Below are 103,171 nucleotides of genomic sequence, written 5' to 3'. Positions count from 1 at the left end.
TTGGCAGATGCTCACCCTCAGGACCTAACTCCAGTTCTCATGAACCCCCACCCTCCCCCAGTAATTGAAGTGTTGTGCATCTTGAGAGTTTTCAAAGAAGGAAAAGAGAGAGAAATATGTGGGTTGTACCCAGAACTCTGAGAAGCCCAGAAATGGTAAATAGTAGGGGCAGGGGAAGCTAGGACACCTGGTTTCTATTCCCAACTCAGACCTAGAAAAGGAGAATTAGAATCCTGGAGTAGGGTTGCCATATTGCCCGGATAGCCGGGTTTTACCCAGATTCTATGCATGCCACCCGGCACCCGGCTAGCCCCTTACGTGGCCCGGATTCTCAGCTTTAATTTTTTAAAAAAATTAAGTTTCTAGGTGGTCTGGTTCTCGAGATATACATAAAAACGTCAGCCACCCCCTCGACTGTTAAATCTTTCTTTAAACAGTACTGTACTATAGCACTTTGTAGCTTTAACCCCGCCCATTCAGCATTGCAGCCAATCAGGGATTGTGTTTCAGTTTCATTGACCTCAGGCAGTGTCTAGAAAATAAAATGGTGGTTTCAAACCCCCCCCCCCCGACCGTTTACCTGAAAATCTCATAAATTGGGTAAGTATATACATTTCAGTTATTTTTCCTCTTGTGTGCAGGAGTCAGAGCTTGGGCAGTGTTTTGAAAACCTTCCCAATACTTGCTTTTTGTAAAAGCAATGCTAATCCCATATGCCCAAAGTAAATCCCATTTAATTCAATAGGACTTACTTTGAGTAGACGTGGTTATGAATGTGCTGAAAATCAATGGGACTTTGGAGTGAATGTAAAAAACAATTATGTTTGTGTTCTAACTCTTTCTGTCTCCAGTCCAATTTTAAAGCAAGTAGGCAGGGCTTACTTAGGTATTACAGTTTTTATTCTGTAGGAAAGTAATACTGATTTTTTAAAAACTAATACTGATTTTTCTGCAATGACCAACTGGTTTGACAATAAACTATTATATGGGCTGTATGTATTTATACATCTGCTGTGTGTGCGTGTGCGTGTATGGAGTCTTTCCAACACCCCTGTGAGGTAGGGTTGGAAACCAATGCAGCTCACAACAAGAAATAAAGCCATTTAAAATCCAATGACCATAAAACAAGTATAAACAGTTGCAAAACAGCGTAAAGTGGCATGATTCGGAATTTTGGGTTGTGTGAATGAAGTTGCTTATCACTTGAGGTTGCAGTTCTGTCCCTGTTTGAGTAAGCCCCACTGAATACGCTGGGACTTGCTTCTGAATAAATAAACTTAGGATTGCACTATAAATATCTTTACAGTTTGTGTAAATAATAAATATATTTGATAGTCATGCTTATATACATATTTCTTCATTTATCATATTTGTGGGTTTTGGTTAGGAATCCTGACTGGTTGTGAGATGCTTAGTTTTTTGCCTTACTCATAGGAATCTTGTTGTGGTTGGTATGGTATTACATTTAGGAAAGTGTTACTGCCTTCTGTGTTTTTTTTTCCTATTAGCATTTCACTTATCTTTAACCTCACTCCGTTACAGCCATAGAAGCAACAGCAGCATATGCAAGATAATTAACTCCCATTAGTGATAAGAACAAGAATTTATAATTATTATTTCAATTAAAACAAGAGGCTTCTCAATACTTTGAAGAGGACCAGATATTTATTTTCTTTCTGAGCCCAGGACTGGGTCTTTCATGATGCCCAGGGAGCAGGAGAGTAGTCAGTAAGACAGACATCCTAGCATTGGTAATCTAATTAGCAAGGTATGTGTGGGGTTGTTGCACACTTCCAGGCCCAGTTTCATTTTGAGTATGGAGGTGGAACCTGTGTAGATGTGGTTGAGAAATTTTGAATTAAGCAAAGCTCTGCTTTTATAAAACCTAAGAAACATACAGATACTTTGAATGTCTGAGTGCCTGCACCAGTGGAATACTGGAGGAACTTGTAAAACTTGCTGCAACAGTATTTAGAACTGAGCATGTGGTGTGAAAGACTCCTTTTCCTAACATTTTGGCTTGTTTTTCTCCACCCACCACATCTCTGAAATATATTGTATATGTTATGGTTAACCGTGCTGCTGCCCCGACTTACTTTATGTTTGTTGCTATTTTGTGTTTTTATTATGTTTTTATATTGATTGTGTATTTTTATTGTTTTTATTATATTTGTAAGCTGTGCTGAGCTCTGTTTTTAACAGCAAAAGGGCAGGATATAAATTCTCTTAATCAATCAATAAATACTCCATAGTGTTGGAAACTAGAGTCTAGGCATTTAAGGCTGAAAATGTTGCTTAAAAAAAAGATTTCTCACATCTTTCCCCAGTTTTTGGTGGTAATTCCTAGGCACAAAAACAAAACAACTGGACAATCCAAATAATAATATGCAAATAATTTGCATAATATGCAAATTAACCTGCCCGGATTTGTGGAACTGGAATATGGCAACCCTATCCTGGAGTCATTTTACAGTCCTGCCATGGTAGTGGCTAGTATAAGTTACTATACATTAAAAAATACAATTTATTTTTTGAAACAAAGACATAATTGTAATTCTTTTGCATATCCTTTTATTTAACATTATTTTACAGATTCTATGGATAGGTGGTTTGGGTTTGGCCTGGGAGACATTTGTATCCAGGCCCATCTCAGAATTCATATGGTGATCCTTAGCAACTCACTAGTGCTCACAAGGGTAACTATCTCACACACACCTACACCCCAGCAAGGCTCATGCTTTTAAGAGCCGTGTAGCAAGCTGAAATCCTACAGGTTCAGCTCCCTGAAAATGTGGATGTGCAATGTGGGAAAATTTTACCTGTTGCGTTTCTGCATGTTGTCCTCTCCAGGAACCTGCAGTAGGAGTGCCTGCTTGCTTTCACTGTGTTCTGCCTGTATATTTGTAAATAAAGCAAATATTGTAAAGACCATAAATTGCCTGTGTTTTCTAATACAAAGGAAACTAACCCCCATACATGCCACTCTTGGCACTTCTCACACCTTGGATAAGAGAGAAATATGGAACAATACAAGACCAAATCATGATGTCTGAGATGGACAAAGGATCCTTCCGCAAACACATGGACTGAAAGAATGGCCTGTATTATATGTGGAAGTGAGCCTTGCCTTCCTTGGCACATTTTGTGACATTTCACAGACTGTTTGTTCTGGCATGAGCTTTTACACAGGCTTCATGATTTGGATGTAGAAGATTGTTATGCCTTCCATTGGCCTAAGTGCCAGCTCTGCATTTTTGCCAGTGATGTTGAATGTCAAGCCTTAGAGTATGGCAGAATCAAGGAGCTTGTTTCAAGATCTGGTACCTTTTGATTCCTGTGTTGCAGTAAGTTAGAGAGTCCCTGTAAGAGAAATGGCATAGTGACTGTAGCAGTTGTGCTGTTGAATTGGAAAGTCCTGAGTTCTAACATCACCTTTGCTACAGATTCGCTAGAGAGCCCCAGCTAAGCCCACAATCTTAGCCTTAGCTTCCCATACATCAGACAGTTTGTATTAAAGATGACAAGATAATGTATCTAAAGCACTTTATGCACTATAAATACTCCACCTTTCTGTTGCCTGAGGCAGAGATGCAAATGATGCCCCATTCTCACCTCTCTTCCCCTTGCCCAAGGTTAATCAAGTTACTTTGGCATCTGAGGCAGAAAATGCCACAAGCGCTCCCCCTCCTCCACAATAAAAATACAACAATAAATAATCAGAAGCCCTTCGACATCCAATGTCACCTGCCTCTACTACTAGGCAAAGTTTTATTATAGGGCCACAGTCATGGCCATGTTACAGGGGAGTTGTCTGAATCAGATTCCACCATATTAATGAGAAATAAGGGGAGATAAAGTTCCACACCTTGTAGTTAGGAAATGATTTGACAAACTGAACTTGACAGTATAGGAGAGGATGATCCATGCCAAATTTGGGACAGAAAGGATGTGGAATGGCTTATTATCAGTGCTGGATGAGAGACTGTGGTATGCTGACCAGTGTAGTACATTTGCTTATATAGACTTTGCTGGAGTGTTTTTTTTTCTGGGAAGATTTCTCCATTTGTGCTCTGTCAGTGTTTTGGGAAATGGAAAGTTGTGTTAGGTCAAGGGGGACATCTAGTCTGTGCTTTTGTCTTATAGTTGTGTAGCATGTTAGTAGTGTTTACTAGAAAGGCCTTTTTGTGGCTATGGTTAATCAGTGGGTATATCCAGAAGCAGCTCCTGCACAGTGCAAACCTGTATTGCGAGGTTTAGGCAGCAGCAGGGAGGGGTGGAATGGACCCCCCCCCACCCAGAGCTGAAGCCTTTCAGAGGGCTTCAGCTCCGGTACCCCCTCCCTTGCACAAGGTGAGTAAACGTGGCTGAAAGTCCAAGAAGTTGGAGGGGGAAGAGGGAGGGGAGGTCTCCCTCCTCTGAAGGGAAAGCACCAGGGGAGGGGTTGAAGAAAATTAGAAAGGGAGATGAAAGGTCATTTAAAATATATAAATAGTAAAGTGATGTGAATGTAATAGGAGGGATGAAAGAAAGCAGCAATTTGGGATGGGGGATAAGGTGCAAGTTAAGTGTGAAAGGAGAAGGGGAGGGGAAATTACAGAAGACAAATAAAAACAATTGGCATGGGGAGATATAAAATAAAAGGTCCCCTCTACTTAGAGCCTCTGGTCTATCAAATTCTTCTTAAAATGGGAAACTGAGTCAGAACACCTTCACAGCTAGTGTCTGTATTTTGCAGGAAAACTACAATTCTACTGGTGCAGCTTCCAAAAACACTTGGTAAGTAAAGAGCTTAGAATTTTCTCCTGGTACATCCATGAAATCTACCATGTTCCCTCACCACAGTCCTGTGCAGTAAATGCCTAGGCAGAAGTTCTACACACAATTATGGGATATGGTATTTGGGTCCACCCCTCTGCTGCTGACAATCGCCCAGTTCCAAGGTAGTGGTGAAGCTTGAACATGTCAGGTATGCTTTAAGTTGGATTCCTGCATTAAGCAGAGGGCTGGACTTGATGGTCTTATAGGCCCTTCCAACTCTACTATTGTATGATAAGATACTATCAGCAAGCCCTCTCATCCACCAAGGGGAGCAGTGTGCAACCTAAGAGTATACCAGAGTCCTTAGGGATCTAATCTCCCCATTACACAGGGCCCTTTTGTCCTCTGCCTTTGTGCACATATGCAAATATGCTTCTAGGAATTCACTGAGAATTGCAGAGGATTCTGGGAAAACATGGCCTCTCCCTTCATCCCAGAATTAAGAATTGCTCAGAATTAAGTTATAAAGAAGAAGAGACTGATGCTACCTCCAACTTTCTGTGAGGAGTGAAGTGAAATTCTGGCACTCCCAGCTTTACTGCTGTCTAGGCCTTGGCAAGTACCCCCACTTTGCTGTCTGCTAGAATTGACCACAGATGATAGCAACACAGGCCTGATACTACCATTAAGCCAAATGGAACAGTCACCTTAGGTGGGGGGAGCAGTAACGGTATCCCTTCTGGCCTTTCATTCTAAGCCCCCCTCCAGCTGCTTCCGTCTTGGACGACAGGGCCTACCACCCCTTTCCCCTAAACTAACCTATACTCCTCAGGTGCAATGGTGTATTCCCAGACTGTTTTTAAAAATAAATAAATAAATATCAATCCCTCTTCCCAAGGAACTCTGGAAATTGTAGTTCTTGGAGGGTAAATGAGGTCTCCTAGCAACTCTCAGCACCTTTCACACACCAGTTCCCAGGAGTCTTTGGGGGAAGGCATGACTGTTTGAAGTGGTATTGACACTGCTTGACATGTATAGTGTAGATGAGGCCTAAGATTCAACTGCCAGTCCATTTGGCTTCTGTACATGGAAGTAGTATGTGTGTGTGTGACCACTTGTCCTTTGTCTCAGGCAGCCAAATATCATGGGCCAGCCCTGTCTTTTTTGTGTGTAGACTGGCAGACAAGGCCTATAAATAGAAGAAATTAAAGATGAGAAGGGCATTCAGACAGGTGAGGTGACATATATGTATGCAATGTATAATGTAACCATTTGCTGCGGCATCAAATAATGAATCCTGAACTATTTCTGCCACAGCTATTTATTTTGTGATGAGGAAACCACCTCCAATCCACCTTAGTCAAACCCTGAGAACTATATTTGGAATTTGGTTGTTCTAACTGTATTTGTAAAGTGCTTCATGTTTGTTTCAAAACTATTATTGTAAACAATGCTATAAAAAATCCAGAAAAGAAAAAACTGCCATACAGTTTGGCAACAGAAATGTCGATTCTGCAGCTTCTCACACCAACTATTCTTTGAATGCTTTGCTGGTTTGCTTAAGTATAACCAACATTAAGCTCAGATGTAGAAGAGGTCCTTATCCTTTAATATTTGGCAACATTCATTTTGCTTCTTCTAATTATCAACAGCCAGCTTCTGAAAAAGGAGGCACAGTGCTCGTCTTCCTGGAAGTGGCACCCTTTTCACTGGAAGCTCTGCCTGTAGCTCTGTGTGCAGTCTGGTTGCAGTTTCTCCATGGCAGCAGAAGGGCAACTTTTAACTGTGTGTGTGTGTGTGTGTGTCCATCCCAGTATTCACTGGTACAAAGTACTGTCAGCCCTCTATACGCTTCCGTTTTGTGCTGGTACTCACAGCACTTTTATCAAGATATGAATGTTAACACCTCATTTTTTACCCCCCACAAAGCACTGATTCTACAACTAACCCCTATTCATAACAGGTGAATTCCAATAGTCCAGGCTGCTCCTTATGTTTGAGATTTCAGTGAATTGGAACAGAGACTGGAGTGGGAAATCAAGTGCCTGAGCTTCTTTTAGACAATTGTCGGAACACTGTTGCCATGCTGGCAGCAACTGTAGGACTTATTGCAAGCTTAGTAAGGCCTGCCTTCTGCATGTTTGGCTCCATCTCTTGGTCAGCATGGGAATAACAAGTAATTAGATAATGAGAGCTATCAAACACCCTTGGCCTTGTTGATAGTTTTCTTACAGAAGTACAACCCCTGAACTTCATTTGTTAGTTGTTAACTCTTGCAAGAAGTAAATCAGAGGTGGAGTGGAGCTCTGACAACATCAGAGCTCTTGCTTGCACTCTCTTTCAGCTCTGCATAAAGGATCACATAAACAATGTCAGGGTTGGGACTTTGGGCATGGAAAGTTTGGAATCACAGTTCCATAGAAAAATAGTGTGCCCTAGGAATGAGCCAAGATATTCAGGTAACATTATTATGTTAATAAACATTAATACACATTATTATACAGCTACAAGAGTGGCTGTATACTAAAGCCAGCATGGATTTTTCACATTCTGCAAAATTGAAAATACCCCCATGCCATTCTGCTGCTTCCCATAAGCACATTTCAAAACAAAACCTTACAAAACTTATAGTCCGGAACTCAGAAATGCTTGCTTAACAACCTTCTATGTTTTCATGGCGATACACAGAACAGTCAGAGAGAATCAAGAGTTCAAAGTGTAAAACAAGAGAAAAAAAATCCAGACCCGTTGGACTTTTTTCTGTCAGTAGTCTCGTAATTTGTTGAAATTAATTAAAAATCAGCCATGTTCACAGAGTACCTGGAATCCGATTACTGACCTTGCTCCATCCTCTGACCTTCATCTTCTGCAGTTTAAAAGTTAAAGAAATGCATGACTGATTTTTAATTAAAGAAATTTAACATTGAAGTCTATTATAACATTGGGCATGCTCAGTAAGAACCAACTGTCAGTGTTCTAAAAGCCAGACTCACAGCTGTTTGGCTTGGTTAATCAGGTGGCCACACCCACACCAGACCTTTATTTCACTTTAGACAGTCTTGGTCCCCCAAAGAATCCTGGGAAGTGTAGTTTGTGAAGGGTGCTGAGAGTTGGTGTAGGAGACTCCTGTTACCCTGACAGAGCTCCAGTGGCCAGAGTGGTTTAACAGTAAGGCCCTTTTCTGGGGACTGCAGCTCTGTGAGGGGAATAGGATCTCTCCTACAGACTCTCAGCACGCTTCACAAACTACACTTCCCAGGATTCTTTGGGGGAAGCCATGACTGTGAAGTGAAATAAAGGTCTGGTGTGGATGTGGCCACTGATGTGGTGTGGATGTGGCTTTGTTTTAAATTTGGTTTACATGTGCCTGCAGTAGAATAAAAAAGAAGTGGTTTGGACTGTGAAAGACCAACCCAAATTGTGTTTGCATTTTTACACATTTGTAGGGCAGTACAATATCTCCTGCTCCCCTGGTGCATTCACTATAGCTGCCCAATCTCCCTGCTTTTAAAAGTTTGACAGCCTGAACATGCCCAACCTTGGGAGCTAAGCAGGCTCAGCCTGGTTAGTACTTGGATGGGAGACCGCCTCGGAATACCGGGTGCCGTAGGCTTAGAGGAAGGCAGTAGTAAACCACCTCTGAATACCTCTTACCATGAAAACCCTATGAATATATATAAAAAAGATTCATAGGGTCGCCATAAGTCATAATCGAAAGCATATAACAACCAAGGGAATGGGAATATTTACTACATTGCATTGGCATATAAACACACATTGCAGCCTTCTCCAAATGTCTTTTTGGTGCTTGATTTCTTTAAACTGCTGTCATTTGTTTTCAGAATTTTTGCTGCCAAGTTCCACCCTAACCCCACTCTGACAACCTGAAGCAGATGTTGCTGAACTACAACCCATTAGCCCCAGCAAGCATGGCAAGCGGCCAGATGATGGGTGTTACAGTTCAGCAACATCTGGAGGGCCAAAGGCTCTCCACACCTGGTTTACACTATCACAGCTATGGAATGAGTTATCCTGAAGGATTCTCCCAAGCTCCTAGTAGCTTTCCTCCAGAAGTTGCTTTAAAAACTGATCAATGACCTTTTTAATGTTAAGTATCAGCAATCTCATTCTGTTGCTGTTGAAGAAGAGCCCAACTCTTTTATATAAGCTTAGCTTGTGCCAAAATATTTCCCAATGCCTAACAAATCCATCTAGGATGGTGACCCAGTACCAGAACAGGTAGGATTTCTGAAAATGTTATCTTGGAGATCATGGACCATCTTACCTAAACTGGGCTTTCAGGACCTCATAAATTTCCCAGTATCATTGGGTATTGAAATATACAACCACTGGCTCCTCCCTCCAAATTATCTAGCAACCTATCTATGCAGTGCATGAGGACTGAAACTTTTGCATCAGGCAGGCATGTCACTACACTTTAATCACAGATTTCTCGGCTCCAACATGTCAAGTCTCTCTCTACCAAGGCCCCACTCTCTGAAGGTGTAGCTTCATCATGAATGGAAATCAGCAGAGAAATCATTCCCTTCTCAAGAATCATTTTCCTCTTCCTCGGTATCACACACTCTACCCAGAGATCCTCATTCTCTGTGACAGCAGACCTGTTAGCATGGGAGTGGGATGGGACCTCTCTAGCCTGTCCCGGCATATCTTATCCATATACATTGCTTGTCTCTACTTCCTCAGACCAGCTACCTTAAAGGATGGAATTTGTTTCTTAGAAGCAAGCCCTAAGATGTAGCCAAGTATTCCCCATCACTTACTTTATTAGTATAGACAATACTTTAGACCAAATATAGTTTCATTGTTAGCAACTCAGCTCTCCAGTTACCAAGGTTGTTTGGATATATACCAAATATTTGGCTCTCTTCTAGATAGGATCACCATGGTTTATTACTGCCAGAAACTTTGCATTTTCAATGCAGGCCCAAAGCACTGTCTGAAGCAGGAGCCGAATGGTACCCTCCCACACAAAATGGCCAACATTCTAATTGTGAGAAGTCTGGTTGCACCATTCAGATGCGAACTCCTGCCTTCATTTATCCAATAGATAAGATTCTGTTCCTTCACTGTACCATCCCAAGCAGGTCATTTTGCTCTGTTGGAAGGCAGAGCTGGTCCTGGTACTTTTAAACAGCTGCTTGACAGGCAGAAATTCAACAAATAACCTAACGTGTTGTTATATAAATTATTTGGAAGAAGTTTATTTCATGTAAACAGATAGTTCTTGAGTTAAATCACAGAGTTCAGCTTTTCTTGGTACATATTTTTATTTAAAAAAAGGAAGTATTTCCCCATTATGGATTTTAACACAGGTCCACATCTGCATCTGGACAATTTAGTGTATATCAGCCTATATGTTGCCTTCCAACTGTTCACTCCTTTGCCTCCTCACACTTCTGTCTGTGAGCCTCTAGTGCAGGAAACCTGTTACTTTATCTCCAGCACCATTATCTGTCTTGGCAGACCAGGCACACCAAAGCAGTTTTGAACCGAATGAATGAGCAGCACCGCTGTATTGAGACTTTCATTCCTTTATCACATCATCTTTAAAACGAGACAAGAAGTGCCTGAGGCCTGGAAGAAAAATGGCTATTTCAATTGAATGATAATACATTAAGAGGAGATAAAAAAAGGTAAAGAAGTTACATACATATGTGAGACAGAACTGTTTAAAATAAGGGCACCTTCAAGCACATAGCACTATGAATGACACACCCTATGACAGGGAGAAAGATTGAGAAAGGAGAGTGAACTTCAAAGACTGCAACAGGGGTGGGCTGCTACAGCTATGCTCCTGCCACCCCCATCTAACTGCTGCTCCTTTTCAGTTCCTTGATAGGTTGGGCTAGCTGGACGTTCATCCCTGACCCACTGAACCCCATTTGGAGTCCACAAAGCATGAAGAAGAATTATGCAAACTTGTCCCAGAGGCATGATGCTAGGCTGGACTCCAAAGTGACAAAGCTTCAGGATTTACAGAAGAGGGACTGGATGAACAAGAAAACAGGTCCCCTGTATGTTTCCATTCCCTCAGCAGGTGAACACAAATTTAAGTTACCATATTAATAAGAATGCAGAGTCAGCCCAACACAGTTTGGTGCCCCTGGAAGCATATCCAAATAGCAGTCTCTCTCCCATTCATTAACGGGGGGACACAACCCATTGGGATATTCTATCATGAAAGCCAGGCAGGAGTTCAACTCTGCTCCTAGTCATTTAAATGGGACTTTGTCAACAGATCCTGCCAAGACATTGTGGTCTCTGGATTCCCCAACTATTCTCATCCTGGATCTTCTGCTAGAGGTGGCCATGGTAGTAGGGGCACCTCTGGCTACACACACTGGACACCCTTGTCTCCTGACTTTTTGAACAACTCATTTTCAAGGTATTTCTTCAGGTTTGATTCTCTGCACAAGCTCATACACGGCTCATGGGAAGCTGACGCAAATCATTCTAAAGAAAAAACCTGGGCCACGTTTGTGCAGTGGGATTCTGGCACAACCAGTCCCCAATGCCACACAAAGCTTTCCTTTAAAGTCTTTGTGTCGTCTGCAAGTTCCAGCCCAAAACTTAAAAGAACCCTACTAAAAATGCTTGTAAAAATAAATAAGCAGCACAAAAATAATACACAGGCAGAGTAAAAACACACACCTATAAATATAACACAGAACAACAAGCTTGGATAAGGTAAACATCTTGTTTCAGAGTGGGGAAGAGGAGGGGAATCCAATGGATTGGATCTGCAGCAAGCGCAGCAGGAGGGCTCCAAAGGTAGGAACAATGGAAAATGGGTTTACATCACAGCCTGTGAAACAGTTACAGCAATGCAGGCCGCTGCTTGGCTTCCAATGCCAGTTATAGTGTATTAGTTCTCAGGATTATCAAGAAAATGGCAAGGTACAATCAAAGAAATTAGGGAAGTGGGAGGAGACTTAAAGACCAAGCTTTATAACATGCCACTAACCTGTGACAAGGAGGACTGCCCGTTGGTACATTTCCAGAAGCAGGGATACAGCCATATATGTTACCTCTGCATTCTCACCACTACCTTTGTTAATGAACATCCACCAAGATATTTTTGTGTTCAAACCTCACTGATGCTAACAGGAGCTGCACAAAAGAGATCCTGTTCATTTCAATGAGACTTGTGCAGAACTTCTCCAATCCATGGGTTAGGTCCTTCTGCCACGCAGTAGGCCCTTCTCCCTTGGAGCAGCTGCCTCATGGTAAGATTCCTCTGCTTGAGGCACACAGGGGAGACAGAAGGGGGTATGTGGTGCTGGTGGCAACAGTTGGGGTGGAGAAGAGCAGGGAAGAGGAGCAGTGGTTCAGGCAAGTGTAGCAAGGGGTCATCTCCCAATTCCCAAAGCAAATAATATCCAGGCACACCTTAAGGCTTCAAGTAATGCCAATTAAGCCTCTTCTCCCCCAGCCCCCTCACTGATAAACCAATCACCTTCACAACATCAGTCAAAGCCACTCTTGTATTCAGAGAGTTGATTCAGTTCCTCATGATGCAGTATTGCAAAAGAACAAGGTAGGCAATTGGCCTAAAATAACTGCAGACTTGGAGGAGGAAAGATACTTCTGGTTCAAACACTCAGAAGGTAGCTTGCCTAGTATTAGAGACAAACAATGGTTGTAAAGGTGCTAAAAGATACATACAAGTGAAGCATTGTTGCCTATTCTGTAGACACTTATTTCTTCTGCCCACCGCCCTGGTCTAGCAGGGTTTGCATGATTTTGAAGCGCTGCAAAAATCTGTTTGATCCAAGTAATAAAAGTGTGCACACACAGGCAATGGCAACAAATGAGGATTCTATTATACCACCTATTTGCTATGTTTTCAGCCTACGAGGCAGATCCTAATTTAATCCAAAAGGGAAGTTATGGGGGAAAAGGTAGAAACCAAAGCTCATCCTGTTCTCAATATGAAGGGGAATTATTTTAAAAAACACTATTCCAATTGTAAAGTAGGAACTGTCAGAAAGTCAAACAAATAATCAAGGGGACCTGGCTCAGACACAGCGACTCCAATAGTATCATATAGGAAGCAAACCACCAAGGGGGGTCTATGATCCACCTTTCACAAACCAAGCCAAAGACTCTGCATTTGTTCCAAATTAACTTACTGTTAAAAAATTAAGAACTCATGGGATCTATGTAACAGATATCGTTCCAAGGGTTATTATTCTACCTTGACAAAACAGACTAGAAAGGGCTATCCTTGGAAGCAGGCTGAACTACAGAAACATAAACCCACCCACCCCCAGTCACAAATTAAGTACCCAAAAGGAGGTGGTTAGCTTGGACCTTTTGAACAAACCTACAATTTTCGCTTGCCCACCTAGAGATCTTCTGCTGCCCACATCCAATGTTTCACAACATTCAAGTGGAGGGGAAAAATGGGAGGGGGGATGGAAATGAATTCAAGATGGGGCTTAAAAGGAAGTGTGTTCCCATGCTGCACTGCATGATGGGCTGCATGGCTCTTGTTTTTCAAGCCACAAAGGCAAAAGTCAGAGTTGGGTCCTGCAGCACAAAAAAGGGTGCACTTATTTAAGGTGGTCATAAGATATGGTCCATTCTTCTCAGTAATGCTTTTGAGACATGCAGATCAAGAAGGGCTGCAGAAAGCATGTGTGGCCTCAAGTCAGCCCAGACCAACTAAGGACTAGAAGGTTAGGGTAGAATGACTTTCCCCAACAAGGTGCCCTCCAGATGTTGTTGGACACCAACTTCCATCAGCCCAAACCAGCATGGTCAATGGTCACAGATGATGGGAGTTCCAGTCCAACCACAACTGAAGGTCACTAGGCTGGGGAAGGCTGCACTACACCAATCAAATCAGTTCCAGTTAAGAGTCTCCCCATTCACTCTCCCTATATAGCCCTGCCCACATATCCAATTCCTAAGCCCGCTTTCTATTCCTAGATGTCTCATGAAAAGGATACCACACTGGTTTAAATCCCAGCCTTGGCCAGTTACTATTCCATGCCTGTGTTCATGCAAAGTGATCACAACACAACCCTTTCTATCTGCCTGAAAGTGTATCACGGATTCCCCCAATATTAGGGTCTGCCTAGATGTTAACAGTCACCATGGGGATCCACATCCCTTTAGGGTGCTTCCCACCCTCCCTCTGTATAATTTAGAATGAATCATGAAAATGCCATCTCATGCTTAAACAAGAGTCCTCTCTAAGGGAAACCCGCATCCCCACATCCTGCGGGGAGGGGAGTCACAATTCTTAACTGCCAGGCTCTCTACTAGGTGAGCAACCAGCTTTGTTGACAGAGAAAGAAGGGAAAATAAGAGCCAGTATCAACATTATGGTTCCCACATGAATCAATACCCGCATAGCAAGCCTCTTTTCCCCCCACCAGCACTGCACAAGTTGGACCCACCACACCACTGACATGGATAAAGTGTAGGAAAAAATCACAACATGAGGCTCCGGGAATAGTCTGGGAGTATCTGAAGCTGCAGCACTGCTGAAGCAATTCCAGTGTGGACCTGATCAGTTCCTTGGATGGGAGACCATGGAAAAGTAGAATATAACAAATAAATAAGTACAACGCGATGGCCCCAGGTCATAGAATGGTGCAGAAGAGAGGAGTCAAAGATGAAAAACTCACCATGGGGGGATGCTCATCCCTGTGACAACTGTAACATCTGGACCGGCTCTTATTATCCCCTCATTCTGTAACAAAGCATTTTGCCTTCCTAGAAGATGGCTTAGCAGATGCTATAAGGACATGACATGTTACATTCCATCCTGCAGTGGGCACCTGCTTAAGAGCAAGTTTTGGGAACATCCACCAATCACCATAAGTTAGGACATATGTTGGCAACCCTACATTCAACCCTCTTGAAATGTCACTATGGGTATGCCAAACCCCTTCTTCAGCTTCTAGTCTTAGGACTTGTCACTTCAAACTTTTGATTATTTTTTTTCTTCACCTCTACAATAATTCTCCCATCACTATCAGTATAGAAGAGTTGGAGAATTGGTGTAGAAAACTCTAGACCTGCTCCACAGTTGCTTCATTGTTTTAACCTACACTAAGCTGTAGCTCCTTCTAGAGCCCATTTCTTTAAAAAAAATGGGCTCATGTTTTTTTATTATGGAGGTAGAACTTACAGTCCTGCATCCTCCCCAATGAAGTACAAGTGTCTTTGGGGTGTTAAGTCCTCTTCATCTGAAGTAATTTATCATACTTTAATTCTCTCTTATTAATACTGAGTTTGACTGTCAGGACTGTTCATCTAACTATAGCCAATCAACAAAAGAAGCTGCTTACGTCCTAGCTGCTGATGGGAAGTCTCCCATTTGGTCCTTGTTGATTTCTGATCCTGGCTAGCAGAGATTTCAAACCCAGGTCAGTAAACAGACTGCTCTGGTGGGAAAGATGTGATGGCCTGAAATGCCCCCCTCTCCAATATATACTTTTTCTGAGCTTCTCCCCAAACCCTTTCCAGCCTAGGGGTTCTAACCACAGCCAGCTATAAGCAAGGCTGGCATATGCACTCATGGAGGAATTGAGGAGTGGGGGACAGGACAGGGCACATTGTGGTACCCCCAAGCATGGGGGGAGAATTTTTTCCTCAGCGTCTAAGAATAATTTGCCACTGACTCTAGGAATTGCACATCTAATACAGAAACTGAACCCAAACACTAGGTTCAAACACATGGATATTTCCAAGCAGAATAATGGCCTTAAGGGGCATGATTGGGCTCCTTTTGTGTATCTGAATCAGAACAAGTTACCAATAAGGTAGCTTCTGGCTCAGAAAGAAGTGGTGCAACATGCACACCTCTGATTCAACAGCATTCAGCCCAGCCTAATTTTTATCCCCTCTATGGCATTTTACATCTAATTTGTCCCAAACAAAAATGTAGAAGCACAGGCTGCAAAGGTATCTACTCTCAACAATCCAGCTGCTTTAATACTGGGTCTAAAGTGGTTTAATTCCCAGTTTAACCCAGAAATAGACAGAAGGGAGATTCAAGAAATCAAAACACTTTTTCTCTATTAAGAGGCCAATTGCTGTACATTACCATTTGCTACTATTTGACATCAGATTAATGCGTAAGACTAGAAGCAACTTGAGTTCTCTTTGCCTATGTGATACAGAATCTGTTGCTACACATTCCAGTGCGATCCTGCCCTGCAAGCTAAAAATGGATAGAGAAGTCATTGTAAGAATTTGGCAACCTGGCCAAGCACCTGTGTGTAAATAGGGAGACCAGCTAAAGAGACTGAAAACATAACCCACCTGACTAGACAATGGCTGGGGAGATTGCCAGTTAGAAGTTGTGTGAGCTAGACACAAGCTATTACTTACCCAAGAGCAAGATCTATAAGGACACTGTGGTATAAAGACTCCATTCACTTTTACTAGACTGTTGACTCCCCTTGAGTAAACAATTCAGAAAAGACCTTTGAGATTTAAAAAAGAGAACCAATTTAAAAAGAGAACCTGCTTGGCTTAAAAATTGGCCAGTAAAGGCAATGGGGTGTTACCAGTCCACTTTTAAACACACCCAGCATGTTTTTTTGAAGGCTGCGGGTTCAGTTTTTAAAAAGCGTTTACAAGCTAAAACAGAAAGGCAGTACTAGAGGAAAGAACAAACAAAAACAATCCTAGATAAAATAAAGTGCTTTAAAAATACCCCAACGGGCCAAAACATATAAATAACTCAGCATAAAAGGCAAATTTTTGCAGAAGGGCAAATGTGCTGGCTTTTGCCAAGTACACACTGCCGCACTATAGAGGAAATAAAGTCATTTCAAGATTCAGCATTAAAATATGCTTTTGGCAAACCTGCTCAGAACAGAAGAGATCATTCCAGAAAGATAAGAAATGAATCTTGGTTGCTTAGTTGCTTGGTTGCTTAGTGACCAACATTCTAAGGAGGACTAGTGGTTGGGTAGGCAAATTTTGAGGAGGAAGAAGTAAAAGGGCTAACAAAGTATAGAACCTGGATGCTCCAGGGTAGATCTTCCTAGGGAGATCACTAGCACTTGGAAGGGTAGTAGGCACAGGAGATGGATGGTACATCTGGTGCCAAGATATTTGCACAAAGAGATAAGTTAAAAACAGTACATTTGACACAGAAGGTGTATTGAGTAGAACAATCCAACTTAGCTGCTCCAGACCACTTCCCAAGAAGATTACTATAGAGCTGAGATCAAGCCAAATTACTCGTTGTCCACCTTTCCACATCAATGCTTGCACCATAATGGCAGCAGGGAACCAGTCCCTGCATGTCAAGAGAAAAGGGGGTCACAATGCTGCAGGAGATTCAGCCGCTGCCTCATCACCCTCTTCAGAGTCCCAGACTTCAGAATGTAGGTAGTTGGCAAAGAGGGCCTTGGCGCGGTGAAGAATCTTGTTCAGGTTGTGACGACGGACCAAGCGGTCAAAATGCATGGCCAGCTCGTTGTAGTCCATATTGTTCTTGATGATATGGTCACGGTGCTCAAGGAGGATGGCCAGGCACAGGAAGAGCACAAATGGGTTGCCTTTGCCAAACTCCTGTGGAGGCGGGAGGCTAACTGCAGCAGCAGGAGTAGAAGCAGCAAGTCCATGGGAGGGAGAAGAAGGCGTGTGAACCACTGCGATTCCTTTCTCTTCCTCTGACTGGCTTTCCTCATTGCCATTGGTTGAGGAGGAGGCAGAGTCTTGAGAGGGCGGGGTCAAGGCCCGGAGGGATGGAGCAGAGAAGGATTTGGCCACACTAGTTGTGTGGATTAAAGGATCCTGCTCACTGCAGCAGTCCTCATCCTCCTCGACTGAGCGCTGAGATCTGGGTGATGGGTCATCTTCTGAACTGTCCTCATTATGAGTGCTATAATACTTGAACTCCCCAAACCTAGATTGTTTCACTAGCATCTTTTCCTCAGAAACTGCTCCCTGGCAGGGCTGGTCCCCAGCTGCCTCAAAACTGCAAGCTGGACGCAACATGTGTCTCCTTCGAACTGGCTGGCTGCTGTCTCCAGGCCTGGCCGGCGGGCCCACCAACTCTACTTCCTTCTCAGGAGGGTCGGGAGGAAAGGAGCTCCAAGTGACCTCCAGCATGCGCAAGGCATCCTCAAAGGCAAATTCACGCTTAAGTTCCAGCAACAGCCAGCGATAGCAGAAGAAGAGGTCGTCAGCACCCCAAGAGAGAAGGTAGGAATAGAACGCTGGGTCTGAGTGGTGGAGGAGAAGCTTGAGGTGGGAGAACTTAACCGACATGACTTCACCATCCACCTGGAAATTGCCCTCCAGACGTTTCATGATGCCACAGAAGCAGATGAAGGCATGAGCTTCATTGTCCATTACAGCCAGAATAGGGGAGGCAATGTCGCTCATGCCTTGACAATAGGAGATTTGTGGGTGTGTGACGGCATAGGTGGTCAAGAGGTCATGCAGGGCTGTCAAGTGGGGATTATCATCTGAGCCTGCGTAGTACGGATGAGTACGATCTGTTCGCAGAACATCCTTAAGCACGTTGCTGCGAATAAAATCCAAGTCCTCAGGGCTGGCTCGTGCTTCCCATTCCCCCTTCAACTGCTCGTACTCACGTGTCTTCTGCTTCATGTAATCCATGCGCTCCTGACCAGTCAACCCATCAGGATACACATTTAGCAAATATCTCCAAACCACCTGCAGGAAACAAGAATGACTCAACACTGAACAGCTTTTCCCATCAATGGCAACAAGCTGAAGGATCAACTACAGAAATACACCCCATCCTCATAGCAGCAGGCATGCACACCTGCAATGGTCAAGACAATATAGTCTAAGAATGTGGGCAAAGGAGAAGATGCCTTGCCCACTAAATACCACCCATCTCTCAGGATAGAATACTGGCCTCCAGAATTCCCATTCTCACCTTGCGCAGTGAGGGCTCAACTCCACCGTGGAAGATTCGGAGACGCAGTTCTGCAGGCCTTGTCAGCTGCCCTTCGCGGTTCAGATATGTGTGGAACTCTGAGTCACTCAGCGGCGGCTTGAAAGGTTTAACGTCCTCACCATAGGACCAGCTGAGTGCTTGTTGGACCTTTGAGAGTGTCCTGCCCACCTGGCAAGAGATAAAAGGAAAGCTGACATCAGAATGTGACCTGTACCCAAGAGGCAGGACAAGAACATGATCTCAGTAACCTAAAGCAAAAAGGTAAGAGACCAAGCAACCCTCCTCAGAGTATCCCACTTGTTATATGTCACTGTTCTTCAACCTTGGGTCCCCAGATGTTGCTGGACTACAACTTCCATCATCCATTGGCTAAAATGCCTGGTTGATGGGAGTTGTAGTCCAACAACTTATGGGGATGCAAGGTTGAAGAACAGTGTTATATGTGTAGCTACATCTTGTCTTTAGGATCACCTCTGTAGCTTAGGATGGGAAGTTGATCTTCTGAATCTAAAAGGTTGATCTCGAGAGATATAGAATCCTCCAGCTAGGCTGGAAGACAATGGTAGCCAGAATTGCTGGTTTCTATTGTTACGAGGCAGGGCCATGGAGCCTGCTAAACTACAATTCCCACCCCACACCCCCACCTAATGGTATGGCTGGTTATGCTTTCCCACGAGGTTTTGTGCGAAGAGTAACAAGGGCAGAAATTAAGATACAAACTAAAGCTACAGCATAAATGTTCTGCATAATTGTTATCTTGTTCTTTGGCAAATTTCCCTCATTCACAGTGAATCCCATTGTTTGTTAGGAGCTTTAGTTTTCAGGGTCAGTTAGAGATACACACACACATACACAACATCACCAGACTTTCATACCCTCCTTGGCAGGAGGGGGAGAGAGGAAAAAAATATTTTAAAACCGAGGCTTGAAGGTAGAAAAAAGGAGGGAGGAGAGGAAGAAAGAGAAAGGGGGGCTGAGAAACACCAGAGCTCCGACACACGTGTACGACGCTCTCAAGGAACGCATCAAGGACTGCAGGGACAGAACCGGGGAGACTCTGGGTCTCGGTGCAAAACCTTGAGACCAAGAGATTCCTTCCTGGTTTTGGATCAGAGCTCTTCCACATAGCTTCAGCTGTATTCAGCCGCCCACTCAGGACATAGGATAGGTAATCTCTCTCTTACCTTTCACCTCTTATAGTAATAGGGTCCTTTGATTTCTTTAGTTTAAAGTTATGAATGGGTTAGGATATTAATGATAAATGCTGCCACGCACCCAAGTAATTCTGTAATGCTTTCCTACTCTTTCTCTCAATAAAAATCAAGCTTTGCTTTATTTTGGTTTGGACCTGCATTTCTTGGGTTAAATATATACACCATTTAAGCACATTTCAGGGCAAAGTGCTTGTTTTTATCCCTAGCAAAAGATCCCCTCCTCTCAAGGAGGTGTTTTTCATGGGACATGAGGGTGGCAAATGCACACACTCAGGTTCCCAAGAGCACATGTCGTAACAGACTGGTGGAGAATCAAGCGGGCAGCAAGGGTTGCAGGAACAAAGTAACATGTGAACAGTCCTGCAATCCAGGGAAACAGGTAGCCAAGTTTTGAATGTGTCTGGAATGAGTGTAATTTCCTTTTCTTTGCTGTCTCTTGTTTTAAAGTGAGTGGGGAAATGTCCTTTAAATGCTGTGGTACAACAGCTTTACTCATGAGTGACTTGATTTGGGAATGTGGCATTTGAAGGTGGCTCATTCCTGAACTTATTCTTTCTTATTCTTTGCATTTGGCTTTTGGTGTTGGAGATTTCTAAGCTATGGCAACAGTGGTAGCCATGGAGGGAATAAAACGCTTTATTAGTAGAGTGCCTATCGAAAATAGAGAAATGGTTGATTAAGAAAGGAAGGTGTGTGTGGGATGATGATTGTTTTAAGACAGATGACCCTATGAAAACCATGACTGAGGCTTATGCAGAATATTGCAAAGAGTGCAGGCCTTCCAAATCAAAGAAAAGTGCTGTAGCCGCTTGGGGACTTTATAATGCATGTCAGGATTTGTCAGATTTGTTAGAGGAAGAACGCAAGAGAAGTCAGAAGGCAAGGAGTAAGTTGGAGCAGGCAGAGGAAGCCTTTGAAAAAGAGTGTTTGGAGTTAAAAGAAAAGGGGAAAAATGATTGTGAGGGTTTGAATGAGAAATTTGAAATAGAGCGCCTCCATTTGACTGAGGCACTGGAAAAGGAACGAGAGATTTTTGCCAGAGAGAAAAGTAATTTGAATGAGGCACTGGAAAAAGGAAGAGAGGCTTTTGAAAGGGAACGGGTAGATTTGAATGAAGGATGGAGAAATGATTGTGACAATTTTGGCCGTGAACGAATGAATATGGTAGCAGAAAAAATCAGGTGGGCTTCTTCTTTAAGACAAATGGAGAAGGAGAGAGATGATGCATTAATTCAGGCTGAAATAGCTCGTAAGGAGTTGAAAAAAGAAAAGGATGAATGTACCAGAGCAAAATTAACAGCTGAACACTTGGTGGTTAGAGCACGAGAGCAACGGTTGAATGTTAGCCATGATGAGTGCAAAGCTCAAATTAAAGAACTGGAAAGACAGTTGCAGGTTCAACAGGGACTGGTGGCCACAGTCCTGCATGTTTCAGGTGATGGTGATGAGGAATGGGGCCTTCCACACTCTCTTCCCCCCCTCCCAGAAGAGGCTGTATCATCTGCTCCTTTAAATCCTGAATGGAAGGAGTCACAGGTACTTGCACCCATTATAGTGAAAAATGTGGTGGAAGCCACTGGGATGGGACCAGCTCGTAATAAAATTGTCCAAGAGATTGTACGTTGGTCCCCTCCCCAGGCAAAGGCAGTGGCTGATAGTTTGGGTCCTCTGAACAAGGACACAGCTTTGACGTGGTTAACTAGGGCAGATGAAATGTATTCTACTGCTGATGCTCAAGATTTAATGCAAGTGGCAAGATATTGTGCCACGGAGCAGGATGCAGCGTCCATTGAGGCAACATTTAGAATGGGGAATGCAAGACATGATATGAATTGTGATTAAGGCTCTGTTGCCAGGGATGAATGTGTTAAAGGCATATGTTATGGAGAGGCAAGGTGTAGGGGAAAGCCCAGAGGTTTATGTGAATCGGAAGAAATTCCTTGCACGTTTATCAGAGCATGTCAGGCTTCGGGAAGATGGCCAGTATGAGTATAATGACAGAGAATTTCTGGAAGCTGTACACATGGGGTTAAATGCTCAAACGAAGTTAGCAATAGGGAGAATGGATCTTGAAGGTGTTACTTGGCGAGAATTGAGTGTGGCTATTTCACAAGTCTCGGAGCTCCTTCGAGAGGTTGGAGGGGGGCGAAAAGCTGCCACTACACCAAAGAAGGTTCAGCTCGAGCTAATTCAAACTGTCACATATACCAATCAGGGGCCTCATTCATCTGTTGTACCCAACGCAAATCGGGGACCCCAGGGAAGAGGAAACTATCGCCCTTTTTTAGCTCCTGGTTCCAATCGGGGTAATTTCACATCAACGGGGGGAGAGAGAAGATCTGGGTTCAATAACTCCAGCAACAATCACAGCATCTTTTCTCCCTCCCATCAAGGCCCTACTCAAACCTGACAGGGGAATGAACTGGTGGATTTTGGGGATCCCATCCATAATCATCTTTGGTCCATGCTTAGAAATGTGGGAGAAAATATGGATCAGTTCCATAAGCAACCCACTGAAGTCTTGGCAGAGGCCTTACACAGGAGATTGAAGGCACAGGCTCCTGATATGGCCCCTTCCACGTCTGCTTCTGTTTCCCCCCCCTACTGCCCTCCTTGCTCCTACTGCTCCTATCCAGCTTCACTCAGAGGCAGGCCATACAAGATGTTCATGATCGAACCTAGGGCTGCCCAGTTCCTGCTGCTCCAGTCACAACTGTGTCAATGTTAGCGCCAGCTTTGTGGGGCAGAATGAATGTGGAGGCCACCACTTGGGAACTGGGAACAGTGGCCAGAAAACCAGGCTTGGGTTTTTTGAATGAATCCAGCCTGCAAAAACCAGAGGTCTTTGGTACAAATTCTGTAGCTACGGGGGGAGGCGATTCTCTCCTAGAACAGGGTGTCATGGATCACAGTGCAGAACCATCTTTAGCACCACAGGAAAAGATTTCTTTGACTAAAGAAGTTGAAACTCCAGAAACAGCTGGAACCAAAAGGGCTCCTGTTATTGAGAAAAGTCCTGTTAATGCACTTAAAGAAGAACATGCACAAACATCCACTGGCCCCTCACAAATTGTGGCTAAATTAGTGCCAGATGAATGGGGTAGACCCAGTGTGAAGGCTACAGTGGGAGAGTCAGGATGTGTAGCCCATCTCTTAATTGATACAGGGGCCTCTGTAAATATACTAGACCCAGACTGGGTTATGAATGGCAGGCCCACACAGAAAAAAATAAATCTCATTGGATATGGGGGAAAGTCAGAGGAAGCAACTTTCTGGCAAGATGTTCCTTTTACATTAGGAACATTAAAAGGAAAAATGGAGAATGCAGTGCACAGGGGTAGAGAGGGAGGCATTTTGGGAGTCCCTTTCTTACGTTCACATCATCTGACAGTGGACCTGGCTAATGGAATCTTATGGCAAATTTTGAATGGTCCACTGGAAATGTCTGCTAGTCAACGGTGTGCAGCCATTAAGGCCCCATGCCACTGGCTTTGGTGGAAGAAGACCCTTGGATACGGGATTTCCCACAGGTGTGGACCAAAAATAAAACGGAGTGTGGAAAAGTAGAAGCCAGTGTATTGATAGAAGGGGCTGATCCTCCCCCTCAACGCCAGTATAAATACCCAATACAGGCGGAAATAGGCATTCAGAAAACCATTGAGGCCTTATTGGAGCAAGGGGTGATAGTAAAAATGCAGTCACTATGCAACTCTCCCCTGTGGCCCATCTTAAAAAAAACCACGGATTCCACCCCCACTTACCGTCTCACAGTGGATTATAGAATTTTGAATTCTTATACTCCCCCTGTTGCACCAGTAGTGGCCAAATATAATGAAATAATGGCCGCCGTGGCAGCAGGATCCCGTTGGTTTTCAGTAATTGATTTGGCCAATGCTTTCTTTGCTATCCCATTGCACCCAAGCTGTTGGTACAAATTTGCTTTCAGTTTCAAAGGGCAACAATTTTCATTTAGTCGGACCCCTCAAGGGTTCAATTCATCACCTTCGATCTGCCACTCCTATGTGACACGCATGTGGGAGAAGCTAAAAACAGAATCACAGAGTCATGTGCTTTCTTATGTGGATGATGTTTTGGTCCATTCACCCACAGAGGACTTAACTAGGGAGATCACACGAGAAGTGCTTTCCATCATACAAGACACTGGGTTCAAAGCTAGTCGAGAAAAAGCTCAGTTAGTATCGACCAAGGTGAAATATCTTGGAGTCTGTTTAGGGGAAGAAGGACATTCTCCTGATGCTCAACGGGTAGAGATAATGTCAAAACTTCCCGCTCCCACAGATGTGCACTCTTTAAGGGCTTTGCTGGGAACTTTAAACTTTTCCCGCAATTTCATTGAAATGTTTGCAGAAAAGGCCAAGCCCTTATACAAATTGCTCAAGAAGGATAGAAAGTGGGAATGGGGAACAGAACAAAGGGAGGCTTTTAGGACACTAAAGCAGGATGTGGCCTCAGCTCCTGCTCTAGCATACCCTGATCTCAAGGTCCCCTTCATTATTCAATTGGCTACTTCAGAAACCTGTGTGGGTGCCACCTTGTTGCAAGAACAGGTAGGAACAAAAAGAGTCATTGCCTATGCATCCAAAACTCTGGATGACGTAGAACAAGGGTTCAGCCCTTGTGAAAAGGCATGCCTGGCATTAGTGTGGAGTCTAAAACACTGGGAGTTCATCATAGGTGGAGCTAAAGTAATTGTCCAGACAACACATTCTCCCTTAAAGTACATCATTTCTGGGAAGATTCAGGATGGACAAGTTAGTAATCCCAGGATCGCTCAGTGGACATTGGCATTGGTAAATAGGGGAGTTAGCTTTCAGAAAGAAACCAAGGTTCCCCCAGTTCCATATGGGTTGGTGGTAGAAGGGGAGGAACATATTTGCCCTCTCCCTATTACCAAATATGAGGAATGGCCAGTAAAGTGGGGTAAATCATACTCAGTGGCAATACAGGAAGGACTTTCCATGTGGTACACCGATGGCTTCTCATTTTATGAACGGGGGGTGCCAAAGACCGGGTTTGGGGCAGTACGTGTGCAGGATAACCAGATCCTGAGTGGGCCTGCTCTTCCACATTCGGCCCAAGCTGCAGAAACACAGGCAATCTTGGAAGTGTTGGAAGCGGAACCCCCTGACACTCCCTTAGCTATTTTTACTGATTCAGACTGGGTAGCGCGGGCTGTAGCTGTGTGGCTCCCAATCTGGAAAACCAGAGGTATGGTCACAGCTGATGAGAAACCAGTAGCACACGTAGCTAAGTGGGAACACATATTACAGTTAATACAATCCAGGCAGGCAGATACTTGGATTGCTCATGTCCCAGGCCACTCTAAAAAACGGGATGAACCAGCAAAATGGAACAAGCTAGCTGATTCTATAGCCAAGCAAGCTGCTGTTCCCAGCCCTCCACAAAAGGAAGGGGGAGGAAAGGAGCCCATCTCAGCTGTAATCACGCGTGGGAAACAGTTGGGAATAGATGTCACTATGTTAGATCTGGCTGTACTACAGGAAGGAGATAAGGAGATAGAAGAGCTAGCGAAACAGGGGAAGGATCCTACAGGAAAATTGAAAATAGAACAGCATGATGGCATTTGGTGGGCTGTGGGTGAAAATCAAGGGAAACATTGGATCGTACCCCAGACTACCCGGGGAGATCTTATACAGTTCATTCACGAACAGGGGCACAAAGGCAAGGCAGATACTCTAGTTAGAGTTAAGGATACTGGGTGGTGGCCTCAAATGAAGAAGGATATAGATCAGTGGTGTGAGAACTGTCTCTCTTGTGCTATGGTAAATGCAGATCAGGGAGGCACTAAGGCTCCTATCCAACATCAGAGAATAACTGGGGTATGGGAGAGATTGCAGATTGATTTCATTGGCCCACTCCCAACGTCAACCCGAGGAAATCGCTTTTGTCTGGTCATTGTGGATGCTTTCAGTAAATATGTGGAAGCCATTCCCTGCAGAAATGCAACTGCCGCCACTACTGCAAAAATATTATTTAATAATGTTTTTAGCAGGTGGGGTTTGCCCAGGATCATAGACTCAGATTTAGGCTCTCATTTTGTAGGGGAGGTTATGCAACAATTATGTAAGGCATTGGGGATCAAACAACGATATCATATTGCACGACATCCTGCCTCTTCAGGGGGCGTCGAACGCGTTAACAGGGTGTTGAAAGATTCCTTACGCAAACAGATTAAGGCATCAGGAAAGGATTGGGATGACAAATTGCCCCTCATTCTAATGACTATGCGCAGTGCTAAAGCAGTGCATGGGTATTCTCCTTTTCAGATCATGACAGGGAGGCAGATGAGAATGCCAGAAGTCTGGTGGGTGGGAGTAGAACTGCCCAATTCCTGGGAAGCTAAGGTTGTTTCTGATGCATGGGTGCAGTCTTTGGTCAAGGAATTGGCCAAATACCATAAACAAGCAGCCATAAACCTGGGACTGGCTCAACAAGCAGTGGATAAGAGACTGGGGTGGGTTCGTAACCCTCGTCTGTGGGAGGTAGGACAAGCTGTAATGTACCGAAAATTCTCAGTCAAAGAACATGCTTTGGCTCACAAATGGGCAGGACCGGTAAGAATAACAAACAGAGTTAGTCCTGCAGTATATCAGGTGGAAATTCCTCAAGGGAAAAATGGAAAGCCCTGGAGGAAATATTTTCACTGTTCTCAGTTGAAGCAATGGAAAGGAAAGCCTCCAAATGCTTCTCAGTAAGGTGACCTATTTCATCTTCCATTCTTGCGCATTACAGAATGGAAGAAATAGCATCTAGAAAAAAAAAATGGGAGGGGGAGGGAAAAGAATAATTTCTGTGTTATTTTCTTAAAGCACCAGAACATGCCCACTATCCTGTTGATGATATGTGGAATCTTAGGAGCACGTGCAGAGTGGAAAGCAGGTGTCCTGGAGAATACTGGCATCGAGCCCATCCCCACAAATGCTTGGATCTGTTATCAGGACCCAGAGGTGGAGATGGCCTGTCAATTTCCAGGGTTACTAAGTAATGCTTCCAGGAGAGAACAGTTGGAAAAAGATATCCTCCATCAGCTACCTGTCTCACAGAGTGCAGCTTGTGAGGAGTCACGATTAATTAAATGCACCAAAGGTCCCCAGAAGCAGCAAGTTCATTTTTCATTTTTGCTATGATTCTTCTGTTGATACCAAGATTTCTTGCACCCCACGATTTGGTGAAATGTCCCAAGGCAGCGACATGATACATGAAGAATTTTGCAACATTTTATGGATTTCTATGGTCACTTGGGGGGAGGGATCACCTTTACACTTCCAAATTTTTATGGCAAGTGCCAAGAAAAGAAGAACCACTGATGAACAACTGGCTCTTGTCCTGATTTCATCAAAAGGGCAAGAATATCCCAGAACTATAACGCACTGGAAGAGGTTCAATGGCCTTATGGATGTGACCAAAATACATACTGTTGGTCCTCCAGACTGGATAATGCCAATCCAGGAAAAGTACTGCCATTATGGACAACATCATATTCCTTTTAAGTCAATAGGTTATGTTTCTATTATTGAGAAATATAGCACACCAGGGTCTTATAGGTTGGAAGTAGGTTTGTCATTTAAGAAAATCATAATATTGAATCCTCTTATTGAAAAAGTAAATGAATTAAGCCATTTGAGAAGCCCTCTTGTTGGATCTCATGTGATTAAATTAAACCACCCCCAGCAATTATTGATAAAACCAGGGACTGCACTTAAGGAAGTGGTAGTCTCACTTGAGAAATTAAATATTGCAAAGGAATTCCCTGTCTGTGCATCCTATTTAGAGATGAGCAATAGGGTTAATTTGGGTTAAATTATGGGATGGAGTGAATGGGAAGAGAAATAAGCGGGATTTGTCAGGGTGGCTGGGAACTGGAGCTGCATTTCTAGATGCTACCAATATTGAAATATTAGCCAACAAATTGCATTATACCACTGAAGAAATAAGTAAAATGACAGAACCTATCAACAGGGCGCTGGATAAGGCTACCGAAACTCCTAAAATTATAGCAAGCTTACTCCCAATGTGGGAACAGGGAATGGAAAAAGATAATCATGACATGGTAAACACGATGCAGTCCTTACAACAGAATATTTCCTTGGCCATTACATGCACCCAAATGCAGAATTGGGCCCATACAGTGGCTTTGGAACTTATTCACATGACAGATAGTGGGTTCATACCCAGGGAAATTAGGTCCTTAATTCGACATCAGGTGTCCAAGGGGGAAAGAAAATTGGAAGATTGGTGGAGCCTTGTCAATGCCACATATGATAGGCAAAATCATGCATTAAGATTGTTTATTGTAATGGTAGAAGCATCTGAAATTATTACTGTTTATCCTGTAATTCCATTGGGAATCACTGTAGATCAAGATTTAGTTCTTTATGCCCAGGAAGTGCACCAGTGGGCTATAATTAAGCATGCAAGATGGGTAACAATTAATGTGAAAGGATGTCAACACCATAAGAATCTAGGATTTGTTTGTGAAGATGATAGTTTGGAATCCCATCACGATTGCTTTTCTCTCAAAATGATTAATGTATCTTCTTGCTCTTTCATGCTAAGAAATGAATCAAGTTCAACTATTGTATATTCTGGACATGGGTGCATGTGCCTTAGAACATTTTGTGATTATGTTGTTATTGATAAGTATTATATACAACCTATGTTAAGATATATCAATAGATGCTTTTGTGGTATTGAGGAAATAGTAGGATGTGATTTTTCATTTAAAGTCCCTGTATGGACCATCCAGAGAATATTAGTTAATCCAGATTTGTTTCAACACCTCAAACCCATTGTATTAGGTTACGGCCTAGTTGATCTCCAGAAGTTACTTTCTCATCCTGTTACAGAAACAATTAGAAGCAGTTAAACAAATGGGAGAGCAAGCTACACTCCAGATAACACATGATTGTCATGCAATCACTAATATCGCAGCTAAGATTAAAAAGATAGGGGCACACAGATGGTGGGATTCTCTCTTTGGCTGGGGAGAAGGCGCCAAAGGAGGTTTAACCCTTATAATGCACCCCATTGTGGTGATTTTGATATTTCAAATAATTCTGGTCTTTGTCTTAATGGCCCTTGTAATATGGATCCGATCCCAAATGGCACAAATATACCAGAGGGAAGTAAGCATTAGAGCCAAGGGCAAGACTAAGAAGTCTAAGGTGTGAAAAGACATCTGAATAAGTATATACAGATGCTTTCCAATGGGGGAGATTGTTACGAGGCAGGGCAATGGAGCCTGCTAAACTACAATTCCCACCCCACACCCCCACCTAATGGTATGGCTGGTTATGCTTTCCCACGAGGTTCTGTGCGATGAGTAACAAGGGCAGAAATTAAGATACAAACTAAAGCTACAGCATAAATGTTCTGCATAATTGTTATCTTGTTCTTTGGCAAATTTCCCTCATTCACAGTGAATCCCATTGTTTGTTAGGAGCTTTAGTTTTCAGGGTCAGTTAGAGATACACACACACATACACAACATCACCAGACTTTCATACCCTCCTTGGCAGGAGGGGGAGAGAGGAAAAAAATATTTTAAAACCGAGGCTTGAAGGTAGAAAAAAGGAGGGAGGAGAGGAAGAAAGAGAAAGGGGGGCTGAGAAACACCAGAGCTTCGACACACGTGTACGACACTCTCAAGGAACGCATCAAGGACTGCAGGGACAGAACCGGGGAGACTCTGGGTCTCGGTGCAAAACCTTGAGACCAAGAGATTCCTTCCTGGTTTTGGATCAGAGCTCTTCCACATAGCTTCAGCTGTATTCAGCCGCCCACTCAGGGCATAGGATAGGTAATCTCTCTCTTACCTTTCACCTCTTATAGTAATAGGGTCCTTTGATTTCTTTAGTTTAAAGTTATGAATGGGTTAGGATATTAATGATAAATGCTGCCACGCACCCAAGTAATTCTGTAATGCTTTCCTACCTACTCTTTCTCTCAATAAAAATCAAGCTTTGCTTTATTTTGGTTTGGACCTGCATTTCTTGGGTTAAATATATACACCATTTAAGCACATTTCAGGGCAAAGCGCTTGTTTTTATCCCTAGCAAAAGATCCCCTCCTCTCAAGGAGGTGTGTTTCATGGGACATGAGGGTGGCAAATGCACACATTCAGGTTCCCAAGAGCACATGTCATAACACTCTCCTCTACCTCTTTCCATCCAAGGAGCTAAGGTGCTAAGCAGCGGTAATGCAGCCGAAGCTCTGCTCATGGCCGGAGTTCGATTCCAATGGAAGGAAGAAGTCGAATCTCCGGTAAAAGGGGTCGAGGTCCACTCAGCCTTCCATCCACCTGTGGTCGGTAAAATGAGCACCCGGCATATGCTGGGGGGTAAAGAAAGGACGGGGAAGGAACTGGCAATCCCACCCCATATATATGGTCTGTCTAGTAAACGTCGCAAGACGTCACCCTAAGAGTCGGAAACGACTCGCACTATAAGTGCGGGGACACCTTCACCTTTACCTTTTTAAGCTAGCAGAATTTATTCATCCCCTTAGGCCTACCTGGAAGATGATGGATTGGGTGAAGGGCAGGGCTGCTGCTGCCAGAGACCGCTTCTCCACCAGCAGCAGGTCGGTACTGATTACATCCTTGGGGCTGATGATGTCCCAGTCTTCTAGCAGGGGGCCTAAGAGAATATGGCAACATGAGCCAACTCCTCAAGCCCAATATCTGCCATTCCCTTACCACCACCCCCATCCATGATTCCACAGGGTCAAATCTCACTACACGTTGAGAAGCGCTACAGAAAGGATACACATAAAATAATCAAGCTGTGCACTCCCCATTTAAAAAAAAATCAGCACAAAGTGAAGGTGAGTTCCAGGATCTCTATAGATAATGCAAATTAAACATTTACATGTCTTTGCTTGTTCTGCATAACTCTGCTGGAGACCAATCATTGCCAATGTTTTCAAGTCTATATTTACCAAAAAAAACCTTAAGAAATTTGTTTTGAAAAGCAAGTACTCATGTTTTGCAATCACAGAATACACTAAGTCCAAATCAGAGTTTTGGTTTTTGCATGCCACAAGCAAATGGAAGTGATCAAACTGCACTCTACAAAAAGGTAACAGAGTTCCAAAGTGAACCAAGCAATACAACAGCCAGAGATGGGAGGGTGTATGGGGGGGCGGAAACAGTCAATCCCTCCTCTTCAGTCCTAAGACTTTTTCCTCTGAATCTGCAGTAAGCTTATGCTTTATGTTGTATCTAAGTCACCACTGAGTGATCCATATCATGCCTTTCTTTACAGCAGCAACTAGCTATCATTTCTACATAAGAAAACAACACTGATGGAGAAGACCGGAGATCTTAATTCCATGGATATGTCCACAGCATAAGGAGCCAAGTGAGAATTTGTAAATGGTACAGGATGGAACCAAGGGGTGCAAGTGCTGAAACCGGGACTGCCAGCTCTTTTGTTCAAGATAGAGGAGCATATGTTACTCACTATCCTCCGAGAGCTTGATGTCTATCTTGAGTTGCAAGTAAGGCTTGGAGGCTCCAGCAAAGGCCATGCCCAGATCCCAGTCTGATATCAATGACAAGTACAATTCTTGGCCTTGCTTGTCTCGGCCCAGATAGCTGATGGTAAAATTCTTCTTCCTAAGGTGAGTAGAGACAGACATGCTCACATTTCTCCCCCTCAATTAAACTGGAAACCTCTTGTTGCATGGCATCTACATGGATGTTCTTTTAATGTAGGAAACTACATGCATACAGTGACAAGTGCTGAATGAATGTTTCATTCACCACATGTACATGTGGGAAGCAGGTTCCCATGGTACATATGTATAGTGGAACAAATATATGTGCCTTTATCACAAATAACTGTACATGAAGCAGGCATGCTGTATTTCACACCAAAATAAGATTCATAAGTGGCTCTCAGGACAATTGCTTCCTACTGCCTATATAGAAGACAGGCTATATTGATACCTCCGGGTAATGAGCAAATACACACATATGGTAAAATCAGATCAGGTCTGGCTTATGCAGGACTTAACAGTGTGGAGTCCCATCCAGAATGATCACCTTATTGTGCTAACATTTGGATTGTTTCTGCAAGTGCACCCATCTCCCTGTCCACATGAAGTAACTGTTTACTTATAAAAAGAAAAGAGGACGGTAGTAAAATAGTTTGTCCAATTTTATTCTGTGTGTTTTAATTATTCCTGCAACCTTGAATCCCTACTGAAATGACAAGCAGTTTAAAAATTTGAAAAGGAAGACTCTTCTAGTTTTATTTACTTGAAGTGATAAAAGATTGAGGATCCAGTGTAACACTCTCCCTCCCCAGAAGCCCCTCCTTACTGATAAGGACATCCTTTGGTATGGGATGCTCTCCTTTAAATATGGGATCAAATTCAAAGATGTGATGTCACAATCAGAAAAAAATGCAAGCTTCCTGTTCTCATCTCATTGTTACTCACATCCCATAAGTCCTCATTCTCCTAGATAAGAAAACAGAAGCTCCATCTCATCCCACCCTCACTGACCAGCTGCAGGATTTGCTTTAATTTAGTAGAAAAGTAGCATGGGAACTAAAATCAGGACTATCAATTTCCATCTTTCTTACTTTGTTCCCAAGACTCACCCATTGAGGTCGAATGCCCTGATGAGAATGTGTTGCAACACGTCCAATGAGGTGATCTGCGGATCCACTGCGAAAGTACGGAACTCAGGCTGCAAAAACCCTTCACATTTCTGCAAGGATTACAGAATGTAAGCAGGACCCTAGCAGGACCCAACCCCAGCTAGACAGACCCCATAACCTGGAGACAGCAGAGACCGTGTGTGTGTATTTAACTCATCTCTTAATTTCCCTATTGACAAAAACAAAATGATCTGCTCCAAACCTCCACCCGTTTTTCTACCATAGCGATACCAAGTTCTAAGGAGTCATTCTGCTCACAGTGAAAACAACTTTTTAAATACTATTTATGTATCAAACACACAAACCTGATGATTTACAGACCAAAGGATAAATCCTACCCTAGGACAGCAAGACAGGAATAACAAATTGTTCTATTGTCAGTGTGTTAATACATAAAGGGGATAGTTCACTGACCATGAACTGATGCAATTCCATTTAAGTCAATGGAGTTACACAATTTCTCTCTCTCAATTTTCAAGAGTTACATGGGGGGGAAAGTTTGGGAACCACTCCTTTAGAAGAACTGGAGAAATTGCATTGTGCTCAGTCTTCCATATTACAAAGGAACTAAGTTTCATTTCATCATGTAGAAGAGAGTAAGTTCAGAACACTCTCTCACAGATTTGGAGGTGATCTCTTCTTTGGAAGAGAAATGCCTTCAGTCGGATACTTCCTAAAATAAAGGCAAGCTGATAAACCTAGGCTTGATTGACCTCTTTTTCTTCCCAGCTACGTAAATCCACCAAAACAATCTGTTTTGGGACAGGGACATTGTTCCTTTCTATAATTTTTATTATCAACTTTGTCCCCATGGTTTGGCAAAATACTTTGCTCATCTGTAACCCACTGATCTATGACACATTCTCTCATGGCACATTTTATACTCAGATTGTCCAGTCTGCAATTTGATAACGTTTCTTAGGGTAATAAAAACACTAAGTGTGAATTCTCATTCAACACTGCAGGCAAATTGATCTGTCTCTACAGACCTACGTTCTGTACCTGTATCTAATAAATGCATAACAGTAACAACCTATTTATTGTTTGCATCCATATCCTTTCACTAAGGAGACCAATCACAATGTTTTAGCAGACAGCAATGTAAGATAAGTCAAGCTGGGGAGACAGCCGTTCAATTCAGACTTCATACTAAACCATGTTAAGGAAGCTTGGTGTGATGTCAAAACTGACAAACCATCGTTTGCAAGCCTGGCAAGCCAGAAGATGAAACCATGGTGTAAAGTGTGTTTGCAAACCAATATCTGACACTGCATCCCAATTGTCGAAGCATACCATTATCCTTTCCTCTGCTTCCAGGGGCAATTGCACTACTGAGGCAAGAGTGAATATGGGAATACTGAAGTTATGAAGCTGAGTGCTAGAAAACAAAAGATGACAGGACAGAGTAAAGACACGGCTTGCCTGCTGTGCATTTAGATGACTAAACCACAGTCTAGTTTCTTAATTATGAATTGCATCCAAAAGTGTCACTCAGCTGCTAGACAGTAAGGCTTCTATCAACAGAACAGGGAGAGAAGCAATCTTCAGCTATTAGCTTTCCCCACTGTACTGCCCCCGTCAATATGCTCTGGAGTGGCCCAACTCACTAACAGCATATTTAGGGGGAGGATGGGGAGCTGCAGTGGGTGGAGGAAATCACCAAAAATTTCTTACCTCCCCGTTCAGTTAACTGAAGCCCTACTGTCAGATGAGTGACACTGTTGTATACAACCCTACAGTTACCATTAGCTACAACTTGGTATGATGTCTGAACTAAGCCAATTACTTGTGCAAGACCAGTAAGTTCAATGGCAGAATAAGAATTTGACTCTGCTTTTCTACATGCTCTAACCCAGAGATGGAGAAACATGTAGCTCTTCAGAAGCTGTTGGACCTCAACCCCTCCATCATCCTCTGCTAGCATGGCCAACAGTCAAGAGATGATAGAAACTGCAGTCCAGTTGCATATCTGAAAGACCACCTCCTTCCCTACAGACCCTTTCAGGTGTTAAGATCAGCAGAGGTTGTCCTTTTGGTAATTCCATCACCCTCATAAGTTTGGTGCAGGGAAGAGGGACAGAATGATCTGTTTAGGGCAGCCCCTAAGTTGTGGAATTTTTTCCCGACAGAGATGCGTCTGGTACCTTCATTATATAGTTTTTGTAGTATGCTGAAGATGCATCTCTTTACCCTGGCCTTTGACAACTGAGATATATATTTTAGGAACCACCCTACTCTCTAGATTGTAATGTTTTGTTTTAAATATTGAATTTTAAAATTGTTTTATTTATTATTATATTTGTATACCACTTTTCCTCCAAGGAGCTCAAGGTGGCGTTTCTCCCCCTTTCTATTTTATCCTCATGACACCCCTGTGGGGTAGGTTAGGCTGAGAGGCAGGGACTGCCCCAAAGTCTCCTAGCAAGCTGCATGACAAAGTGGGGATTCGAACCCTGTCCCCATGATCCTAGTCCAACACTCTAACCACTTCCTCACAATAGACCTCACAGTAAAAGGCAGTTAAGAAATCGAATAAACATCATCATCCTTTCAAAGGGCACAGGTTCCCCACTCCTGCTCCGACCACTGTTTTACACTAGGTACCTTGTTCATTCCGACACAAATTATGGCTCTTTTGAGTCCCTATCCCACTGGTAGAACCCAATTTGAATCAAATGCTGTATGAATTTATTTTATACATAGTTGCATGCGTGTATGTAGAAGAACACCAACACACCATATTCTGTATAGCCACTCCAACATACTGACGTAACCTAGTCTCTTGCAGGTCCCTGTGACATCACTTGCCCAGGTCCCTAATAGGTGCTCTTTAGGCTGACCCAATCGTCATCTCCTCTGAACGTCCACCGGGCATCCACCTCTGACCTTTGACCCCGTTCCCCGCAGGGTCACTCACCTTGACCCGCACGCGAACCACTTCGTGCTCCTCCTCTTCTTGCGTTCCTGCCCCCGCCCCGCTCCCTCCCGGTGCTGCTGTTGCCGCCGCAGCCATCCCGACCCCTCCACCTTCTCTCTGGGGGGGAGGTGGCGGCTTGCGCCAAGACCGTTACAACCTCCCCCCCCTCAACGTCACCCACCCTGGGGGGAGGAGGAGAAGGGGGGACCTCTCCACTGTCACCCTCCTCAGCTCAGCGGGGCTCGCGGGCAAGAAGAAGAGGGGGAGGGAGGGAAAGGCACTGTTTCTGTCACGTGACCCCGACCACTACTTCCGCCTTCTTCGCGGCGTCGCCTCCGGTACTGACGTCACCAGCCAAGCCTTAAAGACCCACAGCAGAAAACACCGGTTAAACTGTGGTGGTGGTAGGGTTGAGGGAGAAAAACCTGGGGTTAAGCGGAAATGACTCACAGAAGGAACAAAAGGCAAAGAAAGATGACGAGAGGACCCACCAATCAGGAAAGGGAGTTATAAAAACAACGTCCGGGTTAAATGGAAACTGGAGAGGTTAGTTTGGGAAAAGGCCGCCTCTGGTGCTTGTAGCTAGGACTCTTCAGAGGGCGGGGCGGGGCTTCCCCTCACAATCCCCAGTTGGCCTCCGGGCCCATTGGCAGGTTCTTTAGCAGCTCCCGATACACGCAGGAGAGACCATACAAGGGCTCTTTTCAAAAAAGAAACAAGGGAGAAGGAAGTCTTTGCTTTTCAGGGGCTACAGCCCTTACCTTGTGTTGGGCAGGCATCCTCCCAGGAGGCTCCAGAGGCTAAGCCCACTGCTTTCAACTCCCCCGAACCCTCAGGCAGCTGGATTACGTCGAAGGAGTTTTTCTCCGCTTTGGCCCCTTCAAAGGGACTTCAGCAATGGATACAGCCTCTGGAAATGCAAACATGCCCTTGGAGGGAGAGGCTGCTGGATCAGCTCTTACAAGATCAATATTAGCAAATGACCCCCACATCTGCTCTTTGGGGAAGAACTATGCAGCCTTGATCGGTTGGTTGAAAGCTCAGCGCCAAGGAGCAGAGCAGAACAGGCGGCTGCAGCAGGTCCCACTTCAGGCATTCTCAAGTTCCTTATCACCGTTCCCGCTCTCCCCATAGCCAGTGCCATAGCTGCCAGCCTTGCAGCAGGAAGTCCACATCAGCCAGATGCAACCCCAGCACCTCTGTTCTGACTACTTCTATCCCAGTAGGGAAATCAGGAGGGAATCCAGATCCAGTCACCTTGACTAGGAGCCAGTAGTTGGCCCCATTCCAGGTCATCACTCCTTGGGACCTGAAAAGCTCTCTGAAGCAGAGCTCAGTGAGTAGCCACCCAGCGTAGCCTATTCTCCCAGGAAGCCTTCCCAAAGCTATTAGCATAGAAACCCTCCAGCTAAGAAAGCGCTCAGAGGGGCAGGGGGATGCCAGCACATCCATGGCGGATAATATAGTGGGTCCAGCCTTAGCCTTCCCAGCACCTCTGCCAGAGCCGAGGTGTGCCTTTCCCTTGCAGCCTCAAAAGCCTCATCATAAAGGAATGGGAGAAACTGGGGAAGCCTAGCTCCGCTCACTTCTGTGAAAAGCTAAACCGGCTGCAGGGCAACTTCAAAGGGGTCTGGCCATGCCCAAGGTGGGTCCTCCCACAGCTGCTGTTTTCTCAAAGGCATACCTTCCTTAGGAGCGGGAGGAATAGCCCACAGACCAACATGACAGGAGGACAGAGTCTGCTTGACAGAAAGGTGTGGACTCTACTGCTTGGACCATTAGGGCTTCCCTGACTTCACGCATCACCAACCTTCACTCACCTCATGTTCTGCAGATGTATGTAGTCCCACAACTCCCACCTTCCCTCACCATTCTGGCTAGGGAAAGCTGTATTGCATTTCTCGTCACCTGGCTGTACATTTATTCATTTACTTTGCAAGAGCCTAACCTGCCTTGGCTTTTAAAGCAAGGTGTGTTAGTAAACTGACCACAACCAGTTCCCTTTTGAAAAACTCAAGAGTTTAATACTGCTTAATTTCACAACAAATCTGGCTGTATTTATTATAGAATCACTGCAACTCAAAACATATTCACAGCAGCATTAACAATCTGGATAAGGAGTTAGGGGATGGAAGGAAAGTGTGTGCACACTAACAAAACCTTTTAAAGGTATCCCAAAATAGAAAATAGGGAATTTTACAAGGGATCAGTACCAAAATCAGCAGGAACATGCAATAGGGTTCAGCTCTAATATATTCAAGATAACTGCCTCTCTGTCTACACTACTTCACAAAACATCTGTGACAATAATGTCAATTAAATCTTTAACTTGTCCTGTGCCCTTAAGTGGAGAAATATAACTGAGACTGAGCTGCCTTATTAGGTCAAGAGGAGAGATTATTGCAACAAAGTCAAATTTTCACAATCATTGAATTATTTTTTCAGTCATTTTCTATTTTCAATTATATAACTAAGATTCGTTATGGTTTTATTTTTACATTTTAAAACAATCGAGGATTTTTTTTTAAAATGCCCACATGGGCTTTAAACACACATATTAAGAGCAGCTTGGGCTTCCTTTTTAAACTATACCATCTACACACTAATTTTGTGTACAGGGACATTCTCTGCAGCTGTTCCACAATTCTGCAACTCCCTTATAAACAACATTCAAAAGTATAGTTGAATCTCACATTGACAGGGACAGGAATTTAAATAACAGAACTGGAAGAAGAGCTTGGTCACATTTTTCAAAAATTGCATTGACTAACAGTTTAAGGCAACTTTAAACATTTCAGTAGAAGCACATGTTTTTCATGAAGATTACCACTGAGCAGAGGTTGTTCTCAGCCTTCTTAAGATATTTCCCCACCTGCCATATACATACATCAAAGTTGCAACACACACAAGCAGATGGATATCATTTATTTAAAAAACAATTGCATCTCAGTTTACAAACAAGTGAGTTCAGCAGCATATGGGATGTATTCAAGCCATTTGTTTGACAATGGGTAAGAATGAGCTGAAGCATGCTTTGCAAAAGATACTTATCCCAAAAGCAGGATGCAGTTTCCATCTAGTTCTCATCTTAAGATGTTTTATTTATGGTGAATTTTGGGCTATACGCACAGCAAATGTCTATGCATCCCAAAGAGAAGCTGGAAAAAAGTAACTGGGAGAGGAAAAGAAATAAGTTCATAAAGACTAAGCAGCAAGGTGAAAGCACTGCCCTGCTACATGCCTCCAGTGCACTGTTACCATCTCCAGCAATTCTTAGGAAAGAGAACCCAGATTCCCAGTATCCTGCTGTGCCCCTTCTTTAACCCATCTCAATGCATTTCCTTTCTTGAATAATAGCTGCTTAGTTCAGCTATCAGACAACCTTTGGACCTTACCATTGACCATTAGCCTGCCATTTAAAAAAAGGCCTCAAAATGGCCAGCCCAAGTCTCAACTGCCATAGAGCATAACCACTACAGTGCTGCCCTCTGTTCTCCTAGCTTGAGGTCCCATTGATTGAACAGACAGACAGAATGCTCCTGTGCAGCTTCCATAGCACTGCACTTTGTTAAACAGAGCTATACTATGAATGCTAGACATATGGCCCCATCTCTTAGCCTAAGAGATACAAACCTAGGTCTAGCAGGGAGAGCGCCCTATATTCAGTTCTCTGTAGCACTGCTCTGTGCAATTCAGTACAGAATTGTATTAGGGAGGCTGGCTTATACAGACAGTCTGACCATGTACACATTTGCTTTGAAGTAAAACCTAAAACGTTCAGTGTGGCTTCCTCTCAAGGTACTCTGGCTGCCAACAAAGGCCTGGGTACTTACACCTGCCGTATCCCCTTCAGCTCCAGTTTTTGAAAGGAAGCTGCTTCTAGAAGTAACTGCAGGACAGAAATATATTCCAGCTGCCAGAAAACAGATGGTGAAGGCCATTTAGTCCTGGGGCAGGTTAATTGGATAATACTTTGAGAGTATCCCTGGTGTAAGAAGGAAGACATGGTATGTATTATTACTCCCAAGTGATGGCGGGTGGGGAGAATGTGGTTGCCGGAAGAGTTTGTTAGGTTTTTAAAACATGCGTTACTGGGATGCTGCTGCTTTTGTATAGTTAGATTTTGGTTTGGGTTTTGTTTTGTTTGTTACAAAAAGTAGTAATTATGAATTACTGCCAAGATGTTACTGAAATGTTGGGTGTCTTAGAATTGTATGTTATCTTTTTTGAGATACTTGTATGTATTACTATTTGTTTACCTTGTATAGTGTGAGCCATGCTGAACGCAACTCCTTTGTGTACTTTTTTTTTTAAAGAACAGTTAGGATTGCTCTAAAGTAAAGTTTGCAGAGATGGGAAAGCTGTGCTCCCCTCAATGTATTGCCGGACTACAACTCCCATACATGATGACTAGATCTGGTAACAGTTCATTGGAGGGCCACAGGTTCCCCATCTCTGGTCTAGTGGAGTTAAAGTGGGACAGGGGAGGGAATAGACATAGACAGGATCAGAAAGTAGCCAACCAATTAATGAATTATTCCTGTGCTGCTCCAATGGAATGATTGTTCATTGTGACCTACTGTGTATGTGATCAGTGCTTCTTGGACTTGCTAGCATCTATTGTCCTCTGGCAAGTGCTAAGATGCTTCCAAGCATCCATGATGAGGATAAAAGGAATGATGATCCACAAAGCGTTCATGAAAACAAAATAAAACCAGAAGTATATTGGGTGCCACATCTCACCATGGCTGAAGCCCTCACGATACTCAGTGTAGAAGTAGAGAACATCTCCATACAGCTGGCCTAGAATGAATGATATAGACGTAAGACGACCCATTAGAGCAGGGTTGAAGAACCTTTTTCAGCCCAAGGGCCACATTCCCTCATGGGCAATCTTCTGGGGGCTGCATATCAGTGGTGGGTGTAGCTAGAGGCAAGAAGTGAGCGGAACAACAGGTGTGACTGTTGCTTTTGTACAGTATCAACATTCAAGCCATGAACAATTCAAAAATTTCTAAGCCCTCATCTCTCCATCTAGGAAAGCATGAGTCATTATTACAGTTCAAGGACACATTCCAGACAGGCAAAAGCAGTCAAGGAAGCAGATAGAGCAGGACCAGTGAGAGGCATGGCATGGAGAGAGACCTGAGGGCCAGACACGAGATGCATAGAGGGCTGTATTTGGCCCTTCAGCCAGAGTTTCCCTGCACATGGACTAGAGTCAGACAAAAAAAATTACACTACATTTTTTTGGAGTTTAATAGTTTTCCAGTCGTTGTGTGTGTGCACGAGAGACAAAAAACCAGGAATTGTTTAATTATTTTTGAAAAGTTTTGTGAACATACGATACCAAAACTCACTCTTCCAACAGGCATGCTGCATGCTCCCTTTCCACCACCAAATTGTAACACAAATGTTGCATTGAATAACAATGTAAGAACATACAATATAAAAGGTAGATGCATGCATGTGTTTAAGACAGATTGCCCAAGCTGATGTCCTCCAGAAGTTTCAGACTACAACTCCCATAATCCCTGATCATTAGCCGGGGCAAAAGGGAATTTGAGTGTGTGGAGAGAACCAGATTGGGAAAGGCTGGCTAGGCAATGGTGTGCTGTGGAAGAATAGCATAGTATCAGTAGACTGGTGCCCTCCAGTTATTTTTGGACTCCCAGTTCCCATCAGCCCCAGCTAGCATGGCCAACAGGGATGATGGGAACTGGAGTCTTAACAAATACATGAAGGGCATCACACATTGGCTCCCCTAGTATAGAAGAGACAAATACAAAGGGAAAAATCAAGGAAAGAAACCTGTAAGAGGTGAAATTCCAACTTCCCTGGCCTGCGATAAAAAAAGGCCTTTCAATGGTGCCTGAAGATACATTTGAGTAAATGACACAGTAGAACAAACACACTAAAGGAGAGAAAGTTCAAGAGGATTAGAGTTGGACAGTATGGAACTCACTAGATCTACAATGTTTCATGCTCAAATGAAGATTTCCCTTGGAACCAGGTAGGAGAAGGAGCAAAAGATCAGACGTGCATAGAAAAGATCAGACATATTAAAGGTGATAGGACTGAAGCAAGTGCTGGGGGAGGGGGGCATGCTTTAAAGTGGCCCCTCAGGCAGACCAAGTGAATTAAGACAAACAACCAGTGCATTTCTATGCATGTCTACTCAAAAGTAAGCCCAACTGACCTCAAGGGACTTACTCCTAGGTAGCCTAAAATTAGGTCCAAGTTCTCTGAACAAATGCCTCCATTAACTTCTAATGCCCTATAGAATCTATGGGAAAGGTCTCACTCTGGTTTTTTGTGGGTATGGACCTCAGGAAGAGCCACTTTGGATGTTATGGGGCACATGGAAACAACCTGGCGTGCTGTCTGGGCACTATAAACAAAAGAACAGGGAGACCGAGGGGAAAGGACAGTAGCACAGCAGTAGAGCATCTGCCTTGCATATGGAAGGTCCCAGGTTCAATCCCTGGCACCCGCCTGAAACCCTGGAATGTTGCAGCCAGGCAGTGTAGACAGTATTAAGCTAGATGGACCAATGATCCGACAGTATGAAGAAGCTTCCTAAGTTCCTATGCTTCCAGTACCTCCTCCTCATTCCACAATTCCTAAAACTGCTAAGAAAGAGAAAAAAATCCAGCAAGCAATTTGGGAGGGAAATATTAAACATTAGTTTTGTGGCTGGACACACTTGGAAGAAAGTAAGGTTTGGTGTGAACATAGAAGGAAGATCAGGAATGGGGAGAGGGGCTGAGAAGACAAGAGTGAGGAGTTGTGGCTGCCAGGAATAAACAGAGCACACTGCAGCGTTCTAAGATATTATTCTAGAACAGGGCACACACTTAAAGGATACAACTAATCTGCACATGTGCCCAACAGTCGGAATATTTAGAGATTTTGTTTGCCTTGCATACCTACCCAGTGACACAACCAGCTGCAGCACAAACCGATGGGGTTGGTTTGAAAGAAATGCTAACACAGTCCAGAGGCTGAGGGGCCCCCAGACAAAGGCTGTGATGGTCTCCATGCAAACTGTGAAATTGTCTGCTCTGTAAGGGTAAAAGTGAGATGGAGATTACTTGGGGGTACAAAAACATATCTCGATTTTTATCTCTGACCTCACTATTTATATTGCACCCACCCACACACACACACACACACACTTGTCAACTTTAGGAGAATGCTTCAGTGCATCCGATAAAGGGGACTCTAATCCACAAAAGCTTTTCTTGGGGAGGGGAGTTGCATTGCCTTGTCAACAACCTTCTAGGGGCCACATTCCAGTGGTGGGTGGGGCCAGTAGGTAGAGTAACAGAGATGACTCTTACCTTTCTATAGCAGGCTGCATTTCAACCTCACAAAAGTCAAGAGGGTTCTGTACATGCACACACCTCTCTCTCCATCCACACAAGCTAGAGGCATTATCAAAGTTCGAGGACACATTCCTACTGGATAAAAAGCATTCAAGGAGAGTGTGGAGCAGAGTCACTGAGGCGTGTGGCTTGGGGAGCAGGGGTGTGGCCAGAGAAAAGTCCCAGAAGCTGGATACCGAAGCCCCAAGGGCTGCATTTGGCCCCTGGGCCTAAGGCTTTCCAAGCCAGCTTATGCTGTAACAAAGGTCTTTTTCTTTAAGGTGCTGAAAGACACCCGTTGCTGTTTCTGCTGCAACAGCTACCCCTTGAGAAGCTTTGAACACATACTCAACAGTTCCTGGTAGCACCTGGCCATCTTCTTGCAGGCAGGAAGAATTAGTAAAACAATCATGAACTAATGCCAACAATGGTGGCTTCTCAGGTAAAGTATTATTTGCTCCCCACTGCAGGCTCTGTTGAGGAAATGGAAGGGAAGTGCCTCCAGGTAATCTTGTGAAAGACTGTCCTCAGTGTACTTCCTCATGGGCTGCCAGGTTTTGGAGTGTTTTTACATCCTTTTAAAGTCATCCCCATTCCCCCCAATCTTTCTATTTCAGTGCTGGATATCTGCATGACTAAATCCTTTTCCACCAGTATGATGCAGACTAACGGCAATCCCTCATTCGCCACTTCAAAGCAGACACTCACATGATATATCTGCTGTCAGCTTTGGCATATTCCTTCCCTATAACATTGTGAGAGGAGAGAAAACAAGGTGTAACATTAGTTATAATAAGCAGAGAGACGCAAAAATTCACATGAATTAAGACCCTGCAGGGCTTGTGGATTTCACTAGTTTGTTTTTCTCCTAGCTAGCAATCAATATTGCTAAATATTGCAAAACCAATGCCACTTGTTGAAAAAAAGGGTTTCTTTTTAGAAGTAAGAGAGAGAAAAACATCAGTCTATTGTGGGTATGGGAAACCTTTGATACTTCAGATGTTGCTGAACTACAACTCCCATCATCCCTAGTTGTTGGTCATGCTTGCTGGGCTTGAGGAAGTTGTAGTTCACTTCTGGAGGGCCAAAGGTTCTCCACACCTGGCCTAAATAAATACAGGGACGTGTGCATTTTTATCCAAGAAATCGGATCTGGCAATAATCCATAATGCAACAACGCAAGCCTATGCATACTTACATGGGAATAAATTCCTGATGAGCACAACGGGACTTAACTCTGAACAAACATGCACATGATTGCACTTTTTGTTCAGTCTCCTACATTACGCAGGGTACCTATACAGTTTTAACATTTGGTTATTGATTGACTGAAGGGATCACCCACACTCCACTCCATGGGACCATCCCTTCCCTCTTGAGCTGTGCACACCCTTCTCTTTCTTGCATGCTTGCCTTCAAAGTCAGAAGCCATGGAAGGAGGGAGCCAGAACAAGCAGCTGCCGTTATCATGGCAGCATGCAAACAGTTCAAAAGCTGCATGGGTGGCTTTTTCCTCCCTCCTAGGCTAGAACCCCATAAGAAAAAAAATTAGAAAGCCCCATACATAGCCTTCATAACACAGCCTGTACCTCAGTGGTAAGGCATGCACTGCATGCAATCCATGGCATCTCCAAGTAGGGTTAGGAATTATTCCTGCCTAAAACCCTTGAGAGCCAACCACTGCCACTCTGTGGAGGCCCATCTTCCCCAACCCTCCAGACATCTTGGACTATAACTCCTATCACCCTCCCAGCCAGCAAGGGTCAGGGACAATGAGAGTTGTAGTCCAACAACCTTGGGCACAGATTAGGGAAGGCTGGTGTATCAGTACTGAGCTTGACAGACCAATGGTCTGATGCAGAGTAAGGCAGCTTCCTACATTCCCATCCTTGTATTAAAACAGTGCTGTAGTATGGAGACTCTATATGGGGCTCCCAATCACATCAGTAGGGCTTTAAATTAAACATGCAGTCATTATATGCTGCTCTGAGCTCCATTTATTATTTAACAAAATTTATATACCACTTGATTGTAAAAACCTCTAAGTGGTACTCAAAACCTCCTTTTGGGATGAGGGTTGGGATATAAATTTAATAAATAACACAGTGTTGTACTAACATGGGGCAGGAGGTACATGGTTCTATTCTAGCAGCAGAAGAGTTCACTGGGAATAAAAAAAAATGATAATGGTTCCATAGCTGCCCAAGGAAGAGCAAGTCATTGCATTGCAAAGCTTTCACAATCTGCGCTTCCTCCTCTCTCTCCTGTTACCAAAGGGCCTCATTCCAAAAGGTGCCTCCAACTCACATCCACACCATACATTTAAAGCATGTTTTCCTCCCCAAAGAATTCTGGAAACTGTAGTTTACCCTACACAGATCTACAATTGCCTGCACCCTCAACAAACAACAAGTCCCAGGATTCTTTGGGGGAAGAAATGTTCTTTAACTACATGTGCTTTAAGTGTATTGTGTGGATGTGACCTAACTGCCTCTACCCCAAGATAGGAAGGCAAGTAGCCTGAACGTTAGCATTAAATCAGGAGCCTCAGTTCCCAGTCTCCCCATAATTAACCTGCTACATCATACTTTTCCAGAACTGGGGAAAGCACTCTGGTTTTCTGCATCCACACCCCTCCTCCAACACATTCAATGATGTCTTACAGAGCTGTGAGAGAAAGGATTGGTCCTCTGGGATTTCCATGTGGAACAAGCTAAACCAGCCTTCAACGACACCATGAATAAAACCACACATGGCAAACCAGCAGATAGCCAAGGAACGCCAGATTCCAAGAGGGGCAGCTGTACTGCTCGGTGATCTTGCTGCTAGCCAAGTCACTATCAAGGGGACCCCTGAGACCGAGAAGAAGAAAGCCAAGATCTGCCACACAGGGTAGTCATTTGGGACGTAATGTTGGAGCTCCAAGTTTCGAGGCCAGTAAGGGTGAGGAAGGGGGTTCACTTCTAGCTTCATGGCACTTGAGAAGGAGAAGTAAATCAAGTTACTGAAACTGGTGAATGCCGTTTCTCCTGGAAGAAAAAAACAGTGTCGGTAATGAGGAAAGTATTAACTGTCTAGAAGGCACAAGCATAATGAATACAGATTCCAGGCTAAGAATGACCATTGTCAGGATATGGGAAATCCTTGAACCATTACTCAGAAGTACACAGGAGAAAGTAATGTGGGGGCTGTTGATAAATCTAGAACTGTAACCCATATCAAAAGATTAACAAAAAAAAGACTATATATACAAATTTATTATCAACTACACAGCAAATTTAAATATAGATTCCCTTTGTTTAGTAGTCCAGAATATCTTTCCCTTCAGAACTTGCTGTTTCTTATCCTCCATTAGATGAGATGACTCCAAAACTAGTGGGTCACATAAAAATGTAAATGTACAGCCTTCAAGTCGATTCTGACTTATGGCAACCCTATGAATAGTGTTTTCATTCCACCCAGTGAGCTTCATGGCTGTGTGGGGATTTGAACCCTGGTCTCCCAGGTCGTAGTCCAACACCTTAACCACTACACCACACTGGCTCTCTAGTAGATCACATAGAAGAAGCATAAAACAGCCTCCAGGCTTCTCCACGCTGCCTTCATATCATGCAACAGCCGGGTTATCACAATATTTGGGGGGGAACCTTTGGCCCACAGGTCAACCTTGGCCCACCAGGGGGCCCAATAAAGCCCACAAAGCTGTTTTCCCCACCCTACACCCTTGTCCCACATCTGATGTCAGGTGTGAGGTGGCTTCAAAGGAACAGGAGATTTTTAACAGCAGTTCAATGCAAACCGCTTCCACCTCCTACAGTAAGGTTCAAAGAGCATTGCAGAGCAGTTTGACATCCCCATTGGTCCTTGAACCTCTGCGTTTTGGACATTTAAAGAGCAGCACTGGGCTGTTTGTAAAAGGGCTTTGAAAGAGCCCTGCACTTTAAAGTCCCAACAAATGGGGCTTTGAAGCGCAGCATCACCTGACACCATAGTGATGTCTGGTGATTGACAGGTGGGCCCACCTGTAAAATTGGCCCGCCAAGAGTCAAGGAGAAAAGGATATGGCCCACCAGCTAGCAAAGGTTTCCCATTTCTGATGTAAAGACAGCCACACTACATTTTAAGAAGGCAGGTGCCATTAGAGGTACCATGAGAGGTACCATGCAGAATAACCCCTAGTAAATGCCCATTTCTTAAGCCTCCCTCAGAGTTCTTCTGTTTGTTCACATAGTGACCATAAAAGCTTTCAGGCATAGTCAGTAGACAGTAAATACAGCCAGTCTGAAAGAGCCGGCTCAAGATGTGACAACAGAAGGCATTCTTTCCCCTCTCTAAGAATGAGCCTTCCTGAATGAGATCAATAGTCCAGCATTGTGCTTCCCACAGTTGCCAGTGAGATGCCTCCAGGAAGTCCACAATCAGCACATGAAGGCCTTAGAGACAATATGTCACCCAACATCCAGTGACACACTGCCTCTGGTCATGGGAAGGTTTCATGTAACTATCATGACCAATAGCCATTGACAGAGTTGACTTTTTCTTACATGCTTTTGTCTAACCCCACTTTTAAAGCCACCTAACCTAGCAGTCATCACCACATTCTGCGGTAGCAAATTTCAAGTTAACTACAGTATACGTTTTGTTAAGCATTGCTTTTGTCTGTCTATCCTGAATCTGTTGACAATCATTTGATTGGATGATCCCTCTTTTAAAAGTTCCAGTTTGGTAAGAGACTTGAAAAAAATTCTCTCTGTGTGCTTTCTCCACATCATGCAAAGGTTTATCATTCTTAGAGTTTGCAACAGAGTGCAGAAATAACTTGTCTGTTAGTTGAAAAAATAAAGAAATTTAAGGTTTATTACTACAAAGAGGTAAAGCCATACAAGCTAGTCATGCAGCTTCCACTCAGGCAGCCATTAATCACTGAGAATAAAGGCAGAAAAGTAAGGTGAGCAGCAAAACCTGCAAAAACGAGTTAGAGGAAGAATCTCTGCTCAGGAAAGAATAGATTGTCTTCCTGTTGCCCCCCACTGGTTCAGCTCACTTGTAGCATACAGTGGTGCTTTTACTCCCAACAATCACATCTTGCCCACCAATTATCTCCCCCACCACACATGCGCACACACCTAAAATGTCCCAGAGGTTATATCCTTTGGTGGGAGAAGTTGTTCTAACCCTTCGGTCATTTTTGTTGCTATTTTCAACGCCATCCTCAGCTCAACAAACGTTCTTCCCCAGACGGGGCAATCACAAATGTGCACGGTGTCCCAAATGCGATCGTGCTAAAGTATACCATAGCGCTAGACTTCGAACACTACAGCAAGCCAGCAAGAATTTGAACCTAAGTCTCTGATGCCATCCATCCTAACGACAGGAGCGCTACAAATGAAATAAATAGCATGCCACTTACCTTACACAAAGCGCTTTTCCCACTATCACCACCACAATCTGAGATGAGGGAAGGAGATCAGAACGCATATTACCCAGACAACCCTTAACCCTAATGCCTTTCAGACATTAAGCACAAATTCAAGTCTTATTTACCAACACTGTGCTCTGCCCTCAAATCCTTCTGCAGTACTTTCCACCCCCGCCAAGATCGTCCAATTATCACCTCAGCCAATAGTTCCCTCTTGCTAGGTTGACGGCGAGATATCTCACCCAATCAGCTTGCCCCAAGGCCGAGGAGAGGCAACTATCTCATCTTGTGCTTCCTTGGCGCCTCCAACCAGAGCGCAAACTCTGACGCCCCGCGGCAATCCAGCAAAATGATTGGCTGAAGAGTAGCTGAGGCGATGTGGCTTCATATATTAATCTATTTGTCTTTCTTCCTTCTTGTTAGGTATAGGTGTATAGAGGCGTGTATTCTGTGCACCGGAAATTTTGACCCTGGGTTTTCATTTAATGTTTTGTTCGGGGTCAAGGCGGGTCTGGGTGCAACCGTTGGGTGGGAGAGGATGGTTTAAGTAGGTTGACCTTGCTATAACCTGAAATGTGCTTTGTATGGGGTTTGAACCAGCCCCCGACAGAAGGGGGGAGGAGAAGATAATTATTTCCATTACAGTACACTGTTTAGCACCCCTGAGTCTCAACCTACCGATGGAGAGAGGACCCAATCTGTACGGACCAATTTTGTTATATTAGTCTGCATTCTCTCAACAGAAAAAAAATACGAGAATAGTGGGGAACTCTCCCAGGTCAAAAATTCGATGATGATGATCACAAAAACCGCCTGCATGCAAAATGAACTGAATTAAACTTTTTAGACAAGCCTTTTAACATATTTTTTCCAACCAATGCAGTATTTATTGATGCTTTTATTGTTGTTTTAATGATGTTTTTATTGTGTCTTTGTATGTTGTAAGCCACTTCGATGTACTTTTATGAAAAGTGTGGCTGTTAATTAATTAAAGGGCTGCTGTGATCAACTTTGCAACCTCTCACACACATACAGTTGGACTGTGCTATGGGGTTATTGTAAGCCTTGCCTTTCCCAATCTGATGCCCTCCAGGCTTTGGGGATTCAGTTCCCACCAGCCCCAGCCAACATAGCCAATGGACTCGGGTGACGGGAGATAGGGTCCCAAGGGCATCTGACGGGTACCAGCTTTGGGGCCATTGAACCTCCCTAACTCTCCAGTGAGTGGACTGCACTGTAGGGTTCCTGTAAACTTCTCAGTCTCAGGCAGCCTCTTATGCTGTAATATTAACAGTGGACTACATTGCAGGGTTGGTGAATTCCACTCTCAGCCACAGTATCTCTCCTCTCCAACATGCTCTTTTTTGAGTAAACATGGATATACTACATAGCTTTAATGCCTCAGGAGGAAGATTTTTTATTTAAAGGGAGGGGGCGAAATCTTCGTTGAACTCAACAGGTACTTTTCAAGAATTTCCTCATGTTGTGTTCACTCAGACAGAAAGTATCTCTGTCTTTTGATTGACTTTTGGATATTCTGCCGCTTTCAAAACTTTGGTTATGGGCATGCTGTTCAAAGTACAGTGCTGATGAGACCCCAGTCTCCTACCACCTTAAGTTGCCCAAAGACCAGTGGTGGTGGGTGCCCATTTGGACTGGTGGGGCAGAAGGCAGAGAGCCCAAATGGTGGGTGGAGCCAGAAACAATGACAGGCAGAGCCAACTAATTCTACCTTTGTTCCCATCCTCTTCTCTGCAAGGTTTTAAAGAACTGCAAGTTCAATGAAATTGGTAATGTGTCTTCTCTTGGTATCAGTTTCTAGATGCCTTGTGGGGTCATTCATTTCATTGGTGATCACTCGTGGCCGAGTAAGATTGTCTTCCAAGATAACAGTGACTGTGGAGGCCAATTCTGGATCCACACAGCCTCCCACAGTGAGGACATAGGTTTCCAGATGGAAGATGGTGACAATGAGGATTTGTTTGACATGCCTTCCGCTTAGCTCGTTTGTCCCGTTCGCCCTGTATTCGTGCTTCGAAGTCCATAGCATCTCTGATAATAGCCAACCTTCATTTGGGACATTCATTGGCCAAGACTTGCAGTTCTCGATGGTCATGTTATATTTTTCGGATTCGTTTTAAGACCGTCTTTAAACCTCTTTTGCTGTCCACTGATACTCCATTTTCCATCCTTAAGTTGGGAGTAAAGTAACTGCTTTGGAAGATGGTGATCAGGCATTTGAACAACATGGCTGGTCCAGCGAAGTTGGTGTTGAAGAATCATTGTTTCAACACTGGTAGTCTTTGCTTCTTCCAAAACGCTAACATTAGTCCGTCTGTCTTCTCAAGTAATTTGCAAAATTTCCCGGAGGCAGCTTGGTGGAATCTTTCAAGAAGTTGGGAATGGCGTTTATAAATGGTCCATGTTTCACAGGCATACAGTAAGGTCGGTAGTACAATGGCTTTGTAAAGAAACATTTTGGTCTCCCTGTGAATATCCCGATCCTTGAACACTCTGCGCTTCATTCAGGAGAATGTGGCACTCACAGAGCTCAGGCGATGTTGAATTTCAGCATCAATGTCAGCTTTTACAGAGAGATGGCTGCCAAGATAGGGGAAGTGATCAATGTTCTCCGGTGTCACACCATTAAGCTGGATCGATGGTGCTACAGAGGGACTAGTTCGCACCTGTTGATGAAGCACTTTGGTTTTTTTAATATTAAGTGAGAGCCCAAGCTTTTCCATATGCTTCTGCAAAGACATTTAGGATAGTTTGAAGATCTTTCTCTGAATGTGCGGAGACTACATTATCATCGGCATATTAAAGTTCTGTCATAGAGGTTGACATTACCTTACTTTTTGCTTTCAGCCTAGTGAGATTAAAAAGCTTTCCATCTGTTCTATGGAGGAAGTCTCCCCTCAATAAGGTGTAGAATCATAGCAATGAAAATAGCAAATAAGGTCAGAGCAATGACAAATCCCTGTTTTACGCCTGATCCGACTCAACGGATCGCTCTGAAAGCCATTATTATGTAAAATCGTTGCTGTCATTTCATGGAATTGCAAAACATTCACAAATTTATCAGGGCATCCAGTTTTCAGAAGGATGGTCCAGAGAGCGGTTTGATTCACAGTATCAAAGGCCTTAGTCAGATCAATAAACGCCATATATAAAGGTTGATTCTGCTCCCGGCATTTTTCTTGAAGCTGTCGTGCAGTGAAGATCATGTCCACTGTCCCCCTGGAAGGGTGGAAACCATTTTGAGATTCAGAGAGGACATCTTCTGATATCGGTAGGAGGTGATTTGCGAGGATCCTTGCAACGATTTTACCTGCAGTAGCAAGAGGAGAGATACCTCGATAGTTCCCACAATCTGTTCTATCACTCTTCTTAAAAAGGGTGATAATTATGGCGTCCCTAAACTCTTCCAGGATCTCCTCCTTCATCCAGATTTTTTCAATGAGCTTATGAAGTTGTTGTGTAAGTTCAGGCCCACCTTCTTTAAAGACTTCAGCAGGAATTTCATCAGGTTCACTAGCTTTGTTGTTCTTCATTTGATTGATGGCTTTACTGACTTCATCCAAATTAGGGGATACTGCAAGCTTGTCTCTAGTTTGTTGTGGAATTTACGAGAAGACCTCACCAGCCCCAATAGTGTTACGATTAAGGAGGTTGTGGTAATGCTCTTTCCAGTGCAGTGCAATAGACTCTTTATCCTTAAGACGTTTGGTACCATCCATGGAACATAAGGGATTTGTACTGTAATTTGTTGGTCCATAGATGGCCTTTGTGGCATTGAAAAAGCCCTGTGTATCGTGAGCATCTGCAAAGTGCTGGATTTCTTGAGCTTTCTTTCTCCACCAGGTGTTCTTAAGTTCTCTAGTTCTTCTTTGGACCTCAGCCTTTGCACTGGCATAGATTTTTTTCTTAGCAGCATAGTTAATGTCTTTCTGCCATATCTGGAAGGCTTTCCTTTTCTTGTTGATGATATGTTCAATCTCACTATCATTCCCATCAAACCAATCCTGATGTTTCTTAGTTTGGTATCCAATAGTTTGTTCACATGCTGCAATAATGGATGTCTTCAGTTTAATCCAGTGTTCCTCGATATTTTCAGGGAGTTCCGTTGGTAGATGTTTCTTGAGAGTTGTTTGAAAGCAGGCTCACTTAATAGGATCTTGAAGGGCATGGATGTTCATTTTATGCCTTGGTTTTCTTCCCTGGAGCCTACGTTGAGGAATAATATTAATGGCCATAGTGGATTGAATTAATCAATGATCTGTCCAGCAGTCATTAGCACTCGTCATGGCCCTAGTGAGGAGTACATCACGACGATCTCTGACACGGACAATTACGTAATCCAGGAGATGCCAGTGTTTTGACCGAGGTTGCTTCCATGATGTTTTAAATTTATTTTTCTGGTGAAAGAGTGTGTTTGTAATAACAAGATTATGCTCTGCACATTTAGTCAGAAGTAGAATTCCGTTCAGGTTGCTATTGCAAATTCCTTCTTTCTCAATGGTTTCTGGCCATAAATCAAAATCACGCCCAACTCTTGCATTGAAATCACCCAGGAGGATAATTTTATCCTCCTTAGGTATCTCTGATAAGATGATGTTGGTGATAAGCACTTAGAAGAGTTGCCTGCTGGTTTTTGGCAAGTATTAACCGGAGAGTTGAGAGTCATTCATTAATACCAATAGGAACTTCTGACAAGAGCTTCACAAGATTGTTTTTAATAGCAAAGCCTACTCCATGTATTCGTCATTCTTGTTCAGGCAGTCCTTTCCAGAAGAAGGTATAACCTCCTTTTTCTTGCTTCAATTGTCCTTCTCCTGCTCTTCGAGTTTCTTGGAGTGCTGCTATGTCAATATTAAAACATCTCAACTCCCTCGCGAGGATGGCAGGCCTGCATTCAGAACGTTCACTATCTGTATTGTCCAGCAATGGCCATATATTCCATGTTCCAAAATTAAATTGTCTTTCGCAACTGCTAAGTGGTGACCCCACTGGACGCGGTAATCCAGTCAGGGAGAGAGATGAGGCAGACTATGTTTAGGGCACCTTTTCTAGCCCCCTCCCCATACGGGGTGAGCAGAGTGGATCCTGAATAGGACTGCTCAGTCGTGGATATAGCTGCCACACTACTCAACTGCCTTGGTCCTTGAGCCAGGACGACTGAGTCTGTATCCACTGCCCATGTGCTGGTCCATGACTAGGGGCTTCCGCATTTCACAGTCGTGCCCCCGTCGCCATTCGCCATTTGCTGATCTCCATGGGACTTTTGGTTTGGTTAGAAGACACCTGTGCGTGAATGTGTTTTATGTGGGGAGATCTGCGCACAACGATCAACACACAATCTTGACAGAAAAAGGCTTTGATCCAATGGCATGGATACCACGATGATTTGAAGTCTATCTGCTGCAGCCTTCATCCGCCTTCACAGCCGTTGTAACATACACATTGTTATCCTCCACCTGTTCTGCCGTTGAGGACATTCGTGGATAGTTCTTTGTCTGGTTCCTCTCCCTTGACCTTACCGCCATGGGTGACCCTGCTGGGAGTACATGACTCCTGATGGCATCGCTCATAGGGTTCATTGGAACACACAAACCCACTCACCACTACAAGGTGACGATCCAGTGAGGGGCAATAACCATATGGTGGGGTATAACCATATGACTCCAGATGCATTATCCACATGGGTTATTAGGCACCCTTTCTCATGGAAGAGTGATTAGCTCCATCAAACGGAAGCAACTTCCATGCCTCTGCATGTAAATGAGGCATGTATGATGCTATACATATGGCCATCTCTGTTGCACATTTAAACATGCCATTATAGATGGCAGAACTCTCACAATACCTTTGGATGTTTACACAAAAGTATAAGCTACTTTTCATTATATTCTGAGCTTATCTGACACAGATTCCCTACTTGCCTTTAATTGCTGCTGTTTAGTCTGAGTCAACATTTGTATTGCATTAGAGGTAGACTGCTGGCGCATCCAGAATAGCATTGCCTCATTTATGTACAGGATCAGATTTATCCGTCTGATATCCTGGTTCAACACAACTTCAGTCGGGATGAGCCTGCTTAATCATAGAAATCTTTTTCCATTTGCTTGCATGTTTCAATGGTTTCTTTTTATTATTCACAAAACCATTTGACACCCATATGGGTAAGTCTTTAGTATAGGCTTGAGCCAAATAAGCAGAGTCAGTTATAATCAGAGTAGGTGGTGTATCTTTAAAAGCTTATGTGAGTGCAAGTTCCAGAGTGGCTAATTCTGCATACTGGGCGGAATGGTCTCCTATGGATATTTTCCATTCCTGCAGGATCTGCATTTCTCCATTTAGCCAGTGTGTTTTCATGCAGGCTGCTGCTGCACACTTGTTCTTTTCTTCTATCTTTGAATTCACAGCTGATCCATCCATGTAATACACAGTTGTATATTCTTTATTTGGGTGTTTTTGGAACTGAAACACTTTTTTTGGCTGTGTTTCAAGGTCAGCAAAGTCGCCACTCGTGATGGAAGTTTATCTGGGTATTCTCTAACATACATAGCCAATTTAACCCACTTTTAACTGCTTTTCGCTCAGGTACTGCTGACTTTTGTAAGCGTGTAGGAGTTCTTAAGGCAGAATATAATTCGATGGGTTGGCCTTGGCCAACATAATGAGCAGTTAGTGTAGCTCGATGAATGGCCAATAATAATTTTTCTAGAGGAGTATATTTTAACTCAGCTCCTTTAAAGGCATAAGAATAAAAAGCCAAGGGTCAAGCACTGTTTTCATTGTAGAAATTGATACTTAGCTACCTTTGGTGTGATCTGGACTTAGACTATTAGCTTCATCTCTGGGTCTCACGTAGCATCTTTTGGGCCTTTTTCTCCTAGAATAGACAAGTAGCTGCTTCACAGCTTTTCATTCCACAGTCGGCCTGCTGGGTTCTTCTGCCTTCTCCTTTCTGGGGGTAATTCACAGCAGAGTGGCTTGTTTCTCAAGTGACATTTCATCCTCTTCTCCTCTTAGAGGTTTTTTCATCACCAGAACTTGATGGCATTTCGTAGAATCTCTTGGGACCAGTCTTCATTTCTTCCATGGAATCCCCTTTTTGTGAGATTTCTAGCTTATTACACGGGCGACGTGTGGGTCTTCTTCTTTTCCCATCCTTCATCTCTTCAACCCAGACTATGTAATCTTCATATGTCATGTCACAGATGACAAACTGTCTTTCTTTAAGCTCTGTCACTGACTCAGTACCAGCCTTCTCTGTCAACGAATGTCTGTACCATGACTGAAGTCTGTGTCTTCTCAAGACTTGTCACACCCTGAGGTACAGGGGTATTTCTACTCAACCTGCTTCTCAATACCATCATATTGAGGATATGTGTGCTATATATTCATTCTAATGCTTTCTTGCCTCTTTTAGAGCAAATACTTACGAAAACCTGTATTATCTGCAGTAATCTATCAGATTTCCTCTTCAGGGCACATCTTCCCCAAGTGTGTCCATTTGTCCCTTAGCGGTTGCCACCTGAAATGGCCTCGAACCATCTCTTTCTTGTACAAACACAGGATTGAAGGTTCTTGCATATTCCCCTAGTCCGTATCTATGCAGACTATATGACAATGTTGTAGTCATCTGAGCTTCCACAGTTTTTGCCAGTTAAATCTGTCTAGGCGAACTACGGTCAAGGTCCCACCAAATAACATACTAAGGTTTAGGGATATCTCAGGACGTCCAACCTGGATTTAGAAAGGGAAGAGGCACCAGAGATCATATCGCAAACATACGTTGGATAATGGAATGGAGCAAGGAATTTCAGAAGAAAATCACCCTGTGCTTTATAGACTACAGCAAAGCCTTTGACTGTGTAGATCATGAAAAACTATGGAATGCTTTAAAAGAAATGGGGGTGCCACAGCATCTGATTGTCCTGATGCGCAACCTATACCCTGGACAAGAGGCACCTGTAAGGACAGAATATGGAGAAACCGATTGGTTCCCCATCGGAAAGTGTGTGAGACAGGGTTGTATTTTATCACCTTATTTGTTTAATCTGTATGGAGAACATATCATACGGAAAGCGGGATTGGACCAAGATGAAAGAGGTGTGAAAATTGGAGGAAGAAACATCAATAATTTAAGATATGCAGACTATACCATACTCTTAGCAGAAACCAGTAATGATTTGAAACAAATGCTGATGAAAGTTAAAGAGGAAAGCACAAAAGCAGGACTACAGCTGAACGTCAAAAACACTAAAGTAATGACAACAGAAGACTTATGTAACTTTACAGTTGACAATGAGGACATTGAACTTGTCAAGGATTATCAATACCTCGGCACAGTCATTAACCAAAATGGAGACAATAGTCAAGAAATCAGAAGAAGGCTAGGACTGGGTAGAGCAGCTGTGAGAGAACTAGAAAAGGTTCTCAAATGCTAAGATGTATCACTGAACACCAAAGTCAGGATCATTAAGACCATGTTATTCCCGATCTCTATGTATGGATGTGAAAGTTGGACAGTGAAAAAGGCGGATAAGAGAAAAATAAACTCATTTGAAATGTGGTGCTGGAGGAGAGCTTAGCGCATACCATGGACTGTGAAAAAGACAAATAATTGGGTGTTAGAACAAATTAAACCAGAACCATCACTAGAAGCTAAAATGATGAAACTGAGGTTATCATACTTTGGACACATCATGAGAAGACACGATTCACTAGAAAAGACAATAATGCTGGGGAAAACAGCAGGGAGTAGAAAAAGAGGAAGGCCAAACAAGAGATGGATTGATTCCATAAAGGAAGCCACAGACCTGAGCTTACAAGATCTGAGCAGGGTGGTTCATGACAGATGCTCTTGGAGGTCGCTGATTCATAGGGTCTCCATATGTCATAATTGACTTGAAGGCACATAACAACAACAGGAAAAATAATGGGAATTCAACTGCAGAACATCTTTATATGTTTTATTGATTCCACATAACTCTATATATACAAGTCACACATTAGTCTCTGGCCACAGCCAGTGAATCATAATCATATGGGTCAGGGTGAGAATCCTAACTGGTTACAAGCACATAATGGAGCTCTCAGCTCTCATATATTACAGCTCAGTATTATATATTAGGCTTATACTTCAGCATATATTTCAGTATACAAGTAACATACTTAAAGTATAATGTGGTATTAATTCAGATCCAGACATTATACAATTACATTGCAAATAAGCTACATTTTCTAATGTTACATTTCCCTGAACATATGTCAATATATTTCTATATCTTATCTATAAAGAAATGGAATAATCTCACCCTTGTGTGTGGCAAACCTCAGCATGGCAGTAGTATGTTGGCTCAGTCTGTAAGACTGATACTTGTCATGCCAGCTTGCCAGCCTTACCCTGGCCTGCAGTTAAATGGCTAACTCCCAAAGCCTTATGGGGAATTCTTCCCCTTGACATCTTCCTTGTTAGCTTGCTAGCAAGTAGTTAAATCTTTGATGTTCTTTCATCACTGTGACTTGGTAATTTTATAACACAGCTGTACCAGCTTACAGTAATGTTGCACCTTCTTATCAGTGGAAGGGGCCTGGTTCTGTCAAGGCCGTAATACTCCTTGCTTTGTTATGGGAAACCAAGAGGAGGCGCCAGGTGCTGTGGGAACATTGTTTTTTCATCCCTTTGATGAAAAGGTTAATTGGTTAATTGTCTCCAGCTGGGAGGGAATTTTCCTCCATAAGAGGAGGCTCAGAACTCTGGGTTTGCGTTCCCACTTTGGAGCACCACCTTGCCTATGGTGATGTTTTGTTGTGGCTCCATTTACATCTTGACTTGTAACTCCCTGAGGGGAAGAAGGCTATTCACTGAAAGATCCTATGCTCTTGTAAGTATAGCTAAGGCAGATAGTTTTGTTATTTTGATTTGTGCCAAGAAACTTTCCTTTACCTTTGTTACTAAACATCTTACCTGTTTGGGTGTATGGTTTTAAGATTCAATTTGTTGCTACAAATTATTTGTGTGTACCTTTTTGCTTTTTGTAACCTTTTTTATGCTTATTTTGTTTTTAATAAACTTTAATTACTTTAAACCAATGTGTGTTTATTCCCGAGAAAGGGGCCAGTTCCTAAATTCAGTCCTTGCCATTTGACCACAACTACCGTGTAACAGAGCAATGTTTTTACCTAAGACTTCAGAAGAGGCCAGGAGTGTATGTAGACTCTGGTCCTGAGAGGCTCAGGTGTTTAAGTGGGCTCTGGGGTTCCCTTTGCCCCAGAGTAGCTAACCAGTTGAAGGGTGGTGACAGTACTACCTTGCAGGGTTGGTGTTGGCATGCACAACCTTGCCAAACCAGGATTTGCTGGGATCAATTGCCCAAGGCTGGGGATTGACTCCTAGGACAGTGAGAGCAGATGGGGATGGGCTCCCCGCTTTCACTACAATACTGAATGCAGGAACTTCTCTCCCTTCTAAAAGAATTTTTATCTCCTTACCATATGCCTTCTTCCTTTCTACCTCCTGCCAGAGACAACAAATGCCTCATTGTGCCACCTGCCAGGGATGGCAAACGGGACCTTATCATAATAACTAGTCAGTTTTACCAGAAACAGGTATTGTCCACACCATATAAGGAGCTTCCTTCTCTGGTTCCTACGTGTCCACAGGCAGCTGGAGCTGGTAGTTACGTGCCATTATCAGTATATTGACTGACTGCCCAGAACTTTACAAAGGAGGTAGGAGCAGAAAAACCTTTCCTTTTTACCTTTTTGAGGCTATAAGGAGGTCTTCATATCTGGACATATAGTAACCTATACATTAGCTTAGAACATGCATTGTAAAAACTCTTAAAAATACATACATTAAACATGGGGCCAACCCACAACATCATGAAACCCAGAGTTCAAGACAAGCTATTGAAGGAGCATATTCCTTTGCTGACTATTTGTAAAGTTAATAAAGTCATACCATAGAGCATAAAAAGTCTAGAGTTTTCCTTGCCCTTTTCATATTCTTATTTGACGAGTTAAGTTTTCAGCAATGGCTATTTTCGAGTGTTTGTACCAACACTTAATGTTCAAATCTGTAATGTTTTCCAGGTTTGGGTAATTGCCAAACCTGCTGCTGCGATGAAAAAAGGCAAGTTTTCCCCTGGTTTTAATATCAGTGTAAGAGTTGTCAAATATGAAAAGTAACAACAATTGTGGTGTGAATTCAGTGGACTCCTTCAATATACCAGAAATGTCCTGTTGTGTCTGATCCTGGAGTGTTACCATCTTCAGACAAGTCCACCAGAGGTGGAAATATGTCCCTGTGTCCCTACACTGACGGTAACACTCCGGAAACATTCCTGATGTCCTGTGAGAATGTTGTACCAGTGTCGTCCTATCTGTGCCAGAGTTTGTGTTCTTCCTTGCATATACTGAGACAGAACTGGCAGATTTAATTGTCCATATATTATTCTAGTTCCAGGGTTTTTTAAATGTTTCACTTTGTTCTTTTAAATTTAAAATTACATAAACTACAGTTCAAATTACTGTGACAGTTCCACATAAAGCTCCATCTCTTTTCTTCTGTTCCAAATTCTGGCTCCATCTGTGCTATACATTTAAAGCAGTATTATACCACTTTAAATAGTCATGGCTTCCCTCAAAGAATCCTGTGAACTGTAATTTGTTAAGGGGTGCTGAGAGACCCTGTTCTCCTCACAGAGCTACAATTTTCTATGTTCTGTTTGAAGAGGGATTCCAGAGTTCCTTTTGAAGAGGGATTGATTGTTAAGCCACTCTGAGAATTGTAGTTCTGTGGGAGGAATAGGGGTTTCCTAACAACTCTCACCACTTTTAACAAATGGCTTTCAATGTATAGTGTAGATGGGTTCTTTCTGATCCAAGGGATGCTCTCTTTGTCTGCATACGCACTATACATTTAAAGCACATAACTTCCCCCAAATAATCCTGGGAACTGTAGTTTAAGGGTGCTGAGAATAGTAGCTCTGTGAGGGGTAAATTAGTTCCCAGGATTCTTTGGGAGAAGCCATGTGCTTAAAATGTACTGTGGGCTTGGGTCGGAAAGAGGCCCCATCTGCACTATACGTTTAAAGAAATGTTATTTTGTTTGTTCACCGCCCTGAGAGCTATTTCGCTAAGGGCGGTATATAAATTGAAATAATAAAATAAAATAATAAATAAATACCATCCTGCCATCATACGCGGCTATTCCCTTAAAAGCATCGGCCTCTTACTTCCAATGTTACAATTCTAATCAACCCCAGGCTCCTCGTTACTCCATCCTGTCCATATGCCCACTACAAATGCCTACTGAGTTCATTTCAGTTTAACTGTCAAGGGTTCCCTAAAATATTCATAGAACTGTAGCTTGGTAGGGATGTTGCAGGACAGTTTTGTGTCATGGCCACCTTAAAGAATGCGTGTGCGTATGTGTGTACGAACACACACAGGAATTCCTTTTTTCTGCATTTCTTGTTGGAAGTCGCATATATGACCTTTACAGCCAAAGCTTTTGCAGAGTCGGGGGTCGCTGGAGCTATCAAACCCATGAACATCAAACCTCCCCCCCCTTTCTTGCTCTGCTACTCCTCCTCATTGGCTACCCTCTTGCACCCGCCCCCATCTCTTCCATCTGATAGGCCACACTGAAGATTCAACTATTCCTTTCCGGCATTCCCATTGGTTTCCCGAGTCGATCCGCCTCCAATTTTAAAAGGGATTATTGCTCCTTTTCCCTACTACCTACCTCCCCTTCCTTTTCCAGTTTTCCACTTTGGGGGTGGGGTGGGGGGTAAGAGAGAAATACCGACACGGAGGCCCGGAGAGCTGGAAAAAGAGGGTGGTGGAAAGAGGCGCATCGGTGAGTTAGCAATAATCCAGTGCCTGTCTCTTTAAGACACATCTGGCACTAGATGGAACAGCTGGCCTAAAAGAACAGGGCGCGCACCGCGGGATGGGGATCGGGATGGGGGAGAAGAAGGTGTTGCTGTTCTCCCGCACTGCAGCTAGGGGAAGAGGGTATCTAATCGGCAAAGGAGTTTTATATTCCTTTATGTGCATCCCTTGATGGCAGAGATTCCCGTATTTCTCGTGCCCAGGCCATATCTAGATCGATGGAATCAGTGCAGTTTTAAGGGGATTCTCCCTCGTCTAAGAATCAAGGCTCTTAGGAAAATGGACTAGTGTCCTGCGGGGATAGCGAGGAAGAGAAACGGGCCTCCTTGGGGTTTGTACCCCGGAAGGGAAAAGGAAAGTGGGTGGCTGCGGGGCAGGAGGATTCTAATCAGATTTTATTTCGAATCCCGACCACGAGTTTTCCTTTGTCTAAATCCAGATTCCACCTACTATTCCCCATCCAGCATTTCCTTTCTGTTCCTGATTGTGCTTATAAAATCACTGGCTGGCAAAACCAGTTCCTGAATCTTCCACCTGGCCTGCTACTTCAATTGGCCATGGCTCCCCACATGTCATCCTTACCACTCCATTTGCAACTTTTCATTCATTCATATTCATCCATCACATATTTCTCACCAGCCATTACTCCTCCACCACATATAACTGTACCTGGCTATTCCCCCCCTCCTTTCTTTTCATTTCCATCCATCTGATGTAATTGCTTGATCCTTTTTTAAAGATTAAAATTAAAAAACACCCTAGATCTGTGGTTTTGGTGGAGCTAGTGATGTTCTTCAATAAAGGGCTTCCTGTCTTTTTTTCTTTTCTTTTAAAGGAGCAGTGGAGCATTTGGAATAATATTATATGCTGGTATTCTTACTCCCAATCCATGCCTGTAAACAGCCGTGCAGCTGATTAGCCTGTGGCAAGTTAAAAACTGCTTCTAGGTGACCAAGCAAAGGAAGCTTAATGTTAATTTATAAATCACCTGTGTAGCTTTTTATTTGCTTTGAGGACTGCTGCAAAGAGAATACCTAAACTGGAGCTTCCCCTGCTGGTTTATTTCTTTAATGCTAATACAGAAGGGAGGCAGAAAGTACTTGAAAAAAGAAGTACTACTTTGTACTGTGGAGAGGGGGGGTTTCGTCCTATTACAACATGTGGACTGTGCCAGTAGCAGCTGGTGGTTCCATGTCAGTGGGGGAGTGGAATTGACTCAGAGTTTTGAACGTTCAAGTTCAAACTAAAATCTGGAGCGGGTTCCACTGCCCCCTGACATGGAGCCACCAGCCACCACTGGACCATGTCTGTTTCTGCTGGGCCAGTTGTTTGGATTAGGAAGGATCACCAAGATGATTGGCTTGTAGGAATTTGGCTAATTCAGTATGTCCATCTGAGGTCAACGTTCACATCATACATTTAAAGGACACAGCTTCCCCTTCCCCAAAAGAATCTTGGGAGCTGTAGTTTACCCCTCACAGGGCAAAAATTCCCAGCACCCTTAGCAAACAGCAGTCCCCAGGATTCTTTCAGGGAAGTCAGGTGCTTTAAATGTATGGTGTGGCTATATCCTGAACTGTTTGGGGAAGCAAGCATGACCTGAAACTGATCCTTAATATACTTAGGTGAAAGTGTGTTCAAATGGAATTATCAAGGCTTAAAGTAGAACAGGCCTGTGTATATCCCATGATTCTGCAACTGTATACAACAGGAGCACAGAAATCATTACATGATGGTGTAGAAGTCTGCAACCTTAAAATCTCAGCTGGCCTTGCCTCCAGAGCAAGCCACGTGTGCTGGAGACCAGCAAGCTAGCTGTGGGGAGGGGGTTTCTCAGGTACCCATCTTGACATCCCTTTGTCTCCTACTTCCTCCAGGCTGTGGCCATGGCCACATTCACACGGGAGGAGTTCTACCAGCAGTTACTGAGTGGCTGTGTGCTGCCCACTGCTCAGCAGGGTTTTGAGCAGGTCTGGACACTTCTGCTTTTGTGCCTAGTGTGTCGTCTCCTTTGGAGATTGGGTAAGTGCAGAAAATGATATATAGTTCTCTAGTGGAACTATGTTCTTCATCGTATCCTGCCCCAGATGGCAGGTCTAGATCTAATAGCCTTGTTACGGAAGGGTAGAAGCTTCTTATCAGTAAGAGCAGGTTCACAATGGAACAAGTTATCTTGTTGGGTGGTGGCCTCTCCCTCATTGGGAGATCTTCCAGCATAGGCTGGACAGCCACTTTTTGGGGTTGCTCCAGCTGTGGATTTCCTGCATTGAACGGGGTTAGACTAGATGATCTACAATGCTCCTTCCAACTGTGATTCTGTGACTTATCCTGTGTTATTAGTTAAGTCTTTGAGATATTTCTCACTCACCTGACCCATTTCCTACTGCAGTCCCATATTGCCTCCATTCACACTGTGTGCAACTAAATCCACCTTCCCCAAATTCTCTTGCATTACTCAGTTGCGCTACAGCTATGTTCCCGTGGAGAGAAACAAAAGGGCTCTTCAGCTGTAATGCCAAATCACAGTTTGGTGTCATGAGCCCCCCGAGTAGTCTAGGCAGTATATAGTTTAACCTTATCTGGGATGCAAAACCTGTGGCCCTGCAGACGTTGCTGGACTACAGTTCCTATCATCCCTGGTGGAAGTTGCAAGTCTATCACCATCCGGATTATTGCGCTTCCCTATGCTTGCTTGCTTGCAACAAAAGCCTTTCTTGCACCAAAACGTTTGGGAAGATGTGCTCTGTCATAGCGTTCACCTGCATTAATAAATGCTTTTGTTGCAATTTGAGGTTGAACCATATAATGCCTAGATCAGGCATGACCAATATGGTGCCCTCCAGATGTTTTACACTGCAACTGTCATCAGCCCTTGGCTAGCAATGGCAGTGGTCAAGGGCGATGGGAGTTGTAGTCCAAAACATCTGGAGGGCACCACATTGGCTATCCCTGGCCTAGACCACTGAAGGTTTATGCACACATACACACTCTGTGCCTTTCCTTAAGGCAGCCTCTCCCAACCAGTGTGCCTCCAGATGTTGTTGGACCACAACTCCCATCTTCCTGACCATTGCCAATGCTGGCTAAGGCTGATGGGAGTTGTGGTCCAACAACATCTGGAGGCACACTGGTTGGGAAAGGCTGCCTTAGGGTATCCTAACACAGCGTTCCTTAACCTGCTAGTTACAGCTCTCACCCTTCTTGCACATGTTCTTTCATATGTAGCATACAGTCACCCAGGAGGAGGTGGTGGGCTTGGGAGTTCTGGGGGGAAGTCTTCCGTCTTCTCCAAGGGAAAGACAGAGCTGGAGAGCATGGAGCAGGGAACCTGTGGGAGAGGACATAGCTCAGGGGTACAGCACCTGCTTTTGTCTGTTTGTTTGTAAAAAAAAAGCGTATACCACTGTTCATTAAAAAAAAAGCAGTTTACAATAATCGTCTATATGTACAATAAAACCATGTAAAAATCTAAAATCAGAAATCATTAAATAGCTACTGCAGAAAATTATCTTCTCAGTTGCCTTCATAATCCTGGTGGCACACAGAAGGTTCAAGGTTCAAATCCCTCCTTAAAAGCAGCAGGTGATGTGGAAGGCCTGAGACTTTGGAGAGCTGCTGCCGGTCAGAGTAGGTAATACTGGGAGAGATGGAGAAAACAGTCTGCTTCCTATAAACCCTGACTCTAACTTCCAGTCTTCTTTTTCTCCTCCCTGGCCCTCCCCTTGAAGCTCTGCCATTCTATGTCAAGCACCTGAGCACCGTGGCTAGTGGCTTCTATGCCCTCTACCACTTCTTCCAGCTGCAGATGGTGTGGGTTGTGCTCCTGAGCCTCCTGTGCTACCTGGTGCTGTTCCTGTGTCGCCACTCAACTCAGCGCGGTGTGCTGCTGTCCATCACCATCCTCATCTATTTGCTCATGGGGTGAGTGAGGGCTGGGGGGGTGAGTGAGGGCGGGTGGGTGGTTGGGTGAGTGAGGGCGGGGGGGTGGGAAGGGCTGTGAACTAACGGGATACAATAGCCATAAGCAGTTGGCTGGAGGGAAAGGGTCAGCTAATGGGGAGCAGGGGGTTGAATCAACAGAAGGCAAGTAAGAAGATCTAGACTACTGTTCTTCAACCTTGGGTCCACAGATGTTGTTGGACTCCAACTCCCATCAACCGCAGCCAGCTTAGCCAAAGGCCAAGGATTATAAGAGTTGTAGTCCAACAACATCTGGGGGCCCAAGGTTGAAGAACAGTGATAGGAACTGTGGAGCTCCAATGGGTCAACAAGAAAGGTAACTTTGCCATAGGGCAGGCATGGGGGAACCTGTGGCCCTCCAGCTGTTGCTGGACTGTAACTCCCATCATCCCTGACCATTGGCCATGCTGGCTAGGGCTTGAAGTCGAACAATATCTGGAGGGACACAAGTTTCCCCAGCCCTGCCACAGAGGGAATGATATGCGTGTGCAATTAGTTGAGCCTTATGGAGAAAGCATCAACCATTGACTGAGAAGGCTAGGTTAATACAGTCTTACCTAAAGAGGCTGAGAGGCTATTGGGGAGGAGTTAATTGAGAGAAGCTAAACCAACCAAAACCACGTTTAAAAACACAGAAAGCAGGCAGATGGGCAGGGAAGAGTGGGCCAGTGAGACAGGAGGCTAACAATTGGAGGAAATAAAGGAAAATAAAGACCAGTGTAGATTAGAGTGGTGGTCAAACAGAGGGGAGCTTGACCAATGGGAAACTATTAACTGAAGGGAAAGCTGAGCCACTGACCATGTCACTACGACAAATGGTCAGGGACAGGAGACCAACAGGATGAGGAAGTTGGACTCTTGGGGATCAGGTGAATTCCATTCATCTAGCCCTTTGGCAGTGGTGGTTTCCTTGTTTCCTTGTTTGTTTGTTTGTTTTACTGGAAAGCCACTTGAGCCTACCTGTTGGAACATAAAGCAGGGGTGGGAAGCTTTTGGCTCTCCAAATGTTGCTGAACTACAACTCCCATCATCCCTGGCCATTGGCTATGCTTGCTGACTAGCCCCAGAGGGCTGATGGGACTTGTAGTTTAGCAACATCTGAAAGGTCAAAGGGACCCCACACCTGACATAGAGGGAGAGAGAGAAAAGAAAGTAAATTACTGATACAGAAAGTCGTCATAATCATTGTCCATTTTTATTTCCTTTCCTTCCCCCCCCCTTTTACAGGGAGATGCACATGGTGGACACTGTGAGCTGGCATAAGATGAGAGGTGAGTGTCTGACACATCTTCTGTTTTTAGGCACTGAGCCAACCTTGGGCGTAGTATTGTGGGGTTAGATGTTGGGGTCTCTGGGGCTAGTCTGTATGTGCAGTTCCTTTTCAAGAGCAGACAATGTTGCTCAAAATGTAGCATTCACCATAATATGGGGCTCAGAGCCAGGAAGGCACCAAGATTCTGTGCCTAGTTTTGGAAAGGATGAATAGAACCTGAGGCAGCCGGAGCTTCCATGATTCAACCCTGGCTCTCACAGGGAAGCTGGTTGTTTCTAGTAAGTTAGACAGAGGGGTAAACCCAGGCATTCTCTCCAAGCAGGGCACCCCAGTTCTCCTCCATATGTCCCATCTTTATGTCCAGTTTCGTGGCTAACACATCATGTTTAGTCCTCATTGGAGACAGGGAGGTGCTCCTTAGGGTATGTGTGTATGTGTGTATGCGTGTTTGTGTGAGTGTACACACACACACACACACACACTAACACTTTGGCAAACTTTGGGTTCCCCCCCCAGCATGCAGATACCTCCCTCTTGTTTCTCGTTGACCCTAACTTGAGTGGAATCCAATCAGCACTCACCAGTTGAATTTTCCATTAGAAGGACTGATACCGCCCCTCTTCATGGAGGTTCTATGAAGCCACCATGGATAAATACACTATGAATATCTTCTCTGAAATTGTCTGATACTTTTTGAAAAGTCATCTAAGACGGGCAATTGCTATATCTTGCGAAGTCTTTGTGTACCTGTCAGAACATAACCACTGAAGTTCTGTCACATGTCTGTTCGCTGCCACCAGGTGCCCAGATGATCGTGGCAATGAAGGCTGTGTCATTGGGCTTTGATCTGGACCGGGGTGAGGTGCCAGCCATACCCTCTCCAGTAGAGTTCATGGGATATATCTACTTTGTTGGGACTGTCATCTTTGGACCCTGGTTCCGCTTCCGCACCTACCTGCAAGCTGTGGAGAGCAGGAGAATGGTGAGCACCCTGTAACGTGTTTCTTCTGGGCACTGCACAGTGGAAAGGCCCTGGCAGGGCTGGGCCAAATGCAGGCCCTTGACACATTAAAATGACATCATCATTGGTTCTTGGAAATCCATATCCATTCTGCCCAGCTCTGTGGCTGGTCAAGCCACAGGGGGCTTTTTTATGCCCTCATCAGTGTCCTGTGTGTGTATAAGGGTCATCATAAATCTGTGTAAAATAATAAATACCTTAAAGCAAGTAGTCTAAAACATTTCACTTATATTTTTAAAAATAATGTTTGCAAGTTATCCTAGCATCTTTGCACTCATAGGCTCAAACAGTGGAAGCAGGTGTGCTCCTTACTGAACAGTTGCATAGAGGATGACCTGCACGTTTTACAATTTCTGCTTGCAGAGGTATAAGGGAGAGACTTTATTTGTTGTAAATCAGGCGTGGGGAACCTCTGGCCCTTCAGATGTTCCTGAATTACAACTTCCATCAATCCCAGAAAGCACGGTCAATGGCCAGGGATAATGGGAGTTGTAGCAACATCTTGGGGGGATGAAGGTTCCCCCACCCCTATTTTGAAAGCTGAATATATAGGAATGGTAGCCTGGAATACTTCTGATAGCTCTGGTATATTCCAATAGCCTGCTCCCCTTCAGGGTTTCCTGTGCTCTACTTGCTTTCCCATAGCACTGGAATCTTTGCCTTTCCTTTTCCCAAGCTGTTCCTGAACAGCAGGAGCATGGAGATGGGAAAGTCACTTCCATTCGCTTCTGCAGCAAAATTCCCCCTCTCCAGACACGCTGTCTTACCTAGGCAGTCACCTACATTCATATAATACAAGGGCAGGGAATGTTGCCTTCTGGGTTACTTTCTAGGGGCCATGTGTCAGCAGTGGGCAGGGCCAGAGGCAAAAGTGAGTGGAGCAATGGATGCAAATTTGGCCTTGGCACAGTATGCTAGTTTCTACATACACCTTCCTATTTTCCATCCTGGCAAACAAAATGCATTATGAGAGTTCCAAGCCAGCCAGGCAAAAACGTTCAAGGAGGATGTGAAGCAAGGCCAGTGAGGAATGTGCCTGGGAAGGGGGCCTGGTTTGGGGTGAGACCCAAGGACTAGACAGAGAGGCTGGAAGGCCAGATTTGGTCCCCAGGCCTGAGGTTCCCCACCCCTTAATGGTAAGGCCAGTCTTATATCTGATAAGTGAGTGCATACGAACAGTGTCTCTCATTTGTTTTCATAGTCAGATAATGATCTGCAAAAAGTGCAGAAGACACATCTAAGATGATGCTGTCTCTTTCCTTCCCTGTAGAGCTTCTCCTGGTTCCAGAAGGTCGGTCTGAGCTTCTTCCTCTGCCTTGTGTGCCTCATCATGTCCACTTGTGTGGCCCCCTACCTGTTTTCTTACTTCATACCCCTCTACAGCTACAAGCTACTCAGGAAGTAAGTTGATTGCTCTGAAAAGATTCTCTGGCCTCAGAAATGGCCTATATAACTTTCTGTTGCTGGCGTTGGCTTTGTTAGGGAGCTGGCCATTGAGATTTCAGCACACCAGGGGCCAGATCAACCCTGATGCTAAATGTGCTGTAGAATAGGGCTCCAGTAAAATGGTAGAGCCCAGTGTGGCTATAATTACTTGAATTATTATTTTTAAGTAGATTGCACTTTCTGGTCTGGGCTACGCTTCATCCATTGCTCTAAGAGACATCTTGCATTTATTTTAAGCTTTTCTCATTATTTTTGAAGCTTTTCTGCATTCCCTTGTCTTTGAAAATACCCTTTGTTTTTGCTGTTTAGACACTGTCAACTTGTGAACACTGGAGTGGGGGAAAGGTGAAATTGGATATATGGGTATGGTCCATGAGAACAAATGTCAGGTTGTTCAGTGCAGATTAAGTACCCCAGCACTAATTTGCAACCTTGTAAATGGAATCAGAGTGGCTAAATGAGAAGTGAAAGAATGAACGTTCTTCTTTCCTTTTGTGTATGCTTACATGTGAAGTGGGTGTCCAGATCTTTGACTCTAGAATGAGGGGTGGTAGTTATTCTGGATTAGTTGACCTAGGTTAGTTAACAAGGGTTAGGTGAGTTTACATTAGCACGCCCAGTATGGTTCCTGCTGTGGAGGGTTCTTGAAATACAGTTTTGGTCAAAGTTCCAAAATCGTAGCAATATTAGATCCTTCATACCAGTCTTTGCCAACCTGGTGCCCTCCAGCAGTTTTGGACTACTCCCATCAGTCCCAGCCAGCACAGGCTGATGGAAGTTGTAGTCCAAAACTGCTGGAGGGCACCAAGTTGGCAAAGACTGCTGTGTCCTAAACCTTCAGCTTGTAACATAGGCCTGCACAACATTATGATTTTGGGGCTTGATGTGCCCCAAAACATATTTATCATCCCTCTGTGATGCTATGTAGTACCTAGAGAGGGGGTATGTGTTGTGCAGGATGGACTACTCTAGACACTGATCAGTAGCAATTCTCCTATTTGCCATAGAATCCAGAAGGCTTCCAGCTTTCTCTTATAATGCCCCAAGAGCAGAGATAGGTCTGAATTTCCCCCCAATATGTTTTTTTCCAGGCCTTCACACCTCTACCCAAGAGAACTCATGTCCATAGCCAATGCAGCAAACTTGTGGCCCTCCACTTGTTGTTGGACAGCATCAACTCCCACAAAGCCAGCCAGCATGGCCGATGGTTGGGGATTATGGGAGCTGTGTCCAGCAACATCTGGAGGGCCACACAGGTTCCCTGTTACTGGTCTAGGGCTCTGATATGTGTTTGGTATCATCACCCTAAGAGGATTCTTGGGCTTTGGAATAACTGTTGAAGAAAAGGGTGTTCTAGCCCTTTAAGGCAGGGATGGGGGACCTGGGTCCCTCCAGGTGCTGCTTCAGGGCCTCTTTTAAATCTAACCATTTATCAACACAAGGTTAAGGGCACAGTAAACCCTCCAGGTATTTCTTCACGCAAGGTGTAATTCATCTATGGAGTTTCTCTACCATGAAAAGTGATGGCTTTAGTAGTAGCCGTGTATTCTACTTTTGTTGCTGAACTTTACACAGTTCTCTAGCAGACAGCTGAGACTTTGTCTCCCTGAACACTCAGGCTGCAGCAAGAAGCTCAAAACACACCAGGACTGTTTCTTCCTACTTTTATAACTGTGATGTCAACTATCTGGGTTTGTTAGTTTTTTATCAATGAAGCCCTGTTGTGGAGCCTCTCATTCCAGTTGGCCTTTCCAGTTCTATTGTGTTAAAAGGTTTGAAGCGCTACAATAAGACTAAGTGAGGGTCCAAGGAATGCTGAAGCATTGAACAGTTACACATTCTTGAATTTAGCAGTTGCAAAGCCAGGGAGAAGTTTAGCAGCTGTGACCTTTTCAATCAGTAGCAAGAGAAGCTGCTCTTGTCAAATGTCCCTCTGTCACACTTTTAAATAACAGGAACGTTCAAGGTCAGATGTTTTAAATACTCTTTGGAATGTCCTATGGCCTGATGAGCTCCTTTTCTTTCTCTCTCTCCTGTATTCTTTTGTTTCCTTTAATCCATCCTCTCCCTCCCTTTCTCCTCTCTGCTGGGATCACATTGCTCTCAACAGGAAGCGCAGAAGCAGGTAACGCCCCACACAGCATTTCTGTAGCTGCTGTGGTCCATCATCTCCCTCATTACGCAACTGCACTCGTAACCTTCACGTGGCCTTTGTGGCATTCATCAGTGGCAGTCCCGTTTGTTCTGTCACTTGTCTGGTGGCACCGTGGTGTGGTGGCTCCCTCAGTCTGTGCACCATGTTCCTGATACGGTTTGTTTTTCTCTGTGAGGACCAGCAGCTGATGTGTTCTGTGCCTCACTGGATCATTTCCATTGTGGCTCAGTCTGTCTTGCCTTGTAGCCTGCGCTGGTGTGTCTGCTGACCTTGTCTAATCTAGCTGTGGTTGCTTTGCGTTTATATTTCCGTGGCATGAGTCGTTCTGCCTTACTTATGTCTGTGTTGTTTCGTGGCTTTGAAAAAAGGCTTGGCCTTTTCCTGAGATCTGTGTTGTGTGGCTTACTCTGTGGCTGTAGTGCTCCACTCCTTTATGTGTGGCTCTACCCCACTGATGCTTTTCACAATAAGTTCTAGTCTGCACAAGTGTCAGAAGCTTTATCAAAACCCATGCAGGCATTTAGATCAATGGAACCTCCATTTACAAAGACAGTATACCTCTAAGTAACAAATGCTGGGGTCAAACAGCAAGGGGTGGCCATCACTTTTATGCTCTTCTTTGTGAGCTTCTAGAAAGGAGGACTAGATGGGCCCTTGTTCTGATCTAGCAAGGCAAGCCGTATGTTTTTTAAGCCAGGGATTTGCAGAGTTCAGGCTTGTTTGATCTACTTTTGTTTTTTACTGTAACTCCAAAATCTGCCAACTGGAGCCAGGTGCAGAAGACATACTGCTAGAATTAAAGATCAGGGTGCACCTCTGAGCACATTCTGAGCCTAAGAATTTGGTTTCAGTATCAGAATTGAACTTAGCTCACAGTCCTTTCACACAGAAGTCCAGTCCCAGTTCATTCATTTTTTCACCCTAATGTAGGTGGGGGAAATTGTTCTGTTGTTTCTATTGATAAGCTGTTAGAAGTCGGAAACCCTTGCAGTTCAGCTGTTACTTACCCAAAGATCTACCAGTAGCCCCGATCTACCTCCTGCCCACCCCTGGTGTATGCAAGGCAGTAGCCACACTTGAGCAGGTTGGTGTCTGAAGAAAAAATCCATAGCAGGGGTGTGGAATCTTTTCAGGCCGATGGGCCAAGTTCTTTATCTTCACAAGCCCTGCAGGCCAAGTTTGATGGGTGGGCGGGGCTAGCCACCTGTCAATCATTTGACACCATAATGACATCAGGTGACCACAACTCCTTGTGAAGTGCATTTCCAAGCGGTTTCTATTGAAGGTGCTTGGAAACTGCACTTCAGAGGGAAGGCTACGCCTTATCTGCTTACCACCTGACATCACATAAGATGTCAGGGGCAAGCGGGTGTGGTTTGAGGGACGCCACCTTGTGGGCCAAATCAGGACCCCTGCCAGACCTAATTAGACCCTCAGGCCAGAGGTTCCCCACACTGTGTCTAGCATGGGGAAAGTCATTTTCTGTTTTCCGGGGTAGGGCTCCTGCCTTTACATCTGCAAGGAACCCCATAATCCAAAAGGTGCAGCCTCTTTGGGCGCAGAGATGCGGTGGTCAGGGAAAGTATCTCCTGTTTGACAAATTTGTCATGTAGCTGTTAGTGAAATGGGAATCTTGCCAGTGGGGTGAAAAGTGAGGATGGGAACAGAAGGCAAGCAAAGCAGGTGAGAGAAGGAGGGACCTTGCAGCCTTCTGATCTCCACAAAACCACCTCCCTGTCTGGGTGGAGGTAGGAGATTTATGACAGGGCTCCCGATCAATTGGGAGGTTAGCCTTGGATCTAGTCAATGCTCAGAAAGTACAACAGAAATTGTGGAAGCAAGAGGAATTTCTAATACTTCTTGGGTATCTTTGGATGACTAAATTGAAAAGGCTTGCCTTTCATCATTGGTCTTGGGGAACCCGGTTCTGACCTTATGAGTACTCAAACAATTCAGCCAGCATTGAAAGTCTGGAGAAAGTTAAAACTCGCAGCCAGCCCTGCACAAATCTTTCTGGGTCAGGTCAGTCTTCCTTGCCTCATCCTGATCCTCCTCCCTCACCAGTTGGCTCTCCTCAATATTTTGAAGCCACCAGAAGCAGGACAGTTGTATACACATTTACAGTCCAATCTGGAGGTAGGTTAAATGGAGAGACAAGCAAACTATTATGAGGTCAGTTATGATGATGTAACCCATTGTGGAGAAGCAGAAGATATACTTTTAGATATAGGAGCATAGGATGGAGCAGATGGCAGAAGGCCAATGGGCCTTAAAGCAAGTCTGCATGCATTCTATGTTATACAAAAAATCATGAGGAGAGACCCTAACTCAATGGTAAAGCGCATGCTCTGCATGCAGAAGTCCCCAGGTTTGATCTCTGGCATCTTGGGTAACAAGTAGTGTAAAAGACTATCTGCCTGAGACCCTTGATGGCTGCTGCCAATCAAAGCAGACAATACTGTCTAGATCAGCCTTTCCCAACCAGTGTGCCTCCAGATGTTGTTGGACCACAACTCCCATCAGCCTCAGCCAGCATTGCCAATGGTCAGGAAAGATGGGAATTGTAGTCCAGCAACATCTGGAGGCACACTGGTTGGGAAAGGCTGGACTAGATGCACAAGTACTCCAACCTATAGAAGGCAGCTCCCTGAAATTCTGCCCTCTGAAAAGCTGATTTCAGTGACGTGTATAAATGGGGGAAATTGAGCAAATTCACAAACATTTGCTCAGTTTATTCTGCTCTTTTGCCTGTGATGCGAAACCTTCTGCAGTGCAGGCACTGCCAACTATGACTTTCTGTGGGGTTTTTTTTGTAGTTCTGTGGCTCAATCTATACTGAAAATCTCACCACCCCAAGATCTACTGATATATTTCTTCTTTACTTTCTGTTTCTCACTCCTTTCACTTTCTTTCCCTGCTTGTGCATGCCAGGAGCACCATGGTGAGGTGAGTCTTCACAGAGCTTCAGTTGTCTTCTCTTACCTGTGATGTGGGTGTCCAAAGCTTCACTGGTTTCTGAGGCAGGCAATCACAATGATCAAGGGGTTGGAGCAACTCCCCTATGAGGGAAGGTTACAACATCTGGAGCTTTTTAGCATAGGGGGAAAAGGTGAATAAGAGGGGAAAACATGATAGAGGTGTATAAGATGATGCATGGTGTGGAGAAAATGGATAGGGAGAAGATTTTCTCCCTCTTTCATGATACATCCAGAGAAGTTGAATGCTGGGAAGATCCACTTCTTCACACAGTCCTATGGAATCTATTCCTACAAGATGTAGTGATGCAGCACCAACTAGGATAGATTTAAAACAGGAATAGACAAATTCATGGGGGGTAGGGCTATCGGTTCATGACAGATGCTCTTGGAGGTCGCTGACTCATAGGGTCGCAATAAGTCATAATCGACTTGAAGGCACATAACAACAAAGGGCTATCGGTGGCTATTAGCCATGAAGGCTCCCTCCACTGTCAGACTGCACAGGCCTCTGGATACAGTTGCTGGGAATCACAACTAAAGTGGGAAGAGTGCTGTTGAGCTCAGGTCCTGCTTGTGGGCATCCCTTAGGCATCTGGCTGGCCACTGTGAGGCTGAAGAGGCCTTTGGCCTGATCCAGCAGGGCTTTTCTTATGTTCTTATGACTTGTTTTTGTGCCGTAGGTGGCTCCGAGCTTACGAAAGCGCCAGCTCCTTCCACTTCAGCAACTATTTTGTGGGCTTGCTGTCTGAAACAACTGCCACACTGGCAGGGTCTGGCTTCACGGAAGAGAAGGACAATCTGAAATGGTGAGTGTTGTGCAAGGCGGAGGGGTGGATGGGTGCCTAGGATACCGTGCTGAAAACATGACATTCTCAAATATTGGGTGTTGGAATATACTAAGCAATTCAGAAAACTTAATGTAACTCATGTGCATAGCCTGTTCTGCAGGAATAGTTTTGTTAGGATGAGCAGGTTCTCCCCTATCCCGTGTGTGGGTGGGTTTTTTTTGAGAAACAATTGGTTTCATTGGTTATACAGCTGTTATTAACAATAATGTCTTGGATCTAGATTTAACTTAGTTGAGCTTAGTCTGCAATCCTAACCCCACTTACCTTGGAATAAGCCCCATTGAATTCAACAGGACTTACTTCTGGATGGACGTACCTAGGATTGCAGGCTTCCTGTTGCCATTGACATCAATAGGACAAGTTAGTATGGCTTGTCCCATTGATTTCAATGGGAACTAAGTGGAACCAACTTCTATCTGGAGATCCCAATCCTGTGTGTATGTGTTTGATTCATATCATACCTTTCCTACAAGGTGCTCAAAGCAGGGTGTACGGCTCTCCCTCATGTACCATTTTATATTCACAGCAACCCCATGAGGAAGATTAGATGGTAAGAGTACCCTCAACATGCATTCTACTTTACTGTACAACATAAGCAGGAGAGGTCTCTGCCCCAAGGAGCTTAATTTCAACAGTGGGGAAAGAATGGAATGGAAGAGGCAAGGGTAACTGGATGAACGTGGGGGGGGAATATAATTTTACATACTTGCATGTAATTTCTGGTTGAGGATAGGTGAGGCTGAGAACTGAGATGAAAAGATGTTGGTGATTATGATGATTAAAAAAGCTAGCTTTTAAAGTCTCTTATCAAGGGGAAGAGAGAGAGGTGGCCCCACGTGAGGGTTCTCCTCTTCAAATATAGTACCTAGGACAGGAAAAGTAGCAGATGCAGTTGAAGGGAGGTGAATTTGAGGGAGCTTCACAAAAGGAAGGAGTCCCATTCCTTGGTCACTGGAAAATCCTCCTAGTCTTCAGTTTTAAACATTCAGCAGAGACTGCCACCTGTTCTCAAGCTTTTTCTTTCTTCATAGCTCCATGAGGACTAGAAGCTGGATTGTTTTATTAATATTTAAACATTTTGATGCTCAGGAGTCTGTGAAAGGTAGTTAAGTTCTGTGTTAAAAGTCAGCTCCATAGTTCAATCAAAGCCGTGTCAGATTCTAGAGCTCCTGTTGATGCAGGGAATCTGCCCCTCAACCCCAGAAGCCTGGCTTCTAGTCCCTCTAAAACAGTGTTTGCCAACCCAGTGCTCACAGGCACCAGTATGCCCACCAGTACCTCCTATGACGCCCATGAAAAGTCTTGGTAAATATCCTCTCAAAAATCCACTATGCACGAGAGACTGTTTGCTCTTCCTGCTCAGTTCCTGTTTGCATTGGCTCAGCCTCTCCTGCACACTTCCATGGCAGCTATTTTGAATTATGCCACACCTCCACAGCAGCCATTTTGTGACTGTCAGCCACGGCACTTTGTCAAAATTCCAAATGTGCCCACTGGCCCAAAAAGGTTGTTGATCCCTGTTCTAATCTAATATATTGGATACCCTTCCACCTCCAGGTCAGTGGAACCAGGAAGTCAAAGATTCCCACCCTGTATCCTGGCCTATGTAATGATTTTATTCCTTCCTGCTTCCAGGGATCTGACAGTGTCTCGCCCCTTGAATGTGGAGCTGCCACGTTCTATGGTGGAGGTAGTCACCAGCTGGAACCTGCCCATGTCCTGTTGGCTGAACACCTGTAAGAATAACTATATTGGCTAGTGTGGAGTCTTAGAGGCATGCTGCATGAGAACCCTCAGCCTTGGGCAGCTGTGCCTGATTTGCCTCTGGCAAAGGGTCCGCAAGAAGGGAGGTTATTGACTCAGAGATGGGGTAGCTGTGCCCCTCCAGAAGTTGTGGGACCCCAACACCCATCAGTCCCTGGCATGGCCAAGGATGTTGGGAATTGTAGTCCAGCAATATCTGGAGAGCCACAGGTTCCATATCCATGCTTTATGGAGTGGAAATAATTAACACTTTCCCAGTGTAGTTGGGGTTCCTGGGATCCCCTTTCTCTTCATCCTCCTGTTCCTGCTGGGAAAAAGATCTAGAGTACCCAAAATCTAGTACTATTTACGGGTCCTGGTGGTGAACTGGAGGCAGAAGAGGAGGAGGTTTAATCCACAGGTGCAAATTTTTTGCGGCCTGCAAGTGTTATAGATCTGTGAGACATGAAATGGACTAAGTTGTCTGCTTGTCAGACACTAGTTATTTTGACAAATCCAAATCTCTTTGCCTCCCACCAGTCAAGAAATGCAAAGCCTTTTTTAAAATCTGCCGAGGGCCCCTTTTTAAGTAGGTTCATGGCAGAGAAAAAGAAAATTCTTCTTCACACAAGGTGCAATTAACCTACAGAGTTTCTCTATCATGAAATGTGATGGCTTTAAAATGGTTTGAACGAATCTATGATGAGCCTATCAAAAGCTATTTGGCTAAATGGAACCTCAAAATTCAGAGGAAGTATACCTCTGAATCCTACATGGTGAACAACAAGAGGAAGCTATTGTAAGCTTCCCAGCGGTATCTAGATGGCCACTGTCAGAAACAGAAACTCCATGGTGGGCCAGTTGGGAGCGGGATATAGCATCTTGAAATAAATACTTTTTTCTGCATCTCATTTGAGGAGGGGGCAGCTGGCCAGGGAGTTCCGTGGAGAGCCAAAGATGCCGCCCCTTCATTAACTCACTAAATCTGTTTTCCAGATGTCTTCAAGAACTCCTTGAAATTGGGCACCTTCTCTGCAATCATTGTAACCTATGCAGCAAGTGCCCTCCTACATGTGAGTATCTCTCTATAGAAGCAGCTAGTGCCATCTCTTGGTCACAGCCTAGCATGACGAAACACTTACTTGATTTGTTTATTTCAAGCATCTGTTTCCCACCTTTCTACCTATATGAGCCTCCAAGACAGCTCACCACAACTCATTAAAACAATTGCATGAATTAGCTCCTGGGTGTTTTGCTGCTTGAAATGGAGCCCTAATACCTCACACCCAACCCACGGTGCTTCTTCAGGCCAGTTAACTTCACCCTGCTGCGAGTCATGGCTGGCCTGATTAGCCCTCCCTCTCGCTAAAGGTTACTCAAGGCATACTTACCAGCTCTCATCTGGTTTCCTCTCTCATAACCCTCTCCCCCACCTGCACAAAATGGCTACCAGGAAAACCCTGGCAACAGATGACAGCTGCAGGAGGCTATTATACAAATGAGAGGAGTTAGGTCCCCATGCACTGTCATGAGGAAAACATGGGATGAGTATGAGATTCAGGCTGCTCCTCTCAGGGAGGAGGGACCTTCAGCACCTTCTGCTGTGCCCTCTCAGCCTGAAGATGTGGCCTGTCTACCTTCCTCAGACTCAGAGGATGAGTCCCCAGTGACATCTTCAGCTCCTCATAGAAGATAGCAGTTGCAGAACCAGCCAAGCCCCTTTTAAAGAGCGCAGCCAGCTCCTTTAAGGAGGTGAGGCCAACTGTTGTAGAGGTCTTGTCAGCCTTCTGAAGGCATCAGGTGTCTGCTGAAGCAACATCCCTCTATAGCTGCAATAGGAAGGAGCTATTCTCCCAAATATTCCTATATCCCCAAACAGGGGTCACTGGGAGTAGTCTGTGGATCAAACTGGGCCTGCCAGGCCTTCCCTTTGACCCCCGAGGCCATTTTAGGAAAAGCCGCACCCACCCACCCAGCACCTAATGTCAAACATGACAGGTAAGGCCGGGACTTCAAAGGAACAACTGGGAGCTTCAAGTGAGCTCCCAATTGTTCCTTTGCTGGAGCAATGCACTCTCCCAAGTGCCCCTCAGCTGATGGATGGTAAGAGCCTGCCTCGCTCAAGGAGACGCTTCTTCTCCCTCCCAGCACTGCTCTTTGAAGCTGCCCTGCCTTTCCACTTCCGACACTGGGGATGTAAGTGCTATGGGGCAAAGTAAACTTGTGATCAGCAAAACTTTTTTTGGGGGGGGGGGGAGTCGCTATTGCAGTGGGAGCCAGAACTGCCATCTGTCCTTGCTTCATTAAGCCTCCTCTGAGGGGGACCCTCCACAAAAAGCGCAGTGTGTTTGCTTTGGAAATGTAGGCAATACGCAGCTGCTGTCCTGAGACAGCTATTCTGGTTGAAGAACTTTCTCTCTTCATCTTCCTCCCAGGGCCTGAGCTTCCATCTGGCTGCTGTGTTGCTATCTCTGGGCTTCATCACTTATATTGAACATGGTGAGTGCTTCTGTTTGGCTGGGAACCAAATTCAGGTGTCCTGGTACAATGGTTATTTTCCTGGTTATTTAACTCCATCTAGGCTTTCAGAAAATTGCCCAGTTCAAGCATAATGAGAAACCATGGTTTGTAACATGCATGACCCATGGCAAGCCACAGACCGTGTGCCCCTCCTCCCCTTAGTCCTTCCTTTGCGAATGTGGGGAGGACATTTGAAAGTTTCTGTTCATATGTAACAAACCACAGCCTGTTTAATCTAAATACAGGAAACTGCTTTTTACAACCGTGGTTAGTTAACAAATTGGAATACAAAACTAACATTTAGACTTTAATCAGCAAAAATCTTGGAACGGCTCTTACGTACAACTTAACACACATGTAACCATTGGTTTCCGCCTAGTTCTCCGAAAGAGGCTTGCTGTCATCTTTGACGCCTGCATACTCTCCAAGAGGTGCCAGCCAGGGTGTTCACATCGCCACAACACGGTGAGATGTGCCATAGGTTCCAAGGGCACCCGTTTATGTTGTCAGACCAATGGCCCAGCAACTCCAAATGTACTGCCTTCCCTTGGGCAGAGGCCTTTCCCAACTCTTGCCTTGTGAAATCCTTTTTACTGTAGATGCTGGGAGGTGGGAGCAGTTGAACATGCAAAGCATAGATACATACAAAACATGCTCCTTACTCTTCATGCTGCCCCCTTCCCTACCTGGTATGGGAGGGAGACTGCTGGTTGGGTGCACCTGGACTGAGCCTCCGCTACTTCTTCTATTGCAGAATCTTTGGGTTTATCTCCTCAACCTGCTCTTTGGGGCTCTCACTGTCTTCCACTTGACCTATCTAGGCTCATTATTTGACATGGATGCAGATGACTCTGTGGAAGAGCAGGTAAAAGGCATGGGGAGGGGAGGGGTGGCAAAATGCGGGCTCATTTGGGGTTTGTGGTAGCCACGTTTTAGGAACATCGCTGGAGAAGCAGATGATCCCAGAGGTGGAATGTCCCTTGCCCTTACACAAAGGACCAAAGGTAGGTGGGGACTGTACTGAAACAGCTCTCTCTGCCAAGTGCACCACCCTGTTCACAGGAGTCCCCTTTGGGGTATCCTTCAGCTGGGGTGGCCTACAGTGTTCACCCAACTTAGCAGAAATGGTAACTGTGCTTCCAAGTACTGCTTAGCACCCTGTTTCGCTTGCTCTGAAATGAGCTATAGAGTTCAATGAGGCTTACTCACCGGGTGAGTGGGCATAGCATGGCTGGGAAACCAGTGGCCTTCCAGATGCTGTTGGGACTCCTCAACTGTCATCAGTCCCAGACAGCACAGCCAATGACCGCCTCTCCCTATATCAACCCAGACCCTGCACTTGGCACTGGAGGCCCTTCTTTGCGTGCCTGTCCATGAGATGCAGAGTGACAACATGAGAACGAGCCTTCTCAGTGGTGGCCCCCCAATTGTGGAACCCTCTCCCCAGGGAGGTATGCCTGGTGCCATCATTTAGGCGCCAGGCATAAACATTTCTCTTCTCCCAGGCATTTGCTTTTAACTTTGGAAGGCTTTTGGAGGGCTTCTATTGTGTAGCCTTCTTATGAAGGGTTACTCCACTGCCTTACGTACTGGTTGTGTTTTTAACTTTTTATATGTTTTGAATCTTTTACTTTATTTTTTTTTTATTAACTGCAAGTTGAGTGTGCATATGTGTATATAAAAGCGACTAACCAATTAAATAAATAAATACAAACATCTGGAGGGCAACAAATTCTCCAGCCCCAGGGTGTAGGATTGTAGCTGCAATCTGACATTCTCAGGATGCCCCTTGTTGCACTCTCTATCAGCTTCTGCACCTGGATGGCATAATCATGGAAACACAGGAGATGAGAGGAGGACTCTTTACTTAGAAGAAATTATGACACTGTTGTTGATGAAGAAATGCGGTTCTGTGGCAGAGACTGGGCTCCCTTATCCATTTGCAGGCAGATTGTGATGCCTTTGAGAGTAGCTAAACCTTCCCCTCACCGTCAGCACCTCCCCTTTTTGCCAAGCTTTGATTTCTACTGATGTGCTTCTCTCTTTTTGCCAGGGCTATGGCATGGACTACACCATTCGTAAGTGGTTTGAGCTGAGCTGGGCCAGCCACTGGGTCACCTTTGGTTGCTGGGTCTTCTACCGTCTCATCAGCTGAACAGTGACCTCCACGTTGACTTGAGGAGATGGAACTGTAGACCTCCTCCTCGTCTTCAAAAAAATTGGATGCCGTTGTGGGCCTGAGTGCCCAATGGACACACACTGACTAATCCCTTTTCCTGCTGGGACACTTGTGGAGGGAAGGGCCTCTGGTCAGGGTATACCATGCGCCACGCCGTGGACAGGTTCTGACCCAATGCCCTCTGAAGGAAGCGAATTCGGTCCCACTTGAAAAGGGGCTATTGAGAAAGCAGACAGAGGGGTTGGTTTTGTTTTTTTAAACAGCATCCTTTTCTTCTTTTCATGACTGCCTACCAGGAAATGGCTGACCCTCTCTATGCCCACCTTGGAGTTCCCTCTAATGGCCAAGTGTGGAAATTGCACCAGCTCTTGTCTCGCCCTCCTTGTATGATTTTAATGTACTGTAATGTTTTTTATTAGACCTGTTGCCCCGTTAGCCTGTTGCATGCTCTCTTCTTACCTCCTTCTGCTGTCTTGCGGCTGACCTTGGGAACTGCACCCGCTGCTGTCAAGGCACCCCTAATTATTGTTGGGATTGCAGTCTCTTTTTTTGCAGTAAACTCTGAGACTGGTCGGGTGGAATTATGGTCTTTTTAAATTGTGTATCTGTTTCAAATGTCCCCCTTTTTCTGTCTTGGAGGGAGGGGTGATGTATGCAAATTAAGCAGCTTAGTATAACTAATTTGTGTTTTCAAGATCCTGCTTTTAAAGGCTTTGGAATTTTTGTTTTTTTAAACAAGGGCAGAAAGAATGAAAGGACATGTTGATATCATAGTGCGAGAGCTGGAAGACCCGGAAGCGGGCAACTATAGCCATGCAGAACAATTGAGGGGAGCTAAGTAGGGCACTGAAACTCTACCTCTTCAAGACCAGTGGAATTTCTGTTTTATCCCTGTTCTCTTCCTCCATTACCATGTGGACCAGAAACATGCTCCTTCCCCCCCCCCCAAATGGAAAATCAGGTGCTCAGGACACTAAATTCCATGCCAGATTATGTGTAGATGCTCAGAATGCATCCAACCCAAGCATACTATTCTTATTTATTTATAATCTGGACTAATGATCACTCCCTGTTTCTGTGCATTTCAGTGTAGGTTAGAGCCACTGCAACGCCCATAAATATACATTGAAAGATGAGGGGAGAAGAGGAACATTGCACCTTCTATCCTCCCTTGATTGTGAATAGATCAAAAGTCCCTTTGAGGCAGTGGTGACTGATGCCCATTACACCTAGTGGGGCTGCTAGAAGGTCATAGGGGTGTGGCCAATGAAGTCATAGGGGCATGGCCAAATTGTTCTAGTTTTCCATCCAGCAAAGATGCGGTGGACACTTAAGCACTGCAGTGTAATAAATAGTTAGCATCTAAGTGTCTTACCTTGGTTTAGAAGGGGTCTCTGCTATCACAATTTCTAGTAGGTTCACACTAAAATAACTGTATATCACTCGGGAGTAAGCCCCACTGAATTTCATGGTGATTGCTCCATGATAAATATGTACAGGATTGCAGCCTGAATTGGTTAATCTTAAAGGTGCCACGCAGGACTGTTAACAAGGGACCCCATAAATTTTCAGACCTATTATTTCCCTCCCCCAGCTTATTCACTTCATCTTTTTTCCAGAATGTGGAATAAGATGGAGGGGACATTAAATGAACTAAGATCTGGGAGACCAGGATTAAAATAAGCCATTAAACTCACTGTGTAACCATGGACCAATCACTGTCTCTCAGCCTAACCTACCTCACAGGATTGTTGTGAGGATAACATGAGGAAAGGATGCATGCCACCTTGATCTCTTTGGAGGAAAAGGAGAAGTCTCTCTTAAATAAGTTTCTCTTACAGCCTGCCTGTAAGAGCAGGTTTGGAATCATGAAAAAAGCCCAACCTAAAAATCAGAATCTGGGACACAACCAGGATATTCAGGCCCCAGCCTAAGAGAGGCCCTTCTGGGCCACAGAGGCCCTCAGCCAGGACCCGACCTGGCTGCGCACTAGCACTGGGCCTGAGCACTAATGGCTTTATGCAGAATAGCAAGTTTCCTTCCTCTTATATTCAGAATTTTTGTATTTGCTTTATTATATAAAAAGGACTTTAACATACAATATAGACAAGTCTATATTGTATGTTAAAGGAATGAATCTTCATGTCTTATGGAGAAGGTTGCTTGCTGTTAGGGCAAATGACAAAATAGGAATATTCATTGGAGGCTGCCTCATACCAAGTCAAACCATTGATCTATCTAGCTCAGTGTTATCTACACTGACTGGAAGCAGCTCTCCAAAGTTTCAGATGGGGGATTCCCATTCCTACGTGGAGATGCTGAAGATTGAACCTGATACCTTCTGCATGCATAGCAGATCGTCTTAGTACTGTGCTATAGACCTTTTTTTTTTTTTGGTAAAGTAGACCCATTGAAGTTATAGGTATGGCTTAAGAGCTTAAGTCCTCCAAAGTGTTAAGTCTTTCGCTGCATTTCCATTTCATTCTCTCTTCCACTTTTTGTCTCTCCAATTGTCAGTCTCAACAGGTACTCGCCACCTGCCTGTCAGTCACTGCCTCCAATCAAGACTGCATCATCACATTCCTGGGCTGCCCAACATTCTTCTGCTCATCTTTCCTTACATCTTGATGCATCCAAGACACTCATCCCAGGGTCCTCCCTTTCCGTGGAGGGCAGGGTTATCCTAAAAAATATATGCTAAGGGCACTTTTCCATGCTTCTAAATGGTTCCCTTTTTGAGGGGGTGAATGCTGGAATGCCTCCATGTGGTGTGTCATAGGAATGAGAGGGGCTTTAAGCCCCCACACAAGAGATACACCATGGACAATGTCCCTGTGGAGAACAGGTTGGAGTCTGCATAAAAAATATTAAACAGAGCCCTTGTGCTGGATCAGAACAAAGGCCTGTCTAATCCAGTTGCCAGTCAGATGTCTCCATACACAATAGCCCACTCCTGTTGCATCCCCTCTAACAGGTGGAATTCAATAGTAGACTGCCTCTGAACCTGGAGGTTCTATATAGCTATCATTGATACTAGCCATAGATAGACTTTTTCTCCTTGTCTCCATGAATTTGTATAATCCCCTTTCCAACCCACCAGGCTAATAGCCCTCATCACATCTTGTGCCTGTGAATTCCATACAGTAATTAAATGTTACATGAAGAAGGCCTTTCCATGGTCTGTGCTCCATCTTCTCCATCAAAGATATTGGATGACCCAAAGTTCTGGTAGTAGATGAAAGAAACTCCCCTTCTATCCACTTTCTCTTCAAGACCTTGACCATCTTGGCTGTGTCTTTCCTGCTCCTTCTCCAGCTCTAATGATGTCCTACAATTCACTTAACTGCAGAGGCAATACATGAAAGTGTAGGGGTTTGTCTGCAGTTAAAAAGCTTGAAATATATTAAACCACCCAAATTTCTCTTCTGGCTGTTCTGCAATGATTCCCTATCTTCTCCAGACACCCCACACACACACCTCCAGCAACATTTCTGGTTACAGGCCTCTGTCTCACCTCTACCCCCCCCCCGCTCCATTTGTTATAGCTTCAGGCAAATCAGGCTTCATAAGGCAGAGGAGCAATATTGTGGCCCCCTTAAAGGGAGTTGAGCCAACAGAGGCTCCCTGTGAGCAGGTGCTCTATTTGGGGGGGGGGCAGAGGGGGAGGGAGTGGACTAGGATGGCAACTCAGGATATAGGATGGAGCAGCTAGTGCTCACATATCCCACAGCCAATCAGATCAAAGGTCCGCCTAGCCGGGCATCCTGGAATCCAAAATGGCCAACCAGATGTCTCAGGGTGGGGGGAGCCTACAACAGCCCTCTCCTGCCTTGAGACCCCCAAAGTTGGTATTATTTAGAGGCTTATGGAGGCTAACACATCGCCATTGCTTTCCTCTTTCTCTGAAGAACCCCCCCCCCGCGCCAAGCTGCAGGCTTGGAAGCAGTCATTGCCACCCACAGGAAAATCTGCAACATAAACCCCAACCCCTGAAGTCCTCCTTCATTGATTTCATATGGAAATGACACTCCCGTCCCTCAGGCCTGACACCAAGCTTGAATGGACCCTCAGCATTGCACCAATAGGTTCCCCCCACCCCTCCACCATTCCCTTAAGGCAGCTGCTTATCTCCCTCTTCCCTGTGTGTACACAATGGTTTTTTTTTCAAATGGGAGAGTGAGTGCCCTGGAGGTGGCACTCTTCTTTCCCAAAATACAGTGCCCTGCATCAAGGTCAGGCTATGGTCTGAAGGCACATGTGGTCAGCTCCAGGCTGAAGCTAAGCAGGGTCAAGTCTGGCTATTGCCTGGATGGGAGACTGCCTGGGAACCATATGTTAGCCGCCTGGGGTTTCAATCATGAAAAGAAAAGTGGGTTATAAATGTAACAAATAAATAATAATAGAAAATGAAAGACAGTGGCTGGTCAGCTCAGGTCCCTACCTCCAACGTGAAAGCTGCATTGAGGCCACATAAATGGGGGGTGGTAAAGTGACTTCAAGATGCCATGTTTTTGCTGCTCCCAAATGGCAGAGGCTGACAGACATTGCTGGAGGGATCCAATAATCCAATGTCGGTGATGGTGGGCATAGGTCCAGTGGCGTCACAATGAAGCCAGCAGCTCTGCAAATTTGGACCTGGCTGCTAAGTAAAATATTTAATTCTGTGTGCTTTCACCTTAGGTGAAGGGCAGAATATAAATGTGGCAAATAAATAAATGAATCAAGCTGGCATAATTCAGTCTCTTTTCTCTTCCATCCAGAGGAAGTCCTCATTAAAAACAAATCTTACAATGTTATGATTATGATATCTGAATGCCTCAGACTAGGTCCAAATATTCTATTGTTTGTTGTTGATTTAGCTGTTCTAAGTGATTTGTTGTTGATTGTGTTTTGGTTTTACATATCTATCCTTTTTATATTATAAACAAAGTTTGTTGTGATTTTGCATTTGTGCTTCCTTATCTCTATTGCCATGTAAGATTATTATGGTTTGGGTGGGCGTGATTGCAGAACAAGGTGCTGGAAGCGATCTGGATCAACTTTGGTTACAGGAAATATACCATTTAGTGGTTGTGGTTATCCACCAGGGGTGCTGTACCTTCCAGAATGAATGAGCTGCTCAAATGGTGAGTCTGAAAACAAAGGGTGGGATGTTGTTAGAAATAACTCCCATCAGCCTTGGTCAGCATGACTAATAGAGATGATGGGAGCTGCAGTCCAGCATCACCTGGAGGGCCACAGGCTCCCTATCCCTGGTTTAAACTAAAAAGCCCCAAATGTTGTCACCTCTCCTCAAAAGGGAGTTGCTCCAACTGCTTGATCAATTTGGTTGCCCTTTTCTGAGCATTCTCTAGCTCTGCAATATATTATTCTGAGGTGCAGCAACCAGGACTTTACACAGTTTTCCAAGTGTGGTCACACCATAGACTTGTACAGAGGCATTATGATATTCTTGACACCTTTCCTAATGATCCTCAGCATGGAACTCACCTTTTCCACAATTGCCACGCACTGGATCAACATCTTCATGACCCTAAGCTCTTGTTCTGAAGATGTTATTCCAGGGGTTCAAGAAAAGGATTGGGTGAACGTGAGGGGGGGACCACTGAAAGAGTGCAAGGACTGTTAAAAGAGTGACACAAGAAGGCAAAACAAATGAAGATCAAGGCAGACTTCAAAAGCTAACCTCCTGTGGGCTCAAGGATGAGCCAGGCTTCCTTTTCCCTAAATGAGACAGGAAGTCTTGGGGACTCTACCCCCCACCTGAAGCAAGGGGAGTGCTGTGGGCTTGTGCTCTCAGGGCAGCAGCTCACCCACAATTTCACCAGTGGAGGTTTTTTTTAAAATAATTTTATTTCAGTCAACCGACCACAATACAGTATAAAAATATTAACATGAGACTGCTTGGTGACAGAGCTATGGCAGACATCAAAACAATACATGTGAGGCGTCCTTCCCTGGCTCTCCCTGTCAGGTTCCTACCTGCGCGTGGCTACTGCCTGTCACTAGGCACCACCAGGGACTCCACCAGTCCGGACTGCTCTCTCTTATGGTTTCTCTCCCCGCTCTAGCACAGATCTCAACAGATCCCCCTGCTAGGCAACCACCAGTAACGTCCCAATACTAGTATTCCCAGAGACTCTGAATACTGGTATTGTTATTCTCTTCACCGCTGCCACCATTTGTTACAGTTCCCCTTTAGCCTTGGTCATTACCTTACCCTCCCTTCTGGTCTGTGAAACCCCAGCCAAGGATCAGGCCTTTGGTAAACCAAATTAAGTATTTATTACAGATAACAAAGCTAACAAGATTAACAAGATTTCTTCTTAAGGCACATAAGCATATGGTTTTACTCAATACTAATCCGAACTCCACCCTCCTGGTAAACAACTCTCTAAACCCCACCAAGCAACCCACTCAGTTCTCTTCTCCCCCCAGATTCCACTCTCACTCTTCCTTTTATACGTTCAGCCATTTTAAACACTCAGCCAATCATCTCGCATTCTACTGCCCATTCACTCCCCCTCCTCTTTCACTCCACTTACCATGTATCTTCTAAACAACAACACTTACCATATATACATTAATATAGGAACATCTAAGGCCCTCCTCCAAGTGCCATCCCATCGAGAAGCTCGGAGGGTGGTGACTAGAACCAGGGCCTTTTCTGTGGTGGCCCCCGAACTGTGGAACAGCCCCTCCGATGAGGTGCACCTGGCGCCGACGCTACTATCTTTTCGGCGCCAGGTGAAAACCTTTTTATACTCCCAGGCATTTTAAAGTGTGTTTTAATGGTATTTTCATCATTATTTGTATTTTTGGATGCTGTTTGGTTCTTTTATTGTTTGTTTGTTTTGTTTTCTTGATTTATTGTATTTATTGTATTTATATATTGCTTGTTTTTATCTTTTTGTACACCACCCAGAGAGCCTTCGGGCTTAGGGCGATATATAAATTAAATTAAATAAATAAATAATAAATAAATAATACGATAAAATTAATTACAATTCACAGTCTTACAGGGTCTGGTCACAATGGCCTAGTTCAGAAATTTGGCCACTTGAATGGTAATTGCCTTGTCAGAGCCCTCTAGTAAAACAGGCAGAAGAGACTCAGGGGAGTGGCCTGCATAATAGGGTATAAAAGATCTTTTCTGGCCCCTTCATAATACCTACCATTAAACAGAACATGTAAAACAGACTCCAGCATTATCACAGGGGCAGCATCTATTATTCCTTGGAGTTTTATCGTATCTACCTTCCAAGAGTTTAGAAGGTAGGGCGTTGAATCGGGCCAGAGAAAATGCCCTCCTGTACTTACGTACAGATAGCCAACTTAGATAGAGCATCCCATCATTACAAGGGAAACCTGTTAGACCCAGTGATCGAGGGGAACGGGCCCGAAGCAGCTACAAGAAGCTCTTGGATATCAATGTCCACTAGCCGCTGTTTAACAATCGCCTTGGCCCTACCAAGTTCCATAGAGAGTAAGTCAGAAGGAGAAAGGCCAACTGAAACAACTTTATCTACCACTACCTTGGTCCAAGATGGCTTAAGAGGGTCTCTCATTACCTGAGAAGTAAATGAGTTTTGAGTGAGCACAAGACAGCAGCATAGCCAGAATTGAATTACATAGATCCAAGCTAAGCATTTAAAGAGTTAAGGCCAGCCTCCAAATTAAGGGTAGCTCCAGAAACACATCTTGGGACACCAAAAATAGATCTAAGGAAGAAGGATTTAATTCCTTCAAGTGATCCTTTAAAGTAGGGATACCAAATTGGTGCCCCATAGAGTATCATCGGGACTATTTTGGTTCTTAAAACACGTACTGCTGCTGGCAAAAATTTCCCACCCTTTGTGAAAAAGAAGCGGGTCATTGCACCCATGTTTTTCTCAGCTTTGGCCTTAACATATTTGCCATGGATTCTCCAGCTGACTGTTTCATACAACCATATACCCAGGTATTTGTAGGAGTCAACCTGTTTGATTCTGTCGTTCCCCATGAACCTGGGGTACCTGACCTTTCTCCTGGAAAATATTATTATTTTAGATTTAGTATAGTTAATTGTAAGGTAATTATCTTTACAATATTCTACAAAGCCACTGAGTAGTCTCTTAAGACCCAGCCGTGTTTGGAAATTAGAACCGCATTGTCTGCGTAAAGCAGAATGAGTACTTTTGTATGCCCAATCTTTGGTGGATGGGATAGTATCGTTCCCAGGACAGAAGGAAGATCAGCCAAGTATAGTTTAAATAGGGTGGGGGCGAGAACACACCCTTGTCTGACACCTCGTGAGGAGGAGATCTCCTTCGAGAAGTGACCTCGATAGCTACATTGTACCTGGATAGATGTATTTTGGTACAATAAGCAAATCAGGAGCAATAGCCTTTTCTCAATAGAAAGCAGTTCCAATTTGCTCCACAGACGATCACGAGAGATGGAGTCTAAAGCAGATTTTAGGTCTATGAAGGCTGTAAAAAGTTTGCCTCCTCGTGGTTTAGAGTTTTTGTGCGCTAGGTGGGCCAATACCAAACAGTGGTCGAGTGTGGAACATCCTGGTTTGAATCTTAACTGCTCTTCTCCCAAGATGATGTTGTCACTTATCCACATTTTCAACTTTAGGCCTAGATAGCTGGTGAACACCTTCCCCACTATAGACAATAAACTGACTGGGCAATAGTTACTCGGGTCGTTCTTGGGTCCTTTCTTATAGATGGGAACTATGAAGGCTTTCAGCCAAATTGTGGGAATTATTCCTGATTTGTTTATTAGAGTGAAGAGAGAGGCCAACAGAGGGGCCCACCAGCTGATATTACTTTTCAGCAGCTCCGAAGGGATGCCATCAGGTCCAGGAGCCTTGCCTGTCTTTAACTGGGATAATAGTTCCTCAATATTATTATCAACAGGGGGCCAGTTAGGGATATCGGAGAGCAGATAAGCGGGTGGACTGGAGTTAGATGTTTTTGGGTCGTTGAAAACAGCACAAAAATAATCCCAGATATTTGCTGGGATATAACAATCTGAGCTTCCATTATGGTCAGCTAGAGCTCCGGAAACAAGCTTCCAAAAGGATTTAGTGCTACGAGTGATGGATGCTGCAATCAGCATTTGCCAAGAGTCCCTGACTGTCTCACTTTTTTCCAATACAAAAGCTTCTTATATTCTTTTCTTAGCACATAATATTAGTCCGGGAGTTGGCGCTCATTATTTATGCGGTAGTAGCGATAAGCAGAGCAAATTCTTTTCCTGAGATCAGCACATTCGCTGTCAAACCTCACCAGTGGAGTAATTCTCTTCCATCCAGATGACTGAAAAGAAAGTGTGACTCTACTAGCCAAATTCCACCCATTGCCTGCCTGCCTGTCCAGGGCGAACTCTGCTATGGAGTACGGTAAAGTGACTTGCTTCCGGTGGCACCATGAGGGAAAGGAGTAGATGAAGGTAGGAATTTGTGTCTGTCTGGTGCAACAATTTTTTTGAAGTATTGGTCCTAGCAGGGAGGGGAGTTTGCTATTTGAGCTCCACTTTGGGCAATGTGTCCTGGAGTGGCACACTTCCTCCACCCCCACCCCGCATCCTCCCTTGGAATCATCCAGAGAGTGGGCAATATTTGTTGCAGAAAAGCTGGGACATCAGGTGGACTGTGAGCCAGCTCTGATCCTACAAACTAGGGTAAGGGGGCTCTCCTGGTCCTTCATTGGTGTGCCTCAAATCTGTGTCATTTGTGCATGGCCATATTATAATGCTGCACTTGGATAAATTGCACCGGGGTCCATGCCTGCAAGGGGCCTCAGATTCTGAGCTTTCCTTTAGAAAAAAAAGTAAGTCTCTTGCCCTCTTAGAAATAAAGTTATGGAGCAAAATGTGTAGATGTCCTCTAAGCGATTTCTGTGAGATGAGTCAGCTTGGCTGCTCCTACCTTTCAGAGGTTTTAGCCAATGAGTGAAGTCAGAGCTGTGATTGATGAGTGAGCTGTTTGGACACCAGGTGATAGGAATCCCTAAGGTCCCAAAGAACTGCTGTTGTTCACCCCTCTTTCTAAGCTAGTGGTTCCCAATTTTTTCCCCCCATGGACCACTTGAAATTTGGTGAGAGTCTTGGTGGACCACTTTATAATTGTTTGCCTATTGTAGAAATTGTAATGTGTGCGATAGATGCTGTGTGATTTTTAATTGTATTTTAACTGTCTTTTGTGCTGAATTTTATTGTATGGCCATTTGAATTCCATATAATTCAAAAATGTAAGTGTTCTTCACAGACATGCCGTGGTCCACCTTATTGAAGCTCATGAACTACTGGTGGTAGACCACAGTTTAGGCATCCCTGTTTTAAGCCACTGTTTTGCACTTGGGAGGGTTTGGGGTGGGGGAGTAGAGCTGGGAATGAAAATACAGCAGTAATGCCTGAAAAGAGGAAGAAAAATAGAATATATTTCACTTATGCACATGCATACAACCCTGTTTCCATTGATGTTCAGTTTTGTTTTTGTGCATTCTTTTATTACATTTGAAAGAATTCTAATAAAAACAAAAATTTAAAATGTAGCAACAATAAAATCACATAACCCTTTCACAACACCCTATATTACCTGCCTGGAATGGCTGCCCCACCCTGCCTAATGGTCGGACTGGCCCAATTTATCTAACACTTTGTCAAAAGCTCGTTGCCATCACCACTTCTTGTGCCAATCAAGTCTGTAAATGGGTGGTGTGTTCCAGGAAGACTTCCTTTTATGAGTCCTGAACCTTTTGTCTATTGAACTGTTACGAAGGGACCTTGAACTTCCTCATGAGCAGAGCTCACTAGAAATCCAAGTCCCCAGAAAGAGAGCAGTAGGATCTTTTGCTGGAGTTAGCCGCACGTCACCCCCAGAGCATGTATAATTTTACCCTTAACCCAATAACACATACACTGAAAGTAAAATAAAGAGTGGTTTTATTAAGAGAAGGAACAAGGAAAAAAATATTGCAGTATACAATTGCAGTTAACAATGAGTAGTTTTCTAACTATTATTCATTCATTCATTCAGCAACACTGGATAGACTAAAGCAACGAGACTAGCCCTAAACACTTTCACATTAAGCTCACTGTGAGGCGTCCTTCCCTGGCTCTCCCTGTCAGGTTCCTACCTGCTCGTGGTTACTGCCTGTCTCTAGGCACCACCAGGGACTCCACCAGTCCGGACTGTCCTTTATTTTATTTTTTCTCTCCCCGCTCTAGCACAGATCTCAACAGATCCCCCTGCTAGGCAACCACCAGTCACGTCCTAATACTAGTATTCCCAGAGACTCTGAATACTGGTATTGTTATTCTCTTCACCGCTGCCACCATTTGTTACAGTTCCCCTTCAGCCTTGGTCATTACCTTACCCTCCCTTCTGGTCTATGAAACCCCAGCCAAGGATCAGGCCTTTGGTAAACCAAATTAAGTATTTATTAAAGATAACAAAGCTAACAAGATTAACAAGATTTCTTCTTAAAGCACATAAGCATATGGTTTTACTCAATACTAATCCGAACTCCACCTCCCTCCTTCTCCACTCTCTCCTGTCAAACAACTCTCTAAACCCCACCAAGCAACCCACTCAGTTCTCTTCTCCCCCCAGATTCCACTCTCACTCTTCCTTTTATACGTTCAGCCATTTTAAACACTCAGCCAATCATCTCGCATTCTACTGCCCATTCACTCCCCCTCCTCTTTCACTCCACTTACCATGTATCTTCTAAACAACCAACACTTACCATATATACATTAATATAGGAACATCACATTTCCCCCCCCTTAAAACAACGGCAGAGTATTATTCCTGTTCCAGGATTTATACATCGTGTTAACAAATAAAAGTCTCTATGGGGAAAATGTCTTTCTTTGTTCCTCCGTCTGGTCACGTCACTGCAGTCCCAGCCACTTGCCTGGAAAGTCCATCGGCCAGTACATTGTCCTTGCCTTTGATGAACTGGAAGTCCACTTGATAGTCCTGTAGGGCCCAGGACCACCTCTGCAGCATAGTGTTATGGTTTTTCATAGTCTGCAACCATAACAAGGCCCGATGATCCGTAGTCACTGTGAATCTTCGTCCCCACACGTATGGGTGCAACTTGTTCAGTCCCCACACGACCGCTAGGCACTCCTTCTGGACCGACGAATAGTTTTTCTCCCTCGGCGTCAGCTTGCGACTCAGGTACACCACTGGATGTCTGGTGCCTTCTCTCTCCTGTAGCAAGACGACTCCCAGCGCCAAGTCCGACGCATCTGTAGCCACGATGAATGGTTTCTCATAGTCTGGTGCTATTAATATGGGTCCTTGGCACAAGGCTTGCTTCAGTAGATCAAAAGCCTTCTGACATTCATCCGTCCATACCACACGCTCAGAACACTTCTTCTTTGTTAATTCATGCATGGGGATAGGCCACGATTGCACTGCCTCTACCTTGCTCCATAAGGGGGTGACTTTCCCACTCCCCACCCCATGTCCTACACAGATTACTTCACTCACAACTTTCCCATTCACACAGCACGGTACAGATCTGACTGGGGCATTCTCTCCAGTATCAATGGAATGTATAACTATACTGGTTCGGCCAGGTTTATTACTAAAGAGATTCCTATAGGTTTTCAAAACTCTCAGAATCTCTTCTTTTACTTCCTCCTTCACCTCCTCTGACCATTCCACTTGATCTACCCCTCCTTTGTCTTTGCTTTCCTGTACCAAATCTGGAAGTTCAGGCCCACTTCCCTCAGGGAATAAGGTAACTTGCAACACCTGTACATCCCTGGTATGGTAAGGCTTCAACATATTTACATGAACCACTTTGCTTTTGTTTAATTGGTCTGTGGTGATTACATACGTCACTGTGTCAAGCCTTTCTCTGATGGTATATGGTCCTTCCCAGTTAGCCTGTAATTTGTCATGTTTCCTGGGTATGAACGCCATAACCATATCTCCCACATCATACACACGTTCCCTGGCTGTTCTGTCATACCAGTAACGTTGCTTCTCCTGTGCTTGACTCAAATTCTTTTCCACCACCTCCATCATTGATGTTAATTTATTGCGGAATTCCAATACAAAATCTACTACAGATGTTTTGTACTCTCCCAGGGTTCCTTCCCATGAATTTTTTAATAGTTCCAAAGGTCCCCTCACTTTTCTAGTGAACATGAGTCCAAAGGGTGAGAAGCCTGTTGACTCTTGAGGGACTTCTCTATACGCAAATAAGAAGCATCCCAAACGTTCATCCCAGTCTTGTGGGTGATCTTGTACATAGCTTCTTATCATGCCCTTCAAAACTCCATTAAATCTGGTTCTGTATTTGCTAGGTACTATCAATTGCTTCACTGGTTCACATTCATCCTTTCTCTCAGCAGGCATCCACAGTCTATTTAAAATCCCATTCTCACACACAGCTTGATTCCTCAGTTTGTCAGTGAAAGGAATCTGTTGGGTCAGGGCTTGTTCCTTTATTTGGTTCAAACTTATATCTTTATGCAGCTCTTCCCTGAATTGATCTGCTTCTTCCCCAGAGACCACTTGATACAGTTTGTCTCCTTCAGCAGGCCTGCTAGTGGTTGCTATGGTGACCTGAGGCTGGTTAACAGATTCCACCCTGTTTCCTTCTGCCCCCCTTAACATGGCTTCTTTTTCTCTGCCAAGTTGCTGTCTGGTCACTACATAGATCTTTCCTTGGGCGCCCATTACATCTCTTCCCAGTATTACTGGTTCTTGTTGCTGGGCATTAATGCCTACTTTATATCGGCCCTCTCGGCCTCTCCAAGTCATTTCCACCAGGGCCACAGGCAAACTTTCTGGTTGACCCCTCACTCCTTGGATAGTCAGTTTCCTGAGGTAATATTACCTCAGATTTTATTAAATCTGGCCTCAGTAATGTCTGAGTGGCACCAGTATCAAGCAATGCCCAATCATTTGCCCCTTGTACACTCACTTCCTCTCTCAGACTTGAATCAAGGTCTGTTACTTCTGTCCAGTTTATCTGGCAGAACTGAACCTTTTTCGCTGTTTCTAAAGCCTTGGGCTCTGTTTTCACTGCCCTTGTCTGAGCAGGATTACTAATGGGGTTGGCAACCTCACATTGAAAACGTAAGTGCCCCGGTCTACCACATTTGTAGCATAATTTCTCCTCACTTTTAGGGTACACAGATCCACTCTGGAGTGTCCTGTGCCCTTCAGATTTTACTGGAGGACTCACTCTCTGTGGTACCACATCCCTTCTGCCAGCGTTATATGGTCTGGGTTTAAAATCTCTTGATGTTTTCCCCACCCAGCCAGTTCTGTTGGAGGCGAAGTGATCCGCCATCTCTGCGGCCTCCTGCACTGATGTAGGGGAACGGTCTTTGACCAGGAGCCTTATTTCTGGTGGTAACTGATGGTATAATTGATCCAATATCATGAGGTTTTTCACCTCCTCCACAGACTGAGCTTTTGCACTTGTCAGCCATTTCCCAAATATGTCCATCAGTTTTGCCCCCAGCTCCACGAAAGACCTCCCTGTCTGTATCTGGCAGTTTCTGAAAAGCTTTCTAAAATAATCAGGCCCCAGTCTGAATCTTTTAAACACTGCTTCTTTGAATTCAGCATAGGTTACTGGCCTGTCTGAGGGGAAGTACTGATACACTTCAGCCAATTCCCCTTTAATCAGATTTGATAAATACTGCATGTATTTATCTTCAGGTAGCCCCCACAACTGAGCTGCTTTTTCAAAGGTGCTGAGGTAAATTTGAGGATCTTGACCAGGCTCTAGACAGCAAAGTCCTTTGGAGTAATTTTTATTTTTGCTTCATCTCTGTCCTTTCTTGTTTCATCAGAATGAAACTTCTCTCTTTCAAATTTTAACTTTTCTGCCTGTAATTCCGCATCCACTCTCATTCTCTCAAATTCCAACTCCCTCTGCTTATGTTTCCCATCAGCTTCCATCCTCAACTTCTCAGCTTCCATCCTCAATCTCTCAGCTTCCAACTCCCTCTGCTTGTCTTTTTCCTCAGCCTCCCATCTTAACTTCTCTCTCAAGTACTCTGTATAAGCGGGATTGCTTAAGTATCCTTCTGGGGTCTCTTCTCTGACAGGTTGTTTTTGCTGGGCAGTAGCAAATCCTATAAGTGCTACCCTCAATTCATCTACCCCTTTACCCTCATGAGGTAAATTGAATGTTATGCACTTCTCCACCAGCTCCTCTCTTTTCATTTTTATGTATTCAGCCATGGTGTTTGAGTTCACTCACTCTTTGCCACACACTCTTTGCCAGTCACTCTCACAAGTAATCTTGTTTTGTTATTTCTGTTTGCCACACCACTGGTAGGGATTCTCTAGTATTCGTATCTCACTGCTACAGCCAACACCTGTGACGTAGTCTCCTTTGTCACCACGTGTCTTTGGGACTCTCTTTGGTTCGTATCTGGATTCTCTGTTGTTCGTATCCCACCGCTACTGCCACCACATGTGAGGCGTCCTTCCCTGGTTCTCCCTGTCAGGTTCCTACCTGCTCGTGGTTACTGCCTGTCTCTAGGCACCACCAGGGACTCCACCAGTCCGGACTGTCCTTTATTTTATTTTTTCTCTCCCCGCTCTAGCACAGATCTCAACAGATCCCCCTGCTAGGCAACCACCAGTCACATCCTAATACTAGTATTCCCAGAGACTCTGAATACTGGTATTCTCTTCACCGCTGCCACCATTTGTTACAGTTCCCCTTCAGCCTTGGTCATTACCTTACCCTCCCTTCTGGTCTATGAAACCCCAGCCAAGGATCAGGCCTTTGGTAAACCAAATTAAGTATTTATTAAAGATAACAAAGCTAACAAGATTAACAAGATTTCTTCTTAAAGCACATAAGCATATGGTTTTACTCAATACTAATCCGAACTCCACCTCCCTCCTTCTCCACTCTCTCCTGTCAAACAACTCTCTAAACCCCACCAAGAGGGGAAGGAAGATGATGGATCAAAAGGAGCATCAGGCAAATTTTAAAATACACGCTTAACGATGGATTACAAATACCTAACTTGGAATATAAATGGAGCCAACACGGCGCAGAAGAGAAAGAAAGTGTTTCATTATTTGAAAAAATTAAAATTGGATATAATTTGTCTACAAGAAACTCATATTCAGAAGAAAGATTCTAAATATTTGATTTGTAAAAATTTGGGTGAAGAATTTATTTCAGCTGGACCAAAAAAAAAAAATGGAGTTGTTCTCTATATTAACCCACAATTGCTTCCTAAATTGGTATTATTGGACGATAGTGGTAGATTTGTGGGGGTTGAAATTACTTTACAAGGTACAAACATTTTGATAGTGGGTATTTATGCCCCCAATGAAGATAAAACAAGGTTTTATACAGGACTTATGGAAAAATTGTCAGAGTTTTCATATGAGCATTGGTGTGTCATGGGTGACTGGAATGGGGTAATCTCACCAAAAATTGATAGGCTTTCTGAAAAAAATATCAAAGAGACACAAGGTAAATTACCGAAGATTTGTTTTGAACTCATGGAACATCTAGAATTGGTGGATACCTGGAGATATATAAATGATAATGCAAAGGAATTTACTTATTTTTCAGAAAGACATAAAACATTTTCGAGGATTGATATGATTTGGATGTCAAAAATTTTAGCGAAGGATATTTTTAAAATGGATATATTACCAAAAACTTTTTCGGACCATAATCCTGTGATATTAACTTTAAAAAAAAAAAATCTTGGATTTAGATGGAGACTAAATGAATCTTTATTACAGAATGATAAAGTAGTACAAGAATGTAAGAAGAAATTAAAGGAGTTCTTTGAATATAATTTACATAAAGGAACAAGTGAAAATATTGTTTGGGATACAAGTAAGGCATTTATGAGGGGATACTTTATTAAATGTAATTCTGAATTAAAAAAAAAGAAACAACAGAAAATGCAATTAATTTTGGAAGAAATAAAACAAAAAGAGGAAGAATTGAAAAAGAATCCAGCTAAAGTTTCTATTGTAAATCAAATTAAAATGTTACAGAAGCAAGTATCAATGTTGACAGTTAGAGAAATTGAAAGGAAATTAAATTTTGCTAAACAAAGGACTTTTGAATTTGCAAATAAACCTGGGAAATGGTTAGCATATAAATTAAGAAAAGAACGTCAAAAAAATATTATTTTAAAGATACAAGAAGGAGATGAGACGCTGACAGACAATGTAAAAATTAAAAAGATTTTTCATCAATATTACTCAACATTGTATAAGTGTCAAGAAATTCCATCTGAAAAAATAGAAGAGTATTTATTTAAACAGAATTTGCCTAAAATTACAGATTTTCAGAGACAAGTTATTAATGGCCCTATTACGTCAAGAGAGATATCTGAAGCTATAAATAAAATTAAATTAGGAAAGGCACCAGGACCAGATGGGCTATCTGCAATGTATTATAAATGTTTGGAGGAAGAACTCCTGCTACCTTTACAGTCTACAATGAATTCTATTTTGCAAGAGGGAAAGATACCGGATAGTTGGAAAAATGCTAATATAACATTAATACCTAAAGAGGACCAAGATTTAACTAAAACAAAAAATTATCGGCCAATATCTCTACTGAACAATGACTATAAAATTTTTACAATGATTTTGGCTGAAAGATTGAAAATAATATTGCAACAATTTATTCAGGAAGATCAATCAGGGTTTTTACCTAAAAGACAATTACGTGACAACGTCAGGAAGGTTTTGAATGTGTTGGAATATTTAGAACAACGAAATGATAAACAAGCAGCTCTGATTTTTTTAGATGCTGAAAAAGCATTTGATAATTTGAATTGGAAATTTATGTTCCAGGTTTTGGAGCAAATGGACTTTGGAGACAACTTTATAAAATGGATTAGATCGATTTATACATCACAGAAGGCCCAGATAATTGTTAATGGAGACTTAACGGACTCATGTGAAATACAAAAGGGTACAAGACAGGGATGTCCATTATCTCCCCTTTTATTTATTTTGGTTTTAGAAGTGTTGCTTAGAGATATAAGGCAAGATAAAAGGATTTCGGGATTAAAAATAAAAAAAGAAGAATATAAATTGAGAGCATTTGCTGATGATTTGATAATTGTACTAGAAAACCCTTTGGAAGGAATTCATATACTGATGGACAAATTAAAAGAATTTGGACCTTTAGCAGGATTTAAGATCAACAATCAAAAAACAAAGATGTTGGTGAAAAATTTAACTTTAAGGGAACAGAAAGAGTTAATGGACAAGACAGATTTTACAATAGAAAAAAAGTTGAAATATCTAGGCATCATCATGACAAATAAAAACTCAAAGTTGTTTCACAATAATTACGAAAAATTATGGACAGAGATTAAGAAAGACTTGCTAAAATGGGATAAACTACAACTGTCATTAATGGGTAGAATATCTGTGATAAAAATGAATGTATTACCGAGAATGATGTTTTTGTTTCAAACAATACCTGTAATATCCTCTGATTTACCTTTTAAACAATGGCAAAAAGATATTTCTAAATTTGTATGGCAAGGAAAAAAACCAAGGGTTAAATTTAAATTACTTCAAGACGCTAAAGAAAGAGGAGGACTGGGATTACCAAATTTGAGACTTTATTTTGCTGCCTGCTGTTTAGTCTGGATAAAGGAATGGATCTTATTGAGGAATAAAAGACTATTGGATTTGGAGGGCCACAATCTGAAGTGGGGATGGCATGGATATCTATGGTATGACAAAGTAAAAGTAAATGTAGACTTTAATAATCATTTTATAAGACGTCCTCTGTTGAAAATATGGAATAGATACAAACCAAGGTTTTATTCGAAAATACCATTATGTGCCTCAAGTCAAGAAGCTTTTTATAGAAGAGAAATGTCTGGAAAAGAGAAATGGTTAACTTATCAAGAACTATTAGAAAATGTACATGGAGAATACATAATGAAAGAGAGAGAACAATTGATAAAGGAAGGATATAGTTTTCATTGGTTTGCCTATTTACAATTGTTAGAAAGATATAAAATGGACAAGAAAATGTATGGGTTTGAAATAAATAAATCTGATTTTGAAATAGGTTTGTGTACAAATGATGAAAACATAATTGCAAAAATGTATAAACTTTTATTGAAAATGGATATGGAGGAAGAACAAGTAAAAGAGTGCATGGTAAAGTGGGCAAAAATTTTTGGTCATAACATACAAATGGATCAATGGGAAAATATGTGGAAAAAAGGCTTGAAATTTACATTATGTTATAATCTTAAAGAAAATTTTTATAAAATGATGTACCGTTGGTACATGACTCCAGAAAAGCTGTCAAAAATGTATAGTAATGTCTCTAATGTTTGTTGGAAATGTAAACAACAAGAAGGATCTTTTTATCATATGTGGTGGTCATGTAAAAAGGCGAAATTATTTTGGGCACAGATAGGTAGGAAGATGCAAAAAATTCTAAAGATAAATATTCGGTCAAAACCAGAATTTTTCTTATTGGGTTTTATGGATAAACAAATAGAAAAGAAATATGGAAGAATAATATTATATATGATTACGGCAGCAAGATTATTATATGCACAAAAGTGGAAAATGGAATCAACACCAACAATGGAAGAATGGTTATTGAAATTAATGGACTTAGTAGAAATGGATAAATTGACATGTTTACTTAGAGAAAAATCGACAGATACATTTCTTAAGGAATGGAAACCTCTCTTAGACTTTTTGTTGAAAGATCAAAATAAAATGATGATACTGGGATTTGACGATTAATTAAGACAGCCTATGGAGAAAAGGGACTCTGTATGTATACATTAAGGGACAGGTTTGATGTATATTATATACTTATAGCTGATCTGCGACAAATCGGAAGTCAACTATTTTATTTTCATTTTTTTGTTGATGTATTGTTATGTCTTTTTGACTTTGTTTTGTTTGTTTTTGGAAAAATTTGAATAAAAATTATTAAAAAAAAAAAATAAACCCCACCAAGCAACCCACTCAGTTCTCTTCTCCCCCCAGATTCCACTCTCACTCTTCCTTTTATACGTTCAGCCATTTTAAACACTTAGCCAATCATCTCGCATTCTACTGCCCACTCACTCCCCCTCCTCTTTCACTCCACTTACCATGTATCTTCTAAACAACCAACACTTACCATATATAGGAACATCACACTCACCCACACAGAAAGAAAGAAAAAAGGAAAGGAAAAAGCCCCAGATAGTTGCATATACCTTTGCTGGAGAGTTGCTGCAAGCCTAAAGCTGAGAGAGGGAGACTTTCGTATCTAGCCCAATGAGCAAAAGCTCCACCCTTTTTAACCAGCGCCAGATTTGAAAGTTCTCACCCAAATCCATAGCTCTGAAATTGTCCCAAAGATGCTAGCGTGCGTTGATAAGAAAAGCAGTTGCTGCAGCCCTACAGAAGAGGAACTGACTTCCCCTCTCAACCCCTCATGTTTTATAGCTTTTTCTAACTAAAACTGACCCCAAAGTAAACCCAATGTAAATGTGATCAGCAAGGTGTGAACCCACTCATTTCCTGATAAGTTCCTGGATGATAGGTGTGATCTCCCTGCTGTAGATTCCTGATGATTCCCCAAGGTTAAGATTATCATAATCCTTGTGTAAAACAGTTTCTTTGTTTGACAGGAGTTTATCCTGTCTTCTCCAAAGGCTTAGAAATGCACAACACCTCCTAGTTTGAAAGGAGCTATTCTTACTGGGTGACAAATCCAAATTTCCATGAGAGTCAGGAAGTCTATACCTTCAGGCATTGCAAGATATGTACTCAGAGGTCACAGAGGGGCTGTTTCCCAGGAATCTTTGCTGTTGCAGGCCTTTCCAAACTTTGGTTCACTGAGATGAATCAAAGATTAAAAATTCCAAATATTTGATACCTCATAACAGAACTGGAGGATGTTTGAAGATAATATTTTCCCCTCTGTTTACTCTCTCTACACAGCTCACAATTTTTATCAGTCTCTTATCATGACCTCTTTTATTGCTCCCCTTTTCTGAGCTGAAAACTCAAGCCGTTAACCCATGATTTGTATGCTCTATCTGCCTAATAATTTTCATTCCCCTCTTCCGTACTTTCTCCAGTTGTCTGCTGTCCTAAAGATGAAGCAAACCACAGATTTTCTTATGGTACTTGCTGTTCAAATTCTTTCCTTCCCTTATTTAGAGGGCAGGATTTGTATGAACCTAACCCCACCTGCTGTCACACAATCCACTTGGAAATTCTCCTGCGTAAACTCAGCTGAAGGGAAAGCTGCCATGAATTTCAATGTGGCTTGTGAGGAGAGCTTGCAATCACAGGATTGGAAGGATCTTTGGAGGTCATCTATTCCAACCCCAGCTCAATGCAGGATATCACTGCATTATTCCTGACAGATGCCTGTTCAGCCTTTACTTAAGTACCCCCAACAAAGTATAGTCCACCATCTCCCGAGGCAGCCTGTTCCACTGGTGAACAGCTTTTGAATTGTGATGGATTGTGCATTGTCTAAACAGGGTGGTTTGACAACCAATTCCTTTTCCCAGGGATCTCTCTGAGAACTCTAGCTCTGTGAGGGGAATAGCGGTTCTCCTAACAACTCTCAGCACTCTTAACAAATGACAGTTCCCAGGATGCTTTGGGGGAAGCCATGACTGTTTAACATGGTATAATAGTGCTTTAAATGTATGGTGTGTACGTAGCCAGCTTTGTGTCCTTTCACCCCCTCTACTGACCCAAACCCAATGTGGCTGCCTTAGCCTGCTTCCTGGCAAGATGGCCTTCACTGGAGCCTTGTAGCAGTGTCTTTTGCAATGCTACTTAAACATAAGAA

At 43.7% G+C, this 103,171-nt stretch overlaps 4 protein-coding genes and 2 long non-coding RNA genes across 18 annotated transcripts; 4 read left to right on the top strand and 2 right to left on the bottom strand.

Annotated features, from left to right (window-relative positions):
* The first annotated feature begins 558 nt into the window (after nucleotides 1-558).
* Nucleotides 559-12,636, top strand: LOC133379302 (uncharacterized). Its single transcript, XR_009761149.1, has 4 exons — nucleotides 559-600; nucleotides 4,736-4,776; nucleotides 5,890-5,990; nucleotides 10,611-12,636. It is a non-coding gene; the product is annotated as an uncharacterized LOC133379302 (long non-coding RNA).
* On the bottom strand, nucleotides 9,588-35,945 carry TBC1D25 (TBC1 domain family member 25). 3 transcript variants are annotated; one of them, XR_009761148.1, is made up of 7 exons: nucleotides 35,530-35,945; nucleotides 32,553-32,662; nucleotides 31,407-31,561; nucleotides 30,457-30,581; nucleotides 18,668-18,856; nucleotides 16,612-18,438; nucleotides 9,588-10,356 (listed from the first exon to the last, which is right to left on the bottom strand). XR_009761148.1 is itself a non-coding variant. In XM_061614294.1 (7 exons), the coding sequence occupies exons 2-7, from the start codon at nucleotides 33,906-33,908 to the stop codon at nucleotides 17,074-17,076; spliced, it is 1,947 nt and encodes a 648-aa protein (XP_061470278.1). In that variant the 5' UTR covers nucleotides 33,909-33,990; nucleotides 35,530-35,681; the 3' UTR covers nucleotides 15,791-17,073. The 3 variants fall into 3 exon arrangements, 2 of the variants coding, with proteins under 2 accessions (XP_061470278.1, XP_061470276.1); XM_061614294.1 differs by lacking the exon at nucleotides 9,588-10,356 and adding an exon at nucleotides 33,906-33,990 and having other exon boundaries at nucleotides 15,791-18,438; nucleotides 35,530-35,681; XM_061614292.1 differs by lacking the exon at nucleotides 9,588-10,356 and having other exon boundaries at nucleotides 15,791-18,438.
* On the top strand, nucleotides 17,667-29,898 carry LOC133379298 (uncharacterized). 2 transcript variants are annotated; one of them, XM_061614301.1, is made up of 2 exons: nucleotides 17,667-18,949; nucleotides 26,754-29,898. In XM_061614301.1, the coding sequence occupies exon 2, from the start codon at nucleotides 27,884-27,886 to the stop codon at nucleotides 28,808-28,810; it is 927 nt and encodes a 308-aa protein (XP_061470285.1). In that variant the 5' UTR covers nucleotides 17,667-18,949; nucleotides 26,754-27,883; the 3' UTR covers nucleotides 28,811-29,898. The 2 variants fall into 2 exon arrangements, with proteins under 2 accessions (XP_061470285.1, XP_061470284.1); XM_061614300.1 differs by lacking the exon at nucleotides 17,667-18,949 and adding an exon at nucleotides 19,315-19,856.
* On the top strand, nucleotides 35,835-46,731 carry LOC133379303 (uncharacterized). The gene is made up of 3 exons (XR_009761150.1): nucleotides 35,835-36,075; nucleotides 43,178-43,338; nucleotides 45,493-46,731. It is a non-coding gene; the product is annotated as an uncharacterized LOC133379303 (long non-coding RNA).
* EBP (EBP cholestenol delta-isomerase) lies at nucleotides 37,532-57,809 on the bottom strand. 6 transcript variants are annotated; one of them, XM_061614302.1, is made up of 5 exons: nucleotides 57,642-57,803; nucleotides 45,485-45,925; nucleotides 43,605-43,641; nucleotides 42,463-42,593; nucleotides 37,532-40,332 (listed from the first exon to the last, which is right to left on the bottom strand). In XM_061614302.1, the coding sequence occupies exons 1-5, from the start codon at nucleotides 57,664-57,666 to the stop codon at nucleotides 40,121-40,123; spliced, it is 846 nt and encodes a 281-aa protein (XP_061470286.1). In that variant the 5' UTR covers nucleotides 57,667-57,803; the 3' UTR covers nucleotides 37,532-40,120. The 6 variants fall into 6 exon arrangements, with proteins under 6 accessions (XP_061470286.1, XP_061470287.1, XP_061470290.1 ...); XM_061614303.1 differs by having other exon boundaries at nucleotides 45,560-45,925; nucleotides 57,642-57,798; XM_061614306.1 differs by lacking the exon at nucleotides 57,642-57,803 and adding an exon at nucleotides 48,511-48,535.
* Nucleotides 57,810-58,109: 300 nt separating this feature from the next.
* PORCN (porcupine O-acyltransferase) lies at nucleotides 58,110-82,105 on the top strand. Of its 5 annotated transcripts, none has more exons than XM_061614290.1 (15): nucleotides 58,147-58,211; nucleotides 58,851-59,058; nucleotides 63,105-63,249; nucleotides 64,956-65,148; nucleotides 66,415-66,458; nucleotides 67,261-67,442; nucleotides 68,752-68,882; nucleotides 71,038-71,052; nucleotides 74,741-74,866; nucleotides 76,544-76,644; nucleotides 77,648-77,724; nucleotides 79,087-79,150; nucleotides 79,551-79,636; nucleotides 79,926-80,036; nucleotides 81,225-82,105. In XM_061614290.1, exons 3-15 carry the CDS (start codon nucleotides 63,114-63,116, stop codon nucleotides 81,324-81,326), a joined length of 1,368 nt encoding a protein of 455 aa, XP_061470274.1. In that variant the 5' UTR covers nucleotides 58,147-58,211; nucleotides 58,851-59,058; nucleotides 63,105-63,113; the 3' UTR covers nucleotides 81,327-82,105. The 5 variants fall into 5 exon arrangements, with proteins under 5 accessions (XP_061470271.1, XP_061470272.1, XP_061470274.1 ...); XM_061614291.1 differs by lacking the exons at nucleotides 58,147-58,211; nucleotides 58,851-59,058 and adding exons at nucleotides 61,086-61,192; nucleotides 62,063-62,174; XM_061614287.1 differs by lacking the exon at nucleotides 58,851-59,058 and having other exon boundaries at nucleotides 58,110-58,211.
* Nucleotides 82,106-103,171: the final 21,066 nt, after the last annotated feature.

Source organism: Rhineura floridana, chromosome 3, assembly GCF_030035675.1.
Source record: "Rhineura floridana isolate rRhiFlo1 chromosome 3, rRhiFlo1.hap2, whole genome shotgun sequence".
NCBI lineage: Eukaryota > Metazoa > Chordata > Lepidosauria > Squamata > Rhineuridae > Rhineura > Rhineura floridana.
The sequence above is the reverse complement of the archived record's forward strand: the minus strand, read 5'-3'. Positions and strand labels throughout refer to the sequence as shown.

Bases quoted from the DNA above. Each gene is read 5' to 3' on its own strand.
- LOC133379298 (XM_061614301.1), top strand. From the start codon at position 27,884: ATGACAGAACCTATCAACAGGGCGCTGGATAAGGCTACCGAAACTCCT.
- TBC1D25 (XM_061614292.1), bottom strand. From the start codon at position 35,625: ATGGCTGCGGCGGCAACAGCAGCACCGGGAGGGAGCGGGGCGGGGGCA. The intron at 32,663-35,529 runs GTGAGTGACCCT...TAATCCTTGCAG, and splicing joins TGGTTCGCGTGCGGGTCAAG to AAATGTGAAGGGTTTTTGCA. The intron at 31,562-32,552 runs GTGAGTCTTGGG...TACTCACCTTAG, and splicing joins AGGGCATTCGACCTCAATGG to GAAGAAGAATTTTACCATCA.
- EBP (XM_061614302.1), bottom strand. From the start codon at position 57,666: ATGCTGAGGTTTGCCACACACAAGG. The intron at 42,594-43,604 runs GTGAGTGTCTGC...TTACCCTTACAG, and splicing joins GCTGACAGCAGATATATCAT to AGCAGACAATTTCACAGTTT. The intron at 40,333-42,462 runs GTAGGTATGCAA...CATTCATTCTAG, and splicing joins GCAGCTGGTTGTGTCACTGG to GCCAGCTGTATGGAGATGTT.
- PORCN (XM_061614287.1), top strand. From the start codon at position 58,122: ATGGTGATGTTTTGTTGTGGCTCCATTTACATCTTGACTTGTAACTCC. The intron at 58,212-63,104 runs GTAAGTATAGCT...TACTTCCTCCAG, and splicing joins CTGAAAGATCCTATGCTCTT to GCTGTGGCCATGGCCACATT. The intron at 77,725-79,086 runs GTGAGTATCTCT...TCTTCCTCCCAG, and splicing joins CAGCAAGTGCCCTCCTACAT to GGCCTGAGCTTCCATCTGGC.